The 137,156-nt window shown below is 39.8% G+C and overlaps 4 protein-coding genes across 6 annotated transcripts; 1 reads left to right on the top strand and 3 right to left on the bottom strand.

Moving 5' to 3' along the window:
• The first annotated feature begins 24,363 nt into the window (after positions 1–24,363).
• Positions 24,364–26,474, top strand: LOC113011244 (golgin subfamily A member 6-like protein 6). Its single transcript, XM_026150690.1, has one exon. The coding sequence runs from the start codon at positions 24,745–24,747 to the stop codon at positions 26,269–26,271; it is 1,527 nt and encodes a 508-aa protein (XP_026006475.1). The 5' UTR covers positions 24,364–24,744; the 3' UTR covers positions 26,272–26,474.
• Positions 26,475–27,972: 1,498 nt separating this feature from the next.
• LOC113010786 (uncharacterized) lies at positions 27,973–32,195 on the bottom strand. 2 transcript variants are annotated; one of them, XM_026149994.1, is made up of 4 exons: positions 31,992–32,195; positions 30,207–30,506; positions 29,838–30,122; positions 27,973–28,211 (listed from the first exon to the last, which is right to left on the bottom strand). In XM_026149994.1, exons 1-4 carry the CDS (start codon positions 32,038–32,040, stop codon positions 28,108–28,110), a joined length of 738 nt encoding a protein of 245 aa, XP_026005779.1. In that variant the 5' UTR covers positions 32,041–32,195; the 3' UTR covers positions 27,973–28,107. The 2 variants fall into 2 exon arrangements, with proteins under 2 accessions (XP_026005779.1, XP_026005780.1); XM_026149995.1 differs by lacking the exon at positions 27,973–28,211 and adding an exon at positions 28,501–28,731.
• Positions 32,196–34,853: 2,658 nt separating this feature from the next.
• On the bottom strand, positions 34,854–36,835 carry LOC113011301 (uncharacterized). The gene is made up of 4 exons (XM_026150780.1): positions 36,781–36,835; positions 36,045–36,245; positions 35,677–35,964; positions 34,854–35,304 (listed from the first exon to the last, which is right to left on the bottom strand). Exons 1-4 carry the CDS (start codon positions 36,827–36,829, stop codon positions 35,174–35,176), a joined length of 669 nt encoding a protein of 222 aa, XP_026006565.1. The 5' UTR covers positions 36,830–36,835; the 3' UTR covers positions 34,854–35,173.
• Positions 36,836–55,197: 18,362 nt separating this feature from the next.
• Positions 55,198–136,911, bottom strand: kirrel1b (kirre like nephrin family adhesion molecule 1b). Of its 2 annotated transcripts, none has more exons than XM_026148658.1 (15): positions 136,537–136,911; positions 88,725–88,874; positions 82,788–82,937; positions 81,166–81,323; positions 78,961–79,111; positions 77,492–77,597; positions 76,638–76,786; positions 75,250–75,377; positions 74,689–74,815; positions 72,532–72,632; positions 68,037–68,253; positions 66,320–66,427; positions 63,460–63,587; positions 62,666–62,776; positions 55,198–61,424 (listed from the first exon to the last, which is right to left on the bottom strand). In XM_026148658.1, exons 1-15 carry the CDS (start codon positions 136,580–136,582, stop codon positions 60,759–60,761), a joined length of 2,496 nt encoding a protein of 831 aa, XP_026004443.1. In that variant the 5' UTR covers positions 136,583–136,911; the 3' UTR covers positions 55,198–60,758. The 2 variants fall into 2 exon arrangements, with proteins under 2 accessions (XP_026004443.1, XP_026004444.1); XM_026148659.1 differs by having other exon boundaries at positions 62,666–62,740.
• Between the last annotated feature and the right edge of the window lie 245 nt (positions 136,912–137,156).

Genomic DNA, 137,156 nt, shown 5'->3' with positions numbered 1-137,156 from the left:
TTTCCACTCAGCACAGCATCAGCACCACGGAAATACATGGATACAGCCGTAGACTCGAGACACAATGCGTTTTTGGGACTTTCAGGCGTATGGACCAATGTTTTATTTTCTGAACAAACCAGAAAGCTTTAATGAGCAGCTAGATTTGTCTCGCATTAACTGGCTGAGTTAATGCCAGTTAATGCAACATCGAAGCAGCTGGAATCCACAGCTGTGCGTGTTCATGGAGCTTGCATGTTCACCTGCTGGACATACCTGACAAGTTTAACTGTCTTCAGAACATTGCAGAGGCCTTATTGACAGTACTTGGCTCTACATATCTGTGTGAGCAGATTTTCTCTCACACGAAGAGTGTCCTCGGGTAGCTGTCTGAATGCTGGACACTCGGAGACCTGTGTCTCTGAGAGACCAGAGATCACATTAACATGTGTAGGGGAGACCGGGGATAGTTGTAACGTGGGTCAGTTGTAACGCTTCCAATTTCTCCAATCAGGGCTAAGTTTCAAATGATGTGACTCATCCTGTGCATGCCCAACTCAGTTCTGCTATCACATGTGAAAAATCAGCACATTTTGTCAAACACAGACAATTTAACATGAAAAAAAGTAATTTGTATGCCAAAAAGTAAGTTTTTCTACTTTATTTCAATGTTTAATAGCATTATCTGCTTTGCAGTTAAAGTCATCAAACTTAAATTATGTTATTTGTATGTCTATGGGGATATATTCTGTGTAGGTCTTTAGTGCTAGTGTTTTAGCCGTTGGCTGTAATGTTAGCTAGTTCATGGCTATAGGAGTCTGGGTCAGTTGTAACAGCAACAGTCTGAGTTAGTTGTAACAATAATGCAGATGTTACAACTTGCCACACTTTTACTTTAACTTATATTAAACAAGTTGGGGCAGCGACATCAGCAGAGAGAGGTTCACTAGTCGCTTTTGTATATGCGGTTAATGCCATTGGCAACACAATTACTTCACTGTTTGTGTTCCCACACATACATTATGCAGACCACTGTGTCAGAGATGGACCAGTAGGAAGTACTGGTGGAAATAAATCAGGATGGGTGCAAGAAACAGATTTCCTCATCTTTCTGAAGCACTTTGCAAACCACACCAAGGTAAGCCATGATAAAAAGTAATGGAATTGCGATGCTGGTGAACAACTACATTTTTTCAGCTTCATTGTTATGTTCAAAATTGGTGCAAGAGCTGTAGGTTATAATGCCCACTGAGCCAATGAGGCCAAACTCAAGGAAGACCAATGAAAATTAATGAAATATTCAGTTGCAGAAAATTCCATAATTTGTCTTTTTTGGGGGGTTGGAATATGTTCAAAAGCTAGATTTCTGCATTCTGTCACACACACACACAGCTACATAAATGGCTCTAAGTGCATTCATGTGTTGAATAAACAAAGATTACATGTTAATATTTTGTTAGTACCCTTATTTCATTGTGTTACATTTTACCCCAGGATATGTTACAACTAACCCAGACTATGGGGTTAATTGTAACATTTCACTCTTTGTGTTTGAGGCCATACCATGCAATGGGTAATTGTGCTGCAAAGAAAATAGCTGCACTATTTAATAGCCGAGACATGTAAATACTTTGGATTACATTTTGAATCCACTACCTTAAACGAGCTCCAAATTACAGACAAAAATGTCAAAATGTTACAACTATCCCCGGTCTCCCCTACCCCTGTATTAACAAACATGGCATATTGGCTCAGTTTATTTTTCTTATCATTGTTGTGAGGAGACCATAAATAGCATGTGCATTTCTGTTGTATAGTTCATTTGCTGTTATGGATAAAAAGTGTCTTTTTTTTTGTTTCAAAATAGCTGATAGCTGCCAACGTCTGCAAACTTTAGTTTATTATACGTGTTTTGTAACACTTTATAATAATGCCACTGCATTAAGCATTAGTGAGGTACTAGTAAGTTATTAGTAAGTGCTTAATTCATCCTTTATATTGTATATCATTATTCCATACAAATATAGATACAGAAATACAGACAATGTATACTCAGCTATGACTGCTACTACATCACTGCCAGTAACAATCATAACCATAGTTATAATCACAGTCATAATAATATCTGTATTTATAAATGGCTTAGTAATGATATATGATTACCTAATTGCTAACACCTTACTAATGGTTACTAATGTGACATTATTTTAAAGTGCTACTTTAATATGTAATCAAACAGGATGGGCAGTATTTTCATTAGTTTTCCTGCTTTACTACAACTAACACAAACATCAGTGGAAATTCATGCAAGTAGACGCGCTGCATTTTGTTCTAACAAAATAACACATATATTAAGATTGTGTCTATTTAAAGAATAAAGAATAAAAAGTAATATCAAAAACTAGCGTTTTGTACCTTTGGCCTGTTCTGATCTGTTTGATGAAAATAAAGCAGTTGACCTTGGTATTTTCAATTACACTTAACTGGCTATTATTCTCTTACCTCTTGTCTCGGTGCAGGACAGCAGTGCAAGTATCACAAAGAAAATCATTGCAGACTCTTGAGCCTTCTAAACACATGCAACACCAGGGAAGTGGTTTATACCTATGACAGACCTACACGGGCAGCCCCTTTTCACAGCAGTGTAAAAGTAAACACATAAACTTTTCAAGTCCAATTTCCTTTCAAAGCAATGTTTCACAACTTAAAATCTGTCATGTTAAAAATGTTAATGTATTTTATTAAATTTGGTTACTTTTGGATTTAAGCACTTGAACTTACATATGTAGCTCGCTAAATTTCCAGTGTTAGCCACAATAATTCTCATATGTCTATGTCCCATTTTCTGGTGGTTGTGTTACATAAATGCTACATAAAGTTGGAAAATGAAGGCGTTATAGTTTAGCTCTGAGCTGACCACAGTTTCACAGCTGCACAGTCTTGCTACAGAAACATTTGCTGAAAGCATTTGTCGGCAGTTGTCAAAACAGATGTGGTTACACATTCAAACTGCTTTCAGGTTACAGAAAGCAAATGTGCTGCAAGTGGTCAAAACAAATCAACACACAAGAAAAAAAAACAGCCCATTTTAACTTGATCTTTTTCTACATAAATTGTGAGTTACTTGAAAAATTGTTTGACAACAAACTGTTTTTCTTTGCTTGGTATGAGGTCGACCTCACTATGAGGTCGACACTGATAACAGGAAATACCATGAAGATCAACTTTGACATGTTTCCTTGTTTGATGGAGTAACCTTCTAAATATCTTAATGACTGTTCAATATGCAGATAACATAAATATATCTTTAAAAAGACTCTACAATATGATAACAGGTTTACTTCAATGTACTGTTGCTGTATATAAGGAGGCTCGGTCACCTGCCTTTCTATGTTCACTGATGGTCGCATTTCCTGACATCTTTTGCTGCTCGCTGCCTGTTAGGCTGGACATGTACAGGCCCCCTAATGTGGTATATATGTTCTGCCCATTGCATAGGAACTGTGGATATCTGTCTGCCTAATCCAACTTGTTTGTGTACATAGAAGCCTCTTTCTTGTGGCGTCTCCTGTTTGTGTTGCGTTGTGAAATTAGTACTACTTAACAACGCAATCTACTACTAGTGTTTATACTGCTTCTATAGGTTGTGTAATCCCAGTTTCCAGAGGTTTGAAAACATGTTTTCTACAGGCCTTGAGTTAATTTTTTCTGGAGCTTTATTTACAGTTTTGTGTGCATCTCCATTTATCATGCACGGCTGAGACAGTCAAATGAAGTTACTGGAAAATGATCATGAACAGCATGGCACCTTCTTAAATGAGACTAGGTAGTAAAAACTATGTGTGAAGGAATGCAGAGTGATCAGCAGGCATTTCCAAGATGGTGCGGACTCTTGAGCTAAAACAAAAGTGAGCAGCTGCAGGCTGGGGCAGAAATGCTGGGTTTCAGTGTCTTTATTATTTTAACAAAATTTAACAAATGACAGGTTTAAGCTGTTTACAAACAAATAAATTGATTCATTGAAATGAATAAACCAGTGAAAGAAAAACAGGAAAATGTAAAATTAGAAAAAAAATACTGAGAATCTGTCATGGTCCTGGGCCATGTTGGCCCAGTGTTCTTAGTTTCCTTGTATGTTTGTATTTTGTTCCTTGCTTAGGCCATGTTTTCTGAGTTGCCCTGTTGTGTTGTTCCCTAAGTGTTTTCCCTTCATGGCTTTTACCCCCTGTGTGCCCCTCTGTGTATCTGTGAGCCCTCGTCTCTCCTTATGTTTTATTCCATGCTTCCCCTGCCCATTATGTCTAAGTTCTCCCCGTGCTCTCTCTTCCCCCTGTGTGCCCTCTATGTATTTATGAGCCCTCGTCTCCCTTTGTGGTTGTTTCATGTTTCCCCAGCCCGTTATGTCTGTGTTTTCCCCGTGCTCTCTCTCCTCCTGTCTGAACCTCTGTGCACTTCCTGTTTACCTTGTGACTCTCACGCCCGTACATGTCATGTTCAGTTCACCCCGCCCTGTCTCGTTATGATTATCAGTGTCACCTGTGTTCCCCGTGTGTTCCCACTTTCCTCGTTAACCCTCTGTGTATTTCTGTCTGCGTCTCCCTCTGTTCAGCGTGACGTCGTCCCTCATGCTGTGTGTGATTCCCCCGTGTTTCCTGGTGAGCTTTATGTTAGTTTTTCCCAGTTTAGTTTTGTATCTCCTATTATCTTTGGTCAGCAATAAAGCTGCTTTTTGAGTTCATCCCCGTGTGTGTGAGTTTTGCATTTTGGGTCCTCCTCCTGCCTGCCACACAGCCGAGCCTTGACAGAATCATTTTGAGAATAACTCAACAGGCTAAAAAGGAATTGTTTTTAAAATAATCTGTATTCATATGTATTATGCTGATAACAACATTGATATTCATAAACAATGTTGGTATTTGTAAAAAAAATATTATACTTACTAATCATGTAAATTTCCTGCAGCTGTCATAGACGCCCCCATTGCCGTCCATAAAAAATTACCCAGTCCAAATGTTGTCATGGCTGGATATTCAAATTGTGGACCTAGTTTGGACGTCATATAGATGTCCAGAAATGGTCATGGACTGATGGACCCAGTATAGACATGATCGGCACCTGTATCCAACCCCCAATTTTTAGTGGGATTTTTTTTGTGTTGCTTCAGTTTTTGTGTTTGGTTCAGTGATATTATTTGGTTCAGCTGCATGCAGCTTTTATTTGGACACTATCCAGGCTTAAATGGGGCCTTAATAATTTTAGTGTGTGTGTGTGTGTGTGTGTGTGTGTGTGTGTGTGTGTGTGTGTGTGTACCTGTTTGAGGAGTGGTTAACCTTCTAAACTCTTCCTTTGTGGCTGGATGTGTAGTTTTCAAAATGTTTTTTTCCCCTTTCCTAAAAATAAGCTTAAACCTTTGAATTGTGGAATCACACCTCATCTTAGTGCACCTTACTGATGCTTTTACTCATTTCCTTGGGTGACATTTCCAAGGTGGTGATGTTGACAACTTTTGGTCAAAGGAGCTTGCAAAGAAAAGCGTCTGGACTTCTTTAAGTTGCTTGAAGACGTTTCACCTCTCATCCGAGAAGCTTCTTCAGTTCTAAGGTCAAATGGTGGAGAGTCCCAGATATAAACCTAGTGGGAGTGATCCCCCACAGAGGGACAAAAGGACCCCCTGATGATCCTCTAATCACCTGAGCCAAGGTGTGAAATTGGGTGTGGGACCCAATCAGCCAGAGTTTCGGGTGTGTTCATTGTGAAACCTGGCCCCACCTTGTCATGCGAATTCCTGAGGTCAGATGGCCCAGGATGTGAGTGGGCGTTAAGGCGTCTGGGAAGGGATCTCAAAACTGGATTATAGATGGCAGAGAGTTGGTGTCGTAAACCCCCGCCTCTGTTCAAAGATGGTCGCTCACAGTGGACATAGATGGCTTCTTTCACTCCTCTTTCAAACCATCTGTCCTCTCTGTCCAAAATGTGAACATTGGCATCCTCGAAAGAGTGCCCTTTATCCTTAAGATGCAGATGGACTGCTGAGTCTTGTCCTGTGGAGGTGGCTCTTCTGTGTTGTGCCATGCGCTTGTGAAGTGACTGTTTGGTCTCTCCAATGTAGAGGTCTGGGCATTCCTCGCTGCACTGTACAGCATACACCACGTTGTTAAGTTTGTGTTTTGGCGTTTTGTCTTTCGGGTGAACCAGTTTCTGTCTGAGTGTGGGTCTGAAATTCACTGGGATGTCATGCTTGGAGAAAACTCTCCTGAGTTTTTCTGATACACCGGCTACATAGGGGATGACAATGTTGTTGTGTCTGTCCTTCTTATCCTCCTTCGCTGGTGTCTGGTCTTGTTTTCTGTGCCTCTTTGCTGACTTTAAAAACGCCCATTTAGGATAGCCGCACGTTTTGAGTGCTTCCTTTACATGTGTGTGTTCCTTCTTTTTTCCTTCAGGTTGAGAGGGAACATGTTCTGCCCGGTGGTGTAGGGTCCTAATTACTCCAAGTTTGTGTTCCAGAGGGTGATGGGAGTCAAAGAGGAGGTACTGGTCCGTGTGTGTGGGCTTCCGGTAAATTTCGATGTTGAGTTTGCCGTTCTCTTCAATGTGCACGGCGCAGTCCAGGAAAGGCAAACAGTTGTCCTTTGTGTCTTCCCTGGTGAACTTGATGTTTTTATCCACAGCGTTAATGTGCGCAGTGAAGGATTCCACTTCTTGTGTCTTGATTTTGACCCAGGTGTCATCCACATATCTGTACCAGTGGCTGGGTACTCTTCCTTTGAAAGAGCCAAGAGCCTTCCTTTCCACTTCCTCCATGTAAAGGTTGGCTACAATAGGTGACACGGGGGAGCCCATGGCACAGCCATGTTTTTGTCTGTAAAAGCCTTCGTTGTACTTGAAATATGTAGTGGTGAGGCAGAGGTCTAACAGTGTGCAGATCTGATCGGGTGTGAAGTTGGTCCTGTCCTCCAAGGAGCTGTCTTCTTGTAATCGTTTTCTGACGGTCTCCACGGCCTCCGTGGTGGGTATGTAAGTGAAGAGAGAGACTACATCAAAGGACACCATGGTTTCATCTGGATCCAGGGTAATTTTCTGAACCTTTTCGGTGAAGTCGGAAGTGGCTCTTCTGTGTTGTGCCATGCGCTTGTGAAGTGGCTGTTTGGTCTCTCCAATGTAGAGGTCTGAGCATTCCTCGCTGCACTGTACAGCATACACCACGTTGTTAAGTTTGTGTTTTGGCGTTTTGTCTTTCGGGTGAACCAGTTTCTGTCTGAGTGTGTTGCTGGGTCTGAAATTCACTGGGATGTCATGCTTGGAGAAAACTGACAACTTTTGGCTGCCCAAAAAGATGGGGGGGAATAGTGAGTGTCACGGGCAAACCATTAAAACTATTTAAGAAAGGCTGGTGACCCCTGTTATAGAGTCTGACAGCTGCAGGGATTATATACAAATATTCAACTATACCAGAATTAAACTAGGTCTAAAGAAAAAAAAAGGAGTGAGTATCACTACAAAGATTAACCCACAGTGGTCCTCATACCACAGTTTGATATCAGCAAACACCGAGAGCATACACTGATATGACACCACAGCCATGCTATCAATGCAAACACTGATAACATAGCGTAAATCGAATTAAATCGGAACTTGATGAGACCTTTTGAGTAGGGCTGGGCGATATGGCCTAAAATCCATATCGCGATATAATTTGAAGCATGTGCAGTAACGATATATATCACGATATATATTCTTTTCCTCTGTATAACGTATTTCCACACAAAAAATCCTTTAATTTTCTCCAAAATCGAGAGTGTGCCGTATGTATGAATTCTGGTTGTGCTTACTGACCTCGAACCGATTTCTGCGTGCAGAAATCTGTTAAAAAATGTTTTAGTACAACGTTGGTAATCCGCACTGCTTGATGGATTGTCAGAGCATTACGGCTGCCGTAGTGAGGAGCTTCACGGAGTAATCTGGGTCCAAAACTCCGTTCATATCAGGTCCCAAAGGCAAACGAACACTAAGAGTTAAAAACGGTCTAAATTCTTTCATCTTTAATTAAATCACCTGCGTTGCTGATTTATCAGGTGTTACAATTAAGTTTAACATCCATGAAAACAGAATTTATTAAATTTAACAGAGTTAGAAGTTAACAGGAAGTTAGCTCGCTAGTTTACACCTAAACATTTCATACCATGTTCTGACAGAGACTTTCATCCAGTGGCTTCCTCATTGAGATCAGATTTACGGTTTTCTCACAAATGCCATCAAAGCGCAGCCTCCTCCCTCTCTGTCCCCCATAGATAACCATTCTAAAACTGCTCTCAATTTTCAGCTCAAATTTAACATCGAAGGGTGTCTTTACACTGTCACCACATCAGTATAATACACTCTACAGGCATGAAAATTTAATATGTTGTAGTCTGGAAGTTCCTGCCACTCACAGTTTTCTCTTGGGAAGCATTTGTTTCAGAGCCTAATTCCTGTTTGCCTTTCTCTGTGTCTGACCCCAACTGTGGTGTGTGTGCGTCCCATCCCCTCCTGCCACTCACAGGAGTTACTATAGCAACCAGCCCTGTCAGCTGAGTACTGATGACTCTCTAATTAAACCTAAAAAAAACCCCCAAAAAAAACAAACATCCCCATTCTGTCATGTGACAATCTGATTGATCTGATTGGCTTACGGAGTGATGATGTCACAAGCACATCTTTAATGTGCTTGTGACATCATCACTTTTGAAGTTCTGAAGTCCATAAATAGGGAACAGCAGCAATTCTAAAGCAGTTTGTTCGCAGCCTTCAAACGTTCGACAACAGATACATTTGGAAATATTTCTAAGCCTTTTCAGAGTCACTGTGCACAGGCTCCAATATGCGTCCACGAAAACGCAGACAAAGAAAAAAAGATAATGCTGCCTCTCCTTCGTGGTCTGGCCAGCCAATCTCTCCAGGAGAAATGACCATGGATGCTGTCTTATCAGTCCAAAGGGCATTACAGGAAAGTCAGAAGGAAAACTCTGACCTCCATTACAAAGTTAAACAAATTGAAGAAGAGAAGCTTCAACTAGAGGAGAAGTGCAGACAATTGGAAGCACGAAATAAAGACCTGGAAGGAAAACAGCAACGCCAGCCTGATATAAAAATGATAAATGAGGGCTGGGGAATGAAGTTTGGTCAAGGACGAAAGAAGTTTTTCTCCCGTTTTCTTTCGTCGGGACAGAGTGCTGAATTAAAAGAAACATCTGCCCAGCTTCAAGGAAAGAAAGCTACTATTGAGGAGATACAATGGGATCTCCAAAACATGGAGCAAAAGAATCAGGTGCTTCAAGGAAAACTCAATGAAGCTGAGAAAACAATTGAAAAAATCCGCCAACAGGAAGAAGAAAAACGTATTCTCCAGGACTTAGAGAGAAGGAATCTAGAACTGCGAGAACTTTGTAATGAAATGAAGGACAAAAAATCTGAACTGGAAAGAGAAAAGGAAATACAAATGCAGCACAAACTCAAAGCCATGAGGGAAATGTACGTAGATCTGACAGTGAGGTTTGATGAAACAGAGTGCAAAAATAAAGAGCTTCTTGAAGAAAAAAAGCAACAGGAAGAAGAAAAACGTATTCTCCGGAAGTTTGAGAGAAGGCATCTAAAACTGCAAGAATTTTGTAATGAAATGAAGGACAAAACACCTGAACTGGAAAGAGAAAAAGAAACACCAATGGAGCACAAACTCAAAGCCATGAGGGAAATGTACGTAGATCTGAAAGTCAGGTTTGATGAAACAGAGTGCAAAAATAAAGAGCTTCTTGAAGAAAAAAAGCAACAGGAAGAGGAAAAACGTATTCTCCAGGACTTTGAGAAAAGGAATCTAGAACTACGAGAATTTTGTAATGAAATGAAGGACAAAACACCTGAACTGGAAAGAGAAAAGGAAATACTGGAAAAGCAATGTTCAGAGATGCAGTGTACGATCGATGGAATAAGGAAAAAACACTCAGAGCTCATGAATGTGATGTTGTTGAGGGTCACTGACTTGAGGAGCCAAATAACTGAAATGGAGGCACAAAAGCAACAACAAGAGAAAAAATGGGAACACCTGCTGCGTATGCATGAAGAATTCAAGAGAAAAATTGACCTGAAAGAAGAGATGTACAACAAAAAACAAGAGAGAAATACAGACATGCGCAAGGCAAATCGAATGGAGAAGGCAACATACAAAGACCCGAAAGAAAAGCCTAGAAAAGAACAAGCAGGATTAAAAGAAATGGAGCAAAGATGCAAGCAACTCGAGAAGCAAAATGCAGAAACAAACGATCAGTTGAGAACCCTTATCCTGGAGAAAAAAGCGCTCATGGAAAAATACCTGGAAACGAAGAAAAGAGGCTTCTGCTGGTTATTCAGATGATTTAGCCTCGTCTTCCTCCACCTGTGAGCCATCTTAATTGTCACCTCTCCTGTCCCCCCTCTCCCTTTCTCTCCTAACACCTATTCCCTACCTTCTTAATCTTTTTTCTTTTTTTCACCCTCACCCCCCAACCAGTCCCAGCAGTTGACTGCCCCCTCCTGAGCCTGGTTCTGCTGGAGGTTTCTGCCCGTTAAAAGGCAGTTTTTCCTCCCCACTGTCGCCTAGTGCTTGCTCAGAGGGGATTGTTGGGGTTTTCTCTCCTCCTCCCCCCCCCCCCCCCCCCCCCATTTACTTATTTGATTGTTTAAATTTTCTTTTGTTGTTTCTGTAGTTACTTGTTTTACTTTTTTCAACTTATGTAATAAAATAATAAACCAATTGAATTTATCCTTTGAGTATTTTTCATCTAATCTTTACAGAATTAAGCTCTGTCTTTTATTTGCTTCTTAAAACTCCATAAATGGTGAAGTAAAAACCCTGGGATATGGTTTAAAACATTGAAATAGACTAACCAACTAGTCTAAAACTAAGAAACACTTAAATATTACGTTAAATTGAAAACAGTTAAAAAGAAATATCCCTGTTCAAAAATGTCATGTGATAATCTCATTGGCTTATGGAGTGACTCCTGGAGGGGAAAAGGCGCACAAATGTGGCAGGCAGACGAAGAAAAAACAGCATAATGATACTTTTACGTTTTGAAATCTACAAAGGTTTGCACTGTGAGAATCAACTTGTGAGAACTGTGACTAATCTTCATGTGTGTGTTTAAAAAAAAATAATTAAAAAATAAAGTGTATAAAGTGTGTGGCGAGGGGCTAGTTATTCTGAGAAACCCTGCTGCAATAAATGAGGGACCACTGTATATACTTTCTCTTTGAGTCTCCAGGTGAAGGCACATCCATGAAGTCGTCCACTAGACAGTCCCAGATGGCCGTCGCTACCTGGGGGATGATCTGGCTCACCGTGGACACCCCGACTCTGTAACTGAACACGATGGTCCTGAAGGAGTCCCTGGTGGCAAGGAACCTGGACAAAATTGTTCAAAATTAGTATTATGTGTACTGCAGTTACAAAATACATTATTCAACCTCCAAAATACTTTTGTGATGTCAGATTTAAATTACAAAACATAAATCTTACTTAAAACATTTTGTAATTATAAGGATAATTACATAATATATATTAGATATAATATAAAACAGTCAGTTGTGTTTTGTTTTAACTTTACCATATCATAATTTGATTGGTAGCAACTTTTACCACTACAGTGAGCCAATCACTCATAATTCCTAAACATGTCAATCAGGTAGGAATGAAGTAAGACATTAATAGAAATAAAGAGTTGTACGTAGCCCTTTCTTTGCATAAATCATTGCTAATATTTTTGAAAAATTAACCTGTGAGAAGACAGCATATCAAGATAGAATATGCTGGATAGAACCATATAACTAAAGATGAACCAAACTGTTCACAGTTTTATCTAACTCTCAGTTTTAAGAAAGGCTGGTGACCCCTGTTATAGAGTCTGACAGCTGCAGGGATTATATACAAATATTCAACTATACCAGAATTAAACTAGGTCTAAAGAAAAAAAAAAGGAGTGAGTATCACTACAAAGATTAACCCACAGTGGTCCTCATACCACAGTTTGATATCAGCAAACACCGAGAGCATACACTGATATGACACCACAGCCATGCTATCAATGCAAACACTGATAACATAGCGTAAATCGAATTAAATCGGAACTTGATGAGACCTTTTGAGTAGGGCTGGGCGATATGGCCTAAAATCCATATCGCGATATAATTTGAAGCATGTGCAGTAACGATATATATCACGATATATATTCTTTTCCTCTGTATAACGTATTTCCACACAAAAAATCCTTTAATTTTCTCCAAAATCGAGAGTGTGCCGTATGTATGAATTCTGGTTGTGCTTACTGACCTCGAACCGATTTCTGCGTGCAGAAATCTGTTAAAAAATGTTTTAGTACAACGTTGGTAATCCGCACTGCTTGATGGATTGTCAGAGCATTACGGCTGCCGTAGTGAGGAGCTTCACGGAGTAATCTGGGTCCAAAACTCCGTTCATATCAGGTCCCAAAGTCAAACGAACACTAAGAGTTAAAAACGGTCTAAATTCTTTCATCTTTAATTAAATCACCTGCGTTGCTGATTTATCAGGTGTTACAATTAAGTTTAACATCCATGAAAACAGAATTTATTAAATTTAACAGAGTTAGAAGTTAACAGGAAGTTAGCTCGCTAGTTTACACCTAAACATTTCATACCATGTTCTGACAGAGACTTTCATCCAGTGGCTTCCTCATTGAGATCAGATTTACGGTTTTCTCACAAATGCCATCAAAGCGCAGCCTCCTCCCTCTCTGTCCCCCATAGATAACCATTCTAAAACTGCTCTCAATTTTCAGCTCAAATTTAACATCGAAGGGTGTCTTTACACTGTCACCACATCAGTATAATACACTGTACAGGCATGAAAATTTAATATGTTGTAGTCTGGAAGTTCCTGCCACTCACAGTTTTCTCTTGGGAAGCATTTGTTTTTTGGCATCTAACTCCTTCAAAACCGTTCAACTTAGAAAAACCATTCAAACACCGTTAGATTCCTATTCTTTTGGACATGACTGCTTCTACTTTTCTCATTTTTAACATTTATATTTTTAAAATTATTCAACTTTTTTCAACAAAAATTTCCCATGTATTTCAATGGGGAGACCCTTCAAATTCTCATTCAACTTCCTCCTCTTTAAACTGTATCTACTTCCACATACATTGTCATAGAGCCACCATTCAAACTTTAAAACGAAGACAAGACATTCAACTATTCAACTTGTATTTATCTTTTCAATATCTATTATACTTTTTCTTCAGTTCCAGTTTAAGTTTCATGATGTTTTTTCACCCGTTTCAGAGTTTATAATGGGTGTGTATGGGACGGAATGTTGGGGCTAGAGTGAGACAGCTCAACTGCTAGAGTGAGAGGAGCAAAAAAATTAATCTTAAAATCTTTTTTAAAACTGCTGCTGTGTCCGCAGCGTTTGCTCTACAGGTATGATTTTACCCTCAAAACGTAGCCATCGCTGTCCTCTTTCATCCAATGTGTTTACTATTGTACTAGGTGTTATGGTTCTTTCATAAATGTCACCAATGCACAGCCTCCTCCCTCCAACTCTTCCATAGACTCTAATGTTAAAATCGCTCAGAAGGTTGGTTTGAAAATCAGAAGAGCATGGTGTCTTTCCACTGTCACCACGTCCATATAATAAACTCCACAGGCATGAAAACTGAGAATTCAGTAGACTAGAAGCTGCTGTCGCTCACGGTGAAAGAATTTCGTCAATACGACTTTTACTTTTCATTTGGGAACGATTTGTTTCGGCCTGACTTTTCTGTTCATTTTAAGGAGCAAAAGTGAGGTGCATGTCTGTGTCGTGTGTATGGAGCCACTGGGTGCAGTCACTATAGCAACCAGGCTCACACCTGCCTGCTTAACGAGCTCTCTCTCTCACTCTGCCAAGATTCATCTTAAACACTTCTCTTTCAACTGCTGCTGTGTCCACAGTGTTACAGCCATCATTTTACCCTCAAAACGTCGCCATCGTTCTTCTCTTTCCAACACCGTGTCTGTCAAAGCTCACACTTTTAAATTTTTTAAACTGTGTGGATCCAAGTGGAGGGATCACATTTTAGTCATTCAGTGATTCAAAGAATATTAACTTTTAATATTTTTTCAGATGTTTTCTTACTAAATTTTATTTGCTCATTTCTTAGGTTTTTCTAATTTACATTTAAAACATTTTCAGCTATTTTCAAACTTCCTCTCTGTGAATGTCAGCTTTTAGCACTTCAGCACTTTGGTTTTCAGGTGAAAATTTCTGTATTTTTCATCTCGTTCAACATTTTTAACTTAAATTCAGCAATTAATTCATTTCAGTGCATACATTCAGATTCAAGCATTCACACTGCAGTTTCTTCAGAAAATGCACTTTCTAGTTCCTGTTTGCCTTTCTCTGTGTCTGACCCCAACTGTGGTGTGTGTGCGTCCCATCCCCTCCTGCCACTCACAGGAGTTACTATAGCAACCAGCCCTGTCAGCTGAGTACTGATGACTCTCTAATTAAACCTAAAAAAAACCCCCAAAAAAAACAAACATCCCCATTCTGTCATGTGACAATCTGATTGATCTGATTGGCTTACGGAGTGATGATGTCACAAGCACATCTTTAATGTGCTTGTGACATCATCACTTTTGAAGTTCTGAAGTCCATAAATAGGGAACAGCAGCAATTCTAAAGCAGTTTGTTCGCAGCCTTCAAACGTTCGACAACAGATACATTTGGAAATATTTCTAAGCCTTTTCAGAGTCACTGTGCACAGGCTCCAATATGCGTCCACGAAAACGCAGACAAAGAAAAAAAGATAATGCTGCCTCTCCTTCGTGGTCTGGCCAGCCAATCTCTCCAGGAGAAATGACCATGGATGCTGTCTTATCAGTCCAAAGGGCATTACAGGAAAGTCAGAAGGAAAACTCTGACCTCCATTACAAAGTTAAACAAATTGAAGAAGAGAAGCTTCAACTAGAGGAGAAGTGCAGACAATTGGAAGCACGAAATAAAGACCTGGAAGGAAAACAGCAACGCCAGCCTGATATAAAAATGATAAATGAGGGCTGGGGAATGAAGTTTGGTCAAGGACGAAAGAAGTTTTTCTCCCGTTTTCTTTCGTCGGGACAGAGTGCTGAATTAAAAGAAACATCTGCCCAGCTTCAAGGAAAGAAAGCTACTATTGAGGAGATACAATGGGATCTCCAAAACATGGAGCAAAAGAATCAGGTGCTTCAAGGAAAACTCAATGAAGCTGAGAAAACAATTGAAAAAATCCGCCAACAGGAAGAAGAAAAACGTATTCTCCAGGACTTAGAGAGAAGGAATCTAGAACTGCGAGAACTTTGTAATGAAATGAAGGACAAAAAATCTGAACTGGAAAGAGAAAAGGAAATACAAATGCAGCACAAACTCAAAGCCATGAGGGAAATGTACGTAGATCTGACAGTGAGGTTTGATGAAACAGAGTGCAAAAATAAAGAGCTTCTTGAAGAAAAAAAGCAACAGGAAGAAGAAAAACGTATTCTCCGGAAGTTTGAGAGAAGGCATCTAAAACTGCAAGAATTTTGTAATGAAATGAAGGACAAAACACCTGAACTGGAAAGAGAAAAAGAAACACCAATGGAGCACAAACTCAAAGCCATGAGGGAAATGTACGTAGATCTGAAAGTCAGGTTTGATGAAACAGAGTGCAAAAATAAAGAGCTTCTTGAAGAAAAAAAGCAACAGGAAGAGGAAAAACGTATTCTCCAGGACTTTGAGAAAAGGAATCTAGAACTACGAGAATTTTGTAATGAAATGAAGGACAAAACACCTGAACTGGAAAGAGAAAAGGAAATACTGGAAAAGCAATGTTCAGAGATGCAGTGTACGATCGATGGAATAAGGAAAAAACACTCAGAGCTCATGAATGTGATGTTGTTGAGGGTCACTGACTTGAGGAGCCAAATAACTGAAATGGAGGCACAAAAGCAACAACAAGAGAAAAAATGGGAACACCTGCTGCGTATGCATGAAGAATTCAAGAGAAAAATTGACCTGAAAGAAGAGATGTACAACAAAAAACAAGAGAGAAATACAGACATGCGCAAGGCAAATCGAATGGAGAAGGCAACATACAAAGACCCGAAAGAAAAGCCTAGAAAAGAACAAGCAGGATTAAAAGAAATGGAGCAAAGATGCAAGCAACTCGAGAAGCAAAATGCAGAAACAAACGATCAGTTGAGAACCCTTATCCTGGAGAAAAAAGCGCTCATGGAAAAATACCTGGAAACGAAGAAAAGAGGCTTCTGCTGGTTATTCAGATGATTTAGCCTCGTCTTCCTCCACCTGTGAGCCATCTTAATTGTCACCTCTCCTGTCCCCCCTCTCCCTTTCTCTCCTAACACCTATTCCCTACCTTCTTAATCTTTTTTCTTTTTTTCACCCTCACCCCCCAACCAGTCCCAGCAGTTGACTGCCCCCTCCTGAGCCTGGTTCTGCTGGAGGTTTCTGCCCGTTAAAAGGCAGTTTTTCCTCCCCACTGTCGCCTCGTGCTTGCTCAGAGGGGGTTGTTGGGGTTTTTTCTCCCCCTCCCCCCCCCCCCCCCCCCATTTACTTATTTGATTGTTTAAATTTTCTTTTGTTGTTTCTGTAGTTACTTGTTTTACTTTTTTCAACTTATGTAATAAAATAATAAACCAATTGAATTTATCCTTTGAGTATTTTTCATCTAATCTTTACAGAATTAAGCTCTGTCTTTTATTTGCTTCTTAAAACTCCATAAATGGTGAAGTAAAAACCCTGGGATATGGTTTAAAACATTGAAATAGACTAACCAACTAGTCTAAAACTAAGAAACACTTAAATATTACGTTAAATTGAAAACAGTTAAAAAGAAATATCCCTGTTCAAAAATGTCATGTGATAATCTCATTGGCTTATGGAGTGACTCCTGGAGGGGAAAAGGCGCACAAATGTGGCAGGCAGACGAAGAAAAAACAGCATAATGATACTTTTACGTTTTGAAATCTACAAAGGTTTGCACTGTGAGAATCAACTTGTGAGAACTGTGACTAATCTTCATGTGTGTGTTTAAAAAAAAATAATTAAAAAATAAAGTGTATAAAGTGTGTGGCGAGGGGCTAGTTATTCTGAGAAACCCTGCTGCAATAAATGAGGGACCACTGTATATACTTTCTCTTTGAGTCTCCAGGTGAAGGCACATCCATGAAGTCGTCCACTAGACAGTCCCAGATGGCCGTCGCTACCTGGGGGATGATCTGGCTCACCGTGGACACCCCGACTCTGTAACTGAACACGATGGTCCTGAAGGAGTCCCTGGTGGCAAGGAACCTGGACAAAATTGTTCAAAATTAGTATTATGTGTACTGCAGTTACAAAATACATTATTCAACCTCCAAAATACTTTTGTGATGTCAGATTTAAATTACAAAACATAAATCTTACTTAAAACATTTTGTAATTATAAGGATAATTACATAATATATATTAGATATAATATAAAACAGTCAGTTGTGTTTTGTTTTAACTTTACCATATCATAATTTGATTGGTAGCAACTTTTACCACTACAGTGAGCCAATCACTCATAATTCCTAAACATGTCAATCAGGTAGGAATGAAGTAAGACATTAATAGAAATAAAGAGTTGTACGTAGCCCTTTCTTTGCATAAATCATTGCTAATATTTTTGAAAAATTAACCTGTGAGAAGACAGCATATCAAGATAGAATATGCTGGATAGAACCATATAACTAAAGATGAACCAAACTGTTCACAGTTTTATCTAACTCTCAGTTTTAAGAAAGGCTGGTGACCCCTGTTATAGAGTCTGACAGCTGCAGGGATTATATACAAATATTCAACTATACCAGAATTAAACTAGGTCTAAAGAAAAAAAAAAGGAGTGAGTATCACTACAAAGATTAACCCACAGTGGTCCTCATACCACAGTTTGATATCAGCAAACACCGAGAGCATACACTGATATGACACCACAGCCATGCTATCAATGCAAACACTGATAACATAGCGTAAATCGAATTAAATCGGAACTTGATGAGACCTTTTGAGTAGGGCTGGGCGATATGGCCTAAAATCCATATCGCGATATAATTTGAAGCATGTGCAGTAACGATATATATCACGATATATATTCTTTTCCTCTGTATAACGTATTTCCACACAAAAAATCCTTTAATTTTCTCCAAAATCGAGAGTGTGCCGTATGTATGAATTCTGGTTGTGCTTACTGACCTCGAACCGATTTCTGCGTGCAGAAATCTGTTAAAAAATGTTTTAGTACAACGTTGGTAATCCGCACTGCTTGATGGATTGTCAGAGCATTACGGCTGCCGTAGTGAGGAGCTTCACGGAGTAATCTGGGTCCAAAACTCCGTTCATATCAGGTCCCAAAGGCAAACGAACACTAAGAGTTAAAAACGGTCTAAATTCTTTCATCTTTAATTAAATCACCTGCGTTGCTGATTTATCAGGTGTTACAATTAAGTTTAACATCCATGAAAACAGAATTTATTAAATTTAACAGAGTTAGAAGTTAACAGGAAGTTAGCTCGCTAGTTTACACCTAAACATTTCATACCATGTTCTGACAGAGACTTTCATCCAGTGGCTTCCTCATTGAGATCAGATTTACGGTTTTCTCACAAATGCCATCAAAGCGCAGCCTCCTCCCTCTCTGTCCCCCATAGATAACCATTCTAAAACTGCTCTCAATTTTCAGCTCAAATTTAACATCGAAGGGTGTCTTTACACTGTCACCACATCAGTATAATACACTCTACAGGCATGAAAATTTAATATGTTGTAGTCTGGAAGTTCCTGCCACTCACAGTTTTCTCTTGGGAAGCATTTGTTTCAGAGCCTAATTCCTGTTTGCCTTTCTCTGTGTCTGACCCCAACTGTGGTGTGTGTGCGTCCCATCCCCTCCTGCCACTCACAGGAGTTACTATAGCAACCAGCCCTGTCAGCTGAGTACTGATGACTCTCTAATTAAACCTAAAAAAACCCCCAAAAAAAACAAACATCCCCATTCTGTCATGTGACAATCTGATTGATCTGATTGGCTTACGGAGTGATGATGTCACAAGCACATCTTTAATGTGCTTGTGACATCATCACTTTTGAAGTTCTGAAGTCCATAAATAGGGAACAGCAGCAATTCTAAAGCAGTTTGTTCGCAGCCTTCAAACGTTCGACAACAGATACATTTGGAAATATTTCTAAGCCTTTTCAGAGTCACTGTGCACAGGCTCCAATATGCGTCCACGAAAACGCAGACAAAGAAAAAAAGATAATGCTGCCTCTCCTTCGTGGTCTGGCCAGCCAATCTCTCCAGGAGAAATGACCATGGATGCTGTCTTATCAGTCCAAAGGGCATTACAGGAAAGTCAGAAGGAAAACTCTGACCTCCATTACAAAGTTAAACAAATTGAAGAAGAGAAGCTTCAACTAGAGGAGAAGTGCAGACAATTGGAAGCACGAAATAAAGACCTGGAAGGAAAACAGCAACGCCAGCCTGATATAAAAATGATAAATGAGGGCTGGGGAATGAAGTTTGGTCAAGGACGAAAGAAGTTTTTCTCCCGTTTTCTTTCGTCGGGACAGAGTGCTGAATTAAAAGAAACATCTGCCCAGCTTCAAGGAAAGAAAGCTACTATTGAGGAGATACAATGGGATCTCCAAAACATGGAGCAAAAGAATCAGGTGCTTCAAGGAAAACTCAATGAAGCTGAGAAAACAATTGAAAAAATCCGCCAACAGGAAGAAGAAAAACGTATTCTCCAGGACTTAGAGAGAAGGAATCTAGAACTGCGAGAACTTTGTAATGAAATGAAGGACAAAAAATCTGAACTGGAAAGAGAAAAGGAAATACAAATGCAGCACAAACTCAAAGCCATGAGGGAAATGTACGTAGATCTGACAGTGAGGTTTGATGAAACAGAGTGCAAAAATAAAGAGCTTCTTGAAGAAAAAAAGCAACAGGAAGAAGAAAAACGTATTCTCCGGAAGTTTGAGAGAAGGCATCTAAAACTGCAAGAATTTTGTAATGAAATGAAGGACAAAACACCTGAACTGGAAAGAGAAAAAGAAACACCAATGGAGCACAAACTCAAAGCCATGAGGGAAATGTACGTAGATCTGAAAGTCAGGTTTGATGAAACAGAGTGCAAAAATAAAGAGCTTCTTGAAGAAAAAAAGCAACAGGAAGAGGAAAAACGTATTCTCCAGGACTTTGAGAAAAGGAATCTAGAACTACGAGAATTTTGTAATGAAATGAAGGACAAAACACCTGAACTGGAAAGAGAAAAGGAAATACTGGAAAAGCAATGTTCAGAGATGCAGTGTACGATCGATGGAATAAGGAAAAAACACTCAGAGCTCATGAATGTGATGTTGTTGAGGGTCACTGACTTGAGGAGCCAAATAACTGAAATGGAGGCACAAAAGCAACAACAAGAGAAAAAATGGGAACACCTGCTGCGTATGCATGAAGAATTCAAGAGAAAAATTGACCTGAAAGAAGAGATGTACAACAAAAAACAAGAGAGAAATACAGACATGCGCAAGGCAAATCGAATGGAGAAGGCAACATACAAAGACCCGAAAGAAAAGCCTAGAAAAGAACAAGCAGGATTAAAAGAAATGGAGCAAAGATGCAAGCAACTCGAGAAGCAAAATGCAGAAACAAACGATCAGTTGAGAACCCTTATCCTGGAGAAAAAAGCGCTCATGGAAAAATACCTGGAAACGAAGAAAAGAGGCTTCTGCTGGTTATTCAGATGATTTAGCCTCGTCTTCCTCCACCTGTGAGCCATCTTAATTGTCACCTCTCCTGTCCCCCCTCTCCCTTTCTCTCCTAACACCTATTCCCTACCTTCTTAATCTTTTTTCTTTTTTTCACCCTCACCCCCCAACCAGTCCCAGCAGTTGACTGCCCCCTCCTGAGCCTGGTTCTGCTGGAGGTTTCTGCCCGTTAAAAGGCAGTTTTTCCTCCCCACTGTCGCCTAGTGCTTGCTCAGAGGGGATTGTTGGGGTTTTCTCTCCTCCTCCATTCCCCCCCCCCCATTTACTTATTTGATTGTTTAAATTTTCTTTTGTTGTTTCTGTAGTTACTTGTTTTACTTTTTTCAACTTGTGTAATAAAATAATAAACCAATTGAATTTATCCTTTGAGTATTTTTCATCTAATCTTTACAGAATTAAGCTCTGTCTTTTATTTGCTTCTTAAAACTCCATAAATGGTGAAGTAAAAACCCTGGGATATGGTTTAAAACATTGAAATAGACTAACCAACTAGTCTAAAACTAAGAAACACTTAAATATTACGTTAAATTGAAAACAGTTAAAAAGAAATATCCCTGTTCAAAAATGTCATGTGATAATCTCATTGGCTTATGGAGTGACTCCTGGAGGGGAAAAGGCGCACAAATGTGGCAGGCAGACGAAGAAAAAACAGCATAATGATACTTTTACGTTTTGAAATCTACAAAGGTTTGCACTGTGAGAATCAACTTGTGAGAACTGTGACTAATCTTCATGTGTGTGTTTAAAAAAAAAAATTAAAAAATAAAGTGTATAAAGTGTGTGGCGAGGGGCTAGTTATTCTGAGAAACCCTGCTGCAATAAATGAGGGACCACTGTATATACTTTCTCTTTGAGTCTCCAGGTGAAGGCACATCCATGAAGTCGTCCACTAGACAGTCCCAGATGGCCGTCGCTACCTGGGGGATGATCTGGCTCACCGTGGACACCCCGACTCTGTAACTGAACACGATGGTCCTGAAGGAGTCCCTGGTGGCAAGGAACCTGGACAAAATTGTTCAAAATTAGTATTATGTGTACTGCAGTTACAAAATACATTATTCAACCTCCAAAATACTTTTGTGATGTCAGATTTAAATTACAAAACATAAATCTTACTTAAAACATTTTGTAATTATAAGGATAATTACATAATATATATTAGATATAATATAAAACAGTCAGTTGTGTTTTGTTTTAACTTTACCATATCATAATTTGATTGGTAGCAACTTTTACCACTACAGTGAGCCAATCACTCATAATTCCTAAACATGTCAATCAGGTAGGAATGAAGTAAGACATTAATAGAAATAAAGAGTTGTACGTAGCCCTTTCTTTGCATAAATCATTGCTAATATTTTTGAAAAATTAACCTGTGAGAAGACAGCATATCAAGATAGAATATGCTGGATAGAACCATATAACTAAAGATGAACCAAACTGTTCACAGTTTTATCTAACTCTCAGTTTTAAGAAAGGCTGGTGACCCCTGTTATAGAGTCTGACAGCTGCAGGGATTATATACAAATATTCAACTATACCAGAATTAAACTAGGTCTAAAGAAAAAAAAAAGGAGTGAGTATCACTACAAAGATTAACCCACAGTGGTCCTCATACCACAGTTTGATATCAGCAAACACCGAGAGCATACACTGATATGACACCACAGCCATGCTATCAATGCAAACACTGATAACATAGCGTAAATCGAATTAAATCGGAACTTGATGAGACCTTTTGAGTAGGGCTGGGCGATATGGCCTAAAATCCATATCGCGATATAATTTGAAGCATGTGCAGTAACGATATATATCACGATATATATTCTTTTCCTCTGTATAACGTATTTCCACACAAAAAATCCTTTAATTTTCTCCAAAATCGAGAGTGTGCCGTATGTATGAATTCTGGTTGTGCTTACTGACCTCGAACCGATTTCTGCGTGCAGAAATCTGTTAAAAAATGTTTTAGTACAACGTTGGTAATCCGCACTGCTTGATGGATTGTCAGAGCATTACGGCTGCCGTAGTGAGGAGCTTCACGGAGTAATCTGGGTCCAAAACTCCGTTCATATCAGGTCCCAAAGGCAAACGAACACTAAGAGTTAAAAACGGTCTAAATTCTTTCATCTTTAATTAAATCACCTGCGTTGCTGATTTATCAGGTGTTACAATTAAGTTTAACATCCATGAAAACAGAATTTATTAAATTTAACAGAGTTAGAAGTTAACAGGAAGTTAGCTCGCTAGTTTACACCTAAACATTTCATACCATGTTCTGACAGAGACTTTCATCCAGTGGCTTCCTCATTGAGATCAGATTTACGGTTTTCTCACAAATGCCATCAAAGCGCAGCCTCCTCCCTCTCTGTCCCCCATAGATAACCATTCTAAAACTGCTCTCAATTTTCAGCTCAAATTTAACATCGAAGGGTGTCTTTACACTGTCACCACATCAGTATAATACACTGTACAGGCATGAAAATTTAATATGTTGTAGTCTGGAAGTTCCTGCCACTCACAGTTTTCTCTTGGGAAGCATTTGTTTTTTCACCCGTTTCAGAGTTTATAATGGGTGTGTATGGGACGGAATGTTGGGGCTAGAGTGAGACCAGCTCAACTGCTAGAGTGAGAGGAGCAAAAAAATTAATCTAAAAATCTTTTTTAAAAACTGCTGCTGTGTCCGCAGCGTTTGCTCTACAGTAATGATTTTACCCTCAAAACGTAGCCATCGCTGTCCTCTTTCATCCAATTGTGTTTTTACTATTGTTACTAGGTGTTTATGGTTCTTTCATAATGTCACCAATGCACGCCTCCTCCCTCCAACTCTTCCATAGACTCTAATGTTAAAATCGCTCATAAGTTGGTTTGAAAATCAGAAGAGCATGGTGTTTTCCACTGTCACCACTCCATATAATAAACTCCACAGGCATGAAACTGAGAATTCAGTAGACTAGAAGCTGCTGTCGCTCACGGTTGGTGATAAGAGGATTTCGTCAATACGAACTTTTACTTTTCATTTGGGAACGATTTGTTCGGCCTGATGTTTTTCTGTGTTCATTTTAAGGAGCCAAAGGTGAGGTGCATGCTGTGTCTGTGTATGGAGCCACTGGGTGCGGTCACTATATGCAACCAGGCTCACACCTGCCTGCTTAACGAGCTCTCTCTCTCACTCTGCCAAGATTCACTCTTAAACACTTCTCTTTCAACTGCTGCTGTGTCCACAGTGTTACAGCCATCAATTTTACCCTCAAAACGTCGCCATCGTTGTTCTCTTTCCAACACCATGTCTTTCAAAGCTCAGACTTTTAAATTTTTAAAACTGTGTGGATCCAAGCGGAGGGATCACATTTTAGTGCATTCAGTGATTCAAAGAATATTAACTTTTAATATTTTTCAGGATGTTTTCTTACTAAATTTTATTTGCTCATTTCCTTAGGTTTTTCTAATTTACATTTAAAACATTTTCAGCTATTTTCAAACTTCCTCTCTGTGAATGTCAGCTTTTAGCACTTCAGCACTTTCTGTTTGCCTTTCTCTGTGTCTGACCCCAACTGTGGTGTGTGTGCGTCCCATCCCCTCCTGCCACTCACAGGAGTTACTATAGCAACCAGCCCTGTCAGCTGAGTACTGATGACTCTCTAATTAAACCTAAAAAAAACCCCCAAAAAAAACAAACATCCCCATTCTGTCATGTGACAATCTGATTGATCTGATTGGCTTACGGAGTGATGATGTCACAAGCACATCTTTAATGTGCTTGTGACATCATCACTTTTGAAGTTCTGAAGTCCATAAATAGGGAACAGCAGCAATTCTAAAGCAGTTTGTTCGCAGCCTTCAAACGTTCGACAACAGATACATTTGGAAATATTTCTAAGCCTTTTCAGAGTCACTGTGCACAGGCTCCAATATGCGTCCACGAAAACGCAGACAAAGAAAAAAAGATAATGCTGCCTCTCCTTCGTGGTCTGGCCAGCCAATCTCTCCAGGAGAAATGACCATGGATGCTGTCTTATCAGTCCAAAGGGCATTACAGGAAAGTCAGAAGGAAAACTCTGACCTCCATTACAAAGTTAAACAAATTGAAGAAGAGAAGCTTCAACTAGAGGAGAAGTGCAGACAATTGGAAGCACGAAATAAAGACCTGGAAGGAAAACAGCAACGCCAGCCTGATATAAAAATGATAAATGAGGGCTGGGGAATGAAGTTTGGTCAAGGACGAAAGAAGTTTTTCTCCCGTTTTCTTTCGTCGGGACAGAGTGCTGAATTAAAAGAAACATCTGCCCAGCTTCAAGGAAAGAAAGCTACTATTGAGGAGATACAATGGGATCTCCAAAACATGGAGCAAAAGAATCAGGTGCTTCAAGGAAAACTCAATGAAGCTGAGAAAACAATTGAAAAAATCCGCCAACAGGAAGAAGAAAAACGTATTCTCCAGGACTTAGAGAGAAGGAATCTAGAACTGCGAGAACTTTGTAATGAAATGAAGGACAAAAAATCTGAACTGGAAAGAGAAAAGGAAATACAAATGCAGCACAAACTCAAAGCCATGAGGGAAATGTACGTAGATCTGACAGTGAGGTTTGATGAAACAGAGTGCAAAAATAAAGAGCTTCTTGAAGAAAAAAAGCAACAGGAAGAAGAAAAACGTATTCTCCGGAAGTTTGAGAGAAGGCATCTAAAACTGCAAGAATTTTGTAATGAAATGAAGGACAAAACACCTGAACTGGAAAGAGAAAAAGAAACACCAATGGAGCACAAACTCAAAGCCATGAGGGAAATGTACGTAGATCTGAAAGTCAGGTTTGATGAAACAGAGTGCAAAAATAAAGAGCTTCTTGAAGAAAAAAAGCAACAGGAAGAGGAAAAACGTATTCTCCAGGACTTTGAGAAAAGGAATCTAGAACTACGAGAATTTTGTAATGAAATGAAGGACAAAACACCTGAACTGGAAAGAGAAAAGGAAATACTGGAAAAGCAATGTTCAGAGATGCAGTGTACGATCGATGGAATAAGGAAAAAACACTCAGAGCTCATGAATGTGATGTTGTTGAGGGTCACTGACTTGAGGAGCCAAATAACTGAAATGGAGGCACAAAAGCAACAACAAGAGAAAAAATGGGAACACCTGCTGCGTATGCATGAAGAATTCAAGAGAAAAATTGACCTGAAAGAAGAGATGTACAACAAAAAACAAGAGAGAAATACAGACATGCGCAAGGCAAATCGAATGGAGAAGGCAACATACAAAGACCCGAAAGAAAAGCCTAGAAAAGAACAAGCAGGATTAAAAGAAATGGAGCAAAGATGCAAGCAACTCGAGAAGCAAAATGCAGAAACAAACGATCAGTTGAGAACCCTTATCCTGGAGAAAAAAGCGCTCATGGAAAAATACCTGGAAACGAAGAAAAGAGGCTTCTGCTGGTTATTCAGATGATTTAGCCTCGTCTTCCTCCACCTGTGAGCCATCTTAATTGTCACCTCTCCTGTCCCCCCTCTCCCTTTCTCTCCTAACACCTATTCCCTACCTTCTTAATCTTTTTTCTTTTTTTCACCCTCACCCCCCAACCAGTCCCAGCAGTTGACTGCCCCCTCCTGAGCCTGGTTCTGCTGGAGGTTTCTGCCCGTTAAAAGGCAGTTTTTCCTCCCCACTGTCGCCTAGTGCTTGCTCAGAGGGGATTGTTGGGGTTTTCTCTCCTCCTCCATTCCCCCCCCCCCATTTACTTATTTGATTGTTTAAATTTTCTTTTGTTGTTTCTGTAGTTACTTGTTTTACTTTTTTCAACTTGTGTAATAAAATAATAAACCAATTGAATTTATCCTTTGAGTATTTTTCATCTAATCTTTACAGAATTAAGCTCTGTCTTTTATTTGCTTCTTAAAACTCCATAAATGGTGAAGTAAAAACCCTGGGATATGGTTTAAAACATTGAAATAGACTAACCAACTAGTCTAAAACTAAGAAACACTTAAATATTACGTTAAATTGAAAACAGTTAAAAAGAAATATCCCTGTTCAAAAATGTCATGTGATAATCTCATTGGCTTATGGAGTGACTCCTGGAGGGGAAAAGGCGCACAAATGTGGCAGGCAGACGAAGAAAAAACAGCATAATGATACTTTTACGTTTTGAAATCTACAAAGGTTTGCACTGTGAGAATCAACTTGTGAGAACTGTGACTAATCTTCATGTGTGTGTTTAAAAAAAAAAAATTAAAAAATAAAGTGTATAAAGTGTGTGGCGAGGGGCTAGTTATTCTGAGAAACCCTGCTGCAATAAATGAGGGACCACTGTATATACTTTCTCTTTGAGTCTCCAGGTGAAGGCACATCCATGAAGTCGTCCACTAGACAGTCCCAGATGGCCGTCGCTACCTGGGGGATGATCTGGCTCACCGTGGACACCCCGACTCTGTAACTGAACACGATGGTCCTGAAGGAGTCCCTGGTGGCAAGGAACCTGGACAAAATTGTTCAAAATTAGTATTATGTGTACTGCAGTTACAAAATACATTATTCAACCTCCAAAATACTTTTGTGATGTCAGATTTAAATTACAAAACATAAATCTTACTTAAAACATTTTGTAATTATAAGGATAATTACATAATATATATTAGATATAATTTAAAACAGTCGGTTGTGTTTTGTTTTAACTTTACCATATCATAATTTGATTGGTAGCAACTTTTACCACTACAGTGAGCCAATCACTCATAATTCCTAAACATGTCAATCAGGTAGGAATGAAGTAAGACATTAATAGAAATAAAGAGTTGTACGTAGCCCTTTCTTTGCATAAATCATTGCTAATATTTTTGAAAAATTAACCTGTGATAAGACAGCATATCAAGATAGAATATGCTGGATAGAACCATATAACTAAAGATGAACCAAACTGTTCACAGTTTTATCTAACTCTCAGTTTTAATTACCCTTGTGTTGCCACATTAGGAAGCTAAGTTATAAAGTAAGTAAAATGGAAATTTTTAACCTATATCATCTAATTTGACAATTTCTTCAGTTCAGGGGTCAGACCACCAAAAGTTTTGTTTTCAAGATGAAATCTTCTGTAATATTATTAATATGAGCAACAAGCATTTTATTTACAAAGTGATACAGATTCCTTGTGTGATATTTGAGAATTTTTAATGTTTGCAAACACCCAAAATGTGTTAACCTGTGTAGTTATCTACCACTGGTATCTATAACTTCAACATTTTCTAAAAGTGTATTAGCTATATGTGTACGTGGAAAGCCTCTTCTTTATTTTCACTTCTTAATCTTCTCCATAATGTGGACACTGATCACAGCAATCACCATGATGATCAGACCAACAGAGAACACGAATGTCTTCACCACACAGATGGAGATACCTGCAGACATGAGCAGAAATAATGAAACACACTAAGTAAATTCAAAGTAAAGTTTCTTTTGTCTGACTCAAGAAATCTTTTACATTTCAGAAATACAGTTAATTTATTTCTGAATGTATCCCAACTGTATTTAGCATTCCAGAGGAAAAAGTAAGTGACTATTGTGATTATTTGACTAAATTAGATTTAGGGATTGAGGGAGGACTGAGGTTTATATACAGTTAGGTCCATATATATTTGGACACTTTATTGAAACATATTCTAATTACAGTTATATAATGGACATGGAAATTAATGTGTCCCACAGTCTTTTTAAAGGGGCCAAACATAATTGGACAATTGACTCGAAGGTCATTTCATGGGCAGGTGTGAGCAATTCCTTTGTATGTTTTTATCAATTAAGCAGATAAAAGGCCTGGAGCTGATCTAAGGTGTGGTGCTTGTGTTTGGAACATTTTGCTGTCAACAGACAACATGCAGTCAAAGGAGCTCTCCATGCAGGTGAAACAACATCCTTAAGCTGCAAAAACAGAAAAATCCCATTTGAGAAACGGCTTTAAGATTAGGAGTGGCAAAATCTACAATTTCGTACATCCTGAGAAAGAAAGAAAGCACTGATGAACTCAGCAATAAAGAGAAGACGGGCCCACAAACAAACAGCAACTGAAAGCCTCTGTAGTAAAGACCTGGCAGAGCATAAAAAAGGAGAAAACCCAAAATCTGATGATGTCCATGAGTTCAAGACTTCATGGTGTCATTTCCAGCAAAGTATTAGAAATTAACATTTTATTTTCAGTTATTCAACTTTTCCAATTAATCTTGAGCTCCTGAAATGAATTCATTGTAAGGAGCTAAAGAATTTTCATTCCTCACATTTTATACAGTCTTTTTGTTCAACCGGCTGAATTAAAGCTTAAAGTCTGCACTTCAACTACATCTGAGTTGTTTCATTTAAATTCATTGTGGTAATGTACAGAACCAATTTAGATTGATCTAATTTAATTGTGACCTGGTTGCTATAGTTACAAATGACTTATTTATGTAATAAATAGGCACAAATAAAAGCATTAGAGATTGTGATGGGCAGCTTTTGTTGTCATCCTTAAAAATCTAATGCTGTGGAGTGAAGGGTCAGACAACACAGGAGGTTTAGCCTTTTCCTCCAACTTTATTGACCACCAAACAAGAACTGAACACATTGCGCGCAAAACCCAGCAAAACCCCTCACCTGGGTGTGACCCCTCTGGTGGGCCACCACAATGCAAGTTTTTGCCATCGACCTTACACTCTAGTATTCAGAATATTTTAGATTTTCTCATCAAAAGAAAGATAATAACTGTCAAATTTGGTGATATACATATGGAATACTTCTCATGCCAACTATTGTTAACCAGAATTATTCTTCAAGCAGTCAACTACTACTAAAGGTATTTAACACAGGTTTTGAGATTTTAACTGAAATTGTGTTCCAGATCAATAGAAGCAGACACAAGCTTGAAAATTTCTGGTAACTTCTGAGTGGATGTGCTCATTATAGGACAGCTGATTGGTTACAACTGCCCCAACAAAGGGTCAAGACATGATTTTGCAGAATGTACAAATGAATGTGATGTCTTTGAATCTTACCTGGTTTTTCCTTGCAATAACGTTTAATGTCCTTCTTAGTCTGTTCCATGCTCACTTGGTTGTGGTGATTACAGACGATTAAGTCTTGCTGCAAATTGACAGTGAGATTGGAAGAATAGGTTTGGGCTTTAAAGCTTCCTTTGTCTACCAGAGAGCAGTTTTGGGCATCACATGTGAAAATGCTGCTGATTTGAGAATCCACTGTGCTGCAGGTCACAGTGAGGTTACAGGAGTCTGAACTGCCAGACACAGAGTCCACTGTCAGGTCAACTGGAGAAACTGCATCTGAAGAGTAACAGGCATAAAGAGATTTAAAACAGGTCTATGTTGTATCACCATTTCAAAAAGATAATGAAAACAGAAACCTACCTTGGACTATGACCTTGTATTCAGCTACCTTTTGGTCTTCATAGCTAACCATGAATGCAGTATAATCTCCACTGTCACTGTGTTGCACATTCTTTAATAACAACCCATAATTTTGCCTGAAGAGCTCAGCCCTTCCTTCATATTTGTCAAACACAACTGGATCATTATTAAAACCACATCTAGCTACATTGTTAATTTTATTAAATTTCCAGATCAATTCAGTTTTTTTGTCTAGTACAACAGATTTCTTTATATCCAGGTGTAAGTCCTTTCCACGGAGGAGAAACACATGTTGGAGCCCTAAAAGAAAAGAAAAACAACAAACCTGATATCAGAATCATCTTATTAACATGCAACTGGAAGTCTCTCAAATTAAATACAGTATTTTTTTTTAGTATTTTTATTATTGTTTTGTCAACATTTTTATATAATCTGTTTATATGTTGATAAATAAACACATTTATTAGTGCAAATATCTTTAATTGTTATTCAGCTGTAATAAAAACCCTTACACCAATCAGACATCTCTAAACTTAATATAGATTTGTGTGTAACTTGCCCCACATCGTCCTTCAGTTACTGTTTGTTGAGATAATTTCCAACAATAAAATGTGGACTTCACAGATAAACCTTCTCGTGAAAATCAGTTCCTATTAGAAGTTATGACTTCCACACAACTTTGGATGGTGCACCTCTAATATCTAGAGTTGCCCAAATTCATTAAACTATCTCTGCTTCCCTCCATGACAGAAATAGGGAAGCTACAACCCCAAACCTTACAGAATGGGTCTGCTCCCAGACCACGTCAAAGAACCAAACCACAAATCGGCCATGAAGGAGTCAACAATGAAAAATGAAATGAAGACTGAGATAAAGTTATAAAACATTTGAAATCCTTACTCTTAGTATTTCAGACCCTAACTGTCTGCTTGAACATTACACAGTATTTCCTGTTTATCTTTTTTTTTAGTTTAAAAGCAAAGACTAAATTTGTCTAAATAACTCAGACTGTCCTTCACATGTGTCAAACATGATTGCATCTTTATAATAATAGTTACCAACATTGTTAGTGGTAGTAAATTAAGTTTATTTTTGTCTACTACAACAGGTTTCTTTATGTCCACATGTAAGTTCTATTAAGTACAAACATGTTCTCAGACCCTATAAAGACATAAAAATCATGTATTCACACGTTGTTTGATTTATTATATTTATATTGTTTTTTTATTATCATTGGAAATTATTGGACAATTAGTTGTTTTACAATAAATGATTAGGCAGCTCTAATAGCTTTCATAGCAGGGTAAGATTTTACAGTTTTTCTCATGTGGTGTTGAATGGTCAAAGTATGAAAAGATGGCAGCAGTTACTCCTCATCTGTGTCTGAAATCATCCTGGAACTGCAGTGTTCAATGCTTCTAAAGTTCTGTATTGAAAGCTTTGGTTGTGCTGGTTTTATTTTCTCTCAGAACCAGGAAACCTTCTAGCACACAAACCGAGTCACTGCGAGAAAGAGGAAGTGACTATTTTAGATGGACTAACTTGTCAAAGCTTATTCCGCCTGTCAAAGACACAGCTCCGATTAAACTGTGATGTACTTTGAGACATTAATCAAGTCTTTCATCCGCTGCAATAAAATAACAGATATCTTTTGTAGTGAACACTACTATAAAAGAAAACATTTGCACTTTCCATCTTTGTTAGTTCTGTCCCTGTTGAATTAAGGAAGCGGTTGCAATATACTTCTACTATATGTGTGCTAATATCTAGACATTTTTTTCCTACCTTCAGCCTCAGCGCAGGACAGCAACACAAGAATCACAAAGAAAAACATTCTAGAGTCTCGAGGTTTCTCTGAAACGCAACAACATGGAAGTGTTTTACACCACTGACAGCAAAACAGGGTCAGCCCCTCATACCCTTCTAACGATTGCGTTGTTCCTCTAGACTTGACACAGACCAACAGTGCACAAGTGAACTATCTTTGAGCTGTGCCAGTTGTCGATCTGACATAGCCATGGTTTCACAGCACACTGCCTTTGACTCCATGGCTACTAATGCTCAATTTTTACCAGAGTCAGTGGAGTAGTCAGCTGGGAGAGAGCGGTGGTTAGAACACCCATCAGGCTCTATCTAAGCCTTGCATTGTCTACTGGATAAGTGACTTTTTAAGCAGAGGGCCCATCCAGACTACTTGTATTGGGGTACTGGTCCCACAAAACCGACAAACATTAAAATAGCACAAAAACACTATTAATCTGTATATTTTCTGCTCGGCAATCAAATTCAAAATTAAAATTTTATTTGTCACATACACAGTCATACATAGTACGATATGTAGTGAAATGCTTGGACAACTGCTCGTGACCTAAAGAAAACAAAAAGGAAAAGGCTATGAATAAGATAGGAAATAAATATGAAAAATTAAAAAGGGTAAATTTAACTAGGAAGGAATAAAATATAAATTAAGGTTAAAAATGAAATAACTGTACAACACACTGGGAAAGAATAAGATAAAATATATAAATTAAATTGAAAATAAAATAACTGTACAACAAAATACACAATATAGAACTATATAAGAATGTATGAACAAAATACCCAAGAAGTATAAATAAATATATACACAATAACAGCAGCAGTGATTTAAGTGATGAAGTGAAAACAATGTCCAGAATGTCCAGTGTGTGTAAGAACCATATGTGTGGGTCAGTACTGTGTGGTGGTGTGATTGAGAGACCGTATCGCCTGCGGGAAGAAGCTCCTCCTCAGTCTCTCTGTGTTGGTCTTCAGGGAGCGGAATCGCTTTCCTGACCTCAGCAGAGAGAACAGTCTGTTGTTGGGATGGCTGAGGTCCTTCACGATCTTCCTGGCCTTGGTCCAGCACCGCCTGCTGTAGATTGAGTGCAGGTCAGGGAGCTCGGAGCGGATGGTGCGCTCAGCTGATCGCACAACCCTCTGTAGAGCTCGTCTGTCCTGCATGGTGCTGTTCCCGAACCAGGTTAAGATGTTTCCCGCCAGGATGCTCTCTATGGTGCACGAGTAAAAGTTCCTGAGCACCTTGGAGGGCAGTTGGAAGTCTCTCAAGCGTCTGAGGTGGTAGAGACGCTGACGGGCCTTTTTCACCACGGTGTTGATGTGACAGGACCATGACAGGTCCTGCGTGATGTGAACTCCGAGGTATTTGAAGCTGTCCACTCTCTCCACTGGGCACTCGTTGATGACAGGGGTCTGGTAGTTCCTCTCCTGCTTAGTGCTGAAGTCCACTATCAGCTCCTTTGTCTTACTGACGTTTAGAAGGAGGTTGTTCCTGCCTTTGTAGCCTGCCTCCAAAGTCACCCTCTACCCTATGTGGGTGATATCAAAGAAGTCCATATTCCAAAGTCAAAAACCTGCTTAGCCTCCCAAATACTTTTTCCCTGAGATAAAAGCCTCAACAACGTTTTTAACACCAGCAAAAAGCATTTTTATTCACAAATTAGGCATTTGGCGGAATTTGTTAATGGGTAATAAAAATGAAAATGTATTATTGTTATTGGTCAGTGTCTTAACTTTCCCCATGAACTACAGAAAGGACAACAATATAAACATGATGATTGAAATTGTTTCAGGGTATCTGATTTTTTACGTTTAATATTGTCTTTTTAGACAATTTTAGACACAAACCCATCCACACTAATATCACAATTATCACAGTTTTTACTTACAGTGATATTTTTAAAAGCAGTTTAGGATTTTTTTTTTAAAAAATCCTAAACTTATTTCTGGTTATTTAGACGTAACATTTCTTACCTGGTGTCTCGGTGCAGAACAACAGTGTCAGTATGATAAAGGAGGGCAACGTAAACTCTCTGGCTTTCATAGCTCCAATGTACAACATGAAATGTTTTACACCAACAACAGCAGCACATTGTTAAACCTGGAACACTGTCACGTTTGTCCTATTGAAACCACACATTCTTTCATTGCCAAAGTGAACACATGAATGTACTTCATTGCCCTTTTTACACTTATTTAAATATGTTGATAAAGTCTGATAATAAAGTTCAACCTTTTCCCAAAAAAAAGGTTTTGAATGCATATGTACATGAAAAATTATTAAACAAAACAAATTTCATTTTTTTGAGCTTTTTGAATGCCATTTTTAGCTCACTTTAATTTCAGCAAAAACAAATTACTTTCTTTTAGTTCTGTGTCCAGCCTTTTAGATTTCTCTGAATGTTGCTCGTGATTTGCCCCTTTTGAAAGTGTGGAATGTGGACAAAAAATGTGGACATTCCCTTCCAGTAAACGTAGAAACAGTAAAGGTAGAAATCTGAGTATTAATCCATTTTATTGTAAATAGCTCTAATAGGTTAGGTCTTATAGGGCTTACTGTTTAGGCCACTAAACTAAACCCAGTCATATGACAAATGCACTAATCTAGAGAGGGGCCAGTTGAAACTGGGCGAGTCTTTGCATTGCTTACTAGGTAAGACCCATAGGAACAGAGATTAAGATTTTTTAAACACAGAGCCGATCCGGCCTTCCTGTATGGTCCCACAAGATTAACAAACATTAAAATAACACAAAAATACAGGTCATCCACTGCCCTCTGCTGGTGATATCAAAGACACATGTAGAATAGAATAGAATAGAATAGCGCTTTATTGTCATTGTACACATACAACTAAATTAAGGGGCTGTGCTGGAATAAAATAGAAATAGTAGACAGCAGGAATAAATAGCAAACAGGAGAAATGTCTGCAATCAAAAGTGATATATACCAAACATTCAAAAGTCAAAAACCTGCTTAGCCTCCCAGACACTTTTTCCTCAGATTAAATCCTAAAAAACACATCAGCAAGTTCTATTTATAAATTAAGCATTTGGTGGACTTCATTCACAGCTAATAATACATGCCCTGTGAAGTTCTTGTAAAGGTACATGAACAGTTTCATGGGTAGATGTGCGTCCCTTTTTTTTCTTTAGTTTTGCTTCTGAAGTTTCTCTATGAGGTGAACAGTGATGACAGCAAAGACCATGATGATCAGACCAACAGAGAACACGGCTGTCTTCACCATACAGAAGGAGACACCGTCAGAGAAACTCTCAGAACCTGAAACACAGAGCAAAACCAGACTTTGCCTTTACAGCACATTAGGAAAGGATAAAACCAGTAATACCTCTCACTGGATGTGGAGATCATTTGATTCACAATGTAATTTTTGATGTATGTATTTTAGAGCCTGTAATAAAACAACATATGTTGAAAGTACTAAAGCTGTACCAAAAAAACAGGTTACCATTCACTAAATATTCAGTTATAATGATATTGATTAATTACTTACTAGTTCTTTTGTTTGTTTTTCACACATGCAGACAATAACATAATGCATGTTTGCATGTTATCCAAATGTTTTTAGGCTTACAGTGAATTTCCAGGCTGGAAAATGTTATCAGAAAAAAAAAATCTGCTTATCTGACTTACCGACATTTCGAGGACAAAACTGTCCAATCTCTATCATATCCTTGGTCCAGTTTACTTCATTGCTGTAGTTACATATGATGGATCCATCTGACATGTAGACATGAAGAGCAATGTTGGCCCACCACCAGGTCTCTCTTTGCTCTCCTCCCTCTTGATGGCAAGTTTTGTTATTACATTTAAAAATGCTGTTGATGTCAAAGTTATATGTACTGCAGGTCACAGTAAGGTTGCAGGAGTATGAGCTGTTGAACATGGAGTCCACTATCAGGTTAACTGGAGACAATGGATCTGGAGGCAGATATACGACATCCAAAATTTTAGTAATATAGCAGCAGCCCAGCACTGGTTTTGATTGTTAACATACCTACAATAAAATAATTCATCCACTTCCATGGGAATGTCTTCTTCCATGTCCTCTTCATACTCGTAATCATAATAAGGACAAAGGACTCCACTAGGCAAGTCTTTCACTTCCATTAAGTCTAATTCAGTCCAGTTACTAATATCAAAGTCAGATTCCACAACATCATGAGTTATATTATCCTCCTCTCCAAACACAGGATGTGACCCTTTAAAACATTAAATGTGACAGTACCAAACAAATCAAACACAATAGGTATATAGTCAATGAATCTTCTAAAATTTCTTAACTTCAGAATTCATACAAAGAATTTAACAGTATTTTAAGAACTTCCATCTTCATTGTCATGTAGTTTAGGAAAACAACACATTGCTTTTAAATTTCTTTATTTAAGACTCCATTTATAACAAATTTGGTAAATGTACTGACTAGTTATTGAATAGATCTTGTCAGTGTTTATGGCCCACTTACAGTACTTGAGTGAACTTTCATGTTAGATTTACAACCTGAGTTATTAAATCAGATTTTAGTCAACATCGTGTATCTTGACAAATCTTCTTTTAGACTTCAAACAATGAAGTAAACAATTATAAAAACAATATATCTTCTTCCATACTACTTTGATCAAATTGCACATTCATATAGGTTAACCATATGTATACTCAGTTCTACTCCAAGTCTGTATTAAATGATCAAGTCATAAATCACACATGATATTTACATTTAATTAGAAAGTTTCCTACCGAGTATCTCAGAACAGAACAGCAGTGCCACCATCACAACAAAAGACATGGTTGAATCTCTAACTTCTTTGACTCCAAAATGTGGAACTGTGAACAAATGAAACTGAACTGAACTGTCTCACTTTTTTTCTTTTTCACAACTACTGGCTGCAGTCTTATAGGGCAAAAGTAAGCACAAACCCTGTTTTATTACTTGATTTTGTGCATTCATTTACCTAACTTCATTAAAGAATGCACATGAATTAACATTTTGCTTTAATGCACAAACAATGCATTAATTAAAGCTTCAACATTTGAGGCATTTTTGTTGAAAATCACAATCAAAGATATCAGGCACATCTTGTAATGAGTAAAAAACTAAAAACAAACAAAAACATCTCCCAGATCCACTCACAGGTTTAGCCACAAAGTTTCCTTTGTCACAGTTAAAAGGAACAGGTCCCCATTTTATCTGAAGGGCCAAACATATGATGAAAGACATTAGAATTTATTCTTAGTTAACTATTAGTAAAACATTTAGAATTCAATAGAATGAAAATGTAATGCATTTTAACTTTCCTCATGAACTATAGAAATGAAAAAGATATAAACATTATGGTTGAAATTGTTTCAGACTATCTGCTTTTTAACATATAATATTGAAGTTTAGTCCTCACAGGTGATGTAAGAGTGCATTCACTGTTAAATAGCTTCATTTGCAGTGACTTCTTTGGGATTTTTAGAATGTAACACCCTTTACATTTTACACGTTAAGCAAAAATACTTGCACGAAAAAACAGAAATGTAATACAAGTAAAAGGAAGTGGCATCTTTTCACAGATTGAGAACAAGAAAGAGAAATAAAAGTAGCATAACAGCAGACAAGCTTGCTTTTGCCATACTTCAGTTTGCACCCCCGAACCTCACTACACACTCAAATAGATGTGTTTTTTCCATAATTTTCTCACAAAATAATGTTAAAACATATGACTGTCTTTCAACAAAAGCAAAATTATTCTTTCTTAAAGGATTCTTTATGATACAATGATTGTAGTTCAATATACAGATAGTACGTAATAACACATTTTTAGTATATATGTGTTTCCAGTCATAGAATAAGATACAATGAAGGTTTGCTCTTTCCATGTTTGTGAGTTTTGCCTTAATGTTCAGTTTGAGAAAAACTGAACTGACAAAAAAGAAGCACCAATTATTTCTATAAGTGTTAACATTTACTCATTTATCATTCATCATTTAATCAAAAAGAAAAATGATGTTGAGTCTCAAGCTTTCTATATTCAAGAAGTGAAACCATGAAGTGTTTCCAGAGAGACACAGGACCAGGCCCATCTCACAGCTGTGCTATTTATGAACTTCCCGTCAATGCCTTGTTTCACTGCTTCAGTTCTGTCAGTAGCTACTAAAACACTTTATTGACAAAACAGTTTTGTATCTGAATTTCAATGAGACATTATTTTTAGGACACTACAAAAATTGGTAGCATATTATATTGACTATTCTTTTACATGTTTTTGTCAGGGTCCTGGGACTGGGCGACCCAGGATCCCTGGGCAGTCATGGACCTGTGTATTATTATTATGTATTTTTGGTGTCGTTTCTCTTTCTCTGTGCGTGTACATATGTGTGTTTCTCTGTGCTGTGCTAGTCTGTGTCCCACTCATATGTTTAGGCGAGGTATGGGTGTGTATGTCTGCGGGTGTGCCTGGAGGATGGAGCTCGGCCACCTGCAGGCCTGAGGGGTGTGGCCCTGCGGAGGGACTGGCCACACCCGAAGCCACACACCTGCCGCTGATCAGGGCTCGTCGGGGGAGCTACTTAGGAGAGTCTTGGAGCTCCCACCGACGCGGGATCATTGAGTTATCTTACCAAGTCAGTGTGTGTTAGCGTAGGTCTGTGCTGTGCGTATATGCCCGCCGAGGGTTAGTGTTGACGGCTGCGTCTCTGGTTTCCCTACAGGAGGAGGAGTGGTCCGGAGAGGCAGCACGCACGGGGGTGCGGAAACACAACAGCGGGGAGCACGAGCACAGATATCGGAGGGAAGCACGCACACGGGGTTCGAGGGAGCAACGGGGAGTTATTGTTTTTACAGCCTTTTCACTGTAAATAAAGAGCACTGTTTGCATCGCAGAGTCTGCGTTTTGGGTCCTCCTTTCCCCACATCCCCACGGTCTGCCAGCCAGACCGTGACAGTTTTATATATTTGGTTACTTTTTAATTCACCCAAACTTTATCAGCTTGCTGCATTTGGAAAGATAACCAATTCTCATTTGAGGTATATATTTCTGTACTCTTTCCCCATTCTTAGGTTACTTTGAATGTTAAATGAACTTAACCCCTGATATCCAGAAATCCTACCAGTGGCTGGACAAAGCTGGACTGAAAGACAGCACAGAGGCACTAATCATGGCAGCACAAGAACAAGCCCGCAGGGGCGTGCTGGGTGTTTTTATATTTATAAAAAACACCCAGCACGCCCCTGCGGGCGGTTTATCCTTCAAGCTCGGGTCCTCTACCAGAGGCCTGGGAGCTTGAGGGTCCTGCGCAGTATCTTAGCTGTTCCCAGGACTGCGCTCTTCTGGACAGAGATCTCCGATGTTATTCCCGGGATCTGCTGGAGCCACTCGCCTAGCTTGGGAGTCACCGCACCTAGTGCTCCGATTACCACGGGGACCACCGTTACCTTCACCCTCCACATCCTCTCGAGCTCTTCTCTGAGCCCTTGGTATTTCTCCAGCTTCTCGTGTTCCTTCTTCCTGATATTGCTGTCATTCGGAACCGCTACATCGATCACTACGGCCGTCTTCTTCTGTTTGTCTACCACCACTATGTCCGGTTGGTTAGCCACCACCATTTTGTCTGTCTGTATCTGGAAGTCCCACAGGATCTTAGCTCGGTCATTCTCCACCACCCTTGGGGGCATCTCCCATTTTGACCTTGGAACTTCCAGGCCATATTCGGCACAGATGTTTCTGTATACTATAACGGCCACTTGGTTATGGCGTTCCATGTATGTCTTGCCTGCTAGCATCTTGCACCCTGCTGTTATGTGCTGGATTGTCTCTGGGGCATCTTTACACAGCCTGCACCTGGGGTTTTGCCTGGTGTGATAGACCCCAGCCTCTATGGATCTTGTACTCAGAGCTTGTTCTTGTGCTGCCATGATTAGTGCCTCTGTGCTGTCTTTCAGTCCAGCTTTGTCCAGCCACTGGTAGGATTTCTGGATATCAGCCACCTCCTCTATCTGCCGGTGGTACATACCGTGCAGGGGCCTGTCCTTCCATGATGGTTCCTCGTCTCCCTCCTCTTTCTTGGGTTTCTGCTGCCTGAGGTATTCACTGAGCACTCGGTCAGTTGGGGCCATCTTCCCAATGTATTCTTGGATGTTCCTTGTCTCATCCTGGACTGTGGTGCTGACACTCACCAGTCCCCGGCCCCCTTCCTTCCGCTTAGCGTACAGCCTCAGGGTGCTGGACTTGGGGTGAAACCCTCCATGCATGGTCAGGAGCTTTCTTGTCTTTATGTCAGTGGCTTCTATCTCCTCCTTTGGCCAGCCTATTACCCCAGCAGGGTACCTGATCACGGGCAGGGCGTATGTGTTGATGGCCCGGATCTTGTTCTTACCATTCAGCTGACTCCTCAGGACTTGCCTGACCCTCTGCAGGTACTTGGTGGTTGCAGCCTTTCTAGCGGCCTCTTCATGGTTCCCATTTGCCTGCGGGATCCCCAGGTACTTGTAACTGTCCTCTATGTCTGCAATGTTGCCTTCTGGTAGTTCAATCCCCTCAGTTCTGACTACCTTCCCTCTCTTTGTTACCATCCGACTACACTTCTCCAGTCCGAACGACATTCCAATGTCATTGCTGTATAGCCTGGTAGTGTGGATCAGTGAATCGATGTCTCGTTCACTCTTGGCATACAGCTTGATGTCATCCATGTACAGGAGGTGGCTGACAACTGCTCCGTTCCGTAGTCGGTATCCGTAGCCAGTCTTGTTAATGATCTCACTGAGGGGGTTCAGGCCTATGCAGAACAGCAGTGGGGACAGAGCATCTCCTTGGTAGATCCCGCACTTGATGGTAACTTGTGCTATGGGCTTGGAGTTGGCCTCTAGTGTTGTACGCCACATCCCCATTGAGTTCCTGATGAAGGCTCTTAGGGTCCCATTGATCTTGTACAATTCTAGGCATTCCAGTATCCAGCTGTGGGGCATTGAGTCATAGGCCTTCTTGTAATCAATCCAGGCAGTGCACAGGTTGGTCAGTCTGGTCTTGCAGTCTCGGCTGATTGTTCTGTCTACCAGTAGCTGGTGTTTTGCACCTCTGGTATTCTTGCCAATTCCTTTCTGTGTCCCGCTCATGTATTGACCCATGTGCCTGTTCATCTTAGCCGATATGATGCCTGACAGGAGCTTCCATGTAGTACTGAGGCAGGTTATTGGTCGGTAGTTGGAGGGGACCGGTCCCTTCTTGGGGTCCTTGGGGATCAGGACCGTCCGGCCTTCAGTTAGCCATTCCGGGTGTCTCTCGTTAACTAGCAGCTGGTTCATTTGTGCTGCCAGACGCTCGTGGAGTGCAGTCAGCTTCTTCAGCCAGTAGGCGTGAACCATGTCGGGCCCTGGTGCTGTCCAACTCTTCATACTGGAGACCCTTTCTTGGATATCTGCCACTGTGATGGTTACTGGACCCTGTTCAGGGAGGTCGCTGTGGTCTGCCCTCAGATCCACTAGCCACTGAGCATTGCCGTTATGGGTTGCATCCTTCTCCCATATGCTCTTCCAGTATTGCTCCGTCTCCAGCCTTGGTGGTGCTGTTCTCTTATTGTTCCCTTGCCACTGAGAGTACACCTTTGCTGGTTCTGTGGAGAACAGCTGGTTTATTCTCCTGCCTTCTATCTCTCTGGTGTACCTCCTCAAGCGGCTGGCCAAGGCTGTGAGTCTTTGCTTGGCAGTTTCCAAGGCCTCAGGTATGGACAGCTTGCTGTATTTCTTAGGCACCTTATTTGTCACACCTTTCTGCAACTCTGTTAGTTGGCTAACCTCCCTCCGTGCTACTTTGATCTTGCCCTCTAGCCTCCTTCTCCATGGAGGGTACTGCCCCTTGTGGCTGTTCAACTTGTAGCCAAGCATCTCACTGATCACTGCTGCCGTATTGTAGATCAGCTTGTTAGTGTCGGTAATCGTGGTTGTAGGTATTGCCCGTAGTGCTGCATTAACATCATCTAGCAGACCTTCTGAGGGTACTTCACGTAATCTTGGTAACCGGCTACGGGGGATCCAGGTTTCAAGCTTGGCCATGATCCTATTTTTCAGGTCAGTTCCTCTCGCACTCAACGATCCTTCTCCTATCGCACTTGGGGCTATGTACCCAATCTCGGGTGGGGGTGATGATATCTCCCCCCTGACCTGGCGTCCTGACTCCTCCTTGCCGTAGCATTTGTGTTGTACCTCGTCAATCTCTAGCTGTGAGAGCAGTCCCTTCTTTCGAATGTTGGAACACTGAGCTACTAGTTGTGCCACGCAATGCTCAATTACATGGGTGGGAGCTAGTGTGTTAGCGCAGTTAGCTTGTTAACGTGTTGGCCGTCCAGCCCCATGCACGGGGCGCTCGTTAACGGAGATTTGCCGTGTTGTGGCGTTAACGTCATTTCAACGAGATTTACGCTGACAGCACTAGTGGGAACACAACGAATATGACTGCACATTTACGCCGACATCATCCTAGTGCAAAGACAAGTGGAAGCAGACAATAACAACAAGCATGCATGCTACAAACTTTACCCGAGTCATTTAGACAGCCGTTAGCACATGATTCTCCTTATGGGGACCTGACATGTTTAATATGCTGCTGAGAATATAGCCCAGAAGAAGCGTATAGTATAGCTTTTATTTTGGAAAGAGTCATTTCTCTGTAATAAACTCTCTTTTCCAAAGATGAGTGATTCCTCAATCAGATACAGGGCTCGCAAAATCGCTAGCCCCAGTCGGGCTACCAAAATCTATCTCTGCCCTGCCTGTCGGGCTATCGTAGGAAGGAAAAATATATGTCAATGCTTTTGCATTCTTTCGGAAATGTAGCTGGGTAATTATGTCATTGGCATCGGTGAGCCACTGTCAATATGTGACATATTGAAATCGCGTTTGAATTTGCGCTTGTTTTTTGCTTTCACTTTGCAATTGCGCGAACTGTGTATAGAGAGCGACAGCACTGATTGGTGAGTGATGATAATTTGCACACCAATTCGTCTGACACCGTCTTATCAATCGTTAGCTTACTATGCAAACATGACAAGTGAAATCTCCCGCAGCAAGCTTAAACATGTGAGAGGTTGATCGCTGAGCGTTATGTGAGTGCGCGTGTAAAAGCAACAGGATATATATTTTAGTTCTGCTGAGCCAAATAAGACAGGTCAGGGTAGGGCTGCTCGATTATGGCAAAAATGATAATCACGATTATTTTCACTGAAATTGAGATCACGATTATTTGACGATATTTATTTAACCCTTTAAGACCTACTATAGAACCAAGTCCACCAGAGCTTATATTATTTTTTTTACATGCTGTAGTGCCATTTGTGGGAGCATTTCAAGTTGCTATACATCAATACAACTGTTATAGCCCATATTTTAATAATATGTATGCATTAAGTCCATAGTAATTACATAAATTGCAAAAAAGTGCAATAAACTACAAAAAAAATTGAAAATCGCTTTTGTTTTGTTTACATATATTTCTACTTGGAGAAATTTAAGAGGTTTATCCCTCAAAACTTTAAATACAATAAAGTTGCAAAAAAATAGTTTCCCACCACAGGAAATTTATTTTGAGTGTCTTCATAGTTTTATTTTGGAGATACAGCAATTTTTATATACTGCAGGAAAAACAAAAAACAATCCTATGATGCAAATTTGCAAAGAAAACAGCATGTGCATCATTTCACTGTGGGAAGTGTTATGAACAGCTGATAGGAACGGCAAAGCGTGTTTCTGGAATATTATGTTTTTGTTCCTGCAAGCGCTTTTTATGCAATTTTTGCAAAGCTATATGTGGAACGAAACCATGACCGAGGACAAGCTGATGGCATCAGATGTAAGTACAACTCCTCCGGTTTCATATGCAAAACAAATTATTGCGCTAGCTTACACGGTTCAGGTTCTACAGTGATTTAAAAATAGTTACGCAAAACGGAGCGTGCTGCTCTGACCGGCTTTAAAGGGTTAACAATGACTTTAAAAAAATAATATAAAATAGTGTGCAACACCACTGAAGTTTGTTTTTTTTTTAAACTCTCTTTTCAACCAACGGCAGTCACTCTCCAAATAACTTCTGCTTAGCTTTCCGAGCTTCCCTCGGGTCCTCTTAATCAGCGGTCTCCAACCTTTTTTGCGCCACGGACGGTTTATGCCCGACAATATTTTCACGGACCGGCCTTTAAGGTGTCGCGGATAAATTAGGGAGGGGCTAATAATCGGCTCAGTCATTTTTAATGATCGTTGAAAGCCCAGATCGTAATCGTGATTAAAATTCGATTAATTGAGCAGCCCTAGGTCAGGGTGAAGAAGTGACAGCCAGTGACAAGAAAAGCTTACCACAAAACGGAAAAGTTATGACAAATCAGACTATAAGGCAAAAAGAAAAAGTGCAGCTTTATGGTTTCATGGACAAAAGAATTTCTGTGGCTGCAATATGACGAGCTATAACCAGGGCTGCACATAAGTGGTCCACAGGTGTGCATTCGCTGTCAAAATAAAAAAGATAAACAAGATAAGAAGTTGCAACGCGTGTTTGCATACATATGATTTTCAGGAGGAGGACAGACATTTGTTTAGAACTCTTAAAGATGTCGAAGAAGCAAGCTCCTTTAAGCAATTACTTTGGTGTTCCTCCACCTCCAAAGAAATGTCAGAAGGAGTCCGAACCACAAAAGAAGCACATATTCTCAGAAAAGTAGTTGCAGGAGGTGAGCTGGCTTCAAACAAATGATGAACGCACAGAGATGTGGTGCGGAATGTGCCGTGAAAATTTAATAAATGACAAATTAAAAAGGCATGAACATTTTTTTTGTATCGAAAAAATATCGAACCGTGACACCAAAGTATCGAACCAAACCGAACCGTGAATTTTGTGTATCGTTGCACCCCTAATATATATATATATAATTTTTCTATGGTGATACAATTATACAGGCTACGAATAAGCTTAAAGGTCTGCTGTGCACCGGCCCTAAAAGCACAGACAGCAGCTTCATTACTGACCCTGGATTGCCACAGCAGATCTTAATGCAAACAGCCCCTCCACTACTCTCCCTGTGCCTATTCACTTGTACAGCAGAGTTTAATGTAAAAGAACTGAAAAGCTAAGAGAAAAAACTAAACTAGAAGTAGATTCAGCAAAATGTGTCAAATTAATCAACATGTTAACTGTTAGAGCTGCTGCAGCAGTAAACAGTGGTACTAGCAACAGCTACTAAAAAACCCTGGCACACAACTGTTGCTAGCACTAGCTATGGAGGAGTCAGCACAGCAGGTCAGTTTGCTAAAGTATAACTTTTAATTGTCTCATGCTTCACTGCTGTGCAACTCAGATCTCCTAACTTAACAAAAACTATACCAACCTGATTAGAAAGAAAAACTCTTTCATTATCGATTCTCTAACAAAGTGAAATATATGTGTGTGTGTGTGTGTGTGTGCATATATTATTTATATGTTTCAGTTTGTATAAAATATATTAATTCTTTTGCATGTACCTTTTTGTCCAGGCCAGACCTGTGCAGAGGCGCAAGGACCCTCTCATCACTGTTGGTGATATAATCCCATTCAGAACTTATTTACTTTCACATATAAAGTTTTGCATGCTATAGAAATTTAGTTCTACAGTGTATTTCCAAGCTGGGGGGATGGTGTCAGTAAATTGCTTATCTGTCAGACTTACTGTCATTCTGAGAGACAAAATGTCCAATCTGTCAGATCCAGCTGACATGACTGACCAGACTTATTGTACGAAAGCACAAGACACTTTCTTGTCACGTTTCTGAACCCTGTTTTACTGCTTGGTGTTGTGCATCAACTAGGATTCATTTATGTAAAACTTCAAAGAATGTACATGAATTAAAATTATGTTTTAACAATATGGGACAATACTGAACAATAGAATAATACAGCTAAGGTATCTGAGTCATTGTTGGAAATAAAAATTAAATTAAGCACATCTAGGTATATGAAGCAAGTTTAAAAAAACAAAAAACAAAACAAAAAACAAACTCCCAGTTCTTTTATTGTCCTTGAGAAAACAACCGGTGCCGCTGTTAAGGACAAAAAAATAAAATAATACAGTGGAACTGTTGCAGGGGTTTTCTTCTGCTCACAGTTTTAGGCACCTGCAAGCTTACTTTGTCATCCGTCACAGTTTGAAAGGAACAGGACACCATTTTATCCTAGTTATTTATTAGTACAACAACTGGAATTTAACAGAATGCAAATTTAGTGCATCCACTGTTCTTTTTTTTTTTTTTTTAACCCCTTCGCATGACATACAGACATGACAATGGCATGTACTGTATATATGTATACATAAATGGTTGTTGCTCATTATGCATGTTTTTGAGCACGCTACTTCCTACTTTTCCTTTCTAAATAGACAACAGTTATATACAAAGGAATAGACCAGCTCCTCTTTAATGGTTTAATATTCTATATGCTGAGTAATTTACTTGTTTATTTTCTTTGGTCACACAATTTCGGAAAGAGTTATTTAAATTTAAAGGAGATTAGAAATGAACGACACAACAACAATAACTTTATTTTATGGTAATATCAGTTTTAATCATTTTATTCATTGGATTTTGAGTTGCTCCACCAGGTACCCAAATACATTATTCTAAAACTATAAATATGATCCTATCCCCCTAAAATGGAAAAGTATGATGCACATAAGTATTACACTACTTCATTATAATTCTATTTTTTTTTTTTTTTTTTTTTTTTTGCATGGTTTTTTTTTTTTTTTTTTTTCTTAAATGACATCAGAAACAGCAGTATGCGACATTACGTGATGGCAGAGCTTCAGTTCATCCTTTGTCATTTTTTTTTTTTTTTTTTTTTTTTTTTTTTTTTAATAAATAGGACAGGGGGAATGAATGAGAGAGAGAGGGGGAGAGAAAGAAAGAAAACCAAAGGGGAGAAGAGACGGGGGGAGGGGGGGGGAAGAGAGAAAAAAAAAAAAAAAAAAAACTCCTGGGTCACCTGTATGGAGAAAAACAAACAAACAAACAAACAAACAAAAACAAACAGAGGAGACAGCAAACAACAAAGAGCAACATAATAATAGAGAAAACAAAGCACCATCACAATAAACTAGCTAGTCATAGATATCAGTATTTACTAAGTAATAAACGATATTGTGCAGCACGCAAGATAGACAGCGCACAGTGTGCTTTGAGGCAGCAGCCAAGAAAGCTTTAGTCCGCGTCTGTGAATACCCATGTGTGCATACCTGTGTGGATCAGCATGCTTGCATTCCAAAGGTTTCTCCATGTAATGATCTGCTAGGGAGTGTGGGGGGGCCACAGCCCCGTCCTCCAGGGTGTGAAGCGGGTATGGAGGAGATCAAAACTCCAGACATCCAGAGGCCCCCAGAACACAAGAGACCATGGAAGACCAACAGAGGGGCAGCCGCGCTGGAGTATTCACGTGTACCTCTAGCCTTGCCATGTAAATAATTGTAAATAAGTTAACCAGTGGCGGTCACTTTTTTTGTTCCTTTGCTGTATAACTTTCACTGTCGCAGCCTAGTAGGCGTGAGAAGCCGTTTTCTTTTGTTGAACAAGTTTTCTCCTGTTTTTCGTTAGATAGTTAGGTAAGTGACTTGTCTTTTGTTTTGGCTTCTTTTTATTTTGGTGTAGGGAAGACTAGGGATTGTTTTATAGGGAGTTTTGTTTATTGTTTTGGCATTGCTCACTGCTGATGAAAATAAATGGCTGCTTAAATACTTAAAAAAGGTGTCGTTGTTGGGGTTTGTGCGTGGGTGGGAAGTGAGTGGGGCAAACCATTTGTTACGTTTATTTACTTGCCGGGACCAGAACGTAACACCCAGTAAGAGCTGAGGAGAGTCCCAGATGAGGGCTCGCCCAGCAGCCGCGGAGCAGAAGTCAGGGGGAGTTGCAGTGACGCGCCCGTGAGCTCCGCCGGCCCCCAGCTGCGCCTGAGTGACCGAGCCCTAGGCCGAGAGGCCGGGGGCACCCCACCTCCAAAGGGGCCCGAGCGAGCCCCAGGCCCCAGGCCCCGACAAGCGGCCGCCAAGGAGTGAGCCGGTGTGTACCCGGACGCCCACCCCCAGACACAAAGAACCACCAACACACCGACACCTGAGGGAGTCCGCCACCGGCAGGGGAAGTGGTGGTGGGTGGAGATAGGCCTCCAAACCTTGGAGGGCCTGAGGTGTCCCCAGAGAGGTGGCGTCTGATACCCAACCTGACATATAGACACAGACATACAGGCACACACAGACACAAACATCCATTCCCACCCTCATGCTCTCATATGCACTCACTCCACACTCAACCAACGTAGAGACAGACATAAAGAGACGCTGTACACACAATCACACTCCCCAAGCGTACTCTACAAACCGGGTCTAGGTACCCTTGCCCCTGGAGGGGGGAATTGCACCCAGACCCAGGTGGTGTTACCCTTTTCCCTGCGGTGGGGAGAGGCAGACCACCCCGACTCCGCAGCAGCAGGGAGGCCCCACACCCCAGACCGCAGTCGGACGGCCAACTCCTCCTACTAGCCCTCCCGCTCCAGCAGGCCGCAGAGAAAGGGGGTGGGAGAAGACTCCAAACCTCCCTCCACCCGCTCATTGTAGTGTTGATGCATATGTGTTCTAAGGTGCAATTAAAACCCAGGAGGGCATGGAGCTACCTGCCAAGGAGCAGCAGGTAAGCGCATAGTCCCTCCTGCTAACCCTCAATGACTAAGTGTATTTAAAATTGAGAGGTGGGCAACGACGTCAGGGGTGAGGTATACACCCTGATGGTGATTTGGACTCCGTGATTGTGCCCACCCCCAAGATCCTATATGTATGTGTAATGAGAGTATGAATAATGTGAATGTCTAAGTTGTGGGATAAAATTGAGGCAGAGGCAGCCAGAAGGGGACATCATTATAATTCTAACAACAATCATTACACTAATACTACTACTATTAATAATACTAAATAGCCTAAACTTAAATGCAAACTTTTAATTTTAAGACAGAGAATGTATCTGTGTGTACATACATACGTAATTTTGTTTTTGTTTCTTGTTGCTAATATCTGTACAAAGATGTGGCTTCCCTTTTCTTGTGCCTGTTTTTAAGTGCAACCATTTGGTATTTGGTAAGGAAGAATTTGGTGTCATTAGATAGTTGTGTTTAAGTGAATGTAATCCTAAGGCTAATACATAAACTGCGTAGTCATCTCATTTATAAATGACAAACTCAACATGAAAAATTGAAACAACCATGGTCTTTTGTCATGACTGATGAGCTCATTACGTACAGTGGGGCAAAAAAGTATTTAGTCAGCCACCGATTGTGCAAGTTCCCCCACTTAAAATGATGACAGAGGTCAGTAATTTGCACCAGAGGTACACGTCAACTGTGAGAGACAGAATGTGAAAAAAAATCCATGAATTCACATGGTAGGATTTGTAAAGAATTTATTCGTAAATCAGGGTGGCAAATAAGTATTTGGTCACCTCAAACATGGAAAATCTCTGGCTCTCACAGACCTGTAACGTCTTCTGTAAGAAGCTTTTCTGTCCCCCACTTGTTACCTGTATGAATGGCACCTGTTTGAACTCATCATCTGTATAAAAGACACCTGTCCACAGCCTCAAACAGTCAGACTCCAAACGCCGCCATGGCCAAGACCAAAGAGCTCTCGAAGGACACCAGGAAAAGTATTGTAGACCTGCACCAGACTGGGAAGAGTGAATCTACAATAGGCAAGCAGCTTGGTGTGAAGAAATCAACTGTGGGAGCAATCATCAGAAAATGGAAGACATACAAGACCACTGATAATCTCCCTCGATCTGGGGCTCCACGCAAGATCTCATCCCGTGGGGTCAAAATGATCATGAGAACGGTGAGCAAAGATCCCAGAACCACACGGGGGGACCTGGTGAATGACCTGCAGAGAGCTGGGACCAAAGTAACAAAGGTCACCATCAGTAACACTCTACAACGGCAGGGAATCAAATCCCGCAGTGCCAGACGTGTTCCGCTGCTGAAGCCAGTGCATGTCCAGGCCCGTCTGAAGTTTGCCAGAGAGCACATGGATGATACAGCAGAGGATTGGGAGAATGTCATGTGGTCAGATGAAACCAAAGTAGAACTTTTTGGTATAAACTCAACTCGTCGTGTTTGGAGGAAGAAGAATACTGAGTTGCATCCCAAGAACACCATACCTACTGTGAAGCATGGGGGTGGAAACATCATGCTATGGGGCTGTTTTTCTGCCAAGGGGACAGGACGACTGATCCGTGTTAAGGACAGAATGAATGGGGCCATGTATCGTGAGATTTTGAGCCAAAACCTCCTTCCATCAGTGAGAACTTTGAAGATGAAACGAGGCTGGGTCTTCCAACATGACAATGATCCAAAACACACCGCCCGGGCAACAAAGGAGTGGCTCCGTAAGAAGCATTTGAAAGTCCTGGAGTGGCCTAGCCAGTCTCCAGACCTCAACCCCATAGAAAATCTGTGGCGGGAGTTGAAAGTCCGTGTTGCTCGGCGACAGCCCCAAAACATCACTGCTCTCGAGAAGATCTGCATGGAGGAATGGGCCAAAATACCAGCTACTGTGTGTGCAAACCTGGTAAAGACCTATAGTAAACGTTTGACCTCTGTTATTGCCAACAAAGGTTATGTTACAAAGTATTGAGTTGTATTTTTGTTATTGACCAAATACTTATTTTCCACCCTGATTTACGAATAAATTCTTTACAAATCCTACCATGTGGATTCATGGATTTTTTTTCACATTCTGTCTCTCACAGTTGAAGTGTACCTCTGGTGCAAATTACTGACCTCTGTCATCATTTTAAGTGGGGGAACTTGCACAATCGGTGGCTGACTAAATACTTTTTTGCCCCACTGTAAATAAGAAATTGACAGGAATCCTGCTGTTTAAGTCTCATTTTTAGTTCTCATGTAACACAATCATGTAACATCGACCTGGCAATCATCACACCTCTGTTTTAAGTGACACCTTCCTCCTCCTCAAAGTAAATTCTACACTGTCATTAGTAGAGTAATCCTCAGCCACTTCTGTGAAAACAATGTACTCAAGAATTCAGCTTTTTTAAAACAATATTTAAGTAGTTTTAAGCCCCGTTCTATATTATAATTCCATAATATTTCTCTAAATTCATGTGAAGCAGATTAAAAAGCTGCCTTGGTTTAATGTTAGCTCTGGTTTCTCATTTTATGTACTTTCGGATATCATAGCATCTGACAGTGTTTACAGTGCATAAAGGCTTTCCTTTGAGAACTCCACTGTGAATCTCTTTGCTCTGATTAACAATGAGAACTGACTGAAAAGAAACCAGTGCTATCAAACAAACAATCACAGCTTTTGTTGTGATGCATCATCTGCATTTTGATGACTCACGAGCCAGTCATAATTTTCCCCAATCCTCAATCCACAGACCTCATACCCACGAAGCCTAAGAACAAATCTCTTGATTCATCATTGCAGGTAGCAATGCCAGCATGAAGCTTTCCATCGAAAAGAAGAGCAGTGTTTGGATCTGCCGAGTTTAAATGTTTTACACGTGTAAAGTGGTTTTCTGTCTTTTCATATGATTTTTAAGGAAGTAGTTCAGATAAAGGCCTAATAAAACTGAAATCAATGGAAAATCAAATCCAGGCTTTGGCGTAGTGGTCAGTTTATAGCTTGATTCGATGCATCTCTGCATTTTTAAATGCTCTGTGAAAGAGGAGGCTTTAGCATAATTTGCACAGAGGAAGGAGAGACTGCCATCAGTTTTCACTAATGAGCCAGGGATTGTTAGACCAAGACTGAAATAATCCATATTCAAACAGGGAGACGATGCAGCTTGGATCATTATCTAAATCCTGATAAATTATGTTGTTATGTTATGTACAGTATATATCTGCTTCTGCAACACAACAGCGATTTATATGAAGATACAAGTCTTCATTTTGATCCACTTAATATATTTGTGTCTGATTTACTCCATATTTTAATTATTTGATATTGTATTTCACCTTGTAATGCTAATAATATTCTTCACTGAGAGGGAGCATCAGCTAAATGCAGTGATTGAAGATCCTTTTTTTATGTGTGCTTGTCCTGCTCTTTTTTACTTACCTTTTTTCTTACTTTTCTTGCTAATTCTTACTTTATTTTACTTGAGATTAGGTGGTAAACAACCTGTGGAGAGTAATTATATTCCAAAAAGGATTATCTTTTTTTAACTCAGAAAAGAAATCGATATAAATTTGTTCCACCTCTGCATTATGTAGATGGTAGCAAAACAGCATACATAAAAATTTAAACAAGGTCATTGGAGTGAAATAAAATTGCCTGAGCTTCACCCACTGCTCTTTGCATGCATCGTGCACCTTCATCCACGCGTTAATAATTCAGAGCCAGGTGACAAAACTCAGGATTTACTGCTTAATGAGTAAAAGCCGGTGCAGAACAGTTTTGACATAACACAGGACGGATGCAGTGTTGGGATTACGTCAAGGCTGAATTAACAAAGGAGCAAATTGGGCAACAGCCCTTAGCTGTCCAATGCTCCAGGCTTATTGACTGTGGAGCAGATTTTATTTATTTATTTATTTATTTATCTATTTTGTGTTAAATTAATGAACCATTTGCATTTATTTGGGAATATTCACAAATGAACCACTATACCAGCTTGTAAAGCCAAGGGCAACGAGGTGAGTCCTTGATCTTAAAACTTTGTCTCGAGCCCAGTTTAAAATCTTTTAACCTGAAGCAAAATTCTGAAAAATAGAACAAAGCCATCAGATTAAGCCTCCCTTTACTCTTTATTCTAACATGTTGCATGTTGTTTAATGAACCTTTTAAATCAAATTACCACAAAATACGTTTAAATTTGGGAAATGTTTCACCAAAGGGGAAAAAAACAGAATACAGGCTGAAAGAATGAAATTTGAAGCCTTGATATTTTCGTCATTCTGGCCCTTCAGTGGTTCCTTGAAACCAAATATGACAATGGATAGATATGCTGGGGATATATAAGACACTCCGTGCTCACACAGTAAGGATTTATCAGTCACATAAGTAGCCACAAATGTAAGCATAGCCTTCTTTAATGTTTAATTTACTCTAAATGGGACCATAATTTACAAAATGAACATAATGCTCTCTTACATAGAACTCAGCCCAGTAAACTCATTAGGAACGTTTTAACTGAGACTATAAATCAAGGTTGCGTTAGGGTCAGTTTCTCATAGACTTCTTTATGTAGTGGGAAATGCTATGTATACATTGTTTTGGTTTAAATTGAAAACCAAATATATTTTTTATATATGGAAATGAATTTAAAACATCTTGATTATTGGACTAACATGTGTGTCATTGGCAGGAGGCTCCAAAACCAGTCGGTCAAACTCTAATTTGTAATCAACTCACATCCAAAGTGTCTGTCTCTTCCCTTCTGTCCCTGGCCCAACAGACCACATTAGTACAGTCACACCAAGGACATCCATTATGAGTCACATTATCCTCTGCTTCAGTAATAAATAATTGCCCACATCCTAATTTACTCCCCATGCCTTCCTCTTCACTCACCACCGCAATCGGCTCTAGTGCCACTAGATGGCGACAGCACCAAGCGAAAACCCAGAGTGCACTTGACAACTTCTCTGCCTCCAGACACAAAGCCCGTGACATCATCTGCGAAGGGACAGAGGGTGTGCGAAGGACAAATGTCTTGAAATGCATTACATCATTCGCCACTAATATGATAATATATCTCAAGCAGTGAGTGCGGTGCCAAGCATGAGAGGGGCCATAATCCATACAACGGTCGCTTCGAATGGGAACAAGAGGATAAAATGGAAGTGCTGGTGAGGGAGGAGTGAAGGGGGGTCCACACTGGAGTCGGGAGTGCAATGCTGAAGGTTATTCCAGACATTATTCCTCAATGAAAACGGTAGAGGAGAGCAGGCAATAATCATAGTACATACTAAGCAAAGGAGAGCTTTAACGCTCTGTCTGTCTCCTGTCCTTGTCTGCCTTTACCCTGACAGAGCTTTGCTTTTTTTCTCTGCCAACACTTCACTCATTTTTCTTGTCATTAGTGGAAAAAATAGTGAAGATGCCGCTGAAGAGAAAAAATGAGACATAGGTGGATGAGAAAGGAGATTTGAAGAAGGACTGATAAGTATAAGACGAGATGTAAGAGTTGAAAAACTGATAAAGACTAGACTTGTGAGACTTAGAGGAAAATTAAGAAGTAATTAAGAGAGATGGCAGATAAGGATAAAGAGGATAAAACAGCAGTTATGAAAGGAGAACTGAAGCTATAGCAACATCTGAAAAAGAGGCAGGGCGATGGCATAGTGGTAGGATGAAAATGAAAGAGGACAGGTGAAAGAGCAGGAGATCAAAGGATGCTAGAGAGATGAGAAAGGGACAAGATGGTTTGAGGAGAGAGAAAGAGGAGAGCAGAGGAGGACTAATGTCAGGTGAAAGGAAAGGTGTTGAGAGAAAATTAGAAGAATATTATCTGTGAGAAGGAGTGACAAGTCGAAGCAAATGGAGAGAAAAACAGACACTGAAAGGAATGGAGGGAGATCTAAACTGCAAGAGGGAGAGAGAAGATTTAAAACGATAATGAGAATCAGGGAGAGGAGATACACAGAATGACAAAATGAAGCAAGGGAAGAGGAAGGGAAGGCTCATTTCAGGAGACACCCCGAAATGAGTTTTAAATGAGAGGAGTGACTAAGACTCAGCAGATGTTTGTTTTGGCTTTGTGCACTGTGCTCCACTGTCTCCCTCGCACTCAGGTAAACACTATCACTCTTGCTTGTGTGCTATACATAGACACACTTACTTACTTTTCACTCCAGTCTGCTTGACATGAGAAACTGTCAAAACAACTGTTTGAGTGCTGTATACTGCCAGTGTGAGTATGACCTAAATAAACAACAGCACACAAGGTGCACAAACTACATTTAAAGTATTTTTAGCCCCATCCCGGAGTCTCATTTACAAAATGAACAAAATATAATTTTATAAAATAAGCTCTCTGAAAATTGGGTTTTGGTAGCATAAATAAAAGGAGCTTTTACCAATGTTCTTATGAAACCGTGTCTTCTTTTATTTATTTTTTTTAATACTGTGAAAAAATAATTACATAGAATTTGAAAGAAAAACTGAAATAAACAAAAACCATGAAAATAAAAGAACATTTCAATAATATCTTGTATGTTTTGCTTACATGTTTACAGTTTCTTTTTCTTGACAAAAGGATAAACAAAGAACCCAACAAGAACATAATACACATGTGAACAATATATAGGGATATTTAAAAAAACAAAAAAGAGGATTATGGAGAATATATGCTTACTTAAGCACACAGGCTGTCCCTCTTTTGTCGCGGTGTACACCTTCATTTCACTGTACCGATCATTGTCATCATATTCTTTAAGATATCAAGCAGAACCATCAGTTAATCTTGTTCGCTCGTGCAGCTGTTTCGGAGAACAGACAAGCTCAGCAGCTGGATGAGGGACAAGTGGACCAGTTCAGCTTCTTCCTCGTTTCCATAGGCTATATGCCACGTCTCCTTCAATCTGTTTTACCAGCTGTTCAGCTTTTCACTAGGGTTTGACTGATATATTGTTTGAAAGGTCACAAAGAGCACTGTTCATTTTTCCCAAAGTGCCACATATACATTGTTTACATGGAACTTTGTAAGTATTAAGAAGATCAAAATACACATTTTGAAGCGTTTTAGAATACTTAAAAATTTAGCACCAATCGAAGCGCCTGAAAATTAACCCTTCCTATTCTAACAGGGCACATTATGTAACGTTAAATGATGATGTTGTTCGCTCAAGGCCACTCAGAATTCTCGGGCATTCAATTCAGTTACAGGAGTTTACACTTTTTAAAATTTAATGTAAGCAACCAAATGTAACAAAGTTGTGTGCCTTTCTGTTTTGACTTAACAATACTTTGAAAGTGTGTTGCAATAATAGGATTTCCTGTTTCAAATCGTTATTTGGCCAATCAACATCCATTAACAGAGTTTTATTTGTGTTTCACGTTAATTCTGAATGATACTGTGTGAGTGAACACTAGAATAAAATGTGGTCTTTTTTTGTCCAGAAGCAGATGTTGACAATTATTTTTGCTGATGAGCTCCATTCACTGCTCTTCATTAAATATTGCATATGGGAAATGGTTTTATCAACTGTGACTTGCTTTGACAGCTTTGAGTGTTTTCTCAGTCAACTTCTTGGGGTCCCGACGTCATGAGCAGAAGTGAATCTGGCAGCAAAATCAAAGGATGCTGCAGCTTGAAAGTCAGGAAGGCCTGCCTTAGAAAACATACTCTACTCTGAGACCATAACTTATAAAGTGAACATCATGTTGTGTTAGTAAGAGTTGGAATGATTGACAGAGCCGATAAAGTCATCAGCAAAGTGTTAATTGAAGTCATAGATAATGTGTTGGGGCTATTTCTCCATAGACTTCTACACAAACTGACTTCTTCCTTCACCCAAAGTTATTTGCTGTGTACTGTACTGCTCTGTGTCCCTTTGTGTCATTGGCATTTAACACAGAAGGTTTATTTCTCATAGGATTAGCTTTCATTTGAACTTTGCGCATGGACTGAAAATTTTTAATCTGCCATCGGTGATTAAATTATGACACTATTACGGGTTAATGAAACAATTAAAGCACATCACCTTGGAATACCAGTACCATTTTGATCTCAGATGAGGTTGGATGTAAACTAGATTACAGAGTATACACAGTAATATGCAGTAGTAAGGTTGCAAAAAATATTTTCAAATATTCATTTAACTGTTAAATATTACATTTTCTTTGTGTAGCCTAGCTGTGGTCAGGAGTGATCTCCATCATGCCAGCAGGTGACAACACAACTGTTTGATCGCTATTATATTTGCTGAAAATATCAGTCAAACCCTAATTTTTAAAGCTCAGTGGTTCCCACATATTTCAGATGATATGAAAACACACTTGGGTTACATGTAGCCAAAACACACGCACTCCCACAAACACTCACAATCACATATGAGCTTAAATAAACACAATAAACACAAATGGCTGTTGCATTTGTTTTTCTGCTCAGTTCATTTTTTGCACAGTCTTCTGGCACTCACTGGAAACTCCAAAAGGTAAAAATGGACACCGAGCCACTTCAGTCACTGTTGGCCGGGCCTGTCACAGCACAGCACAGCATGGAACGGAGCAGTTAGCTGTTGGTCTGGCCTGAATATAGCCTGCGTTGGCCTAGTTGAGGCAGAATTTTGGCTATTTGTGGCCTGGCTGGGCAGTCGTTTTGGCCACGGATGCACAAAACCCTTCTCACTTTTCACTGGGTTGATTAATTAGAACCCGTCTATCTGATGGATACAACATAAAATAAAGTACTGTCTTTAAAAGTTAAATCACACGCTTTCAACTACAGTGGTGATGAATCACTATAAAGTAATAGAAAAAAATAAAATACTGATTTTCTTGAAAAGAAACATGATTATGGAATAATTTAACAATGGATGAATGTCATGAGCTCATGAAGCTATATAGTCTCTAAAAAAGACACCCGACATACAAACATTTATGCAAGCAAGATAGATATATCGACCCCATATGTTGTAATCTTGGAAGAAAGCTATGCTGCGATGATTTTTTTTTTTTCCATGAAAAGGCAGGTTCATCCTCTAAATTTGGAAGCTTGTAGGTGGCAATTAATATGACATGGGGGAGAGAGTAGAGTACTCCTTCTACATAAGAGCATCAGTACACATTGCAGTGACAGGTACATATGGAAAAGGGGGGGGAAAGGACATAAAATAACAACCCAGTGGGGTAAACACCTCTTCTCTTCCAAATCACACATCTTTTCGTTGCTGAACCAAATCTAAACACATGGTCTGCATTTTTGGCATCTGTGGTGTCTTTTACATATTCATATGTCCCCACTGTCAACAAACCGTAAACAGTAAAGAGGTAAAAACTAAGTACCTGGATGGCCTGGCCATGTATTTGTTGGCCTCAGTACCTCCTCTGTGTCAAATGTACTCCTTCTACACAAGGTCATAACGACATTGTATGTCAGATGCAAAATACTGCGCAGCTACAACTCTGTAAAAGGGTTGTAAAGAGGTAATAGTATGCAATACCAAGGCTGTGATAACCATATAAATTTAAAAGGCTGCTCCACCTGCCATTCTTTTCTCTGAAAAGGTTTATATAGTGACCTTGGAGCTACAAGGTTCAATCTGATGTTCTAATCAGAAACGGTGTGTCTGTGGTTTCATTTCTCTGTGTTTATTCAAAACAGAGGCAATAAATACATTTTTTACAGCCCCTTAGCACACAATTACCATAATATACCGAGAGGGGTTGATAGGGCGGCTGATACACTCAATGATTACCTCTGGAGGTGCTGAGATTTCAGGCTTCCCTTTGCAGCCTGGGGTCTTATTTTAAAACACCACTATTATCTGTTCTCAGATTTTAACTGCTGTAGAATAAAGGTACAAGTGGGTGAAACTTTATTGCTTCTGCTCTCTCGTAACTGTGTCTGTCCAGTAAAGTATACACAGTACAGTATGTGCTCTTAGGAAAAGGTACAATTCCCAAGAGTTGCTAAAAATGTGAACTGTCTTAATCTTTTGTGAGCAATAAAACTGGAGATCAGCTGATGAACCTTATAAGCTAAAGGTCAGTATATAGTGAAGACTGATGCTGCTGCATCTAATCAACAAACACGTCACCAGAAGGTGAAGTTTTGAAGTTATACGGTGAAGCAATCCAACCAAATCTCAGTAACAAAGTGTGCAAATTGTAACAACATTAGTGTGATAATCATTGCAAATGGCCAAACAGCTATTCAGTGACATTACTTTAGAGGAGCAACGTTTTAAATGCTGATCATAGGGGTTAAAGGTCAATCACATGCATCAAAAGCTGACACAACATAATGGGAAAAATCTCGGACATAACATACCACCAAATTCCTGCTGCAGTGAGGAAACCAGCATACTTACACATACTTCAAAATGTACAAAGTACCATATGAGCTAGATAGAATCCTCTGTACTTTCACTTTGATATGTTTGAACCTTCTCTTTGCTTGCAAAGTTTACAGCACAGCTCAACCTGAGCAGCTGCTGCTTCTCCATCCATTTCAATTGAATGTCGTCAACATTTGAAAAAGGCAGTCCAGTCAGAAGACTGGAAGTCAAAGAAAGAGCTTCACACCAAACAGAGATATCCATTAAAGACATTTGCCTTTGCTGGATATTCATCATTCTGAAGTGAAGCTCTTCATGTTTTTTCTAATTTAAGTCTACAACATCCACTTTAAAAACACCATCCATCTCTTTGTAAAGGAACGTTTCCAATACGATGCCACATACACATTAAAAAGTGAGTGTCACCCAAAACGCTGAACCTTTGGTCCACAACTCCTTATAAAAATACTATAAAATGTTTCTGAATGCCGTTTTTTTTGTTTTTTTTTCAATACCGTTCCGTATAAATATGGAAAAAAAATCTATTCTACTGTGCAAGTGATAGAAACACATACGTTTTTGACACTGAGGACAGGGGAGGTATCTTTTTGTACAAATTGCAGAAATTCATTTAATGAAAAAGCACTCCCACCTCGTTTCACAAAAACCATTTATAGCATTGACCTTGAGTGAAATGTATAGAAATGCATCATGATGATAAAAATGAAAGATGGGGTGAAGGAGCATAGAAACGCTTGCTACCGCTCCGGTCATCTTAGATGTGGCATGTACAAAATCTCATCATCCAGAGCACCTCATTGTCCACGCTTTACAAAAAGAAGACACGTCTTAATAGTTCGTATGTGTTGGCACATAAGCACTGGCACTCTGGTCACTCACCTTAAGAAGCTTTGTCCCATTTAAATCAAGGTAGATCTTGTAAGGAATGGCAATTGGGTGAGTTTTAGTGAGGAAAGGGGAGTCAAAAAGTGCCACATATACTATTAGTCCAAGCTGCCCCATTGATGCAATACATAGAAACAAATAGGCTTGTAGAGATCTGTGTGTGTGTGTGTCTGCACATGTGTGTTCTGCAATTTGTTAGAGTCACTAAATGTAAAACGTGTGACTAGCAGAGGGGTTTGCTGTAGGTCAATGTACTGCATCACAATGTATAGTTTTGTACAAGGAAACATCTTTAAAATGACCCTAATCTCCATGTGCGGTTATTTACAGAGATGGGGTGGCAGGACCATGTGATGGAAGAAAACGGTCCAAGAGCAAGATGAGAATTGCTGGAAGAGAAAGGATCACTCGGCATCCCCTAAGCTCCTCTTCTTCATCGTGTCTTCAAAGTGCTCTTCTTGTCTTTTTGTCTGTTTTCTCTTGATTGTGGCTCTCGCTGTTGTTTTTATTGGAGCATAAACATTGCAGACAGAAGATCTTCTTAGATGTGTATGAATATCGCTGTGCATGTGTTGCATGTATTGCTGTGAACCGTACAATATGCGATGCTGCTAACTGCTGGGTGTTTTATCAACTCAGAAAATTAGCCGAATACCATGCAGTGGTTAGGATGAAAACAGAAAACAGATTCTTAGGTGTTTATGTATAGATATGAGGGCATTTTTTGAAAATTTCAAAGATTTTTTTTATGTTTCTGTGTAATAAGTACTGCTCCTGTAAAAAGCAAATCCAAAAAGCTTGTATACCACTTTCTCACACATGAGTCTGCATTCGTTGTGTGTGTCTCTGCGAATAGTCAGAAGGTGGAGATGAGTATGAGAAGCGAGTGGAGCTTCCATACTTTCCCAGCCCTGTTTCAGGACTTTGTGGTCCTGGTCCTGGTCCTGGTCCTGGTCCAGGTCCTGGTCCTGGTCCTGGTCCTGGCCCCGGTCCTGGTCCTGGCCCTGTCCCTTGTCCCGTTGGGTACATCTCATAGGCTGGCCCTTCCTCTATGGGTGGAGCAAAGCCCATGCGGTAGCTGGGATACTGGGAAGGGTATCCGTAGTTGTCATAAGCCAGTTGGGTGGTGCTGTCCAGCAGGCCACAGTCTCCAGGGTATTCTCCGGGTGACTGAAGAGCTGGATTAGCAGGGGCTTGCTGGCTTTGTGCTGCCCTGGAGAATGTGTTGAATTGGGCATAAGTAGAATGGGACATCCTGGATGGTGGACGGGGGTCGTAGCAGCCAGCTCTTGAGCCCGGCACCGCACTGGGGGGAACTGCACCGCTGGCAGACGCAGAGGGTCCGCTGGAAGTCGCTCCTGCTGGTCCGCTGCTTGGGTTTGGAGAGCGAAACTCTCCCTGGTAGTGGACGACCCGGGACTGGGGGCGCGCCTCGTCATGGGTTGTAGCACGGACATTGTAGTAGCCATTGGTTGGATCCTGTGATCAGAAAAAGAATATAGATTTTTCAGTAAATCCTAATATTTCTCTCTCTTCATATACGATCTGTTCTGTGCTTGTGTTAGCTTAGTTTACACTTTGTTTCTATTACAAAAACTGTCTCTTTTGTATAGAGTGTATAAAAAAGCCAGCTTAGATTTTTCTTTGAATCCATTGGAGTCGCCCTACCCCCAACCCCCACCCCTCATCTGCTGGCCAATGGTATATAATCCAGGTTTAAGACATGTATGCGTCTTTTAAATATAATCTATTCTTAGTAAGGCATTAATGTTTTTTATAGACTACTAAAGGGTTAGTATGCCAAGCAAGTGGTGAATATTTTTACCACTTGTTTGGGATAGGCCTATGTATTTTATATTACACTGTTGCTACAAAACAAATCAAAAGGAAAAAAGTATAATAATCTAAAAATAAAAGTTATATTAGAGTTCTACAAATCTTGCATTATGTTGTCTTATATTGCTGAAATTGTAGAATGTCACAAGATATGCATGGTGATAATGGTGGTGTGCTGTTGTTTCATGCATACACACAAAAATGTAATGATATGAGTAATGCAGCACTGTGTATGTGTAATAGAAATTCATTATTAAATACCAAAATATTACCAAAGACAGATATGTACTCTAATTACATTTACATATAAAGGGTTACGTCCAAATATTTAATATTTTTTATTTCTTGACAAAACTGCTGGGAAAGACCAAAACCACCAAGGCCAGGACTATTTACAAAGAGTTGTTTCTACACAGGCTCTTTGCATTTGGTAGTATGGACTAAAATTCAAAGCAGTGTTTTTGACTTTGACTCTTCTTTGAACTTGCACCTCCTCATCTAGGATTGAAATCAATATGAATTCCTCCAAGCAACCACTGTCTGCCATGCCCACAACAAGCCGAATATGCCAAAAAAGGCTCTAACTTACAGTACGGTGTAAAGATTGTATAGAAACAATGAAAAACTCTGCTAACACTGAAACGCTCGATATCAAACCTGAAACTTCAGCATCCTGTGGGGTTTCTATGCCAGGACACTCACACTCAAAAAAAAGGCACTACAGAAAAAGTTGCTTTAACTGTGATGTAAAGCCAGGACCTGAAGAACATGATCACAAATCTCATGCACCACGCCAAATGTCCAGCGATGCTGTAGATAAGTGTTTTTTTATTTATTTTAATCCAGCGCGAGCATGCCAACATATCTTCGCTGACTCATCTCACCTTGAGCTCGTACTCCTCCCGGGTGTCACTCTCGCTTCTGACGTCCTGCTTCAGGTCCATGTCATCTTTGAATGGCTGAGTGGAGGGAGAGAGGGAAACAGAGGGCAGAAACTAAACCATCAAACAACGAAACACACACACGGAAAGAGGGAGGGTGAAAAAGGAAAGGAGGAAGAAGAGAGGGAGGGGAGAGGAAAACAGAGTTTCAGGTTTTGAATCCCAAGAGACCGGAAGACGAGAAACGGTTAGTTGTTGGAGAAAAAGGTGTTTTTGCCCGAGCTTTAAAACCGCGTCAGAGGAGCTGCGTCGATTAGATTCTCCAGGACTTCCGGGGTTGAATTCTCCTCTAAAAGGAACAAAATGTTAAAATGAGTGTGTGTCTGTATATTTGTTTATTATTTCTGTGTTTTTTGTGTGCACAAATATGTGTGCATTGAGGAAAAACGGTGTATTTTTTCCCCCAGTTAGTTTTTCTCCTGTATCTATGCGTGAATGTCTTGTCCTTGTTTCTCCTCATATGTGTGTGTACACATGCTTCATTGTGCTTTATTGATTTTGAGTCGAGTGTGTGCGCGCATATATTTTGACATCTTTTTTATGGATTTGTGTTTTTAGTGTGTCTTTAGTGAGGCCTTGTGCGTGTGTCTTTGTTCCCATTGTGTGATTGTGAGAATGTCTGTGTGTGCCTCTCCTGCCAAGTCGCCTTTAGTGTCAGTGTATCTGTACATTTAAGGCCATTGACCCATACGCCTCCTCTCCACGGCCCCCGGTGACTCAGATGGGAGTTTACTCACAGAGTACATAGCCTTGACCATCCGGGTTGCTGTGGAGACGTTGGCCGCCTCCTCCTCCAGGCTGTGGGTTTCTTTGTTCACCGTTTCTACCTTGATGTCTGGTTTACCGAGGGTGACACCCCTTCGACCTGGAAGAAAAACACAACCGCCGGTTATAATGTGTGGTAATGTTAAGATAAATGATTGACTTCTTTTTCAGTCTAGCTAGAAAAGTAGCAAGAAAAGAAAACTTCAGCATTATTTTTTGTTTTAAATTTGTTCAGCTTGCCTGGTTCATTATTTGCCTTGGCATGCTGACAGCCTTAAAAGAAATGAAAAATATCACAACATGAACTCTAAAGATATGACAGTGAAAGAATATGCTAAAATATCTCCACTCTACTTGGGCAATAATTTCTTTATCAGGGGTTGTTTTGATTAAAATTTATAAGAAAGATAAATATCGTTTCAGCAGATGTCTCTGTCTGCAAATCCAAGGATGATTCATTATTTGCTTTGTTGTCTTTTATAGACAAACTTCTCAGTTTTAACCACCTTTGTCCTTTCCTTGTAGGTGCGATATTAGTTTTTTCTTATTTGTTTATGTGGTTATCATTTTGTATTCTGTGTCTATATGTATTCTTTCATAGTTTGTGTATCTTGGTATACTGTCGTTTTTAATACATCTGCTTGGCTGGACTTTGTATTTTGGGTCGGCTACTGTTTTGTACGGTGGCCCTGAGAGGCCAAACGGACTGCAACTTAAGAAAACACCAGCAATAAGAAAAACGCTGCAAAAGCACACAAAACACAACGGAAATAGGACAAACGACGACGGGAATAGGAAAAAACTGATTTCCAAAATCACAAGGGAAGTGTTTCTGGGGAGACAATAACCTGATGGACCAGTTGCAGGAACCCAAAACGATTCATATAATACTTATGACGGATTTTTAGGCTAATAGTTAGGCTAACACACTTACCTCTCATCTTTTCTTTCCTCACAAAACCGATAGATCGTCCACTTCTTTTAAGTGTCTCCCAGCGCAATTAGCATATTTTGGCTCCTGCAACTGGTCCGTCGGGTTATTGTCTCCCCAGAAACACTTCCCTTGAGCTTTTGGAAATCTGTTTTTTCCTATTTCCGTTTTGTTTTGTGTGCTTTTGCAGTGTTTTTCTTATTGCTGGTGTTTTCTTAAGTTGCAGTCCGTTTGGCCTCTCAGGGCCACCGTAGTTTCGTGTTTCTGACTTCAGCAGCTTAGTTTTCTAAAAGTAGACGCTGTGGAAGTGTCTGCAATTTTTATTTTAAAAAAGCCTTCAGAACAAATAGCATACCATGTGAAAGAATCTAATTTTTTTTAGCCAGTTTTCTCAAAAACAAGCAGCTCCACAAGTGGATTTGAAATAAAAACAAAATGATGACGTCCTTTACCTGTAGACTTTCAGCTTCACTGTAGGAATGACAGTCATTTATTAAATATTTTTCCATTTATATGGCTCAAAAGTAATTGGACAAACTGTCATAATTTTAAATGTTGGGAAAGTTTTTAATACTTGGATGAGATTCTTTTGCAGTCAATGAATGCCTGAAGTCTCAGCCCTGAGTTATGTTTCCTTCCTGCAGCCGTTTCAGTCTCAGTTGCTGCTCATTTTTGGGTCATTCTGCATTCCTTTTTTACAGTTTTAATAAATGAGAAGCTGCTCTGTTGAGTTGAGATCAGGTGACTGTCTTGGCCACTCCACAATATCAATTTTTTTTACTTTGAGAAACTCTTTTGCAGCATGCTTTGGCTCAGTATCCATTTGCACAGGCCCGTGCTATAACATTACTATAATATTATTATAACATCCGTGTGCTCTTTCTCTCCTCCATACGTTTCTATTAAACCCTTCAAATTAAAGCTGGAAAACCTAAACCCCACCTTTCCAACACATTTTGTGAATTTAAACTTGGTAAAAGTCAACCTAAAATGTTGATATTAAATATACTTACTGTGTGCAAATGGCTTTATTGAGCTAGGATAAGGCAGTCTTGTCTATAACTGCAAACATGTAAATATTAGGGCAATAAAAGAAGTGTATTTCTATACTGTCTCGTGCAACTTAAAATGCTCAACTCAACATGCTTCAGTCGCAAAGCAGTCAACATTTGTCAGCACAAACAACTCACTTCCACAGCCAGAAACCTTAAAAGTAGAGATTTAAATCTGTGAAGTGTCGCGCTGCATCGTAGACGACAAATGAAAGACTGTTTATCTGGAGCCACAAAGATGTTTGTTTGAGTTTCTATTTCCAAACGGTGTCTTTTCTGTAGAGGTGTTATCAGCTCTGAACCAGAAAAAAATACACTCTTATCCACAGAAAATCCCTCTGGGGACTCTGCCAGTCACCTTCACTGTCTTTCCCACTTCTTTATTTGAGATGGAGCAGCTCAAAATTAAACAACTAAGAGACGCCGCTTGTTTTCAGCTCCCCGTTTAACAGAAGCGTGATTTGTGTTCATAAATACTAATTGGATTGCTGCAGGCTGTAGAAATAACATATAGGAATTCATAATTTAAATACTATTCACCTCTGAATGCTCTTGTTTTCTGCTCTGTTGTTTATGTACTTTATCTAGCATAGAAGCAGCTTATAAATATAAGTCAAAAGAATTAAAAGGGAAATGTACAGTAGGCGTTTTAAGGCAGTTTGCCATATTATATGAATATTCATTAATATCGCTTGCTATATGGCTGGCAAGTGTCCCTTTTTTCCAGGAAAAGCAGAATGACAGTTGTAGAGAGTGGATAAAAGAAAGACTGATAGACACACACACACACAATATAAGTGTGTGCATGCCCCTACACAAACACATTAGAGAGCGACTGTGTGCACTCACTGCCTTTGCGTTGGCGGTACAGGAAGAAGGCGAGCGCCAGTAGAAAAATAAGCAGCAGAAACGAGGAGCCCACCGTGCCACCAGCGATAATTCCCACTGGAACAATATCTGAAACAAACACATGCAGAAAAAGGGTATGGGGTTGAGGGACAGCTGCTGCCTCATTGTTACAGAAACCTGCGCGGATGCAGCGTCGTTTAAGCACAAATCCACTGGTGTTCTAGCTTAATATTGAATCTCTGAGGGCTGCTTCTGTTGATAAGGCGCAGAAGCAGCACCAGTCAGACAAGGAATGAAATGCTTTAAGTGAACATGTGAGGGGAAAATCCAGGCTCCGTCTCTTTTTCTCGCTTTCAAAGATGTTTGGGAGATTTTCTGAAGCCGGCGAAATCTGACAGTTGAAACAATAACAGTTTGACAGAGCATGGAGAAGCCATTTTCTCAATGTAATGTGGCATACCAAGCTCTGGCAATAAAATATGTAACCATCCAGAATGGACTAACAACACTATCTATCTGTTCTCTGGCTGAGGCCACAGCTTAATAATCTTGTTCAAGGGCATTTGAGCTTGTAAGGAAGAGAAGAACATCTTGTTCGGGGACATTAAGTTCCCCGTCTGATTTTTTTTTTCTGTAAACAAATTCAGCGCTTAAAAACTCAGCTGTTTGCCTTCATCACAAAACAAACGACAAAGCACACAACCAACCGTCATCAAATTTGGAATTAAGTTTCTTAATTCTTATGATGAAGATTACGTGATATTGCCTTTCTTCAGTTGAGCCACACACATAGATGAGTGAGGAGCATCTAGAAATGAAGAGATATAGAGATTTTTAATATGAAACATCCAGTTGACATTTCATTCTTTATATTAATATTTTGTTGATGTAAATTCCTGTTGCGCATCACAAAAAGCTCACCCAGAAAAAAATTTTCTTCATGGTATTTAAAGCCCAACAAATTAATTTAACACCTTCCTAATAAATTATTTCCAAAGCCAATTTTTTTGAAAAATTGGAAAGCTGGAGTATTTCTCACAAAGTTTGCCACATCCGAATGATTTATACAGAAACGCCACACCTGGAACCCAACAATGAGAACTTTGCAACTCATAAATTTAACTACAGTTAAAGCGTTTTGCATTCACAAAAGGCTTCCCTCAGAAAAGTCCAGTGTAATGTTAACATCCATGGTTGCTACATATAATCTTTGTCTTCTTCTATGCTTTTGCTTTATGTATGTAAACTTCCACAATGCAGTAGCCAAACAGAAAACATAATTCTAGCATTAAACTAGGAAGGCAAGAGGGGTTTTGTGCTTCTGCCAGTGGAGTAGTTGTGTATCTATGTGTTTGAAAAGGCAAGAACAGCAGCTCATGAAAATTAGATACACATTTATGATATATTTGATAAATATTTTAATTCTGTTTACTAACATATTTACTACTACTTACTGCAATCTGCATTGATCACGCTCAAAATTGATCAAGCTTCATCTGTGCTTTAAAGTTGAACAAGTTATAAAAAAAACAACCTACAACCCTAACTTCAACACAGTCTCTCCATAATGATGCATTATAATTCCATTATGCTAATATTTGAATTGATAATAGCAAGTAAAGATGACTGTAGTTTATTTTCTGTAATGTGTACATGTGAGGAGTACTCAGCATGACCACCATGTTCAACATATGTTTCCCTTCCCCCCCCTTCATACCCTTCTCCTCCAGTGTGATAATCATGGTGCCAGGTCCGAAGGAGTTCCAGGCAGTGCAGTTGTACGGGGAGTGGAAGTCTGACTCCATGACATTGTTGATGGTCAGGGTGGAGAGAACAGCCCCGCCTTGAGATGGAGGTTTACTCTGCTCCACTGTGTACCTCTCCATTAGTGTGCCTTTCTCTTTTTCCCAGACGTTTTCCTTCCACGCCCAAACCTGTAACAAAGATACCAAAGGCCTGACTTCTAAACCTGACAGAGAAGAGGCCAAGGCTATCACACACAGCTGGTAAAATAAATTTTAAGATGTCAGTAAAACATTTTGTAGTTTGCATTTGTTCTGTTTCTTCAAAGCCTCTAAAAAAGCTGCCCAAGTGTACTTCAGTTTTAGATTAAGTTAAGAATAAAGACTTGATATATCTGTAAATATATAAATATGTGCCTAATCAACACATCTCCTCCAAGCTGTATTAATGTGATGCTGATCTAATCGCCAGCATCTGTAATTTGTTTGATTTTTATCTAAACTCCAACATTTTCTGCTGCAATCATCCACTTTAACCTCAGGGATCAATAATGCTGATTTCACTTTTTCACGATAGCCTCACATCAAGGGACGCACACACACACACACACACACACACACACACACACACACACACGAGCAACAGATGGGCTGTTGTTAAGACGTGTTAAAAGAGACAAAAGCGAGGAAATACATTTTAAGATCGAAAGATTATATTTTCACACCTTGGTAACTGGTACACTATTCCCCAATTAAAATGTGTGCGCAGAGTTTTCTGAGTGGGTGAGAAAACAGTTCTGCTTAAAAAGAAGAGACACACACAGTGCAGCAAGTGTACACGAGAGGTAAAAACTCGAGCAGGTTTTTCTACTTAAAATCTGCTGAGGTGGAATTCCCAGGGTATTAAATATAGAGCATGACAATATCAAATATACATACACCCAAATGTTGGGCTAATGTACCTCTTAACCTGGCTTGAAAAAATAAAAAGGCGAATGTCTTTAAAGACTCAACCAGGGACGTTTTTTGCAGAACGCTTCGTTTTCTTCACTCTCTCTCTTTAATCGCACTTCCTCACAATAATTATGTTGCACCACCTTTGTCTGCATCTCTGTCCCTCTTTCTCCGTACACACACACACACTGCCCACACTTTTTCATACACACACACACACACACACACACACACACACACACACACACACACACACACACACACACAGAGCATCATACTTCATATTTTATGAGTCCCTGTGTCTCTGCATTAAGCCTAGACTATAATGTCATATCACATTATACGCTCTGAGCTCTCTGCCAATGCAGCAGGGGGCTGAAGCTTTCTAAAAGCTCTGATTTCTGTCATGTCGGCGCTGCACAATTGGATAATTGACGCTGAAAGGTACAAAATTTTACTCTCCCTCCATCTCTCTCCTTCTCATTTCGATCTACTTCACCCCCACTCTCTCTGACTCATTCTAGCTTTCAAACTCAAATGGTGTAAGTGGCTTTATTTCAGTTCTTTTTGCTTCTTTTTGTGATATGAGTGCATACTGGTCATCGTATTCTTTTTGAAATTTTATATAAAATGCCAAACCACTTATATTTTAACTTATATAAACCTCACTTTAAATTAAATTTGAGTTTGGTCAGGCATTGCTCTCAGTTACCTTAGGAGAAAAACAGCACACACAGCTGGTATGGCAAATTCAGGCAGATACTCAATTATAGTTTTCTGGAAAGGCAATCTGAGAGAAAGCTTTCTTTAAAAGAAATGATAGTGCTTACTTTGAAAAGGACTTAACTGAGCTTCGGGTGCACAGCTTGATTCTGGATGCTGATTGTCTTTATGTGAGGGTTTGAAATTTATGTGATTATGGTATTTCTAAGTCATACTGATGGTATTTCGTAAGAAAACTGAGTCAGTCTTTAGGAAAAATAGCCTGAAAGTGTTCATTTCACGAATCGCAGTCCTACATCTTTACAAAGTCACACCTGAGCTCAAAGGAAGACCTTTAACCCACACACAGCACTGGAGGAGGTGTGGGTTGTGTAATGCCTTACTCAAGGGTAACTGTATAAAAGCTGATACAAGATTCAAATCTTTCAGCAACACATTTCTGTAACCTTCCAATCAGGTGATAACCAGCTCTGAGTAATGATACATATGAGGGGGTCACAATATAATATCTGCATATGGATAATGTAGAATCTGTAGGAAAGGAGCACAGCATATGGTGACAGGTGGTGACTGGTTTCTATCTGTAGTCCACTTGAAGTACATGTGTTATTAACCAGTCATGTTTACGTTTAAATAAATGCACCATTTTATTTATATATTTACAATTTTGCTCTGAATTCACAAATAATGAATATCTCGATAGCTGTTATCAGGTTACTAGAGCCATCGGTCGGATATCCTGAAAACACTCACAGGCTCAAACTTTTAGCTGGTTAAGGCTAAGTAGGTAAACTACCATATGAATACTTCAAGGTGAATATATCATAAATAAATTACATTTTTGCCAAAAGAAATCTATACCTACTTTAGTTTTGTTTTTTCCTTAATTGCAGATCACTTTTTACTCCTGTGTTGAAAAATGAGTCTTACATCATAAGAAGAGGAAGGGATGATCAATACTTTGATTGATCCTGATATAACTAAACTACACCAAAGGTTGTAGACAGTGAAATAAATCTGAAACCAACACTTGGCTGTCTTTGTAATGTGATTGATTCCATCACTGTGAAACTTGTCATGTTTACAGTCGATTCCCAAAATAGAGGTACAAGCATCACTGCATCCCTGAAAGATGGTGGAGGATTCGGAGGAGATGATTCATTTAAAGACACTTCAACATTTCTTTTATAATTTCATTTTTTTTCTCCACATATTTGACTTTAAGAGAGCAGTAAACATGCATGTATGGTAGATATTGCAGGATTACACATTGATGTGAGCTTGGTCTTTTATTTGTAACAGCTAAAGACTTCCTGAAAGTTGACATATACACGTACATCCACTGACTGAATGTATTTTTTCACTGGTGAAATAGTGGTAATTTGAGTGTCCTACAAAACCTGTGTGGTGACATTTAAAGGCTTGTAGAAACAGCTTTGTCAATAATAGAAAAATATGTCGTAGCTATTTTGTGATGGTGTGAGAGTTACAGCCAATTTCATACCTGCCTGTCATACACCAATTTGTTGTAAATTGTAAAAACTGCAGGCACGTTTAGCTGTGATTTATTACTTGGATCGTTTAATATGTTTTTGAACATTAAAGTCACAGTGATTTCCACTTTTTAATCACTTTTACTTTTCAATAAAAAGACTTAAAATGTGCAGAAAGAGGAAACCAGCGGCTGAACAACAGCAGCACGTTTAAGCTTGATAAGCTGTTGTTACAATTTATTTAATATTACTTTCTACTCTAGGATCTTTTTCTACGTAGCTGACGGCTGGTAACTGTGCAGGGGCGGATCTAGCAAAGTTTAGCCAGGGGGGCCGATAGGGCATTAACAGGGAATAGGGGGCACAAAGACATACTTTTCTTTCTTATTCTCATTTAAAATGTCTAGCTTTTAATAAATAATTATCTGACACCCAAAGTTTTAATTTGATGTAAAATGAATAGAAGTCAATTACTGTATATAGTGACTATTAAGTCTAATATATATACCCTAGTAAGCTATAGTACATTTTCCTTTGGGAAGGTACCATCTGTGCAGTCTGCAATTTTGTTGAAGAAAGATGTTGAATCTATTTAATATTTCTTGAAAAATAATTGATTTCTGTGCATTTTTTTTCACACTGCATCAAATTAAGGTTGATTACGTTGATTAAGCATCATGAGGTGGAGCGTGAGGGGTGGTTCCCTATTTTTTATTTATTTATTTTTGTTGTTGCTGGGAGTTGGAACTCTATTAGTTAGGTTGCTTAATATTTATGCTAAGTACTCTTTAAAATACCAGAATAGGGAGGATGGTGTAGGTCTAAGTTTATTAGATTGATCAGTATTGCTGAACTATGAAATATTTTTTTTGTATACAGGTATAACAGAATAGCTTTAGTGTAGTTGTTGTTTTAAACTTGAGTATGAACTTGCAGACTTGCAAAATGCAGCAAGATATTTTAAAAAACAGTTTTGTTGATTAAAAAACACTATATCGGATTCATATCGGTATCGGCAGATATCCAAATTTATGATATCGGTATCGGTATCGGACATAAAAAAGTGGTATCGTGCCATCTCTACCTTCCACCACAGAGGAGGAACAGATTGTTCTCCCGTAATCATTGGAGAACAGTCGCTTATGTCGGTCTGTGTGACACAGGCTGGTGAGAGAAAGTAAAAATCATTTTGTTTTCGGGGTGGACGAGGCGTTGCGATCACGATTCTGTGTGAGGCAGATGCAATCTGAAAAGGTCAAGCACCTCTGCAGAAGATTACAACTTCCAAGGATGGACTTACAATCTTATCAGGTGGAGGGGTGCTGGCGATGTAACATTTGATCTCCCCTCTCTCCCCTCTGACAGCGTACTGAACCGGATCACTGGAGATGATAGGGGGGCCTGAACGGGTGAGATAGCACAAGGCAGAGAGAGAGAGGGATACATGCACAGAGAGGAGGATTACTACAATGAAGAAAAACTGTCATTCATTAAAAAAAAATCATATTCATTTGTAGAATTAAGAGAGAACCCCAAAAAGCAAATGAGAATTTTTTTTTCTTATATAGTGTCTGCTATTAGAGGACATTGTTTGGCACAAATAATTGCTTTATTAAGGAAAGAAGAGGTGTATTCTCTAGTATTAATACATCCCATAGACAGTTCTTCAACCTCTATAACTCTATATTTCAGACTGCATTGATAATAGTGTTTCCTAACTCTGGCTATGTGCTCGAAGATTGTACACAAAGAGTTTTAAAAAAGGCCAAGAAAAGCTGAAAGATGCATTCAGAGCTTGGTCATGCAGAAAATCTGTGAAATGTCTGTTGCAGGTGGGTAATTTTAATGGTAACAACAACTCTGAGCAAGTTGCAGAAAGATTTTGCTGTTATCTACTGCTTTTCACAAAAACACTCTGAGCAAAGTCACTGAAAACCTGCTCGCTGCAATACTGTCACTCTCTATCACAGTGAATGAAAGACTGTTAACACAGCAACCGCACTGCAGTGCTCTCCTTTTCAGTAATGAAACCGGGCTAATAAAAGTAACACGCATGTAACGGCGCTTGCATAGCCCACCATCACTCTGTATGAGAAATAAAAATAAATCAGAGTGGAAAATAAAGTTAATGTGAGGAAAATATTTAAAGCTGCTTTTAGCACTGACCTCTGTATTGATTCACAAGTTGAAAATAACATCCAGTCATCTTATTTTCAATTGTCATGCATGGATTTAATTACTGTGTTTCTGGACTTGACTGCAGTGGTTTTAATCATCAGTTCGAGCTCTCGCAACTGAATCCAGCCGAGAAAAAATCTCTGCTGATCTGGTATTTAAAAAAATGATCACATTACTCCAGTGCTGGCAAATTTGCGCTGACTGCCTGTTAAATTCTCTATTGATTTTAAAATTTTATTAATTTCTTTAAAGAATTAAACGGCCTTGCTCTGAAGTATATCAAAGACCTATTAACACCATATATGTCTCTAAATTTCTGTAGATTGGAGAAAGAGGCTCTGCTGTTTTGTAAAAGGAGCGTTTGCCATTCGAGCTGCCCGTGGATGATAACTTTTTAGTGTCTTTCATCTCTCTCTGTTCTTTGTTATTTCTCTTTTCTGCCATTTTGTTGCTATTTTGAACTCATTTAGGTTATTTTTATGTAAATATTATATTTGTATTATAAAGCATATTTAAGTTGATTAAATGTATGACACATGCAATCGTCAGATAAAGTGTGATGCTGAACTATGAAACCAAAGCTGGTGTGCTATACAGTAACCGTGCTCTGCAGAAGTATAAATAGCTCCACTAAAACAATGCATCATGCTTTGCAGTGAGTCATGGGAACGAGGTGGATGGTACAAATACTTTACTGTGTTCACACTAAGTGTCTGATTAGTGAATGAGTGCCAAAATAATCACCAGATCATTAATAAAATGAAAAAAGCTTTTAGCTTTTCATTTGCAAGGACATGCCAGTGATTTTCTTTGCTTGTTTGATCAGGAACTTGGCTATTTAGTGAAGATTTAAGGGGCATTTGTGAACTCTCTTTTTATCACTGTGTTCTTGGTGAATCAGTTTTGATTTATTAAGTACCTGCTGGCCGCTCTGTGAGATTTTGAAATATTGGGTTTTGGCCTGTTCATGACTGAAAAATTAGCTGATTAGATCATTTGGGTCAGGCCGGAATAAATCAGGTCGGGTCGACAGGCCCATACAGTACTGTGCTCCATTCACTCAGTCTCTTCAGCTGTCAGAGCGATTCAGATAGATGCATGCTTACATTTAACACTAGATCAAATAAACACATCCTGCAGGTCTGTGTGGTTTCATTATGCCTTGTTTATTAAGAATTAGGGCTTTGCTTTGTGTAGGGAGATCTCTTTACAAATGTTGAGAGTTTTGCTAATATCGACACTTTAATTGATAATGCAGAGTAAGTGAAGATTAACTGACCGTTGACAGTGAGCGTAACCTCGGTCTCTCCCACGCCAATTCGGGGCACGATGGCCTTGCAGACATACTGGCCTGCATCAGCCTGGCTCACTGACTTCAGATGCAGTTGGTTGTTGTTGCTTAGCACCTGGACGTACACACACAGGTAGGGAAAAAAAACAGGCTGATGAAGAGGAAAAGAACAGAGATAAGCAGACTGGAGAGATGTTAAAAAAGGAGGTTGGAGGGAGGATTATCTATTTTTAATTCATATAGCATGTTGATTTACTTGGAGGGCACCATTAGTTTTTTTTCCCCTCAAGCTCTTTTTAACTTGTTAGCTAAAAATTAAAAATTTAAGATATGAAGATGGCTTTACAACTGAGCAAACATTAACAAAATCTAGGTCCTTAATATAGATGTGCTTATATATTATATGATTAGGACTACAATTACATTAGCTGTTCTCACTTTATAGTCTATATATTTCAGTAATTAATAAGTATTTATAGAAATAATACTTTAATCCATCATGAATGGGTGATCTTAGATTTAAGTTCAAAGGTAACAATGTCTTTTTACCATGCTGGAACCCTTTTTAGTCCAGGTGAGAGTGAGAGGAGGGTTTCCAGACCACTTGCAGTTCAGAGTGACGTCTGCGTCCACATCCACTGTAACCGGCCTGGGCTCCACTACCAGTATGGGGCCAACTGAAAGAAAATAGCAATCCGATCACCAAATGAGCAACAAAAGGGTTCCTACCAAAGTCAAAGTCAAATTTATTTACCGGTATATAGCTCCTTTCATACAAAGCAATTCAATGTGCTTTACAAAGACAAAAAGCAAAAAGCATTAGGGCAAAACAAAAATACAATAATTACACTTATATTTTATGTAAAAGGTACAAAAACAAAATAGTTTTTAATCCGAATTTCAAAAAACTAATAGATTCTGCACACCGAAGACCAGAAAAGCACTTTAAAGCCTATTTACACTGCTTTGGTAGTTTTTGCACAAATTTTAAAATTCCCTTTTTAGTCTTTAAGGTTTACAAGTCTACATGCCCTTGCATCAGACGGCCTCTGAAAATGCTATTGTTTTATGAACTGGGAATGCCCCGCAGAGTCTCCGGTTCTTCTCTTTTATCTGTTCCTCAAAGCAAAACAACAAACATGTAGTGATGCTTTCAGCCATTACACTTCAAGCCACAGCATTACAGGAAGGGCAGAAGGAGCCCATTAGTACTATTATTAATGGCAGTAGTAAAATTAGTAGTAGGAGGAGGAGTATTCACTTTTGCTGTTTTAATAGAATAAAGATTTTTATGTAAATGTATCGAAAATTTTAATTATTACATTTTTTTTGTCAAACTTATTATTTTAGCTATTTTTATGATTTTCAGCAGTCGTCTACACTTTATATTGTATAGAACACATTATATACAATATACAGTACTACAACAATATAAAGTTTATTATTGTGTTTCTCTTTATCATAAAGCATCTTGAGGTGGCTGTTGAGTTGATCTGGTGCTACATAAATAAAATTGAGTTGATTTTCATTTGATTCGTTTAAAAAAAACATGCGATTACAAAGAAGTTTTATTACAGCAGAATTCAGAATTCTGTTCATTTCACTATCATAAAGGAAGACATTTTTGTGCAACATTTTTCTCTTTTTCTCCTTTTTCACTGCAATCTTTTTATGAATATGTCCTTAACTATGAAGAACACATTGCTTCTTTCATATTTTGATTATTTACCTAATTCATTTAACTGTCTTGTTAAACTCAGTTTAAACCGAGAGAAAACGCAATAACAGCCTATTGGGAATTTACTCATTGCGCAATACACGAATGGTGTATGGTAACAATATAAATGCAGCATGTTTTTTTAGACAAATAAAGAGCACAAAGCGCATTCATGTCATCAGAATCCCACTCAGCTAAGAAGTGTTTGCACTCTACTCACAGTGCACGTCCACAAGGATGCTGACGTTAGTGCTTCCCACGGCATTAAACACCTGACAGGACACGGGCTCGGTGAAGAATGAGTGATCTGCGGTGGTGACAAACACGCTTTCTCTGGCTCCCTCCAGCAGCACGCCACCTTTAGCCCACCTGACAGTGAGACACACAGCACAACACACAGTTCAACATGTTTCTAAGCGTTGTAAATCATTGTTATGTAGACCTCCCAGCGGGATATTTCAAAAGCATAATGGGTTTTTGAGGTTATCTAAATGTTAGATTTTCACCATAAGACAATGATTCTTTTTGTATTATCAATTAAGCTAACATTTACACGACTTTAATACGAAAACCTGAGGGAACGATTGCAAGAAATTTCTCTTCATTTCTGTTATCCGTGCTGTATCTTGCCAGATACCTGACTCAAAATCAAATAACCATATTGCACATCGTCCATTAGATGACATTTAATGTTCACTCAGTAGGCCTAGTGCCTAAGTACCTGGCAGTGTTCCCACACAGGGACCCTCTGTTGGAGTCTCAAACCTCAAATTACAACCATCGTGTTAAACTCCAGCATTTTGCAGTTTTAGTGCTTCAGTGCTGTCACTTACGATAAAAGTCAGCGTTTAGCTGTACAAATGTTCAGTACTTTTATCAATTCTGTTCTCTAAGCAGAAATTGCTATTCAGGAGCAACAGCAGGGAGAGGGTATGAGCGCACTCACACAGATGAAAGAAAACATATTGGCTTTAAACATCTTATCTGCACTGCAGGACGAGCATCAAAAAGTTTCTCATAGCCTGAAGTGAACAAAAACCTATAAACACATATTAAAAAAAACCCCATCCAGACCTGTAGCCCATGATAGGAGGGTTGGCAGTGGCCTGGCAGGTAAAGGTAACCCTCTCTCCCTCAAGGACAGAGCGAGGCTCGATGGACAGGGTCACGGTGGGAGGGTCTACACAGGGAGAGATACACGTTTGATATATATTCTAAATGAACTTAACAATAATGTGAACATAAATTGTATTTATAAAATATGCATATAGCAGATGGCAATCCAGAAGTACCTTCAACCTTCATTCTTTTAAATGTTCAACGAGGGACACCTCCTATGGTTGCAAAAGGAACTCTGGTAGTAAAGAAAACTCTGGGTTCCCTTATTCCGAAACCTCAGTGAACACGTTCTGATGAGTTTTTTGTTCTCATTTGAAAGTTTCGGTCCTTAGTGAATATAAAAGTGTGCTCATTTTATATATTACAGTCCCCATTAATATCCAGAAGAACAATAATGCAGATTATGACTTAGGGTGGGCCTAGCATGTGAAAGACAAGCAGCTACTGAAAGAGCAAGTTTCCCAGATCTGCCCTCTGCTTGAAATTTCTAAAATGCTGATGGAGAAAATGCTTAAAAAGCCAAAGCTTAAAAACACTGGACTCTGCAAATCAGAATTCACAGCGGTGCCTTTATCTTTTATATAGAGATCATGAGTGTGAATAATATAATGACTGCATACTATATGAACAAAAGTACTGGGCCACCTACATATTACAGCCTTGGAAATCTATGCTGTGAAGCGCACGGTGCACAGTTTTTGTGCTGATGTTGCATGAATGCCAGAGGAGGTTTGGAAACCTGCAGTTATTAAGTCAGCAGAGTTTTGGGAATGTGTCTGAGTTTCTATAGTTTCTAAATGCTTTGGAATAACTCATCTCACAGCTGATTTTGGAATATTTAGGACGAACAGTGGCATCCTATTACAGTGCTACACTTAATCTCAGTGAGCTCTTTAGAACAATCCATTCCTTCACAAATGTTTGTGAAAGGCAGGCTGCATGCCTAGGTGTTTGATTTTATACATCTGTGGATATGGGACTTTGATTCATATAACGTCGTTCAAGGAGAAACTTTGGTTACCTATAGACTTCTGCACTGATCCTATATCTTAAGTAAAACAGTTATTAAAGCTACTTTTTCCTTCTTGACAATAACTCCTATGTTCATCACCATAAAAACTTTCTGGCTCACCGGGTGATAAAGTACAGTAGATTCCTGAACTGCTTCGGGCCTCCAAATATGTGCTAAAACAACACAAATCAAGCTAAATCAATTTGGAAGACATCCAGATTTGAGAATGTATTGAACATTACTGACATGTATATTATTTTTTGCTGGTAATTACTTCAAGTTGGTGAGTGCTGGCACAGCTAATTAAAAATATTTACTGATTTTGCAGTCTGTCTGCAAAAAATACTCTCTGCTTCATCACCAGAGCATCTATGTGTGTTTAAAAGTCTTGCAGACAGGAAGAGTAACATACGGTGAACATTGAGGGTTAGGGTGGTTCGTTTCCCCATAGGTACAGCTGGATTGCTGGCCACACAGGTGAAATTGCTGCCACTGTCTGTGTCGACTGGTGTGATGGGCAGGTAGCTCCTGGTCGTAACCCTTTTCCTGTCTGGCAGCACTTCCTGTTTGACAAAGAAAAAGGCAGAGACAGGGCAAGCATTAGCAGGGGAGACGACAGGATAAGAGGAATTTAGGGAGAAGAGCCCACAGAGTAAGATCAAAGAAAAGATACACAGAGGAGAGGAAGGATGAAAAAAGGAGAAATAAAGGTAGAAAGTCAGGTGGGGGAAGGAAAGAGACACTGGTGAGTTACTAATGGAGCCATGAGAGATGAGAAATAATTGAACATAAATAGAAATCCATGGACAAAAATAGAAAAAAAAAATATTAAGTATGTGAAGTTAAGAAGGAAAAGAAAGATGTAGGAGAAAAGAATTGATAGATGAATCAATAATGTAAACAGTCCTTAGTGGCAGTCATAAAAGAGACGCCATAAATCTTCTTCTGGCAAACATGAACATAAAATCCAGCTTTCTTGGAATGAGGAGGTGGCATTTTTTAAAACGCAGCCACCAAATCTGTCAAGAAACTGTGTACAGCTTTCAATGTAGTTTAAATGCGTGGTCAGTAACAGGGTAATATAAGAGCAGCATGTAATATGTATGAGCATGTGTGGGGGGCATAAAGCTAGCTGTGATGAGATGTAAAAACATCTGTGTTTGAGTGCGTGAGTCAGTGTTTGCTGCTGCATCTCTGTGCATATAAAAGCGCAAGTGTGCATATGCGAGCGAGTGTCTATGCGTGCGTGCACTTGCAGACCTGCTTTCATGTGTACAGGAGAATATGCGGGATGGCGAGGAATCTGAACATGGAAGAAATGTAACACTGCGACTGTGTGCAAGGTGTCACCAAATACATTTCCTGCCTGTATGTGTGTACAAAAGAAAATCTCTGGCAGTGGGTTAATAAAACATGTCTTGGATCTTTGTGTCTTTTAAGTTGTGTCACGACTGAAAAGCGAGGAATGCAAGAGATGTCTGGAAAGCATGTGTTCTGCTTCCGGGTAGAAGGCATGGCTGACACTCGCAATATAAAGTCTACTGAAGTAAGAGTGTAATTAAACACATGTGTTGAGTAGGTGTGCAAGTGCGACAGTATTTTTTTTTCTAATACAAAAATTACGAAATACCACAAGTACATCTACTTAACCACTAATTTTAATTAGCTGCCCCTGCAGACTCGCTTTAGTGCATCAACTGAATTGTTAAAACACATAAAAATAGAGTCTGTGATATTTTCTAAGACTCACTATGGATGAATGAAGCAATGCATAGCAGCCCAAAGAGGGAAATGCGATGTGCTCTTAGTTTGTTTGTTCTAGTATTAGTTGTTTTTTTACACATTAACAATTTCATCTGCTCAGCAGCAACATGCTGTGTTAACACTGCACATTTTGATGTCTCTCTACAGCTGACAAAGAGCAGGAAATTTAAGACTGAAAGTTTGTCGTGTCCTCTTTTAGCGAGTTTCATGGTTTAATTTTCATTTCAAAATGTAAGAACTTTGCTCTAACTGTGGCTTTCTCAGTGTGAGGGGAAACAGACTTACTGAAATGTCTTTGATTTAGCAAAGACATTTCAGTAATGTTTCTGCACCTTTATTGCTGCTACTATAGCCAAAAAAGCCCATTGAAAGTTTCTGTCTGTTGATTTGTAGGTTAAAATCTGTAACCATTAATCATTTCTTAATAAATATGGTGAGTGTATTGTTGACTAAATAGTAAGGAGCGCTTTGTGTGAAATACTAATGATCGGCACACTATTTCTTGACTGGAGGACTTCTGGGAAGCCGCCTGGCCCGAGGTGTGCATACTGTATTTACCCGTCATAACAAGCCTCCAGCAAAAAAAAAAAAGCATAAAAACAAATAAACAGACAGAGTGGATTATATTACAAAGATTGCATTGTTCTACAGTTTGTATTACATAGTCTTACAGCGACAAGTGAACTCATGATCATCAAAATCATCATTATGTGAGCTTTACAAACTCCCCTTGGAAAAAAACACACACACACACACACACACACACACACACACACACACACACACACACACACACACACACACACGTGTGGCTGCTATTATCTGCATGTGTGCATGGGTGTGTATGAGTCACCGTGGAGTGGTAGGCCCCCTCCGCAGGAAGGCCATTCTTGGTCCACTGGATGTGTGCCGCAGGCTTGGCCCCACGAGTCACACAGGTCAGGTTGTGTGAAGTACCAGCCATCAGCAAGAGCTCAGGGGATCCCTCGACCACTGGGTCCTCAGGTGGGACTGAAGGGGTGATATGCAAATTCATATTTTAAAATGACACATTTATGTAAGTGTGAACACATAAATAAAGAAAAAAACTTTACATATACATATAGTAAACCATAAAAACACATAATACTGTAAAAAAAACTTTCATACATATCAAAAGACTAGAGGCATGATTTTCATGTGTTTCTTTTTTAGGTATTGATGTCCTATTTAACACAATTAGCTTCTTGGTTAAGCTAACCGTTTAAAGGAGTTGTTCACCCTCAACTAAATGTACATATTTTCCTCATGCATTTCCTCTCCTGTTTAATCTACTGCTTTTTTATGGTTTGAGTTGCCCAGTTCTGGAGATACTAGCTTCACCCAAGTGCCAAAAACAAGCAAACAAACTAAAAATCAGCAGCGATGTCTCTCTCCAGAAAGCATGACCCAGTTACTCATAAAAAAATCCACAATTTTGTTGTGAGCTGTTTCATAGGAGCTATTTTCTTACCTCTGTCTGCATCCGCCCACCAAAGGAAGGATGCAGCTAGCTAGCTCAGCTAAGGAGGTCGTCTTTAATGTTTACACCCTGTCACACTGTCACTAGAATGAGTTTCTCATCACGAGTAGATGCACGCTACCTTCTGCACAGAGGTATGGTTATTGCATGTAGTTTGGTAGAATAAAATTAGACCTGCATAAAACTTCTAACTGGTTTGTCGCCTTGCTTGGTTATATTTAAGGGAAAGCAACTTCTAGCCAATATCTCTAAAAACGGGCAATTTACCCCAAAACTATCTAAATGGACTAACAGCACAGCACAATGTGAAAATACATACACATTGGGTGAAGTATTTGGCAAAGGTTAAGATGTCCCAGGTTATCAATCAGATTGGCAGCACTATGTGATTGTAAGTAACACCTATTTTCTTAATTATTTACTTTATCATTTACCAAACCTTCTAAATCTTGGTAAGCAAAAAATAGAAATGCTGGTTGCCTAACCTGCAAGTATACAGCTGCAAAAGTCTTTCTTAGTTTGAATTCTTGTGCGTTTATAAAACCAGCACACTGCAGGGACATTTTGAAGCTAATAGGTGAGACCTATGCGTTGGTTAATTTGTTTTCATGCAATATTTTGTGTATTAGTGCAAGCTGAACTGAGAATTTTTTTCTGTCAGACATCTTCCTGAAAGGGTTTGGGTAGTGGCAGCTCAGTTGTTTTTAAAGCTACAAAATCTCAAACAGCACATTTGGGATTATAACAAAAGCAAGCTGGCACAGAGGCTTTGTAGAAAGAACAATTTCTGCAATTTCCACTTAAATGTTAAGGATGTGGGAGATTTATATCCTTATGACAAGGTTGGTTTAATGAAAGCAAAAAGGAAACCCAGTACTGAGAGGATTCAATGCATAATTACTTAACTAGTTTGAGGAAAATCAGAAAAATGCACCAGGAGAAGACCCCTGTATCAGTAGCAGCAGGGTACTTACTGAGTACATTGAGCTTAGCCCTCCTGGAGCGCAAGGCGGCCTCTGTGGCCTGACACTCATAGAGAGAGTCATCAGAAAGCTCGGCGTTGGAGATCTCCAAGTTGTACTGGCCGATGTCGAGAGAACGCAGGATACGATACCTGGGCCACGCTGTTGAACAAACCAAGAAAACTTTCAGTTAGAGAGCATATAACTCACACTGTGACTCATTTACTTCGGTCTGTTTTTATTACAGTCACATACTTTTTCATACATAGTGAGCCAACTTCAAGGGAAGACTGATTGTTCTGAAATGATTGTTGGAGTGCAGGAAGAGACATTAAATGCTTCAATTACAGACATGAGTCATCACAGCAATACTGGATTCACTGAATGATGTGTATCTGCTGTTTCTGAGGAGGAAAGTATATATATTTTTAGAAATACTCTGTGATGATTTCCTGTTGTGAAATATTTTGTTTCCACGTCACTTAGAAGAAAACAAGCTGGTATTCGTCACATTTACCCTTTCTTGTGAAATTGTATGTTAAAAGTTGTTGTTAAGCTATCCAAAATCTGAAATTACTAAAAAAGTTTAGTCTGTGCTACAAGTAATAAAATAATAAAAAGAAATGTTGCTAATTTAAAGGTGGCATTCATCTGAATTCAGTAATATTCCTAGATAGATAGTAGGCCTTTCTATCTAGTCTCTTATTTTCTGAAAAGACATGTCACTCTTGAATTTTTTAGGTGATGTTTTGTAGACTGTAGACAAATGTCATTCACCTGTTTTGTCGGGGGGTTGCAGTCAAAAGCTTAAACGTTATGACTATAAATTAAAACTCTGTGTGTGTCTGTAACAGAACATGTGTCACAAAAAACACAGTTTCTCAGTAATATTGGTGAATTAACCATTTAAACTGTAGTTCCTTGAGGTACTTGTCATGCCTTTTATATAAAGACCAGAAACGAAAACCCAAAAACCTCTTCTCCATCTTCTCTCATTCAGTTTTTAATATTATTTCTGTCCTTTGTGTAACTGTGCAACAGAGGACTCAGACCTGATTTGTTCACAGGATAAAGCAAATGTAAAAGCTCTTTTGAAATGGATAAATGCTGAACCCCGATTGTTTTACATCCATCACAGGCAGAGAACAGAGAGCAAGGCGACACGTATTTATGGGAAAGTGTCAAAGCTTTTTATCATAATACACAGATAACATGATTTATTGAAGACCTTTTTTCATTAACCACAGCATCTGGAGATCACAATGATATGATATGCCCTCTACACAAACAACACAAGGGGGGGTAATGAATGCACAAGGACACACGCATAACGGCAGTATAGTAACACAGTTAGCGATAAACAGCTAAATGGTTTTTGTACTAACACTGATCAGACGTGGCCACATATTCAATAACGCCACATCAATTCCTGCAGAATTACGGACTGAGCTGTTCCAATTACAGCACCCTCTTTTTCTCTCTTTGAACCCTCAACTCGCAGACAAAGACATAATTGAGCGTGACATCCCACTAGGGGGCACTCATTGATCCTCCGTGCCCAATCCTAACATGACATCATGGATTCAGATGGCAAAGGCAGGCAAGCAGGCAGGCAGTTGGGGTGCAAGGAGGAAGAAGGAGGTTGGGTGGAGGGGGACAAAAGTATTAGTGGAGATTACATCATCCACTCCAGCACCTCGCAGCATAGCAACCACAGAGGTGAAAGCACCCTGGGGAGAAGGAGAAGAAGGAGGAGGAGGAGGAGAGGAGGAGGAGGTCTAGGATGAACAATAAACTGCCACCACTTATGCCTGCAGGTAGTGAGAAGATGCATGTGTGTTTTGGGTATTTACGTAAACATGATCCACACATGTAGGTGGCTTTACACTGATCATATATTAACTGGATTTAAATTTTATTTATCTGACATTTTACAGGCGCAGCCAGGTGATGTCTAGAAGCTGTTTTGGTCTGTGAATGAACGCAGATCTCCTGCGTATGTGTGGGTGAGCTAACTGCAGGTGAGAATTGCACTGCACAATCTGTACGCCTACACTGTCATCCACAGCTGTATGTAATTATACAGGGCGCATAATAACAACCACTTATACATCATACAGCCAACATCTGCACCTTAATGGATCACCAATGAATTAATAATCTTTGTTGGTGCAAGTGTTTGCAACTTGCAGACTTCATGACATGGCTTCAAGTTCAGGTTATGAGATGAGCAAAAGGCTGAGTGACCGTATGTCATGGCGGGAAGAATGGCAGCCGACGACTAAGCATAAAAGATGGACAGAAGGCGATGATAGATGGTTGAGAAGCAGGAAAAGAGACAAAGAGGACAACATGTTTATCAAATGTGTTTGTCAGCAGGTCCACGCTGTAAAAGGCTACGAGGACAAAGAGAGCATTACCAACAACAAAATGAGAGCGGGAGGAGGAAGGGACGGCGATGGGACCGACAGAGAGGAGAGTGAAGAAATAAAAAGCAATAGAGGGGATCTGGGAAGCCAGCAAGTGATGGTGAAGCTGTAGTTTTAAAGATGAAGGAGCAGGAAATAAAGACAGTGTGAGGGAGAAAGAGAGAGCGAGAGGAGGCGAGAGAGAAGTGCAGACCTTTACTGAACCTGTGAATTAAATTGAGTTGAACACAAGATTCGCATCACATGTCAGATTATCACTTGTGTGACTGTGTGTATGTGTGTGTTTTGTGTCAGTGTGTGTGGGCGGTGTGTGCGTGTCTGTGTGGGTGGATGGGTATGTGGTGTTTTTTGCGTGCTATACAGCATGTAGCGTTCTTTGTAGATGAATTTACAGTGTTATGAGAAATGTGATGGGTGGTTTAGAGCTGAAAGTCTGTGAGTGCTAATGTGATATTTGTAAGTGCTAATACAGAAGTTTTTCTCTTACATTTTGTGAGAAGATGAAATTGCACATTACAGCCAAAAAAAGGCAACATTTTCATGTATAAATAAAAGCTTTCCTAACTATTTATCAATAAATTGTTTAAAATAGCTTGAATGGCAGAATGAATGAAAGCTGTGTAGTTAGTTTTTCTTCCATCTATCCTTTTTCTGTGGATTATGCAGAGTTGGATCAAGGTGGTTGTAGGCTTAGCAGGTAAATTCTAATGTTTCTCTCCTTAAAAACATTTTTCAACCCCTACTGAAGGATTCGGATGTGTCCACAGGTCAGATGAGTTGTATCTTCTGTCTTGGGTCTACCCTTTGTATCACAGGGTCACATACCAGATGGAAAATCAGCTGTGAAAGCATCAGCTGTGAAAGCATCCAGTCAGAGTTGCTAGAATGGTATTAAAATCCTGGGACCGGCTCAACTCGATCCCTTCGCAAAGGAGAACCAAGTCCTCTCAGAGACCCCTCGGTATTTTCAAATATTTCACATTGCATCTAAGAACCTCAGCAGCCTATATTCTTTCAGTCACTACCCAAAACTTGACCCTAGGTGAGGAGACTGACTGGTTAATAGAAAGCTTCACCTTCCAGTTCAACCCCCTTTCCACCAAAGTGCTCTGGTACCATTTTTGTGAAATACTGATCCCTTGATACTTCAGTTGACACATGTATAAAACACATGTAAACTGGAAGAACAATTTTTCCATCACACCTCAGTAACTCTTCCAGCATGAAGAGTTAGTCTAATGTGGTATGGCAGGAGTGAAGCAGGATTAATCCTTAGTCCAGAGTTCAACAGCCAATCAGAACCTCCCTTTGAGCACCATATATGAGCTTAGCCATGGGATGCTGAGCAATTACCTTACAAATTATAGCAGACTCCCTTATTCTGGTATCCTGTTGTACAGACGCTGTCCCCGAGCTCCACACGACATGAAAATGCATCTTCGCCTAGACGGTTTAACAAAGTCCGGAGCTTTCAGACTCTTGTGGAGAATTTAAGAGCTCCTTCACTACTTCTGAAGTTTTGCCTCCTCCACAGAGGATGTGTTAGTGGGATTCAAGAGTTTCTGAAAGTGCTCTTTCCACAGCAAAACAATATCCTCAGCGTGGATTACTGCTAAGCATAGCCTGGGCTAAGACTTGCTTTCCTTTTGCTGAGTAGTCTGAAGGTTTGTCAGAACTTCCCTGGATCAGCTGAAAGTTCTTCTCCACAGACTCCTTCACTCGTCCTGCATTTAAATTTTGGATACACAATCACCACAGCTACAGCACTTTAGACCTGCTGGTATGGTCTGATACATCTTCCAGGCTAACTAGTAGAAATCAGTAATACTACAGACTGCTTAGACCTTATATTTTACACTGCAAGGGTATATTTGCAATACTCCCAAAAGTCTATTCATTTAACATAACATGTGAGTTTGAGAAACTCAAAAATCATAATCACAGAATATTTTTTTTAAACTTATGAAAGTGTCAAAGGTATTTCTTAATTTTTGACACTTGAAAGTTGTCTTACTGCTGAAGCTAACGCATTTCAGTAGGTGCAACTTTACCTTGAAGACACCTTTCGCAATTTCATTATGGCTAAGTGAGCAGTTGGCGAGGTTTCGCAGTCAGCGTTTTCCATAAAAAACTATCTGTGATCACAGCAATCTGCTATAGCGGCAAAAGCAACAAGGATTTTTGTGCAGCACCAAACACGTGTTTATCAGGTATGTTTTTCCATCGACAGCAAAACAACTTTCCACAACGACCAGCTGATTGGGAATACACGTTTTTCCGAAGCTGCCTGTGTTTACCAAGGAGTCTCTGATTGGTCTGTAGTCTGGGGACTGGGGATTTTAGTGATCAATTTCACCGTAACTGCTAGCAAATGACCAGGGAAAAATCATTTTTCACGAGTAGCTAGTGATTTCAAGCCAGTTACCAATTGGTTTGTAGGGATGTATAACTGCAGCCTTAAACAATAAACAATTGATTTCCAATAACTTGAATTGGGTAAGCAGTTAAGAATATGGGTGGATGGAGAAGAGCTTTCATGGACTGTTAGTTAGAATGGAGGTTTTTTAGAAATCATCAGTTTCTTTTTTCTACATGCTGTTTTTTTTCTATACTTCTCAAAAAAGTAATCATCTTATTTGCATTTTTATTTATGTGTTTGTATATTATGTATAATTGTATAGTTCTCTTTCTTTCCAACACTTTCATTTGTATAAATCAATAATGCACAGCCGATGAAGGTGAAAAGATATGGTAGTTACCTGATTATTGTGTTATATGGATGTTAAATCTGAATACTTGATATGCTGCGCATTCTTAATTCTATTTCAGTGAGCCTATCAGCTCATTTTCTTCCCTTTTATTTTACCTGAAAGTTATCCTGGACAGAGGTCTATAAGCAGCCTTATTCATAAGCAATGCGAGCATTCAGTAAGCCACAGTGGTCAAAAGCTTGTTTGCATATTTTGAAGAAAATCAAGATGAGGTTAGCTGAGAATGACATTTTTTGCTTTTCTTATTCTTCTCCTGGCCTCTCATTCTTTGATTTTGCATTTCTGAGTTTCGTCTGATTATTCCACGTATACAGAAAAAAAAACTGGGTGTCTGTTGTGGCTTTGACCCTTTGACTCTCACTTTTCACTGCTTGTGATGTTTCCTCATCTTTAAAATGAAGTATATTCTACTGTTGCACTCATAGTAAGTCATTCTGGATGTGTGTGTCGGCTTAAAATGTAAATGTGAATGTGCGTCTGCTTTTGTCAGCAGTGTGAGGGATTTTCTCTAATTCAGCATGATATACAGGACTCCTTTTTGCCCAGATTGTCACTCACACACTCTTAACTCTCTCTCGCATGGTACAGTGTTCATTTCCTTAATGTTAAAAAACCCCTACACTTTTCAACCATAATAGCTTTTGTCAGGGTTCTTACACTCCAAACTGAACCAAAACCGTAGCTGAGTTATTCCCCTTCTTCACTTCACTTTGATCTCTGCAGCTGGGTGAAGCTGCATTTTTTTTTACCTCGAAGACCCTCTCCAATGCCGAGTGCCAGGCCGTCCTTGGTCCACTGGACGATGCCGCTGTAGTTGAAGACGACACAGGACAGCACCACCCGTTCTCCCAGCACCACCGACTGGTCCGCAGGCTCTTGGGAGAAACGAACGCACCACACTGCAACAGAAGGACAGAGAGGGGGATCAATTTTTTAGTTCCTTTCACTGTGACCTGGCCATGAGCTGGCATTTTTATTGCACTGTATCGAGCTACACAGTCCCTCTCTGGTCTTATTGACTTCTGTTTGTCCATATGGAGGTTGCTGGGTAATTTGTTGTGTGCTTTTATTGAATATAGGGTTTTTTTATTGTTTCTTTTATTATGTGTTTTTACTATGAGTGTATTTTAATATGAACCCGGTTTGAGTGAAATTTCTCTTACAGGAATAAACATGAACTCCATGCATATATAGTGTTCATTATTATTATTGTCTTTTTAGCTGGTCAAGAGTCCATTGCTTGAATTCTGTATATTTTTCATTCCTCCGTGTCTTTTCTCTCTGTTTTGTCTCTTTGCCTCCTTTTTAAGGTTTTCCCTGGTCTGAACTGAGGCTTCTGTGCAAAAGTGTGTGTGTACATGCATGGATGTGTAAGCGAACACTTGTGTAGCAAGAACATCATTGCAAGCTGTTATACAGCCTGCTCTTTTTCATCACACACACACATTTCCTGCAGCAAAATAAGCCTTTTGGCTATCGCAGTGCCACTAAAATACACAGATAGAAAACTACAAGTGTAGCGCAGGCATACATTAACGCACTCGCTTAAAGAGAGAGTGTCAGGTGAGGAGGCGAGGCACTCACCCGGCGCTATTTTCAGCCGTTTGCATCATCAGGTAAAATTGTTTCATATTCTGGAGAAAGTCTTGCAAGAAGGCACGTTAATTAAGGCAGAGAGAGAGAGGGAGACTGCGCTGCCTTAGATGACACATGCACACGAACGTGCACGAGCACACATATACAAACACACTGAAACTTACAGAGACAGAAGCTTTTTCACACATGCAACAACCAATTTATGCAGTTGTGCACAAACGCACTATATCACTAACACAAATGCAGTTGCATACTCAGTCTGTGGAAGTGTGTATATGTGTGCAAGTGCACACATATACACACTTCCACAGAGTTTGCGTCTGTCTTCCCGTGGGCTATTCTGTTCTTGGATCATGGTTAAAACAATCCTATTAGCTAATTAAGGCAAAACTGGTTAATAAAGCGAGCCCTGGCTCTGAGGGACACATCTCAGTGGGATTCAACCACAAAGGTGCAAACAACAGGGCGATTTACTGATTTGTCAGGAGGATTACATGACTTGTCATGTTATTTGTGTGGAAGGCTTGTCTAATGAAGGCAGGACATTTTAAAACTTCACAAGAAGAGCTTTGATGTTTCGTCAACTTTCCTTTTGAATGCTGATTCAAGAAGACAACTGTGGCGACTGTGAGCTGATAGCTGTGTAATTTATTTTGAAGTTTAAGGGAAAAACTGCCTTAACACACTTCACCGTTCTTAGTGGCTGTTGCTTGGTTGTGCTTTTTGTTGAGATATTATTTCCAGAAGGGACAGTTTTTCCACTTAGTTCAAATGTTTAAACAACCTGTTAGGTTTTGTGTTCACTCTTATTTTGCTTCAAGTTATAGAAACCCCAAGGGAGGTCAGGTTATTAATTTTCATCAGAGTTTAAAATCTCATCCTCAGACTTTTTAATTCTCCTTTAAGCTTTTGGCTCTTATGACATGTTTAAATAGCAAACATTTAACAGCGTGTATCACCTTTTTAGTTTGTTTTGTCTCTTTTTTCCTGTATACTGTATTTCTTCTTAATTAATGTAAAACATTTTGTAATCATAGTTGTAGAGTGCTGCGAGTCATGTACTTCTGTATTCAGTAGTTTCAAATAAAGGCAAACTGTTCATAAAACGCTGGCATTTTTAGGCAGAATGTGGAAAAAAAACCTTTAATTAGTTCAGTCATTAGTTAAAATCCAAGCAGCTTTCGACTTTCAGCCCCTAAAATTCTCATTAATCTACTGGGGAAGATACAATGACGCCCTTAGATTTCTGCACAATCAATCAAAATGCAACACACAGAATATGGAAGCTGTGCTGCATTTTCAGTGCATGGTACAACTCGACCACTCTCTTGTTATCACTCACTGTGCACACATGGATCACTCAGAGTTCAACACAAGTTCAGCACATCTTGTAAGGTTGCCAAAAGGGATAGTAAAAAAGAACATACAGGAAAGCAGTCGCTCCAGCACAAAGAAAAGAAAAAATATATATGTGTGTGCGTGCAAGGAGTCATGCAGTATCACATACACTACATAATAGAAGATTAAGAGTTTGTTTAAAAGTTTGTTTACTTTTACTGCATATTATTAGAACGGTGAGATTGATTGATTGATTGATTGATTGATTGGTAATTTATTTCAACATGTGAACAATATACAAGTACATTTAGAAAAGAAATGAGAGAAAAAAAATATACTATACAAATTACATACAAAAAAACATTCTGATTAATTTACATGTTGAAAGGGAGTGGGAAGAAGTATACACTTATTTAATCCCACCCCTGTCCCATAAATTATCAGTGAATATTTAGTCAGCTTCCTTACTGATATAATTTGTAATAAAAATAGTGAACAGATTTCTGATATACTATATACTATAATATCACATCATGAATTTTTTGTTTGTTTGTTTTTAAATAGAGACATTCACTTAATTTAAATATTTTCCTTTTCTTTATAGATCGAGAAGATCATATTTTTATAACTCTTTTTGAACAGTTTTATGTTTGGACATTGCTTTAATTCCATATTCAGTTTGTTCCATAGTTTCACTCCTTGAACAGAAACACAAAAGCTTTTTCTTGTAGTACGTACCTTCATTGTTTTGAAGTTACAAAAACCCCTTAAATTATAACTTCCTTCTTTCAAAAAAAACATACTCTGAATATTACCTGGCAGTTCTTTATTTTTTGCTTTGAATAGAATTTGTGCTGTTTGGAATTTCACTATATCGTCAATTTTCAATATTTCAGACTGCAAAAATAGTGAGTTTGTATGTTCCCTATAACCTGCATTGTGGATGATTCGAATTGCTTTCTTTTGAAGAGTAAAAAGTGAATGTAATGTGGTTTTATAGTTATTGCCCCAGACCTCTGCACAATAGCTTAAGTATGGTGAAACCAGTGAACAGTAGAGAATATGAAGTGATGTTCTGTTGAATACCTGTTTTGCCTTGTTTAGTACTGCAATGCTTCGTGATACTTTGGAATGAATATATCTTACGTGAGCTCTCCAGTTAAGTTTTTCATCTATTATTACCCCCAGAAATTTATTTTCACTGACTCTGATAAAACAGTCCTTTACCACATGGGTCAATAAAATAATTAAATCATATCTACTTTTATATACAGTATGATTTATTACATTAATATAGAATGTTAATGGATTTTATTTCTTCTGATATGTTAAACAACCCTGGCACAGAGGCAAAAATATCCATTCTAATGTTAGTTCTTGCAAGCCATATGTAAATTGCTTAAATTTCTTAAACAACTGCTGCAAGCCACCCAGAGACCCACCTTGACTCCATCTCCTAATTTTCATGTTATAGCTAATCTAATCCATGTTGCTCTTGCCTTTTTCTGTACTTGGGGTCTTATCGCTGCTCTCTCTCTGTCTTTTTCCTTTTTCCTTGTGTGAAGATGTATTCCACCAAGTAAAAATGAATGAAAAGGAAAACAGCAATCTTCTTTGTCTATAGTTCTCCTGATTGAAACACATTTTTTCACACCTGGTCTTTGAAAAACAGGTGATAATGTTCCCCGGCTGTAAAAATGTGCATTCTTAGGTCTTTAATCTTAAAAAGTGAAAGTCAAACAGAATACCTTAAAATAAAACTACGAACGTGGGAGCTGCTTCTCTTTCTGAGTGGAAAAAGAAGGAGCTGCTGGGTTGTGCCTGCTAACTTGAGTGATTTACATGTGGGTCATGTTATGCATGATTTATGCAAAATTAACAGCTATTATGAGCAAAGGCCCTCATCTTCGTGTATAACTCTGTACAGAACAACACATGTTCTCACGGGACTGGCTGTGATGTGTTTAATCTGTGTGTAACTGTGTAGGAGAGCGAAAGAGAGAAGTAGTGACAGAAAGATATGAAGGAGGAGACAAACATTTCTGTTTGTGTGCTGTGAAATGCATGAATGTGTGGGTATGACTGCGTGGGTATACACTGATCAGCCACAACATTAAAACCACCTGTATGATGTTGTGCAGTCTGTTACCAGCACAGTTCTGATCAGTCAGGGCAATAACTTAAGACCTCAAGGACTGTCAGTGTCTATAGCGGAAAGTTAGCAGTGGATCCTGCAGCGTTTGAATTGCAGTGTGCATTTGTGGTTTTTGTTTTGGAGGCTTGGTTAATACCTTTAATATCTGTGCTCCAGAGCAGCATTTGCATTGAGGCTGGGCACAACGTTGTGTTGGAAGAGGCCAGAACCACTGGCCAGTGCAATCACAGGAAGGGTTTTTGCTCGCAACAATGCCAGTGGTAGGTAACACATGTCAGTATTTTATCCAATTGTATTCAAGGAATCTCACAGTTTAATGCCGAACATTAGATTTTAACTTCACCCGTCAGTGGGTTTAAAGTTGTGGCTGCCTGGAGTAGATTTGTGTGCATATTTGGGATTGAATACGTGTGTCTGCAGTTTGTCAGCTTGAAGCAGGGATTCAGATCAGAGAAGTGAGAGCTGTACAGACAGAGAACAGAGATGTAATTAACCCTACGGGATACCCCACCAACCCGCTGCCTCCACCAGCATACACACACCTCTGTCTCTCTCCCCTTTAACATTTTCTCCATTTTCAAACTCCCCATGTATTCCTTTTCACATGTGGTCAGTTTCTCTACATTTATATTTGCTTTGTGTGTTGCTCTTTTTTTTAGCCTCTCTACATTTTCCTCAAATCACTTTTTCTTTTTTCTTGTTAGGGTTTCCAAGTTCATCCTGTTTAACTTTGACTAGCCCACCTCTTTTAATACAGTCTGACTCTTTCCGTCCTCGTTTCCTCTCCTTCTTTGTGTATTTTTTTCAATGCAGCAATGCACAATTTTTATAGCTTCTTCAATCCCGCTCTCTTTTGTTCTTTGGACCCAGCTCGTTGTTTCTCCACCTCCCTCCATCTTCTCTCTCTTTCCTCTCCCGCTTCACTTCACTACCCCTCTAGTACTCCAGTATTTCCCTCATTATCTCTCTGTATCTATGAACATTTTTTCCATGTTTTTTATATATTTCTCACTTTTCTTCGCCCTCTCTCCTATCCACTGTTTTCTGCTGCAATTGTCTCTTTCTGTCTCAGCCTCCTCCTCACTCTCCTTCTCATCTTTACATCCCTGCATCATTACCCTTGGGGATAATCTTGGGCATATCTTCTCTTCCTCTTTTTTATTCTCATTGCATAATGACCCAGCTTCACAATAAAAGCCACAGTGCCCTTGCATATTATCCGTAATACCTTTAATATATTTTATTCACTTTGGTCTTTTTTTCCCTTCAGGCTGAGCTTTGTTAAACATCAATACAAGCACTATCTAACTAGCCCTATCAATTTCTACTTGAAGCGTACAAGTCTTTCTGTATTATAAAGAAATTCTACATTTTGCATTAATGCTGAAGTATTAACATTCAGTGGCTGACTTGGAATAGAGGAGCTGCACTAGAATCTCACACAGAAGTGTAGGCTGAAGGGGGAAGCTGAGCAGCAAGGACGATTTTTGCCAGTGAATTTGTACTGTAAAATAATTCATAGACTTTCATAATGAGTAACCTAGGACATCGGTTCATGTGAACATTTATGCAGGTGATTAACCATATAAGAAATGTTTGCCTTCACTTGACACTTGACTTGATAAGTAGTTGTATGCCATCCATACATACATACATTCATACATCCATAACTGCTAGTTCAGGCTCACAGTGGTATGGAGGCTGTCCCAGGTATGGTAGGGAAAAATGGTCTATACCTTGGTGTCTATTGTGACTGCTCCCACAAAGCTGATGTATGTTTCAGAGCATATTTAATGTTGTATTGTGGTCTGCATCAGCCCTTTCACAGCTGTCATTGTATAACACTGAATTCATTGTCTTTTTCACTTCAAAACTCATCTTTTCTCCAAATGAAAAGCCACTTGCAAAGAAACAACACAATACGAATACACATGGCTCTTGTTTTGTCAGGGGTGCCGGGTACAGGAAAGACTTAGCACCTTGCTTACTGCAACCAAAGACTTTAACAAAGGATTAGAAAGAAGTTTAAAAAGTGTGCTGTTTGGGTTGAAATGACCACTTCCAAAAGGTTAGGGAATGATTACTTTAGCGGTTAAAAAAGGTTTAAGAAATGGACAGTAGTCTCCTTTGTGAAAGTCATAAATTTCGTCCGCCCATTGATTTACTTTAGGAAGGAGTGCGGCCAAAAGTTTGCTCTGCACAGACAATCACAGTCGTAATCTACACAACCACCAAACGATGAATGCAGTGTTCCTTAGAAAAAGACGTTTACTATTAAAAAAAAATATCAAGAAACCGTAGTACCTGTAATAAAACTGCAACTCTTCTGCAGTTTTGACAGCTGGCAGTGAAATAAGTAACCTGACTTGGTGTCAGCGCTGCTGCACAGTACAGGTGTGTGTCCCCATATAATATTTGCCACTATCCCTTTTTGCTCAGTTGTCTTTGCTGTGATAAGCACAAATGAATCTATCACATAACTTCTTATTCCGAGTGCAGTTCACAGGTTTTTGATTAGCTCAAGGATAAAAAAAGAAATAGGCTGAGTGCAGCTGACAAGAATGTACAAAACTGGAATTTCAGGCAGCAATCAACTTTTCAGCGCTCTCTCTTCTCCTGTGAGCTAAACAATAACACTGCTCACTCATATCAAATCATAACTTTCATGCAGCGCTCTTCTTTTTGGAATTTGAGTTAATATGAAAAAGAAGGAAGTCTTTGTAACAAGAAGAAATCGGCTGACATTTTAACTGCCTTGACTTTAAAGTGGGATGTCTTGTCATCTTATTAGACATGGTCACAGTACTCCCTGAGGAATGCAGCTGCTGATTCCAAACAGCGAAGACCTCCAAGGTGGCCATCAGAGGCCAAATGCAATTTCCTACAAGCAAATGTAGAAATGAAAAGGCAGTTTGTGAGGTTTGTAACCCTAAACTGCACATCTCCACACCCTGAAGCATTCATGCTTCTAACCCCCACCCCAAAAACTGCCACGCTGACCCTTTCCTTGTATTCATGGCCCAGCTCTGCCTCTGGGCTATGGCTCGCTCCCATTTCAACTACCACACACCACTCTCACTCAGGAGAGAGAGCACGCTGTGTCTACGTGTGTATGCGAAAGCATTGTTCGTGTTTACACGCATGCCTGCATGCGTAGCTGTCATTGTTGTGTTGTGTACACCGCACGCATATATTTGCCATTTCCGAAAAAGGCAGCAAAGGGCAAAGTGTGGCTGGAAGAGTCAAAAAAAGGTGTTCACCTCAAAGAGAGAAAAGGAAAAAGAAAGTGTTTGTGTGCATGTGTGCGAAGTAACAAAAAGAAATTAAACAGCATATAGATGGCTAACATCCAGTACTCGGAGAAAAATTATGACTCGTAATAAACTCTCCAGGCATTTATGTGATATTAGTAGCTTATAAGACTAATATATAAAATCATAACACTGAGAGAAGAAGAAAACGTGTAATAATTTTCTGAGTAGTTACTGGGGTAGGTGCTCTGCCTCTGTCATCTATGACAGTGAGACATCACATAAGCGTATTTAAGCTATCATGACAGTAAGTTAGTTGGTGCATTACACTTTTTAAATGGTCTAAAAGACATCATTGTCATGTCTGAAATACATTTTTTATGCTTCCATAGTTTTAGAAATAATTCATCTACACTGCCGTATATTTTAATTTACCACTCAAAATGCTTTTGGGCCTTAACAAGCAAAGTGCTGTATTACTTTGCCAAATATTTGATGTCTGACAAAATTATGGCTCTATTATTGACCTGTAGAGTCCAGAAATTCACAACCTTCAAGCTACAGGCTGAAACCTAGAATAACTTCCTTTCATGTGAACGTTTGAATGTTTCAGTTATCAAAACTAATCAAATACCTACAACACAGACGTGGTAATTGAACTATTACCTGAAAAATTCCTCTGATAATGTATGAGAGAGATATTACACAGCCACAGTTAGAGACGAATCTCTGTTTTAGCTATAGTTATATTCTTTATAGAAATGCTGTGCATCTATAGTACATTTAGCCTGCAGTATATAGGAAGGCTTGGCACACAAAGCAACTACAGAAAAGATTTTTCTGTCACATTACAAAGCCATGTCTCCCTCCAGTCATTTACAAACAAAGGTCATGAATACAGCGACCTGTTTGTTTCTGATTGGCCGTGAGGGGCGACTGCATCATTCCTGTGGGTTGATATGCTTACTGCATCCTTGTTTATTTGATGTTTTGGAAATATAATTTATGTAACATTTATGCCCCCAAAGCACACAGCATTTAACTGACAGAGACGTACACGAGAGCGGACAGAGAGAGACAGAAAAGGACTTGGCGAGACAGACACAGCGGGACAGACACGGAGATCATAACTTTGCCGCTGTGTGTCTCGGTTTTTGCTGTGTGTTTGCTGTAAACAGTAGCTCCGTGATTTCCCAGTGCCCCCCACCACCAAATGCTGCTTTTATTTCTCCTCACAAACACCTCCAGCAGAACAGAGAAGCAGCGTGAAACCAACCGTAGAGGTGATGCTGAGCAAACCCAGCAGTTATTGGAAATCACACGCGCACTCACAGGGGCAGTTACCGATGCGTAGATATAGAAACGCACACTCTAACACACACAAGGGCACTCCAAAAAAGTAATGCGCGCAAGATTCATGAGCACATGAGCGTACTTACAAAAGCACAGGCACCAATCACACGCACACAAATATACACAATTACACTGCCAAAAACACTTGCACATGCACATACGCACACAGACACACGCATCTTTCTTCCCCAGTTATTGGCTTACATTCATAAAACAATTGACTTATCTGTTTACTTGAAAATCACTTTAAGGATCTTTCTTGAGCTTCTAGATTTTAGGGATCACCCAATAACATGATCCTCCTCTGGCTCCCGCTCCCTTTAAATTCCATTGTTTGTTTTTCTTTTCATTTTTGGCACCGTACTAGTCTACATTTACGCTGCCAAAGAATATACAGACAGAACATCTGAATGAATAAAGGGATAGGAACATTACAGGGGAACTGTTTATCATAGCACAATGTGGTTGTTTCAAGAATAGTTTTAAAAGGCAATTGAATCTATTAGAATTCTGGTCTATCATTTGTAGTTTGGCTATGATTTATGATTGCTTATAATAAGAAACTCAGTGTTAATAAGCTTGAAGAGGATTCTAAAACCACTGATAGAAACTGCATACTTACAACTACAACAGGTCATGAGCCTTCTCAACACAGAGCAGTTTCTGGGCATTTTTTGCTCTTTTTACATTTTCATTCACTTTGTTTGTTCTTAAAGAAATCTGAGTGCGAATGGTCGTCTGTCTCTCTGGGTTAGCTCTGTGTCAGGCTGGCGATCTGTCCAGGGTGTCCCCACCTCTCGCCCTGTGGTAGCTGGGATAGGGGTCTAGTACCCACATGACCCTGACAAGGATAAGTAGAATATAGTGGATGGATGAATAGATAGAAACAGCACATCACACCAATCAGCCTACTCAAGTTGCACTTTCCATCCATGTCTGTCTAGACTGGTATGACACGTGTAGTGAACACTCTGAAGGAACAGGGAGACACTAAAGATGAGTGTCACTATCCAATCAACTGTCAAATTACAGTTGAGTTTGCAGGTCTTTCCTGTGACTCTGTGGGTTCACTCCAGGTGCTCTGGCTTCATCACACAGCTCAGAGCCATGGATGTTAGGTTAAGTGGTGATTCTACAGTCAATTTGACCATAGGTGTGAATGTGAGCATGAATAGTTGTTTTTCTCTGTGTTAGTCCTGTAACAAGCTGGCAACCTGTTTTATTACACACCTTACACCAATGGTAAGCATGCATGTCCACACCCATGATTTGTTGCTCATTTCTGATGCTTGGTCACCACAGTCACATGTTCAAATACATCATTCAACTACAGCTGATGACTAAATGTTACACTGGCATCATGGAAAAGATCAGAAAATCATCTGACTCATCATCATGGGGCGATCGTGGCTCAAGACTTGGCAGTTCGTCTTGTAATCGGAAGGTTGCCGGTTCAAGCCCTGGCTCGGACAGTCTCGGTCGTGGTGTCCTTGGGCAAGACACTTCACCCGTTGCCTACTGATGGTGGTCAGAGGGCCCGGTGACGCCAGTGTCCGGCAGCCTTGCCTCTGTCAGTGCGCCCCAGGGTGGCTGTGGCTACAACGTAGCTTGCCATCACTAGTGTGTGTGAATGTGTGTGTGGATGACTGAACGTGTAAAGCGCTTTGGAGTCCTTAGGGACTATGTAAAGCACTATACAAATGCAGGCCATTTACCATCATGAACTCTTTCTTTCTGACCAACTTTATCAACCAATACAGAATTCTCGCTGTTGTCCATAGATATGTTTATGTGTGTGTTTTTCTTAGTAGGTCGGTTACTTTTCCCTACTTTTCCTTACTGTACTTTTTCTCTGGTAAATGCCCAACGCCTATCAACTATAAAAATCAGTTTCGGTTTTCATTTCGTGCAAATGTTTCAGAATAAAACTTTAAGGAAATGAAGTGTTTGTATTTACTGAAATCCTGCTGTAGATGACTTTAAATCTGAATACAGCATACAGAAAATGTTAAATTTGTATAAACCGCAAAATGCAGTTACAGAGTTATCATAAAGTACTAAAATGGAACCAGTTATACTCCAAACAGAATAAATAAGAAAAGGCCCATTATCTTCAGCAGTCGGGATAAATAAAGATCAGAAACTGCATGGTTTAAAAACAATATTCATTTGATTAGATGATTCACTACTCTTAGTATTAGTTAATGGTAGCCCTTTTTAGTTGTTCCAACAATAAATTGACATTTTCCTTTTTGATATTTTTTTATTTTAACTAGTTTAGTACAGAGAAGAGAAAAATATTGCATTTGCAGTGCCCTTGAAAGTAACTGACAGCTACCAGCAGCTTTTATGGCGGAACATTTTCATGCGTATTTGTCATTACTGGTCTCATATAAGGGCTCATATATGGCGTTTACAGTGCTAACTCCACTATCAACTCCACTACCTGACCTTTCTGTGTGCACTTTACATGTTCTTCCTTCCTCACATAGTTCAAAGACATGAAATTAGTGAGGTTAGGTTAACTGGTTGTCTGTCTCTATGTGTAAACCCTGGTGACCTGTCCAAGATGTACCCTGCCTCTCGCCGCGTGACAGCTGAAATAGCCTCCAGGCCCCTGCGATCCTGATAAGTGGAGAATGGATGGAGTCATATAACACACCTTTGGCCTTAATTAATTTATGACTTATTGCATACTGGCCAAGAATGTGTTTTGTGAGGTCATTGTGACCTTGACCTGGCATAGAATGTCATGGCATAGATGCAACAAAGTGCTGGGAAAGAATTTGTTCCATATTGACATGATAGTATCACGCAGTTCCTGCAGATTTGCAAAAACTCGCAGATGCAAATTTGCCATTCCACCATATCTGAAAGGTGCTCTATTGAATTGAGATCTGGTGACTGTGGAGGCCATTTGAATAGAGTGAACTCATGTTCAAGAAAACAGGTTGAGATTATTTAACCTTTGTGACAACCAATGACAGCCCAGAAATGAGACCTTCTATTTCTACATATTTTCTACTATCAAATTTTGGTGAACTGCAGGCTCAGTTTACTGTTCTTAGCTGACAGGAGTGGCACACAGTGTGGTCTTCTCCTGCTCGAGCCCATTTACTTTAAGGTTCAAAGTGTTGGTGTTCAGAGATGCTCTTCTGCATACCTTGGTTGTAATCAGTGGTATTTGAGTAACTGTTGCCTTCCTATCAGCTCAAAACAGACTGGCCATTCTCCTCTGACCTCTGACATCAACAAGAATATTCATCCAGAGAAATGCTACTGACTGCATGCTTTCTTTTTTTTATAGATGATTCTCTAGAGCTGATTGTGTGGGAAAATCCCAGAAGCTCAGCAGATTCTTAAATACTCAGACCAGCCTATGTCTGTCTGTGTGACAGTTATGCCATGGTCAAAGTCACTTAAATCAGTTGGAATTTTGCTCATTCTGATGTTCGGTTTGAACTTCAAATGGTTACCTTGACCATGACTACATGACTAAATGCATAGAGTCGCTACCATGTGATTGGCTGATTAGATATTTCTACTAACAGGCAGTTAATACAAATATTTTTAACTAACAAATGTGCACCACTGTGTATCTTTACCCTTTTTTCTTTTAAAATATGAACATTTTATGTATTTATAGTCAACTAGTACAAATATAGTCAGATAAAAACATTTAACCTCACTACTCAAATGAAATGCAATCTAAAACTATTTCAGTTTATTGTTTTTCAGGTAAAAGTTTTTTAGCTTTTAATTCATTTACCTTCAATCAGACAACTGTAGAGAACACCACAGGAGACAAAGCTTAGCTGCTCAGTACATGCTGGTTTCTTCTCATCACAGATGTGTCAAGATTTTAAAAGAAACAAATACTTCTTCCTCCCCTCTCTTCAGTTTAATAAAAGAGAATTCAAATTCATCTGCAATTTCTTTGAACGATAACCATTTGAGAAATGTGACTGCAGCAGCATTTATGATCTGTGTCTCAGCAGTGTTGACAAATCTCTTTTGGTAAACTGGCGCCGGGTTCACAGGTTGTTCTCTCACTCTCGTGCACGTAAAATGACCTACACACATACATAGAAGCACATGTAGCATGCACAGTGGTGACAGAGTTTTACTGAAATTTAGCTTAGTCAAAAAAGTACTAGGCTAATCATGACCGTACTGCAACCAGCTTGGTTAAGCTGCTGTTGACTTCAAACAACTGTGTTGTATTAGTCTGACTCTTTTGCAGAAAGCAGGCTGCAAACCCACACTTACATGCACACACACAAGTACACACATATATAAAAACACTTGTACATATGCAAAAGTACATACACACACACTGGCAACAATCCCTCCCCTGTCTTCCTATCTGCCTCTCCCCGCAGCTCTCTCTCAGTCTCTCTAATTGACTTCTGCTTTCTTACATTTCATTTCATCTCTTATTTCAGTTTTATTTCCCACTTTTTTATGATCCCCTGTCTTCAATTATTCATCCCTCTCTCTTTCTCTCTCTGATTTCTTTCCATCTGGTCTTGGTGATGTTTAATTCACCTCTTCATTTGGAGGAGGGGGGTGTCTGCTGCTGTGCGCCGTTAATTGGTTTTTAAGAGAGGTAAGTACACACAAACGTACGCACACTGACATACGCACATGCTCGAACACACACAAGCGGACACACACACCCTCCCCTCCCTCTGCTGTTAGAGCACACTGTACATGTCTGCTAGCATTAACATCACCAAATGAGCACGGAGTGAAAAAGCATGTGAGAAGAGGAGGGCAATTGTGTGTGTGTGTGTGTGTGTGTGTGTGTGTGTGTGTGTGTGTGTGTGTGTGTGCGTGAGAGTGAGTCAGTGTATGAGTGGAGGGGGAAATTATATTTGTGTGTATGTGTCTGTGAGTGTGAGTGCATTTGAGTGAGCAGGTCAATGCTGTGAATGTTGCATTCGATACAAATTAGACCGAGCGCATGGATGAATATGAGCGTGTGTGTGTGTGTGTGTGTGTGTGTGTGTGTGTGTGTGTGTGTGTGCGCGCGCGCGCGCTCTGGCACTTCTAGAGTTGTGAGGACCCACTGGAGACTTTATGATTTAGGACATTTTTTGAAAGTGAGAACATTTTAGTCATTCTTCACCTTTTTTGAAAGGCTGTGTGAGGGTTAAGACTTTATGTTGGGGTTCAGAGTAGCAGCATGAGGACTGAGTAAACCATAATCATCTTGTGAGGTTTTAGGTCCTTATAGGTATACAAAGACAAACAGGAGTGTATTCTCCAGCCTGACTGTTCAACCAAATCTGATTGGTCAGAGAATCATCCAGTGTTAATTTGTGAGGAATGTGCAACATGAGTGGACTTTCCGGTTTTGGTTTATTATTTTTGCCACAGGAAGGTAAAGCACTTCCTGTGCATTTTCACTTGACCACTTGAAACGGCGACTAACAGATCTAAAGCTTGTCCATGAAATTTCTGTGAGGCCTTTTATTGAAGAAATTTAAATCATGTCATTGAGGTTGTTGGTCAGGTTGGATTTTATCATATCACAGTACAAGAATGAACATGGCAAAGCATGTAAAAATAGTAAACTACCTCTGAATTAAGATGATTTTAAACTTGAGGCTTTCAGTGTGAAGCTAAGCTTTTTGTAGCTGCTACTAATTGAGCCTTCAGAGACTAAGCTGGATGTGAAGCGCTCTCTATCTTCAAAACAGAAAAAAGAATTGTCAAATTTATTGTTCAAGTCATGAGCCCTGTTAGCTTTGTTCATGAGTAGTTCTTTGGCTGTGGTTACTAGTTGATCTAATTCTGGTTTTCATAGGGGAAAATGGAATAACCAATAACTACTTTGAGCTCACAATAGTATAAATGTTAGTTTTTAGGTTTATTCGAGGTTCATTTAAGCTACTAAAGTTAGCAGGTAGAGTGCACAGTGTATTGTCTCTAAATGTCTAACATGTGGTCCGCCTAGTCCCTCTGTCAATTCAGATGGTTGGAGTTCTCAAAAGCAAATGAACAAACTTGGAAATGAATAATACTCTACTGCAACTTTAAACAAAGTTGAGAAAGTCTGGAATCACACCAAATCAGTCTAAAATTCAAAATTCTAAGCTATATGTGTGTAAAAAGATCTGCAGACTTATAGAGTTGAGAAAAACAAATTCTGAGGGTTCATTAATGGAAGCAACTTCCACATTATATGTCATTCGTGTCAGTATGTTTAAGGCTAATGCTGTCTTTAGTATTGCCACAGCCATAAAAATAGTTTACTTAAAGCACTGAAGCACTTGAAAATAATGTGACATTGCGAGATAATGGGTTTTTACTGAGTTTCTTTATGGGAGGAATTGCATGGGAAAAATGTTTATGGGCCTAATGCCAAATAAGTGTGTCAGTGCATGACATTAAAGAGAAGTCATTCACATAAGTGCTTACTGTACGAAGGCTAGTCAGTGACTGCAAAACTGTGTGTATTCCCAGACAACACTGCCGCCACATCATTAGCCACATCCTCTGACTCCAACCTGGACGTCGGATCAGAGGAATGGAATTAAGTCGGGGCCAGATTAGTCATTATCCAAATAACAAGCTCGCTCAGCAACGGCTGTGTGATTTACCCTTCAATAAGAATTGGTAAAGTGAACTCCACTGAGGCAGAGGAGATGAGGTTCTGCTGTGAAGTGTAACGGCTAGGAAAGAAATAACCTCGTTGTAGCCCTGAGAACAAGACGACAAAAAGCTCAGCTGCAAACAAGGACAGAGAATACTTTCATTTTAATGATGATGAAAAATGGTTGGAGGAAAAATTGGAGCTACCTTTGCCAAACAGAGAAGATGTTCACGCAGTTTCTATTCTAATTGTCAGTAAGTACAGTTTCATGGCGTTCCTGCAATAATGCAGAAAGAACAAGAACCGCGCTGCCTTCTAAGCACTTCTTGGAAAAGCCCAAAGTAAATGTCAACTTTTATGCTCACTGGAGGTAAAAAAAGAAAGTTCTGCAGGTTAAGAACATCTCTGTGAGATGTTCTGAGTAAACCGTGACCTCTCAGTGAAAAAGAAACATATATGCTGTCTCTTCCATGTATAATGCTTCAGAGGAGCTTGCAGTATGCAAAATGCATTCCTTGGTTTGCATGTTGAAAATAAAAGCATGAAATACAGCTCACTCACGCTGGCACAAAAGCACAATGCCATTCTTGCAAAAAGAACTCACTTCTTTAAAGTCTGTTTGTGAATTCAATTTATTTATTTTTTTAGCGCGGCTGATAGAAAGACGTGTAATTAGAATTTTGATCCCCTGCATTTCAAAAATTCCTTTTCCCACGGCGACTGCCTGACATTTTACTTGCAGTTCCTTCATTTCTTAATGCAAAGATATAATAGAGCTGCATAGCGAGAGTCTGAAAGCTTGCCATTGCTGTTGCGTTGGAGGCCCTTTTTTGTCAGAACTTCACAGCCCAGCAGCATTCAACATTCATCATTTTTTTTCTCTGATGTAAGTGCAAGATACCTCTGCTACTACAGACTTTGAAGATCTGATCTCGGTATTGCAAAGAATGTAAAATATGAAAAGGCTCTTTCAGGTCTGTGGGTGCTAATTTCGACTGTGTCACTATATGTTTTATATCTGAAATGTGGAGTTAGAGTTGACTGAATCTCTGCTTTCACTGTCTAATGCTTTATTTAGGAACAATGTTGAGGCAGTATTGAGAATTTGGGTTCAGTAATCGATTTTCTTTTTTTGATAGCCTGCATCACTATCAGGCTATCATTGCCACTGTCAGGCAAAGAGATGTAATTATAAATAAGAACATTAAACTTTAATGTTTCTGTATTTTTTGAATATTTAGTGAGATCAACGCTTCTGACAACTTGGTACTCCTCCATTACTGGGCTACGTTTCTCAGGGATCATCTGTCAGTCAAACAGTGATGCGGTAAAGTGACCAGGCAGCTCAACTCCATCAGGGGACTCCCGATTTTCAAGAATTTGTCTCGAGGGCACCGGGAAGCTCATGGCCTTAATAATAAGGCTGAATGAGGTTTGTCTTTGGAAAGATACATTTTTAAAAGTGATCTTTGTGAAATTTGCTGCCAGGGCAGAATTAAGGTAATAGGATTTTACCACTGCTCTAGCTGGTCTTGCTCTCTCTCACTATCACAGCATTAGCGAAGGACAAGCACAGCTGTAGCCTCTCAGAGCAAAGACGGTGACAGAATCGCAGAGCTCAGACTGCTGCACAGCTTTCCTGTAGATGGAGTTTTATTTTCTGCTGATGAAACTTGAGAGGAACTTTCGTTTTGAGGTTTTTTTCTGCAAAACCGATGAGCCTGATATCAGACTTGCTGGCAATTTTCAGTGTACAAAAAATGTAGAAATACCATTACTGCCATCATCTTGCTAGTTTTAGGGGCCGGAACAGTTCAGGTATCACCTTCAGACTGACAGTCTGTATGTCTGACAATAATTCTGTGTATGTCTGTCATATTGTATTTAGAAATATTTTAAAAAGTATACCTAATTTTACTACATCTAGTTGATTCTGCTGTGTTTATACAAGGTGTTTTGGGGTATAGTTTATGGTGCATTTACTGTAGGGACTGTACATAGTCCAAAGCACTCTTAATCCCTGTCATTTGGATTTGATTTCATAGGTGACAAAGACATTGGTCCAAATTGAAAATAACTGAATTAAAAATTCAGAAGCAGGACCGAACTTCATCCTTCCTTCTCATACACCTAAAAATTGTCTAATTGGCCAATGCAACAATGTGTTCTGGTTTCCATGCCACCAGTTGTCCTCCTTTGTTCACTTTTGCTGTCTATCATCCTTTTCATAGGTACCAGGGGATCTCTCGATAGCTGGGAGCTTATCCTCAGCTGAGTCAACTGGTCTTCATTTATCCGTTATCATAGCCATCTTCACTATGAATAAACATTGTATTTGCATGTTTGATTTCTGCGTTCCTTCCTCATGAACCCCACATAAAAACAAGCATGTGAAATTGGGCAGACCTTGGTGACTTCTCAGGACATTATCAGTGAAGAAATGCTGACTTTGAAGGATGTGCCCCTGAACTCTGCAGCAGAAATTAGGCAATTTTCCGTTTTTCATTTTAAAGCATTTCTACTTTGGCTCATGAGACCGGGGTGGCTGCCTCTTGCGTTCTCCCACATATTCAGAAACAAATAAACAGAAAATTGTTCATTTCTTGTGCTCCAGATGATTTCCCTGAAAAAGGCATTACCCAACACTGAAAGTTTTATAACAGCAAATGTGGCAGCTCTCGTGAAATGGGCTTTCACATGAATCATTGCTGTTGAGGCACACTGTAGGCAAAACTGACACTACAGTTACCATCCAAATGTTTCAGGTCATTACTTAAACCAAACCAGTTGGTCACAACACGTTTAACCGAGCAGCCGAGGACGCGAACGGACAAACAGAGCCAGTGATTGTCGCTCGGTCCATCTGTCTGTCTTTCTTTTTGTTTGTCTCTTCGCTGTCTGCTTCAATTTGTATCTGGCTGTGGATCACTGCGTCTCTCTCTGTCTTTCCCTTTCCCTCTGTCACTCTCTTTCCGCTCATCCTTTTTTCAGTCTGTAGGCGTGTCTGTCGGTCTCTGTCAATCAATCGGCACTGCTGTTGTGTGTGCGTGGGGGTGTGTGTGCACATCTGTGAGCAAGTATGATTTTTCTAAACTCATCTCCCACTGTCTTCTTCTCTCTAACTCTGTGCCCTCTCCTCTCTCTTATCTTTCCCCATCTTGCTGTCAGTCTGTCTATTTCAATCCATCTGTTTATCTGTTTATCTTGATCTGTTTTGGCTCATTTTTTTTTCCCCCTCTTTGAGCTTGTGTTGCTGTGTTTGACACGCACATAAACATCAACACACACGAACACACATACATCATCCTGCTTTCCTTCTCTGAGCTCCATGGGGACATGTATGTGGGACAAGGGGGGAGAGAACAAACATATCAAACTTCAATCTAGGCTTTTCACTCTTTCCTCCTCCTTCTACAAACCCCAACCCCTGAACACACGCACTCACACATGTGCGCTCGCCTCCTCCTCATTCTCCTCCCCTCCTTCTTCCTCTCCTCCTCTTCCTCAAGACACGCTCTCCCCTTTGCCCAGACCCGGCAGGCTGTTTAGCAGGGCAGATACACAACAACCGGTGCACATGTGCCTCCACAGACACACACCCACACCCACAGACACGCACACATATAAATATATGGGGAAATACTTGAAAAACATACAAACAAGCACACGCAGCCATAGAGACACATTAAAAAGTGCAAACACACACATACACACACTTCCTTTTTAAACTGCTAATTGGCTTGTTGACAGTGAAATATTTAAAATGAACCATGAATAATATAAAGAGACATCGATTGTATATTTGCTGTGTGAATAAAACATGAATGCCCCGTGTTTTTTCTCTCTCTCCCCGCTCTCACCCCACTTCTCGTATCTAAATTAAATTCAGTTCAATAAAGCTTTACCGGCATTAGGTTTGTTTGAACAAAACATAAAGTAAAGTGAATACAACAAACTATGGAGACGCTCTCAAAAAACTTTCAAAATTCACAGCAATCTACTTTGTTTTCTCGCTCACTTCCCACCTCTACTCCACCCATCCAGGTGGCTCAGTCTGTTCGCACTCCTCTCTCTCCACCTCTCTCTTTCTTTCTACAATCTGCTGTACGGTGCTGAAAAATAAAGGTGACGAAGAAGCGTCAAAGTAAGTAAAGTCAGTAAATCCCCATTTTTTAATGCAGCACATTACAACGTAATGCATTTCTGTATTCAGGTTGCTTTTTTAAAGAGAAATAACTACTACACTAAACTCACTAATCCCATTAGAGTTAAAATCATGTCACATGCTTGCATTGTAAACGTTCTTCAAGCATCTGTACAATAGGCTGATAGTAAGAGAAAAAAAAACATAAAACCTGTTTTTCCTGTTGCACTTGTGCTACAATCAGCTGATTTCAGATAAGCAGAAAAAAATGATGGAGCAGTCTACAACTTTTGAGGAGTAGAGAAATGGAGATTAGCAAGAGCCGGATGGTAAAGTGCAAACTGCTGCTGCTGGTGCTTAAACAATAAGCATCTGCATAAACAACATGCTAACACAAAGCTAGTGGAAAAACCCAGAGTGATGTTAAAAATCAGTTTATACCGACTCCAGCCAGCAGTCACAACAGTATAGCAGAATCACTGTGGTGATCACTTTGAGCTGGTTTTCCCATTTGCTTTGTGATGTTGGCTTAGGATAAGGTTTTGTGTCAGTGTGTGGGACTGTAGCCTAAAGTTTATATTGTTGTAATTGTAACTGTAATTATGTGACAATACATTTCAGGCCATGTTACGGAGTAATGCAATAGTCAAAAGAAGTGAAATGGGAAGAAGAACAAATTACTTTCCCCAGGGAGTAATTAAGTAGCGTAATGCATTTCTTTGTTTTTTTGTTTTTTTAAAGTAACGTAATTCTTTTTTGAGTAACAATGTGTATTTTGAGCAGAAATATGCATGCTTATAAAGTTGTAAGGTTAACCAAGTAGCCTTTGGTACCTAAACTTTACCACATAGCTTTTGCTGGCTAAAACTAATTAAGCAGCTACTAGTTAGAAAAAGTGAGTGGAAACAAAACCAATTATTGAATGAAAAGAGAGTAAAACACAAAGCTCCCAAATGAGCTACAAAGTGAATCTCTTTGCTGACAAACTTGTGACTTCATACCAAATAGAGGACTGTTATCACTGCCTTACTGCAACTAGCGTGACAGCCAGTGCACCAGTGTCAAAGCACACTTTGTGCACATCTTCTGACAGAATGACTACATTTGACATCCTGTGGCATTTACACCAACCAAGTCATATTTCTGTGTCTAATTTCAACAATACTGTTTAATGTTTCTATAAATTAACAAACAAATTATTCATCTGTGAGTCAAATTAGTGTGTCAGAGTTTATGTAGCACAGAATCACAAGTTTTGTCTCAAAGGTTTTTCCATAAACCACACAACAACCTCTCTTCTTCCTCAAGTCAGAACTCCACCAAAAACTGAAAAAAAAACCTCAGAAAGCCCTCTCTCCCTCTCCCTCCTGGTCTTTTTCCTCTCATCTCTTCCTCCTTCTTCCCCGTGTCTCGTTCTTTTCAATCTCTTTTCTAACTACTCCTCTTTCTCTGTGTTTTCCTTCTCTCCTCTCTTTTTTTCTCTCCCTCCCTTATTTCTCTGGAACAGTTTTAATTAGCTGGTAGCCTGAGGTCAACCTCTGCTCCTCCGCATTAGCACACACACATGCACACACACACACACATGCACGCGCATTCACTTTTTATATATGTGTTAGTATCTATGTGAGTGTGGGTTATGACAAGCCAAATTGATTTCCGTCACTTTACTTTAACAGCAGATAAATGTACTGCTTCCTGCTTTCATGTTCAGAGTAGAAGAGCCGGAACTCCCATGATGCTGAGCAGGAATATGACAGAAAGGGTGCACATGCACGAGTGTGTGTGTGTGTGTGTGTGCAATACGAGTGGGCATGTGTAGCGTGTATCCGTTAGTGTGTACTACATGTATAATAATATGTGAGTATGTCTAGTCTTGTATGATGTTTATGAATGCATGTAGGTGTGTGTGTGTGTGTGTGTGTGTGTGTGTGTGTGTGTGTGTGTGTGTGTGTGTGTGTGTGTGTGTGTGTGTATAGACTGCAGCCCTCTGGAGGTTCTTGCAACATGCGACATTAGCAGTGACACAGAAAAGGTGCATTACTCCCATTTCATGTTGCACACACTAATATGCACACACACACACACACACACACACACACACACACACACACACACACACACACACACCTTCCTCTTCAATAAAAAAAAAGAAAGGAAAAGAAAAAAAATCGTGGACTTCTCTTCCAATTTGATGAATTTTTCATTTGGGGTTTTTTACTCTAAAATCATCAGTGAGAAAAATCGTGTTTTTGTGACCGACTGCTGCAGGGAGAAGGGAAATGAAATCTCTGTGGAGATGGACCAGAGGACTGGCTTTTTAAAGACGTCTCTTTGCTCCCAGACGTGGAGTCGTGGGACTAGTGTGTGTATGTGCACTTTATGCAAGTATATGTTTTTTGTTAGCAGGATTTCTGAGCGTCTTATCCATGTGTGTTCATGTGCTTTGTGTGTGTGGGTGTGTGTGCACCAAGAGCTTGTGTCTGCAAATATATCTCTGTCAATGTGGGTGCAGGGTTCTGTGTGTTTACATGATTATGTGTCTGTGTGTGTGTGTGTGTGTGTGTGTGTGTGTGTGTGTGTGTGTGTGTGTGTGTGTGTGTGTGTGTGTGTAAGGGAGACAGGGACACACAAAGCAGAAGGTTTTTCATTAGACAAAGTATGAAGGAGGTCAAGGAAGATGCGAAGGAGGCTGGCAAGGAGCAGAGCCGAGTCACAGGACTATCAGCAGGGAAACTGAACTTCAGACATACATACACACAGATACACTATACTCTATATTCAGTATACGCACTCAGTAAGCTGATGAAAAAACTGAAGGGCTTGAAGAGGAGCTCTGCAGCAGTACGCAGGTCCATGTGAGCCAACAAAAACAAGTAAAAATGTCCCTAATTATGAACAGATTACTGTTTGTGTGTAACGAGTTAAAGCGCTTCCTTTAGTTCAATTTTCAAATGAGCAACTTATCATAGTTAATTTTTTACTGTTGCTCCTTTTAACCTTTTATTGTCAAGAAAAGAGAAAAACCTGACACATACATTTCTATTTCTCTCCCTCTACATGTCCAGTAGCTGAACAGGCTGCTATCATAGCCCACGTGCAACTTACATTTACGTTTAGGAATTATTTGCATTATTTTGAATGCACGTTTTTGAGGAAAAAACAATAACAACAGCCATAAAGCCCTGAAAGCTAGTAGGTCCAAGTAACTTGAGCTGGACTGCATCAAAATCACATCAAAAACTGACATGTTAGTGCTGCAGCTGCCCTCAACCCCTCCACCAACCCAGCATCCACCTGCAGGCTCTGGGAGGATATTTATTTATCACTCCCCACTTTTCCATGTAACACGTTTAGAGCCTAGCTACCGAACTCTAATTATATTCTGCTGGTGAAATAAATGAGTCGCATGTAAGTCGACTGACTGAAATGCAAATCGTTCCTGGGTGATAAGTGTCTGTTGGAGCTCTACTTCAAATCTGAAGAAGCACCTCTTCACTGGTGGCTCATTGAGAAGGATAATAATGCAAGTGCAACAGCTCCTCAGCACCAACACCAGCTAGTTTTTAATTTAGCGAAAGCTGTCACTGCAAGGCAAATTAATGAGCTTGTTGATGGTTATGTGATAACAAAAAAAAAGGTACAACCAATATCAACTCAATCTGAAACGAGTTAAAGGTAAATTGAAATGAGGATAAACCTACTTTAGACAATACAACTAGCGTGGTTTGCAGAGGAGTTGCATCTTGAGCACAACCTTATAATATAAAAAGATTCTTGTCTTTGTCTCTTTTTATTTTGTTCCTCAATACTACTTATAAACTCTTGTCTGTGCTTAAGTGCAGTTTACCTCAACTTTCTGCTCTGTTTTCAACAAATAAACTGCCCCATCCACTGCAGAGACAACAATATGCTATCATTTAGTTTTATAGCGCCTCTATCCATTTTGTTCACGTCTACCGGCTGGTGCTAAGTAACAGGGTTAGCTGCATATTTCAAACCGTACTTTTCTAAAGCTTTTTAACTCTGCCTGGAGGTGGATTTAAGAACATTAAACATTTTAATGCTCGACATTAGCCATAACTTTCTTCAAATTATGAAAGTACGCTCTCCACACTGTGGATTTATTATATGTATGTTTGGTCTGATGCTCTGTGTTGTTCATACTGAGAGAAATGTTAAAAGTCAAGCTGTTTATTCACAATATTTTTATGGCGGCACGATTACATCAGATGCACAAATTTTTGCTGCCTTGTGCATCCTCTTATATATGTTTCTACCAAATTTAAGCTGACACATTTGGTAGTCTTGGAAACTTTGAGAGCTTCACTAGAATTTAAAGTAATTATGGGTCTACATACTGTGCATGTAAAGGCAGTAAACATGTGTCCACAAGGGAAATTTAACTGTAAGAAGACTGAATCAAAATTAAATAAAAAGACAGCAAAAAAGGCGGTTAGAGCTTCTGAACTTTTAAAAACTAGACAATGTACAAAATACAGCATGGCAATATGTAATAATAATTTTGGTTGTGACAAGATATTTATGAATGTAAAAATCTGTTACTACCAGGTTCACTGTGCATCCATGGCATTTGTTCAAAGCTTACCCAAGCCTCAAACTGACTCATCTTGGCCTGAATCCTACTAGGAAATTGTTACTGGGCTAGAGCGGTGAAAAAAACATCCACTTTCTCCTGTCTTCCTCAGCAGGAACAACTCTAATATCAATGCAGCTACAAGGGAATGGAATGGGTTTGCTGAAAAACTGCATTTTGATTCAAGGTTATAACACTGGCTGACAAAGGTAAGTGTATGAGAAAGTACAGTATTTTCAGTCTGAAAAGGTGAAAGAGAAAAGAACTAAAACTAGCTACCGAACTAGAGTCAAAGTTATCTCAAACACAGGACCACTGACTTAGGAAAAAGATACTTATTTACTTGCCTGATGCAGTAAATGATCCACTGTGTCGATTCCTTTCGTTGAACAAAGGTGTTTTCACTTTGCGCAATCAGTCATTAGCAAGAATCTATTGTTTGGTGTAAAGGGGAAATTTAATTTCGCAAGCAAACTCTTAAATCTAAATGCATTATGGCTACAGCATTTTGGGATCATTTAGACCAGGGGTGGGCAACTCGAGGGCCGGTGTCCCTGCAGGTTTTAGATGTGTCCTCGAACCAACACAGCTGATTTAAATGGCTAAATTAGCTCCTCAACATGTCCTGCAGTTCTCCAGAGGTCTGGTAACGAACTAATCATGTGATTCAAGGTGAGATCTAAAACCTGCAGGACACCGGCCCTCGAGGCCTGGAATTGCCCACCCCTGATTTAGACTGATTCAGAGTGTACAGAAAACATGTCAATGGCCTGTGGTCTGAATGGTGAAGCTACGTGTAGGTGCCTTATGTAAAGTAACATAGATGATAAAGCAGCTTCAGGGCGTGGGTATAGTTGACTGTCTGTTCACAGTGGCTACATCCACTTCTTCTACAGACTACGTTAGGAATGCACACTTCTAATCTGTTTCATTGTTGTCAGCGCTAACAATGACCTGATGTAGCAGAATGGGTACGCGTAATTACTCCATAGTTTCATGCTGATCATTTGAAGCACTGAGTTTCAACGCTAATAGCCAGCACTGATCCTTTGATTTCTACTTGTTCAGGTTTGGTGCCTTTTGTGGGTTACAATAACAGAAACACAAGGTTATACAAAAATGAGTTAAAAGAAATCACCATTTGCCAACAGTAGGAGATCCTCCTTTATACTCAGATTTTCATTTTTGAAGATCATTTGAGAGACAGCTTTGGTCTCCTAAACATTTGGTAACAAGGTAATAAAATTAAGTCATTTCTGAGATTATGTACCTGATTATTTGTATTTGTATTTTTTATATTGTTTGTTTGTAAAATTGTGCAATTTGTTGCTCGAATGTGTCTGGAACCTCAGGAAAACGCTCTGTTAAAGGCTTATACTTGTGAGGTCTGTGTTGCTCTTCTCTAACACATAGAGTAAGGGGTTAGGGCTGAAGTCGGGTTCACTGTGATCATGGATTGGGAGCATGTTTAGATAGGAACTTAAAACTTGGTACACAATATAAAGTTAGATTGAAGACATTAAAGACACACAGTCGTGAACTTGTGTCTTGTAGCAAGGTTTAAAATTCACAAAAGTTGGAAATAGTCTGTAATTTCTTTATATAAAAGGAAACCCATTAAAAGTCTGGGACCCCGCTTTGCCCTACTCTCCTCCTCTGCCATACCCCGCATGGCACTGAGAAATAAATCTGCTATAATGGTCCACAAAAAAATGTGGGGGAAAAACAGAATGATTTCTTTAAACACTCCCTCACCCGCTTTGAATGTACTCTAACAGGAGTGAATAGTAAAATTTGCAGGGACTATTTTCAACTGTGGATCAATACACATTTGGTGCTCTAGTGGAATTGATTCAAAATAAACTACAGCAGCCATCATGGTAATAAAGGAACATGTCATTCAGTTTAATGTGTTTTCAATAGTTTTAGAACTACTGCAAAGGTCTGAGGCATGGAGGAATGAGCTTCATCAGAGCCCGACTACATTCAGAAGAATCAATTTAGTGTAAGTTTTCGGGATTTCTTAACAATTAGAAACATTTGGATGATTGCTAACCGTAAGAATGCAAAACAATGCTGAGTCAACTTGTCATCACAAAGCAAGCAAGAGGTAAAGCCTGGCAATTTTGAGATCAACAAATCTGAGGCGCCGCCTTGACAACTTCAGAACAAACATGGAGGCTACCAGAATGTTAAGTGCTGCCTTGTCTAACATTAAACTCCATTTTCAAAGGTCAGGACCGCAGTTGAGGCGGTGATGAATCAAGCACTTCATTCCTTTGCTTATAAACCTCCCCTTTCTGTTGCTATCTGTCTAATCCCTGTACCCCCCCCCCCAACCCCCCTTGTACTTCTTCTCCTCCTCCCCCTCCACTGTTTCCTGTATTTCTCTCTCATTTCTGCCATTTCCTCCCCTCCCCTCTTTCTGAGGTTTTCTCTGGCCACTTAATGGAATGCATGGCATTTCCTCCTTTTCTCCCTCCCCCTGGTTCTTCTTCTCCTTCTGTCCTCCTCTTTTTCCCATCTCTCTCCAGCCCCCGCTTTCTGTAATGAAATGTAAACTTTGACATTTGTCAACTTAGTCCTCCTATCAACAATTTGCAGTGTCCGGAGGTTGTGGGTTTATTGGAGCAGCTAAAGCACCACATGCGGCGAGCCCTGACCCCTCACCCCGTTCCTTCACTCGTTTGTTTATTTGATTTTTCCTCTAATCTCATCATGTTTCTCCTCTCCCTCCTGTTTTCTTTGTGCCTGTTCTTTCTTTCCTTTAGTTTTGTTGTACTTTGTCTCTTTCATTCCCCTTCTGTGTTGCTTCATAATCTCCTTTTCTTTCTTCACCCACTCTCTCCTTCTGTCTCACTTTAATTCAATTCTCTGCTGACTGATAATCTGTTTTTCCTTCTTTTCCCCCTCTCCGCTGAGCACTCTCGTTCTCTTATACTCTCTCTTTCATTCTCCAAGTTCATTGATAAGGTCTTTTGCCCTTTTTCTTCCCCCCTTGTGTTTCATATTCCAGTCCTCACAGCTTGAATCAATAGCAGTTTCGCAGCTAATTCCACAGCTCTGCATCAATACCCAAAGGCTCCAGTCTCCTCCATCACCCCCTGCCTTCCTACTATGAATATTCAAATGCGTGTTATAATAAAGTGGTTTTTCTAAATGCATTAGCACGCAGAAGGGAGAGGAGGGGTCCGTCCAAAATGAGGTTTTCACCATTTTGAGAGAAGTGAGTAGAGGGAAGCCCATTTGCAACATGACTTACAGAAACCAAGAAGAGGATGCTTTATAAGAGATGATAGGTTACTTCTGCTCCATTTAGAGTCTCTAGATCTTCTCGCCTTGTTTATGATGATGTTTTTCAACAGTTTTTTTTGTTAAATCTGCAGAACGGGCAGAAGAAGGAAAGGCCAGAGAGTACCACTGAGAGCTTAATGAAGTGGTTTTTCACACACATTACCGAGCAAAGATTTAACTGGTACAAACAAAATGATTGACAGAGCAGCGCTGTAACAAGTGATGCTGGTTCGGAGCCAGAAAATTCCACTTTGATAACACTTACATCCAGTGTTACCAACCTTTCAGTGTTTTTCCTATCTGTATTCTGAAGGTTTTTACTAAAGAATGTGTTCATGCATAATTCAGGAACTAATTAGAACATAATATTCCTAAAAACATGGTGATTTTTTCTTTTTGGCTGTGAATAGTATTTAGTGATAGCATAGTATTGTTTTAAAGAAAGAATTCTAAAATCCCCCCCAGGGGAAAAGTGTGAAAAATACAAACTTGATGAAGAATCAGTTTGTAGATTTTCTCATACAGTTTTTGTTTTTCATACACAGTGTTGGGGCCAATACTCAGAAAAGTAATGTATTACACATTACTTATTAATTTAAAAAAATAATGCAGTACATTACTTTATTACTCCCTGGAAACAGAAATTTTTTACACTAGTCATTAGATTATTTGCGCATTACTTTGTACACACTGACACATATCCCTATCCTAATGTTGACAAACATACAATCACATACAAGCATTTCTTTCTCTTGCTTTCATGCTATTAAAATAAAAGTAATGTCCATATTGCAATGCCTCAAAAGTTTTAGATGCACTAATATTTCCTTTCTCCCCTGCAGAATAACTGAAACAGGTGATTATAGCAAAAAATGGTATGGGGGTTTGTTCTAGATGCCCTTTGGGCAGACAGCTGAGAATCTTTGCAAAGAAACCAATTGTTACAGTAACGTGATTACTGAATTTAATTGCACTTGGGGTTACTGTGTAATTGCAACGTGTTAGACCCAGCACTACTCACCCCTAGCACACAGCAGGTAACGGTCCACTTCAGGACCATTCACACCACTAGAAATAGAGTTTAAGGGCTGGGCTAATTGTGGACGCAGCAAGTAGCACACACGATGCTCGCTAATGATGAACATATGGATAGTTATCTGCGCAACGTCAGTGCACTATTACAGATTTTGTTGTAGTTAGCAGATTAAACTCTGGATAATGTCTTAGCCAGCTGTGTCAGACATCATTATGTCATTCTCTATTAATTAAAATCTACAAAAGTTCAGGGCTTCACAGTCGAAATAACAAAAACGAAACAAGTGTTTCAGATTTGTTCTCTGCAAAAGCCTGGCTTGCATATTTAAACATTTTCCAAACACAGTTAAACATGTGATTTTGTATTGATTTTCAGAAAGTTTCATGGTAATATAATTGTAGCCTAGTCACATGTTGTGTTTCAACCTTGCGGAGTTTAGAGTTTCTTCTCAGGTAATGCTTCTTCCCTCTTTGTCCTTATTTTGCTTTTAAACTTACCCTGTTTAAAAGGACCAACCACAGCCAGCATGTGCTACCATAGCCAAAGACTTCCTTTCTGTTTCTTTCTTTATTTCTCTCTTTCTTTCACCTCCTCATTTTCTTTCATCACACATTTTCTCTCCCTCCTTCCATCCCTCTATTCATCTCTCCCCAGCAAATCCAAAAGTTGTGTCGCCATAGCAACAGCTGCCGTCTGCGAAAATTACCTAAATCCCTCCCTTTTTTCTCTCTCTCTCGCTCTCTTTTTTATACTGTGTGTTCCCAGTGACATTCAATGGATACTGTTTTGATGTGGGAACAAACAAATGAGTTGGGGGTGAAAAGGAGAGGGGAGAGAGGTTGATGTTAGGGGGAACGTTGGAGCAGAGCAGCAGAGCAGAAAGAGGAGAGGAGGGATTAGAGGTGGAAAAGCCTGGTGGCCAGACAGGCAGCCAGTGAGCCGGAGAGAAAAAGAGAAAAAAGAATGAGACAGAAAGCAAACACAGGCAGGGACAGACACAGAAAAACAGCCAGTCAGACGGTCGTGCAGATACATAAAACAGAAAACAAATAAACAAAGAGCAAGCAAAGAAAGGCAAGCCAAGGGCACACAGACAAACAGAGAATGAGACAGACAGACACACAGAGAGACTGACCCAGTGAAACAGGGCAGCACATGAAACAGGTAACACAAGAGAGGAGACAGACATGTGTCGCCATGGTAACACTGAAACCAGGAAAGGGGAGAGAGAGAGAAAGAGGTAGTGGTGTTGGTGATGGTTGGTGGTGGCTGTGAGGAGGGTGAGTGGGGGTTCAGAGGGGGAGATATAGGAAGCATGCCGTCCCCATGGTAACACAAACGGAGGGATCCTGAAAGAGGGGAAGCGAGGCCGGCACATGCTCACACACAAACATCACAAAAGAGACAAAAGACACATGATTCCACATTCATTTAATTCTCATTATGCAACACAGTGAAATTTGAGCTGCAGTCCCTTTATGCTACCAACAAAAAATATGAACGAATAATAAATCATTTCGTCATAAAAAATAATCATGAACAAAGCTAATTTTTTTGGTGAAATGAGTAGGAACTGTATGTGTCTGTAATGTCTGAGAAACTTTAACTTGCTGATGCTCAATAGATGAGTGCCGGTGATGTTCTGGGAGGGCTTTATTCACTTTATGATTTTTTTTAGGATCCTTTAGTCTTTTCATGGTTCCTTAAGAAGCACAGATGTTTCTAGCTTTCTTCACCAGGGTACAGATGTGTGATGACTATGACAGGTACGCTCGATGCTGTTCACCTGCTCCGCTTCAGCCCCACTGAAGTAAACAGGGGTGTCTCTTTGGCTCAGTGTCTCTAAAATCAACACTTATCTTCTTAGTGTTGTTGATGTTCAGTAGTGGGTTGTTCTCTGTGCACCAAAATGAAAGATCAGCGATTCTCTCCTGATATGAACTCTCGTCACTGTTTGTAATCTGGCTGATGTTCATGATGTCGTTCACAATTTCACAATAATTCTCCCTGTGTCTGGGAATCCAGTCATGGATATACAGCATGAACAGGAGGGGGGTGAGCACACAGCCCTTAGGAGAGTTCCTTTGCTTAGCACTACAGTGCAGATTGTGTGACTCCCCCATCTGAAGTGTCTGTGGTCTGTTTGTGAAGAAGTCCTAAGCGAGAAACCTTATTCTTCATATTTCAGCATCCTTCCTGTCATCCCTGAGCAGAGTTTCAGCTTGATTTGCATCGCTGTCTTTATGTTGTATGATATGTTTGTGCAAAAGCTGAAAGCGCTTCTCTGAATGTGGCCAATTAGTGTCTCCAACATGCCACTTCGTGATTCTCAGAGTTTGCCAGTGAGAAGCAGTTTTATCTCTGTGATGAAGAATGCATGTAGTTGTGAAGAAACCCTGATGGATGGTGTAAATCATTACAGCTTGCGGCATTATTCTTGGTTGGACAGCATACAAGGCAATCTGTTGTCTTATCATGTCTGTGAGACAAGGCCAGTTTCCAGGATCATGGCTGAGCCAATTCTGCAAAGACAATCACATTCAATTGAGATAAAGTCTCAGTGGAAATCATGTAGTTGGGAAACTTCCCCAGAACGCTTATCAGACGCTAGTAATTACTCTTCAGCAAACACGCCAGCACATTTGCAACTATTGTAGCACTTAATCAGAGCATTGTGAAGGCAAAAAGGCTTGTGGCAGAATGTGACGAAATGAGTCAAGTTGCTTGACCTGAATGCACTGCTGACTACAGCAACTGTCATTGCCAGGAAAAGACTCACCAAACACAGCCTGAGGATTTACACAGAGAGCTAGTAGCAGCAGCAGGGTCTCAATGAGCCCACTGTCACTGAACAGAACTGAGCCCAACATGCGAAACACCACAGAGAGCAGAAGCTATCAGCTAACAAGCTACTTCTGTTGGCGCCTTCTGTTTTTAAAGCTTGTCAGGAGCTGCAACAGCTGAGCTCACACGATCTAAAAGTAACTTTGTGTGCATATTTGCTTTTGGACAATACTGTTAAAAGTGTCAGAAAAGCTGTTTAAAAAACACACACATAGATACACACACATCCTGACAAACCATCAGTATTCACACTGCCTCCTCGCTCTTCACAGCATAGAGTGTTACTGCAGGTATCGTTGAAATTTCCCCCTTTCCAAGGCATATTTACCATTGTGTCGGGTCATTAATGCACTCTCAACTCATAATTACTATATTTCCAACAGCATTTTAAGGCAGTATAATTGCAGCGTGCCGCAGATGGCTGTTGGCTAACTGGCTTGCAGTTACGCCTAATGGCTATTTGCTATCGGTGTAAAACAGGCTAATGGTTCACTGGCCAGCAGCTATAGCTTAAAATAGACAGCTGTCCTGTGTAGGCAAAGCCAGAATTGAAAAGACTATGTACTCCTCATTATCTGCTTCTGTGAATTTGCCACACAACAATGGACCACAAAAGCAAAAGAAGAAAATGATCTTTTTCCCCCCCTTTTTTCCTGTTCGATGTCTGAGTGCACTGAGGCTCAATCCAAAAAGCTTCATTCATGCAACAAAACTGGACTGTGTTTATGTTTAATTATAATGGCCATGCCTCCTGAAACAAATAATTATCCTTGTGCAGCTCTCTATAACAAATGTAAATTGATAAAGACAAAGCGGAACTGTTGTTCAAAGCCAAAACTGTGTGGATGTTTATATGCAGTGAGCTCCATGAAATAACATTTGTGCTGTTTTTGAGCAATTTTATCTTCCAACTCAACAGGGAAAAAGATGGAGACAGAGAATGTATATTCCCTTTCAAACAAGGAGACTAATTACAAGGGATTAAGTAACTGCGTGGGGAATAGTCAGGAAATCTTGCTCAAAAACCTTTTGTTCCAAACCCCATTAATTTCATCCTGCTCGGTCTAGTGTATAATGGGTCAAATCTGCAAGATATTTTCTGTGCTGTTAAGAATAACATCCGTTTATGAAGGCAGAAGCATAGAAAGCCTCAGTGTGAAAGGCTCAGGTTGAGTGAGGCTGAAAAGTCGTGCACCCACACTCTAACTTTGCAGAGGAAGGATTTCATGTTAGAGAAAGTTTGATAAAAGTAGACTACCTTTTTAATAATTCAAAACGAAATAATTCTTAGGCTGCTAGTGTGCTTTGCAAAAAAAAAAGTATAAAAAGTGTGAGCTTGTATCACTTTTTAAAAGACAGAATCTTGTCTTGAGGTTTGGAAAATATAGTGAAGATTGTGTCTGTTTCAGAGACAAGTTATGCAGTGTACTGACTGCATCCTTACTACATTTGAAGTAGAAAATGACACATATGAAAACTGAAACAATACTGACTGTTTGCACAACTTTAAACCTGATGTACAAATATCTCTGTTTCCTGATGTTTTTGGAAACCTTTGTTTTGATCAATTAAACAAAGCTCCTGGTGCACAGATCAGTGATGTGAGTGAGGACTTAAGCGACTTTTGTGTTGATAAAGCCCATTTAGGATTGTTCGAGCACGGACCTTCGTTCCAACCAGATGGAGGTGGTTGTTTTACAGTTGATTCTTTTACTGAACTCATCATAAGCGACCTCTCTTTCAGTACCCTTCAGCATCCCATTAAAATACACTAGCCATCTTTAAGGGCCTTTTTAATATGCAGTGTGAAGAGACAGTGACCAGGCTTCAAAAGTGTAAGAGGTGAGTAAAAATGATTGTTAAAAGTAGGTAATAAGATCAAATGGAAAGCTCACAAGCACAGCACGATCCTTCATGATCCACAAACTTCATTTTTGCCACCTCTGCCCCTCTTGCCTTCTCTGTCATTTATTTGGTTCCAACACTACCACAGCTAGTACATCATGTGCCTATCTCTTTGTGACACCAGCAACTTCTGGCACTACAATAGTATTTGTCACCTTGGGATAAAAACACCCATAAATAAGTGCATTAGAGGATAATGAATACCATCTATGACTCATGGATGACATGTAGCAGCGAAAGTAGTCGAAAGTACAGTCGACCCCCGGTATAGGCGGGGGTTAGGGACCACAACGGCACACGATTAGCTGAGACCCCCTCTAAAAACACTTATAACTGCCTATTATACTATTTCAACACCAAATATACCTTAAACTATCATCCTAAAACACTTCAATATCATTTCAAAGCCATCTGGCTCAGAACATTTTACTGACACTTCCGTGTCTGTCGATGCTATCTCCCCATGTAGAGAAACACAACTTTTTTTAAATCATGAAAAATGTATTTAGACATGAAAATGACATGTAAATAATTAATAAATATTTTAGATATGCTCGACGAAAAAAATCAGCAAATAGGCGAATTTTCCACAAATAACTTTAAAATCCACAAATCCGCAAATACTGAATTGCAAATAGGCAGGGGTCGACTGTACATGACCCCTGCCTATTTGTAGCAGAAGCACACCTGCTGTTGCTTTTCAACACCCACATCATCATTGTGTCATGGTCATAGGCCTTTGACCAGAGAGTTTTTTCGTGATTGGTGATGGTTTGATGACTGCAGTGAATTCAGTTGACTCGTCTATGGACTTTCGTGTTTTGGTGTTTATGCTATATATAATAAAAATAAAACATTTGCATTGTGTTGCTTCCTCCTGATTTTGCAGGACCTGCATTTGTTGCCATGATGCCATATAAATGCATAGAGCTCATAGTTTTCAACACTGATGGTGCACTGGCACTGTATGTGCAACAAGCATCGAATAGCACTATCCTAATGCACCCCATGTCACTTTACTTCCCTTTTGATCACCATTGTGCCCAAAACAATATTCTTGATTGCCACACATTATCCACGCCCAAACCATAAGGTCATTCATAGTGCTAAATGAAAATCGTTCTTGTCACAAAACCATTAAATTAGTCTTCTTTCTGTTCGCTTGTTTAGGCAATTAGCTTTAAATTCTTATATGTTTCGTATATTAAATTTGCCACTTATATTGACAGCACTAAAGTTTCCAGCAGGATAATGAATTCTGACCCTCTCTCCCCACACGACCCTTGTCGGTTCCTATTTTGGATCACCATGTAGCTTCGGCGCTTTCAGGGAAACAGTTCGAGGCCTCTGTGGTCAGAGCTGTCTGAACTCTGGGACTCCCAATCAATCCTCTCCCCCTCTCTCTGTCTCCCTGTCTGTGTTTCTCTCTGCTCACTCACACAATGATGGAGGTCATGTGTGGTCAAGAGTTGAGAATGGACAATCAGGCAGCAGCCATATACCCACTGTTATCACTACAGCTCATATCACTGTCTCCCTCTCTCTATACAGTGCAGTCATACCACTCTACTTACTATTTTTTTATTTCACTTTTATAGTTTTGAGCAGTAAGGCAACAAAACCTTTTTTACTTTTACACGTCTCAGTCAACTGATTTGATACTGTTGAGAATAAAATAAGAAATTGTTTGTCCAGCCTTGAACATGACTTTTGGAGGCTACGAACACTCATCGGAATTGTTTGCTGACTGCTTGTTAAGACACAGTTTGCCCTTTTTAAATATGAAGAATGTCCCATGGTTGTAGAGGATTTGGACAGAAGGACTGGAAGCTGCTCTTATCCATCCATCCATTTTCTTGACTCCTTATGTGAAACCTATCGCAGCTCTGATAGGATGAGAGGCAGGTTTCATACTGGGCTAACATCAAGACAGACAACCATTTAGAATGACCAGTTAAGCTAACATACACGTCTTTGGACTGTGGAAAGATGTTGGAGAACCTGACAAAACCCATGTACAGGTAGAACATGCAAACTTCCACAAAGAAAGTGGAAGTTTGTTTCAAAAATAGTGTCCTGAAAAAACACATTTATAAATTTATTTTAATTTCTTTCTGATGAATTTCATTTTAAAACAATTTGTATCATATTAAAAATTATTAAAGCGGAACAAAACTTACCAGACTCATGTTTAAAAAAATACATTTTTTAAAACAGCTACTCATAATAATTTTATTATGATCAGCTAGATTTTGCAGCAAGGCTGATGTGTCGCAAACCTGCATTCTTTCTGATGGCCAGCAGGGGGAGACTCCACTTGGTCCCAAAAAGAAGTCTGGCTGTCGAGAAGTCAAGATCTCTGTCTAAATAAATAAATAAATCTGGGTAAATTCCCAGATGATTAAACATGCAACTATTTTGCTGGTAATAACTGAAATGAGTAAAGAAAATCAACAGCCTATTTATGCAAGATAATTCATAATTTTATTAGGGGGGTTACATTGGTTGGGTTTGATTATTGCGGGGGTCATAACCCCCCTAAACCCCCTTGGAAATTACGCCCCTGGGTGCATGCTCACTCAGTTTCATTTGTCACATCTAGTTTTAGAAATGCTAAGACAGAAGTGGCAATTCACTACCACTGGATAACGTCACTTAATTTTTGTTTTTTTGTACACTTCACAGTCTTCAGTATTTCGACAAATATCCTGGTTGGACGTGATTAATTGCTACAGAAGTGTTGGCATGGTGGCCAATTGCAAGTTAAGCAGGAAGTCCTGAACCCACTTCATTTAAACTAACTCCTATTTCCATAAGTAAAGTGATATATCCCCCTTTTCACAGAGTAATTCATTGCCTTTTTAATTAATTTACCCAGCACTATCTGCTGTAAATTCACTCTTCCTTTGCATATCTCTCCTTCTACCTTTTCTCCCAACATGTTTTTTTAAAGTTTCTTCAAGTTCTTTTTCTCCCTCTTCCTCCGTTGCTATGGTAACTCTCTCTCTCTTTCTATCCTTCCCTCTATCTCTCCGGTGCACCCCCTCTTCCCCCACCCCCCTCTCTCTCTCTCTCTCTCTCTCTCTCGCTCTCCCTCCTTTTCGCTCTCCCTCTTGCTCTCTCTCCAGTGGCTGGTTGGATGGTTGCTATAGAAACAGACTTATTTAAAAGAAGAGCTAAGAAATTATCATTTTCTCTAGCTCTCCCCAACACGCTCACTTTTGCTCCCTCACTTCCTCTCTCTTTCACCCACCTCCCTCCCCCTCTCTCCCTCTCTCATTTCCTTGCTTTGCCTCAATCACAAGCGAGCAGACCTACTCTTTTATTCCCATTTGGCCCTCTCTGTATGATGTTGGTTTTCATTTTCGCACAAGAACATACACATAAACCAACAACTTGCAATCTCTTTCTTTCTTCACCTTCCCCCCACCTCCACCTGCCGCATCCACCCTATACACGCACGCACACACAGCCGCTTTCAACGGTCCTACTGTTGCACACACACGCACACTTAATATGAATATACAAAATCTGTCCTGAAAGTGCCTTTTCTTAATGAACATGCATAATACAAACTTCTCTTTCAGCGTGACAAAACTGCCTTCTGTCTTTTGCGCTGGAGACATTATGAAAGAGAAACGGGGCACTCAAACAACCCAGAACTGAATCCATCAGAATCTAATTCTGCAAAAAGCAAACACAGTGGTAGACGTAAAACATCCACAATAATAAAAAGAAAAGAAAAAGAAAGAAAGGCTAAGAGCTTTTGATTTGAGATTTGACAGTGATTGTGTGCACAGTGGTTTTATGTTCAAGTCACCACTGAAATTAAAGGTAATGGTTAACATAATGTTTAACATACAGAAGTTTAACTTAATGCTTCAAAATAACTGTTCAGAGGCATTTCATGTTGGGTCCTGAATAAAGAGGCTTCAAGAACAACATTGTTTTCTCACTAGTATAAAAACGGTAACTCTAAATTTAACTGTTTACCTTTGGAAAATCTGATTTTAGTCCACAAAAAGGGACTTAGGTCCCTAAAATGTTTATTTAAGCACTTTAATAGTGTGTCTCAGTTTAGTTACTTTTGTGTAGTAGGCCTAGACTATACAGACTAATATTATCTCAAATCAAACATGATTCATTGGGCACTTACCAGAAATTATGTTTGCACTCTTACACTGGCTATTGCCTACATTTGCAACTTGTTGTGCATCTGACAGCACATCATAAAAAATTCTTGTACAGTGAAGCCAGTTTTACACAAAAATACTTAAAAGTGCTGATAATGCAAGGTTTACCTGTAATGCCTGAAAAGCTTCATCAAAGCTGGCGTTGTATCCTCCCTGATGGCTGAAAACTGTTGGTGGTGGTCTCCCACCTTGTCACTGTATAGCCAAAGTGGCAACCACTGAGGGCAAGGAGTGTACAGCATTCCATCTGAACTTTATGACCATCATTAGTACACCATCTTTGTACTCATAGAGCACTTCATGTAGCTGCACTTGGTAGTGTGAGCACATTTATGCTCCCAGAATAGAGAGCACAAGTACAGGAGGACACAATCTGAGACAGAGCATAAAGTGTTTTTCATAAAATACATTATGACATTTCACAGAAGGAAAAGCACAGGTATAAATAATGAAATTCACAGTGACTGGATTTAATTCAATTCAATTAGCTACCTTGGTTGCAGGCACCTTCACAGCTGAATGATTATATTGTATCATGAGTAACACCTGTTTACTTTTCCTGCAAGTTTCCTGCAAAAACACCCAGTTACAAACAAACATCACGACAACCAGTGCAAACGTGCAGCTCTTCCAAAAGTATAAAGTCACAACGATTCAGTCAAATTTCCTTTCCTGAACAATAGCAAATCTTCCACTGACATAATCTCCACCTGTGACGCCATCACTTCTTCCAGCGCCACAGGGAACAAGAGACAAGCAGCGTGACGTCACCGTCCCCCTTCGCTGCCACCGCTGAGAGCTGCTCGCTTATCTCTCCTGCACTGGAGCGTATCAGGCTTCACCGAGGGGAGATAGTGTCACCACCCTCCCCACCCACACCAACACCTCAGCCAACCCGGCTCTCGCCTTCTCCTCGCTCTCTTTGCCTCATCTAGCCTTGCCAAGTGAAGTGGAGCCCGGGGTGTTATCAGTTCCTGATGGCTATCGACTTACATTAAAACATAAGAGGGGAGAGAGGAGGAACACGCAGATAGACAGACATAGGCTGGATGGAAACACACACAGAGTGGGTGGTGATGGATACCGGCTTTCATCATCTGTAATCATGTTGTCCATCTCCATCTTTAAATTGCTGCTGCTTCTTTTATCACCATTTAAAATCCACCAAAGGAAAAGAAATAAAAGAGATACTTTGAGCCATCAAAAAAAAAAAATGTCTTGGTGGTGGTGCCTACGCAATAAAATCATTTGGTTACACAAGTTCTGATAAGGGAAATAAGTTTGAAAAAGTCTCAGTGGAAAAGATTGGAAGGCGCTAAATTTTAAATTAAGTGAAAATGGTGCCAGTGGATACTCGGTCTGTAGGGTGTGAAAAATTGGAATTATGTTCACTACACACTGGATATGTGAAAAAGAAATTATTAAAAATGGCAAACTTTTCCTTTGGCAAATGCTTTAGTTTAAGTACGATATGTGGTCTTCGTAGACTTTAGTAACTTAGTCAAGAAATAACTTGAAATGCAAAGACCTGGTGTTATATATTCAGTGTATGTAGTTGGTGTAGTGTAGAACTTGTTGCACTGAGGAGCATTTCTACAACGGCAATAAAGAGTTGGCTCTACTGCCGTCCATCCATCTTTTCAGCCGCTCATCTAATTCAGAGAGACGAAGCCTGTTCCTGCTACGACCATGCAAAAAGAGGTACATCACTGCATCATTGTACCACCTGCTTTTCATAGATCCAATGTATGCTGAATTACATATTGAAACACACAGTCAGACCTTTTGCAATAACTGAACATGAGATTTGTTTCTGTTTTTCTTTTTATTCATAGCTTTCTGGTTGGATCGAGATCAAGTAGCTAAGACAACAAAAATCTCAGGAATGACAGTTGATTTGAAGGTTTCCTTTTCGACTGGAAGGAAATATTATCTCAACTGTTTCTGTTGTGGTTGGGATTCAGTAAGGTGTGTAAAACCGATATTGGCAAAGTCCTTTTAAGAGCAAGTCTTGTCACTCAGCAGTCTTCTTAGAAACAGCAGCTACTTCAGTCTAGTCCAAGCATTGAATTAGTGGTATGAGAACCACAACTTTTACTTCAGTCATCACTGGGATGTAAAAATAAACACTGCATCTATAGATAGAATCACTGCTCAGTGAGTAGATATACCCACAATTGAAACATCTGTGCATCCGTCCAGCAACATGATTGGTTCACATTTCCCTTTTTGGCTTTTTGAGAACAGAGACAAGACAAATATTCTCATTGATTTCAGGATCCATGTCTCTACCTGATAATGTTTCTGATAAGGGTAAGGGTTAGGAAATTCACAACTGGAAAGTTTTATTTTTCTTTGAAATAGATATGTAATCCTGAGACAATTTAAAGTTTAAACCATGATAAACTCTTACCACTTACATACCATTCAGCGCAAAAAAGATTTTGCTACTTTTTAAAAATTTTATTCCACAGTTTTTGCATGATTTTCTGTTTTCGGAGACCCTTTGGCCACCTTTTAGTCAAAGCATTAAGCCTAATACCCAGCAAGCATAGTCAATTATCAAAAATGTAAATGTGACAAGTCAATAATCCTTTTGCTACGACCTCGTTTAATTGAGTAATTGTTTCATTGATTACGAGGAATGCTGTAATACGGTGTTGCATAAGGTACAAACACACACATTTATCCAGCAGCATGCATAATCCAGGGCAAAGACAAAAGGGAAAACCTTGTGATAGTGATCTTGTAATGGATCAGATTGATTTAATTCACTGCGCCGGACAATTTCTCATTCTTATTCCTCAAGATGTCTCTGAATGGATTTTATGTGGGAGGCCCATTCAATTGTTCTCTCTCACCTCCACACGAGTCTCTCAGACAGCCAGCGAGCGAGAGAAAACACAGGCAGACAAAGAAACGGAGGGGGAGAGAGAGAGAGGCAGAAACATAAACTACCTCCACACTGAGCTTATTTGATCTCACAGCCCTTTTTCGTTGACATTCTTCCTCATATAAAAGGAAGCACTTTTATGCTTTTGGTGCTTTTATGCTTGATGTCTGCATTTCTTTGAAAGCCTCTCCTTGGAGAGGGTGGCCAGTTTGGTTTCTCACTTTTCCATCCAAAAAAGCTAAGAAGGGTTACTTCCAGCCTTTTATCACTTTTATTGAATACTCATGCAGAGAAAGGAGACCCACTTTATTTATCCTTGGAGGGCTGAGGACTGTGGTCGAAGGCGGCGCTTTGTGCATTGCAGCGTGCTGCTTGGAACAGCGGTGAAATATGCTGGAAATGCCTGGAAAACTCCAGGCCCTGCTCTCCCAGGAGAGCCCCATCTATAATAGGCCTGGCTGTTTCCCTGTGCTCCCGAGCAGCAACCCTCTCCACACATAAATCTCTGCTCCCCAAACCTGCTCTCCCCCTCTTTCACTCCCGTTAACTCCCACTCCTCCTCTGCATTTCATTCCTGCCTTCATCAACACTACTGCATCTTCCTTCTTCCTCCGTTTTTTCTTCTTCTTCTATTAGTGCCCTTTTTTAGGTTCCACATCCTTTCTCTCTCCTTCGTTGCAAATTTCTCTCCAGTCTCACCCACTTTTCTTCTCATGCCTGATGTACTTCTCCATTTTCTTGCTCCTTTGCTCCAATCCATATATTGCATTGGCCTCTCCAACCCTGCTGCCTTTTCTCTTTCTGCCATCTTTTTAGAATTTCCTTCATCCTCCTCTTAGTCTTTCCTACCAAAATGTATATCCTTCCCTAATCTATAATCCTGCTGTCCTCTTATGTCCAAACTCCCCTCTTAATGCTTCTTTCTCCCTCTATTCAGCATTTTCTCCGTCTCTCTGCTTCCTTTAACTATTCATCTCCTGTTTGTCGCCCCCTATACTACTAATCTACCCACTCCTTCTCTTCTGTTCTGCGCCTCTATTTTATCGTCTTCCTCATTTCTTCCCCTCCATTGCTCCAACAGCCCTTCTCTTCTCCTCTTTCACCCTTAATCTCCACTTCCCCTTTATAGTCTCCTACTCTGCTATATTCAGTCAGTCTTTTTTACTCTTCTAAGCCAAATTCACCTCATACTACGCATCTCGGCTACACTTCAGAATCTCATTTCTTCCTTTTCCTTGTGCTCTCCTTCTGTTCATGTTTCTTTCATATATCTTCCTGCCTCCTCTAATCATAGATAGAAGACTGTTGCTCTTCTGTCTTCCAGATTTATGTCTCGCAATCATCCATTCCTCCTCTATTTTCTTCTCCTCTATCTCCACACAAATGGCTCACATCATTTCTATGGCTCTTTCACCTTTCTACCCTGGTTCTCCCACCAAAAATCCTTTCCTATTTTGCCCTCATATAGTTCATTTTCCTCCTCTTCATTTTTTCATTCCCGCAAAGCTTCCTTTCCTTTCCTTTCCTTTCCTTTCCTTTCTTTATTTTACCAGTTTCCTTCACTCCTTATCTGTCCTCTTCCTCCAATTCTATCTCTCTAACCCAGATCCCCTTCTCTTGTTCTCGTGTTCTCTCATCTTATCCCACCACTTTCCCCCTCTGATCTCTCAATCCAGCTCACACTACTCTTTTTCCAGTTTGAATTACTCTCCTGCCATCATCCTCTTTTCTTCTCTCTTCTCCTTCTCATCTCTTGTCCCTTATTTTATCTTCTCATGTATATGTATTCTTCTCTTCATTCCCCTTTCTCTCTCAGTTTATGACCCCTTCCTCATCTAGGATGACATATCTATAGACAGATTGATGGGTGTCAGCCCTAATACCAGCAGAAGCCCTCTGTTAGCCTCTGCAGACTCTTTCCGTCTTTCACTCCAACAAACACATCAGCCTGTGCAAAGGAGGGAAGGGGGAATTTGCCGCCATCATTTTAGATCACTGGATTATTGGGGCATCGTAGTGAATTAAGCGGCAACTAATTGTGGCGGTTATTTTATTTATTTATTTTAATTGCTGCTCCTTGTCACCTCAGATTATGCTTCTCCAACCATAAGGATATCAGATCTGTCAGGTACTGCAGGGCTTTGGGAAGAGGCCCACACACACACACATATACAGAGAAGCTCCACTTGCCATCATGTTGTCTGAACCTCTGCTCTTAAACAAGGTTTCTCATGCTATTTTTAATTATTTTCATTGGCGAGTACAGAGTTTTCTTCAGTGATGTGTTTTTTTTACAACCCAATTAGAACAACAGAGTCAGCCAACCTTGTATACTTGTTTTTATGGTACGATCAGTACACTATGGCACTAATGGCCAAGGTTGATTCATCCTGAAGCCGCTCATGCAAGAAACGCTCATCAGTTGTGCTTTAGATGATAAAAGTCATTAAAGTGAAGTGCATGTGCAGTAGCTGTGTATAGTGAATAGAAGCACCGGTGCAAATAAATATTGCTCGCGCATGTATCTAATATCTGTTCAAAAGTTTTGATATTTACAACGGTGCACAAGAAGCCATTTGTTTGGATTTGGTGCTGACAAAAGCTCTTTTGTAATCTGTTGTAAAGTGAGGTGCTGCTCTGAGGCCCCAGACCTTTGAAGGCTGAAATTCAAAGTGTTCTTTGTTTTTGTAATTTCATTGTAGACTGTAGATTTGTTTGTATAAAAGTACTGGGTCTAAAAACAAAAAACACAAGGCGATGCAGTGGTAGGAACAAGTTGAGGCAATCAAATATAATTGATGTCATGATTAACTAATTTCAAACGCTTATCATGCCATGCAGATATGTGACTTGCATTTAACAGGATAAGGTAAGCAGGCTCAACTTCTTTGCAGATGACCTTGACTTATTAATTTATTAATTTTGCACAGTGGCATCCCAAATGCAATAACAAGAGTTCTGAATGTCTGTGAAGGTTCTCAGTCATCCAGGTCATCATAGTCTAAGGAGCTTGGAAAGAAAAATGTCTGGACTTCTTTAAGTTGCTCGAAGATGTTTTACCTCTCATCCGAGAAAGAACTGTAAATGAAAAATGAACTGAAGAGGCTTCTCGGATAAGAGGTGAAATGTCTTCAAGCAACTTAACAAAGTCCAGACGCTTTTCTTTCCAAGCTCCTTAGAAGAGTTCTGAATGAATTCTACTGATATAAATAGGGGAACTACTTATTTCAGTAGTGATAATATGAAACCTCAATTTTTATTTAAAACACTGTTTAACGCTCAGGTTTATTGTGTCATGTAAAAATGAGTATCCCATCCATACAATAAGGAAAAGTTTGGCCAAAAATACTAAAACAAAATTAGGTCAAATCAGCCTAAAATTTCTTTTTTTGTTGTTTTAGTTTTTTAGTTTTGGTATTTTGCCTTTGTAATGACAGTGAGAATTGAGGGAAAATTGAAATATAGGGAAAGAGAAGAGGGAAACAACGAGCATCAAAGGTCCAGCCCGCCTTGGCTGCCATGTTACACCCATCAACATGACCCTCTTCACTCATACTGATGTCAGAACTTTCCGGACACACCTACTTGAAACACTGTAATAAAATCACAGATCGAGTGTAACAGTTGTTACTGTTAGGTAGTAGTGGTAGAAGAAATCCATTAGTATTTATCTTTGAGACATGAAACGTAATTTTTAAATAGATAGTTTCATTACATATAAATGTTCCCGTTAACTACACATGCTATAACTGTGTTGTTGTGCAGTTTTCCAAATCTTTACATGCTGTAAATGCCAAAAAAGATTTATGTCTTCACCCATAAACCCCCATGAGAGAGTATTTTTGTTATCTTGATGATTCAGAGAGGAATTATACAACTGTTTGAGGGCGTTACAGTAGAGAGCTTGAAACTAATCATTTGCCTCACAGAGTCTATTACTGTACGAAGTCATAGCGAGTCAAATCAACAATTCGAGGGATTGTAAAGATTTGCCGTTATCCAGGTCATCTTAAAGTTTACATTTTTTGAAGATGATTTGAATGAAAGTGTTTTCGGTTGAAGGTAAAAAGGAAGTCCGGTTGCTTTTGACTGAACATTTCTAAATACATCTTGAGAAGCCTTTCTGAGGATCCTTGGGTGCCCCTGGAGCCCAGTTTGGGTGTAAATCTTTGCTGATGTAAACCATCAAACATTGATGGTCCAGCTGGGTTGCTGTGGAAGCAGAGACTGAAGCCAGTAGGGCTCTTTTCTCTTTCTCTCCCTCTCTGCTTCCTGAGCACTCCTGCTCTGCCTCTGTTTATCCTCAAGCATCCCCTCTTGTCAACAGATTAGGACTGAACCCCGCTGTCTCTTCCTTTCGTCGTCTCTCTCTGCCTCCATCTCTCTGTCTTTTGGCCTGTCTCTTTACATCTGCGCTTCTGCTCTATTCTTGTGATGAGCGAAAAGAGTGGAAGGAAGAGGAGGGGGAGATATAGGAGAAAAAGAAAGTGTATATATGTGTGTCTATGTGTGTGTGTGTGTGTGTGAATGTGTGTGTGTGAAAGAGAGAGACGAGAGATGGGACAGGTGCTTGCAGTGCAAGAATTGCTTTCCTTGCCTTGCTTGCATGATCAGGCTGCAAAAATGTTCAACTCAAGCAAAAAGGTCTGTTCAAGAATCGACTCTGAGAATCAGGCTTCCTCGCCTGTGGCCAGACCAGCGCTGGCAGCGCAGCAGCAGTTCACGGTGGCAACACGCTACATCAGACCCACACACACATACAGAGCCCAATCGTAATTGCAGGGGCCCACAGATGCGCGGTCAACCACACAGAGATGTAGCTGGTCTGTGTTAGGAAGCCAGACACGCCACTGAACTGAACAGTAAATCAGGCTGAGAGACCGTCTGAGGTGTCAGCGGCAGAGTCCAGGCAGCAGACACCTGGAAGAGTCCAAACAGGCTAAACACACATTAAGCTGCAGATGCTGCATGTAGGGGACGGATTCCCTCTGATCACATTTACAGGCTTACACCAGCTCAGCAGGAAACACTGATCTGCTTCTCTGCTCCGTTCTCGTCTGTTCGCTGCTGTTCTCTTTATGTTTTTGTTCTGCTCTGTTCTCTGCTCTCAGGTTCTGTGCCTGTGTTGTCAAAATCACCTTGGTTCATCGGCCACAAGCGTCCCAGTGGGCCAGACCAGTAGAATCTCCTAAAAAGTCTACAAAATGTTCTCTTTCTTTTAGCATAAAGAAATACAAGTGAGCTTTTCTAAAAGTTCACATGTAATAAACCATGAATTTCCAGGCAGTTCATTTTGTAAACAGATGGTGATGACTTAAGAAAGATATGTCTAAATTTTCCTTCTAAGTCATTCTAGTGTCATGACAAAGAAATGCTTCTGTCATCAACAACATGTTTAGGATTGACTCCTTCACTTAACAACTTTGCTTTGACGTAGTATGGTAATGTTTTTGCCACGAAGAAGGTGACTTGCAGCACAGCATTTCAAAATACAGCAAAAAGCCCAAAAACCTTGCAAAGACATCCACTGCACTGGATTATGGTGATTTTGGCCAGCAGGTATCATGTCTGAAACCCCTGATGTACACTTTTTCTAACCTCCTCTGCTGGTTCTGTTGTTTTGTTCGTCCTTTCTCTCATTTCTTCTGTTCTGCTCCTTCTTATATTCTTTTCTAATTTGTCGTGATCCATTTTGCTTCTGTTCTCTCCCGTGTTTTTACTTCATTATGTTTCTTCTTGTTTTCCTCCATCTGACATAACTCAGTTCTGGTCACCTTTCCTCTGAGCTGAGAGCTTCTCTGCTGTTTTGCTGTTCTGTTATTTTCTTTGGTGACCCTGCTCTGTTTGGTTTGCTTTATTCTCTCTTTATTCTACAAAAAAACAAACTTTAATATACTTCACCCATGTCTCTCCTTCTCTTCAATTAAGCTTATTACCAGTGCTCCTTGTAGCCATGACACCAGTTAATCAGATCTCTTTTCTAATCTTCAATTTCAGATATTCTGACTTTGACATATTATTCTGTAACATCTTTAACCTTCTTGCGTGAAGCACGAATGTCCTGCTCTGTTATAATCCTATGGGGTGGTCGGCTCAGCTCCATTCTGGGAGCTCCTCTGACTGTCTAGGTAGATCATTGTCTGTGGTTCATCACACCCTCGGCCTGCAGCACCAGGGACCCAGGTGCTGAAGCAGGTACACACACACACTCTCTCTCACACACGGTTGAACTGTTCACATCAGGCCACCTCAATTAATCACCTCTGTCTTTGGAGCAGTGACTACCCTCAAACACAAACGCACACTCATCTGCTCATTCACTGAGGTGTGTGTGTGTGTGTGTGTGTGTGTCGCTGTGTGTGTGAGAGAGGGCAATCTATCAAGGTGATCGATAAATAGGAACATTAATATTAGTAATGGGACTCTCTTTCAGTCCACTGAATATGTCTCCGTCTTTAAGGTAAAATATGAATTTTTCTTGGCACCTGAACGTTTGCAGCAGGACCGCGCACACGGACACGAGCACGCAAGACTCTACCTGCATGCTAAGAAGGAGTACTAACACACACAGAGAGACAGACACACACGCACGCACGCACACATCGACTTTCTCTCTCGAGGGACAGTTGTCTGCGCTGGTCTTTACACTACTCTCACTGCACACAGGCTCGATACAGAGACTGAGGGCACGATCGCGCCAAGCGCGTGCATGCTGCATGTGTGTGTGCGCGTACGTGTTGGAAATTGATTCAGTGTGACTTATGTTAAAACCCAGCGACCAGACTGTGCATTGGATCCTCGCCTCATCAATCATCCCCCGGCTGGCAGGTTATGCGCAATGTGTGTTTGCATGGGCAAGCGCGCATGTGTGACCCACACTGCGTTTTCGTATGTGTCAACCAATTCTATCCATGCGTTTTAAAGGTCACGTCAACGAAATGTCGTTTGCAGATGCTCCACATCTCTCCCACAAACGTGTAACTGAAGAAAAATGAATGCAGCCACTCTGGGCCGTTTGTGTCTGCACTCTAAAATCTAATTTTCCCCAACAGGGCAAAGACCCCGAAAACCCCACGACTCTTTCCCTTCAGCTTCTGCGGGCTGAGGGGCTGATGATGATGTCCAGGGCGGCACAAATCTGTAACAACACGCGCACAGAGAACCATGCGCACGGACTCATCGCCAGACATAAATCCAAAATATACAAGCACTGCCAGCGCAGACCGAAAGAGACCCACAAAGCTCACAGACGCCCGCACAAACAGTGGGAACAATAAAAGGGTGGAAAATCGGGTATTTATCAGAAACTTTCAGTTTCTCGTGTCTTAGTCAGGTCAAACTGAGCGTCTTTAAACATCACTCACCTTGGTTTAAAGTGATCGCCAAAGTTATGATCCACAAAGCTGGCATGGTTCAGCCGAGCGCATTCAGATTCCTCCCCTCGGCTCTGCCTCCCCAACAAGACACCATCAATTCCTCCCGATCGGGTGAATTTAACCGGAATCCTCTTTGAGTCATGAGAGTGCAAAAACACACATTTAGAAAAAAAAAATCCAATGCTTCTTTAATTCTATTGCCCTTGTCTTTCTTAAACTATGTCTCAGTTTTTTCCGTGCGTAAATTAAACCTGACTCCACTTTTTTTTGTTTCTCACTCTTGGTCCCTTTTCCTCTGTGCGCTTTTGATTCCCATTTAAATAGGACTGAATTCCTCTCTCCCTCTCTTCTCTTACTCTCTCTCTCTCTCTTCCTATGTGCCCCCCCCCCCTTTCATACAATCAGTAGCACACACCCCCTCCCTCCTTCACTACCACCACCTCCACCTCTTCCACCCCTCCCGCTCCAAATCTCGGTTTTAGAGAGAACAGAGAGGAGGGCGCTGCTGCGGCCACAACAAGAACTGCGTTTAAAACATAAAAAGAAACCCAAAAGTCAGGTGTTAAACTTTACAAATGAATGCTGCTTTAAGGATGAAAACACAGATT

Source organism: Astatotilapia calliptera, chromosome 18 (assembly GCF_900246225.1).
Source record: "Astatotilapia calliptera chromosome 18, fAstCal1.2, whole genome shotgun sequence".
Lineage (NCBI taxonomy): Eukaryota > Metazoa > Chordata > Actinopteri > Cichliformes > Cichlidae > Astatotilapia > Astatotilapia calliptera.
This window is presented reverse-complemented; position numbering and strand designations above follow the sequence as displayed.

Bases quoted from the DNA above. Each gene is read 5' to 3' on its own strand.
- LOC113010786 (XM_026149994.1), bottom strand. From the start codon at position 32,040: ATGTTTTTCTTTGTGATTCTTGTGTTGCTGTCCTGCGCTGAGGCTGAA. The intron at 30,507-31,991 runs GTAGGAAAAAAA...CTTTTCTTTTAG, and splicing joins GTCCTGCGCTGAGGCTGAAG to GGCTCCAACATGTGTTTCTC. The intron at 30,123-30,206 runs GTAGGTTTCTGT...GTTACTCTTCAG, and splicing joins ATACAAGGTCATAGTCCAAG to ATGCAGTTTCTCCAGTTGAC.
- LOC113011301 (XM_026150780.1), bottom strand. From the start codon at position 36,829: ATGTCTTTTGTTGTGATGGTGGCACTGCTGTTCTGTTCTGAGATACTC. The intron at 36,246-36,780 runs GTAGGAAACTTT...AATGTTTTAAAG, and splicing joins GTTCTGTTCTGAGATACTCG to GGTCACATCCTGTGTTTGGA. The intron at 35,305-35,676 runs GTAAGTCAGATA...TCTGTGTTTCAG, and splicing joins GTTTTGTCCTCGAAATGTCG to GTTCTGAGAGTTTCTCTGAC.
- LOC113011244 (XM_026150690.1), top strand. From the start codon at position 24,745: ATGCGTCCACGAAAACGCAGACAAAGAAAAAAAGATAATGCTGCCTCT.
- kirrel1b (XM_026148658.1), bottom strand. From the start codon at position 136,582: ATGCCAGCTTTGTGGATCATAACTTTGGCGATCACTTTAAACCAAG. The intron at 82,938-88,724 runs GTAAAAAAAAAT...TTTGTTCAACAG, and splicing joins CATTGGAGAGGGTCTTCGAG to CGTGGCCCAGGTATCGTATC. The intron at 77,598-78,960 runs GTATGTTACTCT...CTCCCTGTGTAG, and splicing joins CCTAACCCTCAATGTTCACC to ACCCTCCCACCGTGACCCTG.